Source organism: Hyaena hyaena, unplaced genomic scaffold (genome assembly GCF_003009895.1).
Source record: "Hyaena hyaena isolate Hyena2069 unplaced genomic scaffold, ASM300989v1 scaffold_137, whole genome shotgun sequence".
In the NCBI taxonomy this organism is placed as follows: domain Eukaryota; kingdom Metazoa; phylum Chordata; class Mammalia; order Carnivora; family Hyaenidae; genus Hyaena; species Hyaena hyaena.
In genome coordinates this window covers 2,091,293-2,224,048 of record NW_024080769.1, presented here as the reverse complement: position 1 = coordinate 2,224,048, position 132,756 = coordinate 2,091,293, and the positions used below count along the sequence as shown (strand labels likewise).

Sequence of the window (132,756 nt, the reverse complement as noted above, 5' to 3'; positions counted from 1 at the left end):
AAAGCACAAATCTAGAGTTTAACTTCAGTTCAGATTATCAGCTACAGGGCCCGCTTCAGATTCTGTCTCCCTCTGTCTCTGCCCCTCCCCTGCTCATTCTCTGTCTCTCAAAAATAAACAAATATTAAAAAATAAAAATAAGGGGCGCCTGGGTGGCTTAGTCGGTTAAGCGTCCGACTTTTGCTTAGGTCATGATCTCACGGTTCGTGGGTTCGAGCCCCGTGTCGGGTTCTGTGCTGACTGCCAGCTCAGAGCCTGGAGCCTGTTTCAGTCTGTGATTCCCTCTCTCTCTGACCCTCCCCTGCTCACGCTCTCTCTCTCTCTCCTAAAAATAAATAAAACATTAAAAATAAATAAATAAATAAATAAATATAAAAAAGAATGTACCAAGCCAAGCAAAACCTTCCTGTAAAATAGTTCATTAAAAATTAAATGTCCTAAGTCAACTCCCCAATACAGACTGGACAGCAATGCTACCAAAGTCACATCCACAAAGCTACACTAGTCCTTGACGTCACCCTCTCTGTATAAAACAGGGCAAGAGCACTGTATTTTACAGAATATAAGTAGAAAGTGGTCTAGATGTTCTAACAAGAATTGCACTGAAATCAGAACAGATGTTTCAAGAACACCTATTGTTACCTAAATTGCAACTTATTTCTTTGTGAAATTAAGCTTACAGAGCAGAACCATTCGGTACAATGAAAACATTCAAAAATGCAAGAATCGAAGAAATCAGAGTATTTTATTCAGTCTGAGTTTTTCTTAATCACCATCTTTTATAAACAGATCATTTTAAGCAGTAAAATGTAAATCCAACCCTCCCTTTTCTAAATTTCAGCCTTGTTAAGACTTCTTGTTAACTGAGTTTGAAGTCCTAAGGCACCTACATAGCGACCAAGTCTAACTACCCACCACCCTATTGGCTCAAAGGAAACCCCGCCCCGTACAGCCACAGTAACTCAACATTCAAGGGAACTCCAAGAAAGGTTGTCCCCGGCCACATTTCTAGTCTCTGATGACTCTCCGCCCCTCCCCCCACCATCACCGCCGCGGAAGCATGGTCACAGCATGAGCGGCCACTCCACCGCAGACTCCAACGAAAGGACCTTGAGCACCTCGCCCCAATAATTACAATCTGGGGGGAGTGGCGCTGACCATGCTCCCACTCTTCTAGGCTGCACGATGACATCTAAGCTGCATGGAACTAAGTAGAGACAACAGCTCTGGCACCAGGCCCTCCTGCCCTAGGCAAAAGGCATGGCAGAGCCACAAGAATAAGTCCTGATACCTCCGCAGCTCAGTGTCGGCTGGAGCCCCTCCCACCCCACGGAGACGTAGGGCGGGGCAGATCTGGGCGCCGCGACTCCCAGCCAGACCCGACAGCGGGCTTTCCCGAACCCCGCCTCATTTGCCAAGGAGGCGGAAACCGGGGGGAGGGGGGACACGGCCAGGAGGAGTGGCATCACGGCTCTGTACGGCCCCTCCGGCCAACCGAATCCCGAGAAGGCGGAGGAAAGTAGACTTCACGCCCCCTCCCTGCCGCGCCCCGAAGCCACACGAGGGAGACCCCTTGCTCGTCCCCCAACCCCAGCTTGCCAGTGCGCGGCTGCCCAGCCGAGGCCCCGCCCACCTCGGGAGGGCAGGCGGGGTGGTCGACCGCAAACAGCACTCAGCCAGGGCCGGCCCCGCCCCTTTCTCCACAATCGCACGCGCGCGCCGGCCCCGCCCCTGAGCGGCGGCGCGAGAGCCCGCCCCCTCCGCGCGCACCGGGACTACGCTCTCCTCCCCCTCCCGCACGAAGATCTACCCCGCTCCGCCCCCCACCCCCCTCACACATCCACACACCTCCCGCCCGCCTGCTCTACGGGAAGCCGGGGAGGTCAGGCCCCCCCTAAAAATACACACCCTCGAGTCCGGTGTTAGCCGCCACTAGGCTCCCCGCCCCGACCCCGGCCCGGCGTGCTCTCACCGCAAAGCTGCTTCGGCCGCTCCTCACTGCGTGTCCCTCTCGGCGTGAGCCTTGGGCTCAGCAGGGAGGCCCCGGGAACGGAGCAGGGCACAGGCCCGCCGAAGCGGACTGGCAGCCTCCTCTCCGCTAACGAAACGGTCACAGGCCCCGGTGCCCAGACTGGGAAGGAGGGAGGGAGGGAGGGAGGGAAACTCCGAGGGGGGAAGGGGAGGGGGGGAAAGATGGAGAAACCGTCTCCGCCGCCTCTACCGCCGCGGCCGCTTCTCTGTTACCCGGGAAATCCCGCCCACTCCCCCGGCCCGCCCCGCAGAGGGAAGACTCAACTTCGCTCCCCCACAGGCCGCATTACCCGCCCGTCAAAAATTTAACCAATCCCTGCACCCTGCTTGCCGGCTGCCCGCCCCTTCCCCCTCTGCTGGGAGTGGGGGGAGCCGCTCACCTTCTCCACGCCCCTATTGGCGGGGAGCTTCCCTAACTCAACCCCGCCTATTGGAGACGAATTGCTGAATCCCACCCCCAAGCCTCAACACTATTGGAGGAAGCATGGGAGCTCTTCACGTCTCATTGGAGGACTCCACACATCCCGCCCCGTGCGGTCTCAGCCACAGGCCCAACAAGTCGGCTCCCGCCCCCGCCGGTCATCGCATTGGAAGGCTACCCCTGGCTCTCTCGCTGCCCCAGGAAGGTAAGTAACCGATGTGGGGTAAAATGTCCGTAAGTGAGATAGGCCCCGCCCCAACTAGTCGATTGGATATGTCGGCGCCGGTAGCAGCCTCAATTGGCCAGGACGTCCGTCTAGGAAGGAGCTGACTCCGCCCCGCGCTAGGAGGCTGAACCTTAGCAGTCCTTTTGTGGAATGTTTACACTAGAGACTGAAGTGCAGAGAGTTCCAGGGCCCAAAACAGGAGGGGGGCGCGGAGCTCAGCAGCCGGGATCCGATGCCCTGGGACTTGAAAGGGAGAGGCAGCAGGACTACCACCGTGGAGGACCCACTTACTAAATAAATAAATAAATAAATAAGAGAGAGAGAAAGAACCTCATCCTATCCAGTTCTTTCTTCACAATTTACATTTCCGCACGCTGCCTACTTGTAAACACAAATATCCGGAGCAACCGGCTCCGTGTAGCTTTCAGTACGTACAGCATTAAGGGCTGGAGACCAAAGCCGAAAAAATCGCCCCAGTGGCTGCCAGCCCGCCAGCCAGTTAGGAGTGGCTGCACACTTCTAACACCGACAATCCCTAAACTTGAGTATGCAGTCCTAAGAGGGCGGAGACACCAAAATGAAGGCCGGGCCCTAACAGCCACCGCCCTGGCAAGCCTCCGGAAGGCGGAGCGTGAGGTGTAAGGCATTTGCGATCTGCGGGGTAGATCTGTAGGAACATTCGGACTCGAACTGAAGGAGACCAAACAGGCCACGGCATAAATGAACCTTCACCACACTTCATATAAAGAATAAAAATTCCAGAGTTAGTGACAAAAGATAAGAACGGCTGTTCACCTACTCCTTTGGCCAACAAGGATTAATGGCAGTTCCTAGGCCTTCTCTGTGTAGACTATAATGCTTCAAACACAGAGTGCTTGCAGTGCCTAACTTGCTTTTATTTATTTTACCAAAATCGGGCGGAGAACGATTTTACCAAATCGGGTGGAGAACGGTCGCTGGCCCTGCTTTGGGGGGGGGCTCAAGGAGCGCCAGGAAAGGAGGGGGCGGGACTAGAGTTTTCCCGCTCTCGAGCAAAAAGGCTACTCCCCCAAGAGAGCCGTGTCAGTCCCCAAGTGGCAGGCCCCAGGGAACACATTCCCAGGTCCTATCTTGTCCTCCCTCCACAACCCAGCGGAGACGGCAAAGAAACCAGCTCTGGCAACAGGTGGGCCGGACTCCAAGGATGGATGGCTTCGAGCCCCAAGGACAAGGCAGTAAACTGGGAACTCCATGAGTAGCTAACAGATGAGATCCAAGCCCTGAAGCAGGTCGGAACTCTAAAAACAAGTCACATCAACTAAAGCGACCCTCGGGACAAACCTCTAGGAGGTTAGGAAGAAGCGGCACTTCTACAGAACTTTCGAGGGTTACCTTTCACTCTAGGCCGTCCCCCACTGGAAATGGGTGCCACACGACGCTCCCATCTGCACCTCAAGAACCACTTCGAATCCAAGGAGGATTGGGCCGCCCCCGACTTCTCTGTCAACAGGGGATGAACTGCCCTGGATCTTGCCTAAAGGCACCCAGGCCAATCTTAGGTGGTTCAGTTTTAGGTAAAGCCAACTAAGGACAGGCTGCTAGCGTCCGCGGCGTTCTCAAGCTTAAGCTCAGGGAGATCTCCGGAAAATCAAGAGTCGCGGGAATAGCCAAGCCGCAGGGTCAGAGCCTAATCCTTGGCGGGGAAGGCCAGATCCTACCCGCTCCTTCTAACCTCTGCAGAACCCGTGGAGCCGAGGCCCTCCACATCCACTCATGCTGTCAACCCAACATCGCAAAGCCACCAGATCTCGAGCTTTAGAGAAATCATTGTGTGCCTTCTCCGCCCTTCTCACCCCCCTCACCCCCCCTCCCCTCACCAAGGACTCCAAACCCGGGACTTCCGGGCGGGAGGACAGTTCGAAGGAGCAAGGCGGGACTCACACATGTGCGGAGCGCGCACACAGGATAGGGGAGGGGGCGGAGAACAGAGCGTGGACTCCCCCCCTTCCTAGCTCACCCTGCCGGAGAGGGCGGGACTATCCGCCTGACCAATCAGCGATGGGGGTGGGACCTTGCGCCTCACGTAAGCCGCAGGAATCCTCCCTCCGCCCTTCACGGAAAAAAATCCTAGCAACTTAAACTCCAGCCCGGCCTCCGATAGGCGGAGCTCAAGAGAATGTCATCCAGTCAAGAACCGAGAAGTCAAAAAGGGAGTCTTGCCCAGCCAGTGGAAGACAAGAGAAGGCGGGCCCTCTAGAGGAGCCCGAGGTGGGTGGAAGAGAGAGGGAAAGGCCCCGCCCCTCAGCTCCCCTCCAGGCGGGTTGCACAAGCGGCGGCTGGAGTAGATAGTAAACAGGCTAGGCCAAGGAGCGGAGGCCGGGGTAGCCCAGCGCTCCGTGGGCCCGGGCCCCGGCACCTCCTCTCCCGGCTGCGCCCCGCCCGACCCCGGCGGTTAGCGCCGGCGCCCCGCCTTCCAGCCCGCGGCCGCCATCCCGGCTGACAGACGCGCCCCCCGCGCCCCTCCCCGCCCGCTGATGCATTTCCTTTTCCCGATTCTGAGCGTGGAGACTGTTTTCCCAGTTTCCGACCTTCACTGCCCCTTTCAGGCCACCCCCTCGTGGGCGCGCTCACACGCCCGCGCCCCCGCCCCCGCACCAGCAGCGGGCGAGCGGCGCGGCCGGGGGAGGGGAAGGGAGCCGCCGCCGCCGCCGCCGCCTTGGGGTGGGCGGGGAAGGAGGCAGCTCCATGTTTGCAAGGGGATCAGCTGGGGCCGCGGGTCGAAGCCGCCGCCGAGTTCCTGGAGGTTTTCCACACCCCCGGGCTGAGTTCCGCGCGGGCTCGCGGCCTGGCGGGTTCCGGCGCCGAGTGCTGGCTCCACTGCCACGGCCCGGGAGTTCGGAGAACACAGACTGGCACGCGAGGCTGCTGCCGAGGCGCGAGGGGCTCTTTCCGGTGGCCTCCTCCTCCCCCGGCCGCCCCTCCCGCAGGTCCGGCGTTGCCCCCGCCCCCAGAGTCCATAACAACCGCGGCCCACGGCGCCCGCGCCTCTCCGGATCGCGCCCACCGCCCCCTCCTACAAGTTTGCGGACCGAAACAAAACCCTCCCGGCTGCTGCCGCCCTCGCCCAGCACGATTAGCGGGGAAAGCCGCGGGCTCCGGCTCGCTCGCTAACTCCAGCTCTCGACCAACTCCCGGCGCCGCGGGCTCAGTGGGCCTGGCCTGCCGGGCTCAGGCCGCCGCCCCCTGCCGAGCCCGCGCGCCGCAGCCCGGGCTCAGTTCCAATCGGTGTACGGAATATCTATTTTCTTCTTTACAATATGCATATATATGCATATATATATATATATGTATTTTTTTAAGGCATTCCAGGAGCAAGGTGGGGGAAAATCTCCCCCTGCCCGCCCCTTACCCAGTCCGCCGCCGAAACCTACCGAAACCGACCGCTCGGTGAAATAAACTAGGCAGCACGGCCGGCGCACTGGCGACCCCAGGCCTGGCCGACCCCCTCCCCACGAATCCGGCCGGCTTGGAAACACACACACTGGTAAGCGGGCGGCGCCAAGAGCTCTCTTTCCTGGCCTGCCCCAAGCCTCCCTCGGCCGCCGGACTCCGAGCCTCCTCTAGCTCCGTCCCGGGGCCCGCGGCGCCCGCACCGTGGCGAACCGGCCAGAGCGACTGGCCAACGGGCTAGCCCCCCAAATGCCTGAGATTGGGGAGACCAAATTAAAAGCAGCTGTTTAACATACCTTCCGAGCCAGGCGAGGAGTCCTGAATGGGAGGGAACGCCCCCCAAGGGCCATTGGCTCCTCAGCGCTAGCGTCAGTCCGCCTGGGCACGCCTCCTCCCCCTGCTCCACCTCTTCCCCTTCATTGAACGCTCCCTCCCTCCAAAAACACATAAATAAATAAATTAAACTAGCCGCGAGGGGGAAGCGCATCTGTGGCAGAGGCCCCTATCTCTCCGGCGCCTCCGCTTCGAGTTTGAGACCCTAGGACGGGAAGGGGGACCCGAGACTCAAGAGATCCGCAGAGTGGACGAGGAGGAGGAGCTAGCGGAGCTACCCGGCCGCACTTCCTTCACACTCACACCCATTTGGAGCTGGGTAGGGGGAGGTTGGTAGGGACACCCTAGCGACTGGCTAGAACGTCCCCCGACTCGCCTGGCTGTGCAACCTAATCGCGTCCAGAGCGTTCTGTTAGGCGGCTGCCTAAAAATGAATGGTGTAAGCGGGAAGTCCTGCGTTCAGGCAACAGGCGCTTCTCTGAGCACCTACCGTGGGTGCGGCAGACACATTTCCTACCGCACCTGCTTCTGAGTGCAATTACAGAGGCTGGATGAGATGCTCACTGTAAACCCTTCAAGAGCAGACCTACCCAACTTGATGCTACGGCAAGAGCCAAGTAAGTCAAGGCAAAAATGTATGTATAAATAGAAACTTATAGGAGCTCAGGGCAGGGAGATTCTTTGAGCTGAGGAAAACTGGAAAAGTCTTCATGGAGGAGATGGCACTCACGTAGGGTCTTAGAGTGTTCATCAGGCAGAAATGAAGGGGCAGGTAATTTTCAGCAAAGGGCAAAAAGGGCTAAATGGAAAACGTTATTAAGAACCTTTGAGTGTGGCTGTAGTAATGAAAATCATGGTTGGAAAGATGGAATCAAACAGCAGAAGACTTTAATACCTGGTTAAAATTCTTAGACTTGCACAACACAGTGTACGAGCAGCATGGTCCCAGGACTACACAGAACTATGGTTTAAGATGGTCAACATGTCAGTAGCTAAATGGGTTCTGAGAGTAGTTGAGTGAGAGGTGCCTATAAGCAGCGAAGGCAGGGCACAAAGGTCGTCGTTAATGCTGGGTTTGGAGACGACAGAGGTACATCTTCTGGTGGGAGGGGTAGGTGATGGAGCCAAAGGAAAATTGCTTTTCTCTCTCCCAACCACCCAATGCAGAAAGCCATGCCTACTTTCAGTGGCCCCCAAATCAAAAGCTCTGACTCAGATCCTTCCCTGAATCATTTGCAACGATTGTCCTAAGTTTCAACCAGAAGCTGAAAAAGGCTACCCTACGTGTCTGTGCTCAACAGAGCCGAGCCTGGGCCCAGAGCACACAGAGTGAGCAAGAAAGACCTGTTACTGAGGCATCAAGGAAAGGAAGTTAGTGTGGCCAATGTAGGGTGTGCAGAATGTGAAGGGCCTTAGAGGCCGGTGGGCAGAGTGGGGCGATGCCAGTTAGGCTGCCCAACTACTCAGGTGAGATGTACCGAGGACTTGACCAGAGCAGTGGCAGTAGAAAGCAAATAATTTTTTTAAAAAAGAGAGGTGTTTGAGAGAGACTCAAGGGGCCTGAGTGACGAATTCAATTTGGGTAATGGAGGGAAAGAATCAGTGGCCTGGTTTGTGAAGAGGTAGAAGAGTTTGAGGCTGATAGTTGCGTAATCTGAGTTCTAGACTTCGTCTGGCCAGTGACTGGTGATATATCTTTACGCCAAGTACTTCTTCCCTCTTGGGCTGTTTTCCTCCTGTGAAATGGGGATGGAAATTAGAGTAGAAAGGCCCTAAGGACTCTTCCCCCACTCAGGGTTCATAGGGAAGGGGGTTTTCTGATGGGGAGGAAAGCTTGCCACTAAGGGGAGAGGACAGATGGGAAGAAATACTGATTTGGAAAGGGCAGTGGTCATCCCAGGTGAAGTGGGGACTAGAATCTGGGAGGTAACTTGGTTGATGGAGTCACTGAAGGAAAGGGAGCGGAGGGTAGAAGGCCAGGACATGAGGACTGTGTATTCAGTGGGAGGCCTAGCACCTGGCAGGGCTATGGAGGTCAAGGTTCATTCTCAGACTGGGGGCTCCCTACAGTGAGAACCAAGTTTTTCCAATTCCAGAACAGAGATCCCCTGATGTCTGGAGTCCCATGTCAGATTTCTATTCTATTTCCCAAGAGGTTCTGCCCTAGATGAAGGCATAACAGACACTGTGTGGATGTATCTGTTGACACAGATGAGGCAGAGTGGTAGAACAGAAATAACATTAGTCTGGAAGTTGAATCACATGGTTCTCAGTTAGTCTCTTCTTATTTTCCGTGGATTAGCCTCCTGTCCTGCCCAAGAGTGTTGCAGCAATCCTTGCCCGGTTATGAAGATCAAATGTGATGATACCTAGTAAAGTTTTGAGCTTCTGTAGGGGCCAAAGGCCCAAGCGTTTGACGGTAAGCCAAAACAGCAAGTGGTGTGCTGTGGATGGAGCTACTTATGGAACATTTGACACCAGACTAGTTACTCCCACTCAGAGAAACAGATTTGCTGATACTCCCTGCCCTCCTGAGTATGCCAGCCTGGTGGTGATCCCCTCCGGAACAGAGCTCCCTAGACAGAGGTCTATAAGGGTAGCCACTCTATCCAATTCGCCTCTGAGCCTCCAGAGTCCACAGCAATCAGGCGTAGGAGGCCCCCTTGAAAGGAGTCCAGGGATTATTGTTTCTGGCTCAGTACACTGATGCCTACATAGGAGACCTAATCCCAGACTCTTTAGAAAAGTGAGTGATTTGGTGGCATTCGGCCCACCAACTGTACTGAAGATTACATCCAGCCCCCCTCTCCCGCTCTATCAGGACAAAACCTGTGAATGGATATGGATGAGGGCCTTCCTTGGAGAAATCACATTGGGATGTCAGGTTCTGATTCCCAGGAGGCCTCTTTTGTCTGAGTTAGGGATTACTATCCTAATCATAGTTGAATAAACTGAGGCTCAGAGCAGTAGAATGACTTGTCCAAGTTGAGGGTGTCTGGGCCCAAAGCCTGAGCTTTGACCACTCCCCTGTGTGCTGTCTCTCTACACACTAGGGCCCATGATTCACACTGGAACTTCTGGAGAAAAAAAACAGCCTCCCTCGTGCTGCTCCACCCACCTTACCACCCTAATTCCAAGAGCATTTTGTCCCCAGATAGTTCTAAATGATTTCTGGCCCTTTCCAAAAAAAAAAAAAAAAAAAAAAATCATCCTCAGAGAAGGAAGATATTTCTCCCAGTGACACACATGCGTCCTTAACTCACACCACTGCTTGAAACTGTCACACCCACTGACATCCTGTCTCCCGGGCATCATTTGAGTGCGCGCACGCGCGCGCGCGCGCGCGCACACACACACACACACACACACACACCCTCATTCACAAAAAGGACTCATTTAATTCTCTAGGGTGATAGCTGGGGATTGAGACATTTAGGGCCGTGACTCTGCCAAAAGTAAGTCAGTGCCAGCGCCCTGCTGACCACCCCTGCTAGCTTTGGAAGACCACTACCAGTCTGGGAATATCCAGATGAGGGCCATCGGAGACTTGCTCTCTGCTCCCAAACTGCCATATAGGTTCAACGGGAAAAGCTCAAAGTATAGGTCAGAATCTGTTTAGCCACTTCCTAGCAGGAAGTCTTTTACAAGTTATTTACCCTCTCAATCTCCTTATCTGCAAAGACTAAGAATACCTACCTCAGTGGGCTGGCTGTGAGATTAAAAATAAAGCATGCCCTGGGGTGCCTGGCTGACCCAGTCTGTAGAGCACAGGACGCTTGATCTTGAGGTTGTGAGTTCAAGCCCCGAGTTGTGTACAGAGATTACTTAATAATTAATTAATTGGTAGACTTCACAGACTTTTTTTCTCCTCTATGTCCTCACTCCTCCCTCTTCTCCTGGCCATTAGCATGCGAAGTTCCTGGTACAGCAGTCTGAGAGAAGAGCCCAGGACTGACCTAAAGGACCCCACAATCCCATTGTATGAAGAAACTATTTCCCTGGCAGCCAACTGGCTTAGGTTGAACATATTCCATATCCTGATTTCTGGGTAGTTTGGAGGCTTGGAATTTTTTAGCAGGTTTTAAGATTGCTACTCACTGCCTTGAAATGTCTTCCTTTCACTGAGCATTAATATACCTCTCTGGGTTAGTTCCAGCCCAACTTCAGAAAATAAGTACAATATCTTCCCCAGTTTACCTGATGTTACATTTTCTCTTTCTTGTGTTTTAAGTTTATTTATTTTATTTTGACAGGGGAGGGACAGAGAGAGGGAGAGAGAATCCCAAACACGCTCAGTTCCTTCAGCACAAAGCCCAACGCGGGCCTCGATCTCATGAACGGTGAAATCATGGCCTGAGCTGAAACCAAGTCAGAAGCTTAACTGCCTGAGCCACCCAGGCGCCCCTGGCTTTACATTTTCAAAATGTTTTCTTTTGTATGTCATTTGTTTGGTTATTTTTTTTTGTTTAAGCACCAGTTTTCTCCTTTGTTTGAATACAGTCTTATTCAGAGTCCTAATATGTAAGAGACAAATGGGGCCCTTGCTTTGAATGGAGACAACCCGGGCACCACAGTCTCTACTCTCACCTCCCATTCACACTACCTCTTTGTCAGCACCTGGCCAGAGAACACCACTCGTGCACCTACATTTCCAAATCCTGTTCCTTTATTCTAACCACTCCCTAACTGACCAGGCTGGGCGAATACAGCCTGGCCATGTTCTCTGTTACTTCAGTCTATTAATCAGAATCTTTCACAGGCTTTTCATCCTCTCCTTAATGTTGGGGACTCCAAATATCTCTCCTCTCTTCTTGCTCGCCTCCTTCTCTGTTCTCACCCAACTTCCAGGCCTCTAGCTTTTTAATTTCTTTTTTAATTGGAGAGACAGAGAGCATGCACGAGTAGGGGAGAGGGGGAGAGGGTGGAGGGAGGGGGAGGAGATTGAAAGAGAGATTGAATCTCAAGCAGGCTCCATGGTCAGCACGGAGCCTGACACAGGGCTCAATGCAACGCTTGATCCCATGACTCTGGGATCACGACCTGAGCTGAAATCAAGAGTTGAACACCTGACTGACTGAGCCACCCAGGCGCCCCAAGGCCTCTAGCTTTTATCTAAACTAAGTCCCCAGTTGGCATCTCCAGCCTAAAATCTGTCCTGAATGTTAGTCAGACCCCATATATCCATTGGCAGCTGACCACACAACAGGTATTCGTTCAAGGTCAAGGAAGCAAGAGACCATGCAGGATGAAGTGGCTGAGCACCTGGCCAGTTTTGAGGCTTTAGACAAATACATTCACTTAGAGAAGTAGCCAGGGTTGGAAGTGAGCCTGGAGCTGGGAGGGGCCCTGTGCCTTTTTTGACTACCTTCTATGTACCTCTCGCTGTCTTGCTTTCCTTCTTTCATCTCTCTCTTAGCCCTAACAATGATCAGGAACATATTACCCTGACCTGTTGAAAAGGGATCACTGCCCCCCATCTTCATCCAACACACCCAGCTAGGATTCTGGTGTAGCTAGCTAAGGCCAGAAAAAATATGGATTAAGACTCCAGTATCCCAGCCTAACTTAAGGAGAAGTTGAATTACCATGCTGTACACCTGACATTAGTGTAACATCATGTGTCCACTATACTCAGATTTTAAAAATAAATAAAAAGACTGCAGCATGCCAGATTTAGCTTAAAGCATAGAGATTTTTATGAAAATGATAGTAAAGGTGGAGGGAGATCAAATACTTCAACAGGCTTCTGAGTGCTATCCTTCTGTCTGTGGAGGAGACCCAGTCTTCCCTGTGGTCAGTCAAGGGCAGCGCAATCCACCACACTGGATAGGCACAACCATTGTGATGGTAACCATACGGCAGATACCTCCCAAGAGAAACTCGGGTTCCCTCCCTGGTGGGAGCTTTAGCTCCCGCCCTTGGGAAGAGCAGAGTGGTCTGTGGGGAGTGACTAAGGCCTGAGACAAATCTAAGACCTCGGCTGAGAACTCTGAGACCTTGGTCGGTTCAGTCCTCAACTCTGACTCACCCTGTCAGCTCCATGTGGAGCAGCACAGAAGCCTTAAAGGCCTAGGGGTTGGCCTGGGGACTACAGAGGAAACCTGACCTGCTTTCCAAATTGGGGGCCAAGTGGGGAAGGATGTGAGGGAATATAGAGAAGTGGCAGCAGGTTGAAAGAAGAGACTTGGAAAACAAGCTAAAACTAAGGATTGCAAGTGGGAGCTGACCCAACCGGAGAAGGGCCTCATGGTTTGTCTATAGGAATCCACACTGTCCATCAAAGAACTAGCCCCGTAAGATTTGGAGGGCCTGTGGTAGTATCATCTAATGGGGCTCCTTCTTTCACAAAAAGAAGCTGCGGGCTGGTTGGGGTTGAATAGTGAAGCCTCAAAACTACCATAGAGCTCAGTCACTCTAGGAAGGCTTTCTTCCTGGCCTGCCTCCCCCAGGGTCTCTGATGTGTGTTTCTATATGCATGTCTGCTTGTGCCTAGAGATGAGAAGCTTTAAGAGTGGGAATCTTGGGGCGCCTGGGAGGCTTGGTCAGTTAAGCGGCTGACTCCGGCTCAGGTCATGATCTCACGGTTGATGACTTCAAGCCCTGTGTCAGGCTGTGTGCTGGAGCCTGCTTCAGATTCTGTCTCCCTCTCTCTGCCCCTCCCCCACTCACACTCTGTCTCTTAAAACTGAATAAACATTTTAAAAAAAGGAGAAAAAAGAGTGGGAATCTCCTCTCTCTTGTACGATGCTAAAGAGTCCAGTTGCCCAAGAACTGGTCCCACTCTGTCATTTCCCTGCACGTGATGACAGAGGAGATTGACAGTGGTAGACTTCCTAAACTGAGGAGCCGGGGCACCCTTCAAGTCAGATGTCCCATCCTCGCTGACAGGACAGGAATGAGGGACCAGAGCTAGAGGGAATAGGTGAAAAAAACAGCACTCAGATGGGAAGAAGCCTGAGTTGGCCTGAAATGCTCTCTCTCCCTTGAACACTTTCTCTCATATTCTCAATTGTACAGTCCAGGATTGGACAGCGGGTTGTCTCGCTGGGTTCGCCAACTCTCCTGTGTGAGAGCCTTGACTTCCTGAACAGATCCAGGCTCCTTCTCGGTCATCCCCTTTCTTTCCCTCTCGGAACACCTAGCATGGGTAGGCTCATACTCTTCACTTGTAGTAAAAGCTACAAGTCAACTATGGCAGTAGGGGAAAGCTAGTGATCCCCTGCTTGCAGATTTAGGAAACACCGAGTTGCTAACCTTCCTCAGAGTCAGGAACATGGACTAAGACACTGCTTCTGAAACCTGGCTCATCCTGTCACTCAGTCACCTACCAGGCAGGACCCAGGAGTCTGTGTTTTTATGGAGCCCTTGCACGTCATGACCTCCCCAAATCCTCAGATGTGTGGCTCATGTACAACTACTGGATTTGCAGAGCAGTGTGGGTACAGTCTCTTCATACAAGACAGTTCAAGGCTACCTCTTCCAGGTCTCTCATCATTAATCCTGTTTCCTCCACATTTCCCTAAAGCCCTCTGATTTCCCAGATTTCAAGCATCTCTGTTCACCTCTTATGCTGGCTTACCCCCAACAGAACAAAGGCTCATCCAGGGAAAGGGCTGGCTTAATGTTTTATTCTACACTTGAGCTCTTGATTGAAGTAAGAAAGTCAAGAAAAATGCCAAATCGGGAGATGGGTCCTTAGAGGGACTCTAGTCTGAGCCAACAGCAGGTCCTTTTGAGTCAGATGACCTGGGTTCTTGATTGGCTAATTAAATTTTCCTGTGCCTAGGGTTTTTTTTGTTTGTTTGTTTTTTGGTCAATACCTACCTCAAAAGGTTGTTTTGAGGGTGGTGAATATGATCTAGAAAGCGCTTTGAATAGTTTGTGGAACAGAATTAAGGACCCAGTAAATGTTGGCTGCTATGACTTTTATTAAGAACACCCCAATATTTGCACACTCTCCAGGCCAGAACTGCTCCCACCAGGAAGGCTGGCACTGGTAAACAAGGAGTAGCTACATGGCACAGAAAGTGGCGCTATGTGGACAGAGCTTCTGGTTCCATCCTATGAGAGAGATGCCAGATCTTCCCAGGAAGACCAGAGTACCCCTACACATGGTGTTTACTTGGGAGGATGACCCCTTTGGGACTCTGTAGGCCTCAGGGCCCGATGCCAGGAGGTTCTACCTGGGAGCATCAATTGCCAACTCTGTTATCCAACATGCATCATGGGCCCAGGGATCAACTACCTGGAATTTAAGAATGGTTTATACTCTGAAAGGAAAGCTTAAAGAAAAAAAAAAAAACCAACTTCTGGTTCCCAAGGACAAAACACTATCTTGATCTTTGAAAGGGCACTGCAATGAAGAGGCCAAAGGCTTTGTGAGCAGACCAACCTGAGCTCCAGTTCCAGAGCAAATCGCTATAACCTTCCGGACCTTACCTTCCTCATCTATACACAGAAAGAAGGGAGTGAGAATCATCATCTCACTGGATTATTGTTAGGTTTGAATGAGGTGATGGGGGGAATAGCCCAAGCTAAGAGATTGGCACCCACCTAGCATTCAACTGGTGGTGCCCTTTGCTTGCCCAGGACTAGGGCCATGGCCTGTGGACAAGGCAGACGGCTCTGAGAACTGAGTCTCAGATACCCAGGCCTCGGGTCCCTCCCTGCCTCCCCATCCCTCCCAGACCAGCTCTTGGATCCCCTCTCACCTTCCCGGCCCCAGACTGCTACTAAATTGATGAAGCTAAAAGGATTTGATCATGTCGGTATATTTATATGTAAATACAAAACTGTATCGCTATAAGATATTGAATATGAACATTTACAATTATTTTCTGAATCTGACTCAGTCCATTGACCTTAAATACAAAATGAAAAGATTGTAAAAATAAGAATATATACATTCAAAGAGCTTATTACAGTATAAAATTATTGAGGTCTGATCAGCCGCCAACCTCATCTGTGATGGGGGAAGGTTTAGGGGTTCCTGGCCAGGGACTCCAGATTCCTGGAGGGGTTCCTGGCCTGGTGTGTCAGGCCAGGCAGGCCAGGGGGCACACAGGTACAGGCTGGGTGAACAGGGGGCAAACAGTGATTGCACGCAACTGCCTCATCCAGCCAGGGGTCAAGCTTTTTATTGACACAGAACCCACCCAGCTTGAGCTCCAAGGTGTGGCAGGCTGCTAGGCAGGAAGAGATGGGCATTTGAGTGGACAGGGCCAAGTTGCATAAGGAAAGGAACTTTCTAGAAAAGAAAAAGGGGCCCCAGCTCATTCTCCCAAGGAGGGATTCTCATAGTCGTTTCCTTTCTCCCACACCTGGGTTCCCTCTCTTTCCTTCTACGACTTCGTACCAACTCCCAGACCCCAAGCCCCAAGGGACAGTGAGAGGAAAGGGGTCTGGAATCACAGTGGAGGTCTATTCCTCAAATTGGTAAAGTAAACAAAGTAAAATCATTAGATAAGGGCAATTCATGCTGAGTTAAACCAGTGTCACCACAAACCAGAATCTCAGCTGCAATGGGCAGTCTCGTGGAAGGAGAAGTCATTATGTGAGAATGAAGGCCTGTGGCAGGGGCGTGAAGATGGACGTGTGTGTCCTCTTCCACCACTCTGCGGTCTGACAGCAAGAGGGATGATCCCCAGCCCCAGCTAGTCCAGGATAAGCAGCAGGGTCCAAGGAGCAAGCAGTCCTGAACTGCAACACAGAACCCCAGGAACGTCTACAAAGGAGTATCTCTGTGTATATGTATTTATAGAATACGACCATATTATCACATACAATATATATTATATACACACGTACATATGGACCCATACATGTTAAGTGCACACACATACACACACACACACACAGAATGACAGAAAAGACTGGAATACACGCCATCGGTATAAACGTGCTTGGCACTGGGGACATTCTCTAAAGTATGTAACTTGGTCGAGCTCTCTGGGAAGGAGCGTGGACGCTCACACCAAACCTTCCCAGCAAATCCTAGCAAAGGGAAGGAGTGGGAGAGACACCTCGAGAAGGAGAACGGCATTGGGAAAGGGGGGAGGGACGTTCCTTCCCCACTTACCTCGGGGCCCCTGGCAAAAACTGATAGCCACAATTTGGTTTTCATAAGGCACAGTTCGATAGCAGGTGCTAGGAATTAAGACCACATTGCTGCCGGCCCTTTCTAGCGGCAACCTCCCCACATCTATCTAGCCAAAGGGACAGACTGCCTTGCGTGCACGAGTGCGCCAGAGACACGAGTTAACAGTTTGGTCCATTGCTTCAGCGTAACTGATGGCAACCTATAGGCTCAGCGGTGTCCGGGGTAGCTTAAGGAAGGATGACCAGCAGGCAGGAGGCTCGCGGGACAGTTACTGACCCTCCATGGCCAGGAGGCTGTGACTGGAGGGCACCATGCCCTCTCTCTCTGCGAACTCCAGGATTGCCTTGTAGCAGAAATAGTACTGCTCAGGGGTCTGGATGCTGAAGGCCCTCTGGGTCCTCATGCGGGACACTGTCTGGAACACATTAAGGGTGCCAAGCTCCTCCAGCTGTGCCAGGCAGATGTCCAGTGAACAGAAGGTACCTGAAGGAAGGAAAGAAGTGGTCATACCCGGTCCACCTCTCCTCTGTGCCTCCCTCTACCAAATGACCCAGGCAGGCTGGATGAATGAATTCAAAGGCAGGGTGCCTCCTGGCAGGAGGCCAGCTGGCCTTAGGCCTGAAGGGATTCGAGGAAGAGGTCACTTGGAGGTGTTGGGAGTCCAGAGAAATGAGAAGGCCTCTTGTCTCTCAGGACAGTATACGGGGGGAACAGGAACACTAGGTGGAAAGGTGACAGAGAGGAACCGCCCGCTCCAATCTTGGACAGAATGACAGTACTCCCACACCTGGGCCCTAATTTTCAGAGACTCCACAACTTTTCCACAGAGACCTAACACAAACCTACTCTTCCTGACTTTCTCCCCGAGGGACCTCTTGACTAGAAAGGCCAGCAATCCCTACAACGCACAGCCCCTTAAGGCAAAAGCTGCTAACTAGAGTGCGCAGCACAGGGTGCGGGTCTCCTCAGGGAGGGGGATGGGCAGGAAGCAACAGCCCGGCTGCACTCTCCGGGACACCCACGTGACAGTGATGGGGTCAGAAGATCCTCATGCCAATGGGATGTATAAAGTGTCAAATGCTAGGGACCTGGCCCGGGAAGTGGGTCCTGGCCAGCACGACTGGCATCAGGGATACCAAACGGACATAAGGAGGAATTTTCATGGCGATCCATCCACCCATGGATCAAATTCCCGCAAATGGGCAACTAAGAGCATTGTTATGCCCCCTCCCCCGTCTTTACTGCCTCTGGCGCCACTGCATCAGGTGCATTACCTGTCCTGCCAATGCCTGCGCTGCAGTGGACCACAATGGGCGGCTCGGGGCACTGCCCCTTGGAGCGTGCGCCCATGCTGCTGACAGCCAGCCTCTGCTGGCTCCGGACCACTCTCAGGAAGTCAATGAGAGAAGCTGCCGAGGAAGGGACACCATAATCTGGCCAGCTCAGAAACTGAAAGTGGGTCACCTGGCGTTTCTGCCGCTCCTTGAATGGGAAAAGAAGCGAAAGTTAACGAGGTTATTTCTGCTTGCCCCTGACTACCTTTGGCTTTTCTAGATTCTCAACCCACTAGTGTCCCCAGCACCAAGGTTCCTGCCCATCACCCTTAACTTTCTCCACAGTTGCTCCTCTACATACCCAAAAGAAAGGTTAAATGTCTGGAGAGGACAGAATTCTCTAGAGTGGAGGATCCAGATTACTTGTAAGTTTTATTCCTAAGTAACGCCACTGTTGTGTTGAGACAATATGGCTCTATTGGCTCTGAGCTGAATATCCTGATCCTGTTCCCAGAAAAATGCAAGTAACTTAGAAGCTGCCTGGACTCCTGCCTATTCCCTTTGGAGATTTTCTTTACAGTAAAGGTTCTCCTCCAGCTTAAAAAAAAAAAGTGAGAAAACAGAAACTGGGATTTACCTCTGTGTTGTGAATTTCTAGTGTGGTTTTCTTATAATGGTTCATGTTCTCCACGCCTAGATTGGTCACGGTGAGGAAGCCAAATCGGATCCGAGAGTCTCTTTCTAAAGGCCAGTACTGGCCACACTTTCTCCTGCCGCCCTCCTCAAAGCTGAAGACAACACAGAGCAAGGGTGAGCCCTCGGTCCTTCCTGTCCATGGCAGTAAGCCTGCTGTCCCCGGGACCCGCTGTACCCTGAGCAGCAATGTCCTCTCCCACACCACTTCTAACTGATATCTTTGCTGCTTGGCAGAAAAGGAAGAGCACCTTCATTCTAAACGGATGTAATGACAGCTAATTTTCTGCCTGTGCTCATTTAGCAGACATTTATTGAGAGCCTGCTACACCATTTGGCCCCTTTTCTGGTACTTCTTGGTACTCTTCACATATCTGGGATAAATACGGGTGGACCAAAAAAGCAGAGAAAATGTGGTGGGCCAGACTGAACCTGCCCTGTGTCTCAGCCACCGTTCATTCCCTTCCCCACTGCGGGCGCTGGGCTGAGAGGAGTGGGAAAGGCCTAGTTCCTGGGAGGCCAGCAAGAGGTTTGTGTAAAAGCCTACAATCCATCTCACTGTTCGTTAGTGGCTTCCAAGTGCTCCATGGTGGTACTTCTCCACCACCACCTCTCCAGATCAAAGGCCGTTGTGACAGTGCCACAAGAAAGGGAACCGAGCAAACATTTTCATTACCTTTCTTCTCCTCATCTGAAATAGGTATCATTATTATTGATAATGAGGATACTAATGAATTTGTATCCTAAGGTTTTGGCACATATGCAGACCAAAATTTCAAAAGCATTCCTTTCATCAAGAGCTTTCCTGCCTGACCTGGAATGTTCCATCTCTCTTGTTGCAGCTCTCTCACAGGTAGAAATACAAATGAGCAGAGAAACTATCACAAGGAGCAGGGAAGGGGAGAGCCGAGGGGAACTGGTAATCCAGAGGTCAGGAAGACCGCTGCCCCATGGAAGCGGGTAGCAGATTCAAAGTGAATTACCCCACGTTTCCCAGCACTTCCTTTAGTGGATAAGGTCAGGACCTCAGAATAGCTGTAACTGGCACAGCATCACCAGAGCCATCGATTCAAGTTTTTTCAAGTTAGATCTATCAATCTCTACCGCACCTTGGCTACGTTAATTCTGGGTCCACTAAGAAAAAGATCAAACATCTCCAACCCTTTGCCATGGTTTTTCTAATCCTCATTGTTCTAAGAACTGAGGTCTCCTCTGGAATCCCCCAAGCTTAGGGACAGGGTGGGGGCAGAGTGCGGTGGGAAGAAAGAGGGCTCACCGGGTGGTCATGACAATCACCAGGACTTTTTGCTCCCAAACCATGAGCCAGAAGTCACGATAGGTGTTCTCCAAAGGGCCTGGAACAAAAGAAGATGACAAGGAACATAACTCTGGGAAGCCCTTCTTTCCTCCTCAGGCATGTCTGGGTTTTCTCCCAACTGATAACTCCAAAGTCAAGATGCTGGCTCCCTGCCCTTCTTACTACATCCCTGCTATTCAGAGTGGTCCCTGAACCACTGGCACCACCCTTGGATGTGAGAGGGTTAGAAACGTGCAATCTGGGGCTCCTGGGTAGGTTACACATCCAATTCTTGGTTTCCGCTCAGGTCATGAGCTTGTGGCTTTGTGAGTTCGAACCTCACATTGGGCTCTGCACAGGCAGCATGGAGCCTGCTAGGGATTCTCTCTCTCCTTCTCTCTCTACCCTTTCTTTGCTCACACTATCTCTGTTTCTCTCAAATAAAACTAAAAAAAAAAAAAAAAAAAAAAAAAAGGAATGTGCAATCTGCATTAAAAATTTTTTTTTTTAATTTTTTTTTTTATTTCTGAGAGAGAGCACACAAGCAGGGGAGGGTCAAAGAGAAAGGGAGATACATAATCTGAAGCAGGCTCCAGGCTCTGAGCTAGCTGTCAGCACAGAGCCCAACGCGGGGCTCGAACTCATGAACTGTGAGATCATGACCTGAGCTGGACGATTAACCGACTAAGCCACCCAGGCGCCCCTCAATCTGCATTTTAACAAGATCCCAGTAGGTTATAGTTTGAGAAATAACTGCGATGCACCATCTCAAGAGCCTTACCATCAGGGATTCTGCTGGAACATCCAGACAGACGGTATCTACCGTGTACACACTGCTAGCTGCTTTCATCTCCCCTAAACTTATAATCAGCAGCAGCTTACTGAACCACTCCCCTTCCATGTCTCCTCAGACCCCACATGCCTGCAATCCAATCTCTTCCTTCAAAATTAGCTTTCTCTCTCTACTTTGCCATGTCTGTTACCAGTACTGGCATTTGTAAATCACTTGGTTTAAAAAAGTCAACTCTAGGGGCGCCTGGGTGGCTTAGTCGGTTAAGCGTCTGACTTTCGCTTAGGTCATGATTTCGTGATTCGTGGGTTCGAGCCCCACGTCGGGCTCTGTGCTGACTGCCAGCTCAGAGCCTGGAGCCTATTTCAGAGTCTGTATCTCCCTCTCTCTCTGACCCTCCCCTGCTCATGCTGTCTTTCTCTCTCTCCTAGAAATTAAAAAAAAAAAAAAAAAAGTCATCTCTGAAGTCAACTCTGACTTATCCATGTCCTTTATCTCCCAGAAGCAGCCCCCAAGTCCTAGAGATTTTCTGCCTTTGAATGGATTTGGGTTTTTTGGGGGGCGGGGTTGGGTTTTTATCCTTCTGTCCCCACCCTGCTCTCCCAATTTCACTGCCACACGGACCACATCATGTTTTGCCGGAGTTACTGTAATATCATTCTGGTTAACTTTTCTGAATAGGACTCTTTCTCTTTCAGTCTACTCTGGATTATCCTGCCAGTTGTATCTTTCCAAAAACTTCCTTCATCACCGTATAGACAGCTCTTGATGGCACAGCTGGATCAAAACAGCTTAACCATTTAATTCACATGGTCTTACATCAGTCGTTTTACTTTGTGAGAATTAAACATGTCTCGGCAAACATGGTGCTGAGGGTAAGAGCCACGTTACCAGATTCTCTTTTTATTTTTATTTATTTATTTATTTTTAATTGTTTTTAACATTTATTTATTATTGAGAGACAGAGAGACAGAGCACGAATGGGGTAGGAGCAGAGAGAGGAGGAGACACAGAATCTGAGGCAGGTTCCAGGCTCTGAGCTGTCAGCACAGAGCCGGATGTGGGGCCCGAACCCGCAAACTGCGAGATCATGACCTGAGCCAAAGTTGGTCGCTCAACCGAGCCACCCAGGCATCCCCCAGGTTCTCTTTCTATAGTTAGAACCTTCATAGGGCTGGGCACTCAGGGGAAACTTGGAAGATACTTGTGGGCCACCAGCTGCCTTTTAATCAAGGAGCTGGTCACTCGGGATAATTCAACATGTGAGCCAACATCACCTAACCTCTTTGGGCTTCACTTTCCCAGTGCTTTTTCCCTCCTCTGCTTACAGGGAAGAAGGGCAGTGTGTCAAGGGCTGATTTTGTCCTGGTTTGTACTGGTTTCACTACCATTTTTGCTAGAGCCTTTTAGCAGCATTAATATTTTATGATACTAGAATTCCCTCCTGGCAGAAGTGGACACTGCCAAAAGCCTATCAGGTCTTGGAAACAACCTAAATGTCTACCAAGAGAGGATTAGTTAAATCCTATCCCCGATGTAAGCAGTCCATAAAGGTGATTTTGTAAGATCTGTGACTTTTGCTATGAAAAGGTATTCACAAGATACCATCAGATGAAAAAAAGAGGTAATGTATAGAAAGAGCCCATTTTGTCAGCTATGTCGTACATCTGTATCTATTTGATTTCCAAACACAGAAGATACTTTGGAAGGAGGTGCTGCAAAACGTTAACATTATCTCTGATTGAGATATCATATCTATGATTGAATTTCATCCCGTCTTCCGAATTTTCTACAAAGCACTTCCATTAGCATAGTACGCATGTCAAGGAGACACTAAGAACTCCCTTTCCCCATGTCTGATGCCTGGCCTCGTCCACATCCTACTATCCCACACCACAGCAGCACTCGTAGCCTTTATCTTCCACATTCACATCACTGGCAAAAATGGTGTTGCCAATCAGAGCACCTACAACCCAGATGCCACTCAGACTCGTGCTTGGCAAAGAAGGGTCGGAATTTCCTCCAAGGCATCAGAGAAATTTAGAAGGGAAACCTGCACTTTCCACATCAGACTCTTTTTACCAGTGAACTTTTTTGAAGAACTCAAGTCAGTGCTTTATGCGGACATGGGTGAAACGATCCTCTGACTTGGCTTGCAAGGACTTTTGACTCAAACAGACATATGTTTGAATCCAGGATCTGCCACTTACTATGTGTATGATCCAACTATCACCTAACCTCTTTGGGCTGCAATTTGTTCTTGGGTTAATAAATATTCCTTACAGAGTCTCTGTAATAAATAGATGAAGATTAGATACCTAATATATAATAGATAACTCTCAACAGATGACAGATATTATTTGTAGAAATACTTTAATTAATAAAAATCAGAGGGGCACCTGGGTGGCTCAGCTGATTAAGCGTCTGACTTTGGCTCAGGTCATGATCTCACGGTTCCTGAGTTCAAGCGCCACATCAGGCTCTCTGCTGTCAGCACAGAGCCTGCTTCAGACCCTCTGTTCCCTTCTCTCTCTGCCCCTCCCCAACTTGCATGCATTCCCCCCCTTTCAATAATAAATACATTAAAATAAAATAAATAAAATTTTATAATCAGAATACTGAATATAGCCAAGGAAGTTAGCCAGGCAAATCAAATCAGCCTTCTCCACAACACAAGACCCCATTTTCCAGTCCTAAAAGAGTGCTGATTCTGTCCAAAGGTGATCTGTGCTTGACGCAAAAAATCTCTCATACTCTTGAAGGAGTTTCTTCTGGATGAGTCCTTCAAAGCCACCCTAAAGGATCTGATCCCTGCATCATTTGCAACCCAGTGGCTTTGCCTTATAAACCCAAGAGGGAAGCATTCTGAGGCGCCCTAGAGCCAATCCTCACCCTCCATAAGCTCAACCATGCGAAGGCCAGCCTCCTCAACAAAGCACCCCTGCCGCTGCCTCCTCCTTCTTCGCTGTCTGGCAGAGCACATCATATCCTGTATGCCAAAAATCTTTCCTGACAATTTTCATTTCTTCTTAGGGTCTTAAAAGGACTCCTTTTGGAGGGAGTAGTCCCTCCTAGGGGGAAAATATAAACCTGCGACCATCAGACCAATTAACAATGTACCAAGAATCCATTTTTTTCTCCCTCACTTATTTTGAAAAATTTGAAACCAATGAGAAGTTGGAAGAATACTACAATGTACTCACATATTCTTCAGCTAGAAAGCTATCATTTTTAGCTATCGTTATAAAACGTTTGTTTATATATACATACACAAGAATATTTTTTTATAGAACTATTTAAAAGTTAGTTCTGGACCTTATGACATTTTATTCCTAAATACTTAGGCACATATTTAGAAGAACAAAGACATTCTCTTATAGAAGGACACCGTTATCACACTGAAGCAATTAAACATTGATACAATACTGTTACCAAATACGCACTCTCCAATTGTCCCAAGTTTGTCCTTAAGAGATTTTTCCTCTAAACTGAGGTTCCGATCATGGGAACATGCTTTCGATTATCATAGCTCTTTAGTCCCTTTAACCTAGAGCAGTTTCCTGCCTTTATTTTTCACGGCATTAACTTTGCAGGGTCCGAGCCAGTTTTCTTCTAGTATGTACCACCATCTGGATTTTGTCTTGTTTATTTTTTATGATCAGATTCAGACTTAAAAACTGGCCACAAACAATACAAGTTACATTGTATGGTTCTCACTGTATCACAACAGAGGCGTAATATCTGGTACTGGTGATGTTAAGTATGATCACTTGGTTAAAGGGGTAAGTGCCAGATCTTTTGCTGGCCATGTTCAGCAAAGGTCAAAGGGCCTATAGCCCATAGGGTGGCCTGTTATGTCCTCCTGCGTTCTGATCTCTTCCCACCCTCTTTGAAGGCAACCTGGTATTCTCCTTGAGATGGCAGAGGCCAGGTCAGGTGTAGTACTGGGGCCTAGAGTTTATAGAAACTCTATCTGAAATCTTCCCACCAGAGTCTAGTGCTTCACGATCAGTGGAGTATAGTACAGTCAAACTAGTATAGACTATCCATTCAGAAGACTGCTGGGTGCTTTCTGATGGCACAGGGACCAGCAAACACCCTTTCACAGACTGAACTCAATGTCTAAGAAGTCCCACTGCTGTTTCTGGCCTCCTACTGGACATAAAGAGCATCTCACTGGCCGCTGAGTTCTGGTGTCCCGTTCTCCTCCCATCGTTGGCAATACATAATCCAAAAACTTGTGGTAGTGCTGTGTTCCAACCTCCAGTTTATCTCCACAGCGTGTTTTCAAGCAGATCTGGTACAGAAACTCTATTCCTCTCCTCTGCCTTCCTGAATAATACCCAGTCTTTATGAAAGGCCAGGATCTAGTGGCCACAACATCACCTCAAATTACCATTTCCTTTCAAAACCGTGCAATCAGGGGCGCCTGGGTGGCTCAGTCGGTTAAGCTTCCAACTTTGGCTCAGGTCATGATCTCACAGTTTGTGGGTTCGAGCCCCACATTGGGCTCTGTGCTGATAGCTGGCTCAGAGCCTGGAAACTGCTTTGGATTCTGTGTCTCCCTCTCTCCCTGACCCTCCTCTGCTCACGCTGTCTCTTTTTCTCTCTCTCACAGAAATAAATAAGACATTAAAAAAATTTTTAAAAACAAGAAAAAAACCCCATGCAATCATCTGGTGCAAGAAATCACAGGCAGATGACAAAAGAACAACTTGTGAGGGCAGACTAACTTACCTTGTGTACCAATGTAAGCATTCTTCTGCTTGTAGCCATCCATGAAACTGGCATTGATATAATCTGTCTAATGATAAAAAGGAAATATCATTGCAGCTGAGTGGAATACACCATTTGGCTGGGAAAATTATGTACTAGGTAAATAAATCCCAAGGTATAGATATTCTCTTCTTGTCAGGCAGAAAGTGAGAAGCAAAAGGGTCAGTTCAAAACTTTACTTCTACAGATATTACTGGAACAAATGGATATCCAGGTGAAGGGGGGAAAAAAAATCAAGTTGGCTCATTCCTCACACTCTACACAAAAACTAACTCAAAACAAATCACAGACCTAACGTAAAAGCCAAAATGATAAAACTCTTAGAAGAAAATATAGGGTTAAATCTTTGTGACCTTGGGTTAGGCAAAACCTTCTTAGCTATGACCCCAAAAGTACAAGCAACAAAAGAAAAAACAGATACTTTGAACTGCATTAAAATTCAAAACTTTTGTGCTTCAAGGGACACCATCAAGAAAGTGAAAAAGGGGCAGCTGGTGGCTTAGTTGGTTGAGTGTCTGACTCTCGGTTTCAGCTTGGGTCATGATCTAGCAGCTTAAGGGTTTGAGCCCCTTGTCGGGCTCTGCACTGACAGTGGGGAGCCTGTTTGGGATTCTCTCTCTCTGCCCCTCCCTTGCTGTGCTCACTCCCTCTCTCTCTCTCTCTCTCTCTCAAGATAAATAAATAAACTTAAGAAAAAAAAGAAAGTAAAAAATCCTCACAGAATGCACATATTTGATACGGGATTGTATCTAAAATATATAGAGTTTTCACAACTCAGTATTAAAAAGACAATTCAAATTTATTTCTTTTTAATTTTTAAAAACTGTTTATTTATTTTTGAGAGAGAGAGCAAGAGAGGGAGACACAGAATTCGAAGTAGGCTCCAGACTCTGAGCTGTCAGCACAGAGCACGACACAGGGCTCAAACTCGCAAACTGTGAAATCATGATCTGAGCCAAAGTCGGACACTGAACTGACTGAGCCACTCAGGTACCATGACAACCCAATTTTAAAATGGGCAAAGAGGGGCGCCTGAGTGGCTTAGTCGGTTAAGCGTCTGACTTTCGCTCAGGTCATGATCTCGCGGTTCGTGGGTTCGAGCCCCACGTCGGGCTCTGTGCTGACTGCCAGCTCAGAGCCTGGAGCCTATTTCAGAGTCTGTATCTCCCTCTCTCTCTGACCCTCCCCTGCTCATGCTGTCTCTCTCTCTCTCTCCTAGAAATAAATAAAAATTAAAAAAAATAAAAATAAAAAGAAATAAATAAAATGGGCAAAGGATCAGAATAGCTATTTATTCTCTGAAATTTGCGGAATCAAACACTTAAAAAAAAAAAAAAAAGAATAGCTATTTATTTAAAGAAGATACACAAATGGCAATAAGCACAAGAAAAAATGCTTGACATTATTAGCCATCAGGGAAATGCAAATCAAAACCATAGAAAGTGGGGTGCCTGGGTGGCTCAGTAGTTAAGCATCACTCTTGATCTCAGCTCAGGTCTTGATCTCAGGGTCATGAGTTCAAGCCCCACACTGGGCTCCACACTGGGTGTGGAGCCTACTTAAAAATAAAAACAAAAACAAAACACATGAGATACCACTTCATACCCATTAGAACGGCTACAGGTACAAGTGGATAATAACAAATGTAAGCAAAGATGTGGAAAAACCAGAACCCTCACATACCCCTAGTGCAAATGTAAAAGGGTGCAGTCATGTTGGAAGGAAGACAGTATGGTGGTTCTTCCACAGTTTAAACACAGAGTTACCATATGACCCAGCAATTCCACTCCTGAGGGAGATGAAAACCTGTGTCCACAGAGAAACTTACACAAAAATATTCACAACAGCATTATTGGTAATAGCCAAAAATCGTATTCACTTTGTGAATGGATAAATAAAAGTGGGATATCCATGCAATGGCATATTATTTAGCAGTAAAATGGGGTGAAATACATGCTATGACATGGATGAATCTTGAAAACCTGCTGAGTGAAAGAGGCCAGACACAAAAGGCCACGTATTGTAAGATTCCATTTATATGAAATGTCCAAAATACACAAATCTCTAGGGACAGAAAGTATACGAGTTAGGGGAAAATAGGGTGTGACTGTGAAGGGTATGGGGTTTCTTTTTCAGGTGATAAAAATGTTCTAACGTTGATTGAGGTGGTTGCTCAACTCTGTGAATGTATGAAAAACCACTGAATTACACACTTTAAATGGGTCCACTGTATGGTATGTGAATTACACCTCAGTAAAGCTGTTATTACCGAAAAAGGAATCCGTTAAGATTTGTAGCACTGGTTCAACACCAAAAGGGAGGCAAGCCAAGCCACGTGAGCAGGAGCACCCTGTCTGTGCGGCCACACACGGAAGGCAAAGCGTGACTGGAGAAGGAAGAAAGCTATACCTCATTTCTAGGGCCATCAACAGCATGGGCCAAACACCCAGGCTCCTTTACTACCTGAATTAACACAAAGCAACAGCCAGACAAATTCAGAGGCGTCTCAATGAACAACTCTTGACTCATTCTCTTCTGGGGGCCTTCTCTCCTCTCCCAGTGTGCTCAGTATCTTACTTACTTCAACATCATTAGCTATTAGGGAGATTAAATAGGATTTAGTCTTTATTACTTTTATTATAACTTCTCACAAGATCTCTGCCAACGTCTTTTCATCTAAGCTGATAAAAGAGAAACATAGATGCAGCTACAGTGTCAAGTTTTGGTGTAACTAGTTGAGGGTATCTAGCAGTTACGATGAATAGCAGAGGGTGTGGAGGGGTATAGGAGGACAAGAGAAAAAAAGTTCCAATGTTAAACTAGAAAAAGCTGAGACTCCACTCTGCTCTGGAGAGGTCGGAGTGACTTGCTAATCCATAACTTGTTCTCCACTGGGTTCCACCACTTGGAAGGAAAACAGTCTGAATTGTCAGTATCCACAGACACCCTGAGAAGACATCTCCATCTTATGGTCATTGCTTGGGTACGTGTCAGTTAGGAGGTCAGTCTACCACCTTATCCTGTCATGAATTATTTAGTCAAGAGTTTCCTGCTTTCTCCTTCCAGAGCAGTTGATTTTGACCTCATACTACTAGTGTTCTACTCTGACTGAGACATCTTCACTGAGCTAAGGGACCAGCAGCAGCAGACCAAGCCAGCTAAATGCCTCACTTACTCCCAACCAGACTGCTCAATGCAGGGCCCACCGTAGTTAGTCAAAGCTATCCTCTGCCCAGCCTGGCACATTCGAGTGGTACATCCTGCAGGACCCAGCGAGAAGGCACAGAAAGTACAAAGGATTTACCTGGTACATGCCAATCAACGCTATTATATAAGTAGCATATGACATATAATATTATATATGTATATGTATGTATAAGATATATATATACACACATATGTATACACACACATATATATGGCTATTACTTTTGGAACTACCTTCATGCTTTGAAAAGAAATATCACCTCTTAAAAGGTGATATTCTTTTTTTTAACATTTATTATTATTATTTTTTAATGTTTTATTTATTTCTGAGAGAGAGAGAGAGACAGTGTGAGCAGGGGAGGGTCAGAGAGAGAGGGAGACACAGAATCTAAAGCAGGCTCCAGGCTCTGAGCTAGCTGTCAGCACAGAGCACGACACGGGGCTCGAACCCACGAACCATGAGATCATGATCTGAGCCGAAGTCAGAGGCTTAACCGACCAAGCCACCCAGGTGCCTCACTATTTCTTTATATAACTAAGGATACAGGCTTTCAGTAAGTATTCTTGTCTCTGAGAGCACTAGGAAATAAAATCAGTAATATCAGAAGAATCATCAGACATTAAAACTGATGGGGTGCCTGGGTGGCTCAGTCAGTTAAGCGTCAGGTCAGGTCATGATCTCACACTCGTGAGTTTGAGAGCCCTCTATCGGGCTCTGGGCTGACAGCTCAGAGTCTGGAGCCTGTTTTGGATTCTGTGTCTCCCTCTCTCTCTCTCTCTCTCTGCCCCTCTCCTGCTCATGCTCTGTCTCTCAAAAACAAATTAAGCATTGTAAAAAGAGGACTTAAAAAAGAATAAGTGAATGATTATGCCACAGAGAATGCACAAGATACAGGATAAATGAAAAGAAAAACCTGTGTTAATGTTATGCTAATAGACTTTTCTGGCTTAGGATAAACTTTTCAGTGACAATACCTAAAAATTATGTGCTCTGGAAAACTGGCTCAGGAAGTAGCTCAAATGAGGACAAAGATACTGATGTTAAAGGTCTATGTGAAGAGTTTCACTAAATATTTATATTAGTATATTCTATGTGTGATTTTTAATATGAACAGATATGGTCAAATTAATACATTAGATAATATAATCAATTGACCACTTCAACTCTATCCCTAGATATTTTGTTGTCCAAATAACTAGGGATATTAGTTGTCCAAAATTATTTTCATATCTTCTAGATGGAAAAGTCCCTTACAGTTAGAGTTGCCTTGTATTGATACATATACACTCACTAACATGGCAGGCAATGGGACTATCATTTTACAACAAATGAGTAAAGGAGAAATCACTGAACATTTATCAAGCACCTACAATATACCAGACCTGGTCCATTTAATTTCTGCTTAGTACTGTGAGATGGGCTGATAAGGTAACAGACTAGTATATAGCAAAGTTAAAACCCCGTCTGATCTCTCTGGCTTAGAGTCTATGTTCTTTCTGCTACGGTATTAGTGAGCTTCACTTTGAAAAGTCTCCCTCAGTGCTCCTGAAAGACAGTATTTATGTGACTACCTGAGTGTGGCCACTTCGTTTTGTCAACTTCACTCTCGTTTGGTCCAGACAGGGCACATCCCCATAGCGGTTCTTCTCTAGGTTTCCCGGAGACCTGCAGAAAATGAAACGGACAAACTAAAACAAAGACAGAGAAAAGGTGGAAGCAGTGTGTATGTGTGCATACGAAGTGTGGCAGTGCAAAGGTGAGTATTGGTCACTGCTGGCGGTAGAGACCTGAATCTTTTCATTGCCTTGTCTATCCATAGTCCATATCATTCAACATTTTTTATGATATGTACGTATTCCTGTGGAAATAAAGATATTTCCATTGGAAAGAGAAAAGGAGAGGGAAATAAGGGTACAGTACCAAGAAAAATCCAGCTGCTAATAAACCTAAGTCCAGTTTAATATGGTAGGTTGACAATATATGTTTGACTCCACTTCATCTAGTAGCCTCACTAAAAATGACAATAAAGGCACTAATTGGTACAAATCCCAAAAGTGACGTCAGAGACATCAGCAGACAAAGAGTGAAATCCATTCTGGCAGAGAGAAAATAGATGGTAACATTTTTGCTGACTTTGGCCACATGCAGAAAACTAGGACCCATAGAGGTATCTAGAGAGGCACAACGGCTCACTCTCACACCTCCCACACCTTGGAAGGCAGTGTGAGGCATAGGGCTAAAAATAGAGGAATAAATGAAAATCTGAATGACAGACAGTGAGAATCCCCTGCCCTCTTCTCGCTGTCCTATCCCGTCTTACACTTATATCCGATCTTGGACCCCACCAGGCAAGAGAGTGGAGAATTCCTCTCTGGAGAAAGTGAATACCCGCACATGAAAGAATTTTGTCATTTGGAGTACACCAACAACAAGCTAGCTGATCACTTAAACTTGAAGATCACCCATGCCAATAGCATTTCCAAGCAGCATTTAAGGACTCTACTCGTAAGTAGAGCACTAATAGCCAAAAACTTCCAGGTAATTACAGAAAACCCAACACAAAAAAAGAGACCAATCAAACACATGGCAGGAAAAAAGCACAAAAGAGAGTCAGTAAGAGCAAATAAGTTCTAAAAAGCTATAGTTAACACCCTCAGAGAGAAAAAGGTACTATATATATGAAATAAGATCAGGGTGCTCTGAGAGAAGAACAGAGAAGAAAAGCTCTTGGAGAAAGTTGAAGAGTTTTCCAGAATAAAACAAAAATTCAAAGTGATGAAAAAAATGAGAAAATTTTAAGCAAATAAGACAATCATTCTAGGGCAGGAGTCAGCAAACTCTGGCCTGGCCAACCTGTTTTTGTAAATAGAAGTTTTATTGGAACACGAGGCCTGTCAGTTTATTAATGGCAGAGCTGATTATACTTTCAACAAAGATTATAAAGGCCCACAAGCCTAAAATATTTACTATTTTGCCTTTCCAGAAAAAGTTTGTCAATCTCTGCTCTGGGAGATCTACCCAGGCTGCTAGAAATATTCCAGAAAAAAAGAACTGCTATAATACAAGGAAAGAAAGAATGAAAAAGAGCTAATGTAAAAAAAAAAAGTCCTACAACTAAAGAACACAAACCTTCAGGGGAAAGAACCTATCAAGCACCCAACAAAATGAATGGACAAAAAAAAAAAAAAAAAAAAAAAAGGACCCACATCAAGCAAGGTATATTGGTGTGAAATTTTTAAATGGGAAGATAGAGATGATCTAAAACTGTCCAAAAAGACTTGAGAAGGCTTAAGGATAACATCAGATGATTTAGGAACATGGCTACTAAATACAAAGGGATTGTTTAAAAAATTCTGTGGCATAATTATTTCCAACCTAGAATTCTATGCTCTGACAAAATTTAAGAAAGAAAATGGGGGGACCCATTAACTAAGAAACAATAAAGGAAAATGAGGAGAGAAATCAGGAAAAGGCTGAGGAGCAAGTCCAGACAACAACAACCTCAGTTTAGACTAGAGCAAAAAAACCCCCAAAATTCTGGAAGTGAGGAATCCAGGGGAAGAAAACAAACAATTCATTATGTCATATATTTGACCACTTGGAAAATACTAAGAATAGTATAAAATAAATTTAATTAAGCATGGGAAAAAAATAAGGCTAGGAACATGGAAAACTAAAAACAAATTTAAAGATCAAGTAATTAACTCCAGAAGAAACAAAAAATTGAATTGATAAAATTTAATATATTTGATTTCCTAGAAGCCCATTTAGTTCTGCAGTAGAAAAGATTACATAGTCATAATAATGTGAACAGTAACTACTGACTCAATAAAAAATGTAACATAATTATATTGGAAAAACAGTCAAAAGGGAATTGGAGAAGGAGTATAAGAGCCAAAGCTTACCTACCACAGAAATCAATAAAGAGCATTATAAGGACTTTATTTAGAATCACAGAAGAAATACCAGAAGAAACAACTATAACTGTTGAAAATGGACACCTAAGGGCACCTGTGGGGCTCCATCAGTTAAGCATCCTTCTTCATTTTTGCTCAGGTCATGATCTCAGGGTCCTGGGATCAATCCCCCACTGGGCTCCACGCTTAGCTTAGAGAATATTAGCTTAACATTCTCTCTCTCCCTCTCTCTCTGCCCCTACCCCACTTGTGCTTATTCTAAATAAAATTAAAAAAAAAAAAAAGAAAGAAAGAAAACTAAATAGAAACCTAGTGGAACCAAGGGTAAGGATGGAGATTGCCATTAATTTCGTCATTCCTTTTCTTTGGTACTATCTGGGTTTTTTTTTTTAATGTATGTATGTATGTATGTGGTATATGTATTAAAAACAAAAAATTACTAAAATATAAACATTAATATAAAATAATACTCTATTTTATCCCTAGGCACTAATATATATGTAACAGAATAAGCAAAACAGACTGGAGGAAACATACCATATTCATACTAGTTGAGACTGAGGGTGAAGATTAGAAGGGATTTATAATGAATTCTTTCTTTTATATAACGAAAGATGGAGCAAATATGCCAAAATATTGTAAATTGTCAGTATCAATTCTGGTAATAGGAACATAGTTGTTTATCATGTTATATTCTGTACTTTTCTATATTTAAAAAAATTCTCTCTTCCCACACAAATAAGCCCAGCTGATATTTTACAAAGCTCTAAGGACAATTCAATGGAGGAAGAATTTTTCAGCAAATGTGCTGGAGCAATTGGATATCCAGAGGCTTGTAGGCGCGCGCACACACACACACAAAATCAACATCAACCTAAACCTTACATCTTAGATAATGGATCGCAGAATTAAATAAATGTGGGGGCACCTGGGTGGCTCAGTCGGTTAAGCGTCCAACTTTGGCTCAGGTCATGATCTCACGGTTCGTGGGTTTGAGCCCTGCGTTGGGCTCTGTGCTGACAGCTAGCTCAGAGCCTGGACCCTGCTTCAGATTCTGTGTCTCCCTCTCTCTCTGACCGCCCCCTGCTCATACTGTCTCTCTCTCTCTCAGAAATAAATTTAAAAATTTTTAAATAAATTAAGGGGCGCCTGGGTGGCTTAGTCGGTTAAGCGTCCGACTTTCACTCAGGTCATGATCTCGTGGTTCGTGGGTTCGAGCCCCGTGTCAGGCTCGGTGCTGACTGCCAGCCCAGAGCCTGGAGCCTGTTTCAGTCTGTGACTCCCTCTCTCTCTGACCATCCCCTGCTCACGCTGTCTCTCTCTCTGTCTCCTAGAAATAAATAAAACATTTAAAAAAAATTTTTTTAAATAAATGTGAAACATGATACTATAAAACTTTTAGGTAAAAAAGAGAGAAAATCTTTGGAAGCTAGGGTTAGATGTTCTTGGATTTGACATCAAAAGGAAAAACTGATTAAAGGACTTCATCAAAATAAAACCTTTTGCTTCACAAGGGACCCTTGTTAAGAGGATGAAAAGATCAGCTACAGGCTAGAAGAAAATACTCATAAGCCAGTATCCAACGAAGAACCTATATCTAGAAAATGTTTTTAAAAATTCTCAAATCTCAACACTTTTTTTAAAAATATCCAAACAGAAAGTGGGCAAAGGCATATTTTTACAAAAAGGATATACAGATGGTACATAAGCACATGAAGAGATGTTCAATATCATTAACTATTAGAGAAATGTAAATTATACCCACAATGGGATCTCATTACACACCAATCAGGACAGCTAAAATAAAAAATAGTGGCAACATCAAATCCTGGGGAGGATGCAAAGAAAATGGATCATTAGTTCATTGCTGGGGGGCGGGGGGGGAGGTATGCAGAATGGTACGACCACTCTGGAAAAGAGCTGGGCGGTTTCTCATAAAACTGAACATCCAATTACCATGCGACCTGGCCATCACACTCATGGATATTTATCCCAGAGAAATGCAAGCTTATGTTCACAAAACCTAGGCACAAACATTCATAGTAGCTTTACATGTAATAGCCAGAAACCCTACACAACCTAGTTGTCCTTTTACAGGTGAATGATTAAACAAACGATTCATCCTATGCAACACTACCTAGCAATAATAATAAGAAATTTGTGTGAATCTTTAAGGAATTATACTGAGAGGAAAAAGCCAATCCTAAAAGGTTCCATATAGTATGATTCCATTTATTTTTTTAATATTTACTTATTTTTGAGAAAGAGAGACAAGAGTGTGAATGAGGGATGGGCAGAGAGAGAGGAAGACAAAGAATCTGAAATAGGCTCCAGGCTCTGAGCTGTTGGCACAGACCCTGACACGGGGCTTGAACTCATGAACTGCGAGATCATGACCTGAGCTGAAGCCGATGCCTAACTAACTGAGCCACCCAGGCGTCCTGATATGATTCCATTTATATAATAACATTCTTGAAATGACAAGATTAAAATAATGGAGACCACATGAGTTGTTGCAGGGGTGAGGGATGGGGAAGGGTGGGACCAGGGAATGTGGTGATATAATTCTTCTGTATCTGACTGTAGTGATGGATACACAAAACAACATGTGGATTAAAGACTGCATAGAACTAAATACACACACACACACACAAACATACTCTAAAACTGGAGACATCTGAACAGACTGGTGTATAATATCAATGTCAATATCCTGGTTGTGATATCATATTATACTTTTAGAAGATGTTATCATGGAAAACTGTGGAAAGGGTACATGTAATATCTCTGTTATTTTTACAACTTTATATTAATCTACAATTATAATAAAATGATAAATTTTTAAATTTATTTTTTATTTTTTTGAAAGATGTGGAAGAGTTACAACATTAAAAAATTTTTTTAGTAAAACATAAACATAAAAAACATAAAAACATAAAAAAGTAAGTAAAACACTTACTTTTGAGAAGGAGAGAGACAGCATGAGCAGGGGACAGACAGAGAGAGAAGGAGACACAGAATCTGAAGACAGGCTCCAAGCTCTGAGCTAGCTGTCAGCACAGAACTCGACATGGGGCTTGAACTCACAAACCGTGAGATCATGACCTGAGCCGAAGTTGGATGCTTAACCAACTGAGCCACCCAGGCACCCCAAAAAATGATAAATTTTTTAATGTTTATTTATTTTTGAGAAAGAGAGAGAGAGAGAGAGAATGCAAGCCAGTGGAGGAGGGACAGAAAGGGAGACACAGAATCTGAAGCAGGTTCCAGGCTCTGAGCTGCCAGCACAGAGCCCAATGTGGGGCTCGAACCCATGAACCATGAGATCATGACCTGAGCCAAGACCAGACACTCAACTGACTGAGTCACCCAGGTGCCCCTAAAATTTTTTAAAAACATCCTTTGAAAAAATGGTGTAGGGGAGAAGAAAAAAGAGAAAGAAGGTCTTGGTCCATGGCATTCTGGACCATAAGTACTCTGATATCTACTTCATAATCCAGAATTCCAAGGGAGACACAGCTTGTTCTCTAGAAGTAGTTTTACTGGAACTTGGTATAAGACAGAGACCCGGAGCTGATGAGGATTCTGGGTTCTAGCTCTTGACGTGGGCAGCTCATTCATTCAATGCAGTCAAACCTAGGAAGTCCTTCCACAGGGCTGGGAAGTGTTCTCTGACGATAACATGATAGCTGGTTTGGGTGATGCCAAGAGGACAATCAAACTTGCTTTTTATATTGGGTGGGGGGGGACCACGGTAGAAATGACATTTCAAGGACTTCACGGCAGAAGTACCCAGGACAAGTATGCATGCTCCTGGAGCAGCCCAGTACTTGTCTCTGCTCCATAATACTTCCTTGATTCAAAACTACAGGGGGAGGGGGTGCCTGGGTGGCTTAGTGGGTTAAGCGGTGACTTCAGCTCAGGTCATGATCTCACAGTTCATGGGTTCAAGTCCTGCGTCGGGCTCTGTGCTGACAGCTTAGAGCCTGGAGCCTGCTTCAGATTCTGTGTTTCCCTCTCTCTGCCCCTTCCCCATTCATGCTCTATCTCTCAACAATAAATAAATGTTTAAAAAACCTTTTTTTTTTAAACTACAGGGGAAACACTGGTTGGGAGAAAGACTGGATGCATACAGAGACTGTAAGCTGGTAAGAAAGAAACAGCTGTGTGGGAGAAAATACTCTCTCCTCTTGAAAACTACGCTGCTTTCTTGTTTTTTCTCTTACTTCCTTTTGCATTCTTATTCTGCTTCTTGACTTCTCAGTTGCTTCTTCTTCTTACTTATCTGCTTCCTAACTCATTCTTTTCCCTCTTTCGTTTTGCTTAAAGGCTCTCTCCCTGAATCTTTATAGCACACTGACTAAGCTGGACAGGAATTACAAGGGGGAAGAGGTATTCACAGAATCATCGATTCCAAAATGTAAGCTACACAGGTAGGTAGATATCAGAGACTAACATCACCTATTACACAGAGGGAAACTGGGGTGCAGGGAGGGGAGATAACTTGCATAGATCACAGGGGGGACTTGTGGCTATGCTGGACCTTGAGCCCGGGACAGTTTCCCTAATTTTCAACAGGGCTTGACTTGGAGACACAGAAATTTCTGCTGCAGCCAATGAAAACACGCTAACATGTATGAAGGCAGCGGTAAAGAGACATGATCTATGCCCTATGGCCAACAATACCTACTGAATAATTATGAACCAGTTATAAATTAGCCAGGTAGTTCTGTAGTCGGATTTGAAGAGAAGGAAAATCCCACAGAGTTTAAATGCCTAAGAGTTAATTCTTTTCTGTTGCTGGCTGTGAATTATTTTAAGTGTTCCAGTACCCCTCCTCAGAAAGCAAAGTGGCTGTGTGCGTGTGCGTTTATTTATTTATTTTTTTAGAAAGTAATGTTATAGGGGCGCCTGGGTGGCTTAGTCGGTTAAGCGTCCGACTTTCGCTTAGGTCATGATCTCGCGGTTCGTGGGTTCGAGCCCCGCATCGGGCTCTGTGCTGACTGCCAGCTCAGAGCCTGGAGCCTGTTTCAGTCTGTGACTCCCTCTCTCTGACTCTCCCCTGCTCACGCTGTCTCTCTCTCTCTCTCCCAGAAATAAATAAAAAAATATAAAAAAAAAAAAAAAAAAAGAAAGTAATGTTATATATTATAAATGCTCTAGGGAGAAACTGCCCAAATAGAGAGCCCACATTTTTGAGCCAACATTTTTGTTTCTTCTTAAAAACACTTGCATTTCAGAAAAAGATTTTGAAATGTGTTCATCGTTACTTGGCTCCCCTATCGGTACTAAAGACCCAGAGATTTCAAAGTATAGGATATTGGCAACAAGCACCAAAGCAGGAGATGCCTCTTTCTGGATGAGAAAATCATCATCTATGTGAGAGTCATGCTCCTTAACACAAGGAATAGCCTCCATTACAGAAATGAGATGCTGAAGAGCTGTTGCCAGCACGTGCCAGAGGAACATGGGTAGCCGACTGCCGGCCCAGACCCCTCCTACTTACATCGAGCAGTGGAAAGTGCCAACAGGGTTCTCCCGGCGGATGTCTTCGTACTCCTCGTATATCCCCCGTTTTTGTCGGGTGCTAACATAGTCCATCAACTCTTGGATGGTCATGGCGTGGGGACCCGGAACGTGTACCGAGTCCCAGTCTAAGGCAGGAGGGAGGGAGAACAGGATGATCTCATCGAAGGGATCTGGGTGGCCGTTCATCTGGGGTAGGAACTGGAAATTCCAAGTGGTGAGGTCAATTTTGACGTACCCACCCAGGTTTTCTGGAAGGCACTCCCTGGGCAGGTGCTGGGTGACCTCAGCTGTCTTTAATATCTGAATCTGGAAGGCCAGAAAGAACCATGTGAGTACACAGAGGAAAAAAAGACAGAGAAATTGAAGATAAAGAACAAATATGTTTATATTAGGTTTGAAGAAGGGGATGAGATTTGCTTGAAGTACGTGGTACGCTTGTGTAAGAGGTAGGCTGCAGTTCATCTGCCTGGGATGAAAGTCCTTTTCCCAAGTGTCTGACTTCCCAGAATGTATATCAAGTTCATTCCTGGAATTAGGAGCCCTTTTATATATCTTGAAAGATCGGTACCATGAACAAAGTCTTTTATACAATTAACAAGGCTTCGCAGTGCCGTCTCATGCAGGTATTTGCCTTTTTGAGTACTAAGAATGCACAGGTAGTGATTTTTTTGGTCAACCCCATACTAAAGCAACTCTAAGCCTGGTGCTTTACTCACAGCTCAGTATGGATGTTCTCAAAGATAGCTTTCTAGGAAACTAACATAAGACCAGCCACCCAGAGACAGAGTAGCCCAGGAAAACTGCCAGAACAGTAATCCTAAGGCTTCAATACAGCCTTACTGGACCACATTAGCCTAGATGGTTCTCCATGAAATCTGTGAGGAATGGGAATGCTTGTCTCTCTTACTGTTGCCTCTTCTTGGAATGTCCTCTTTTCCCCCTCAGCCTCTTCAAGGAGCAGCTTATAAAGCTCACCTCTTCTGTGAAGTCCTCCCTGACTGTCAGAGACCATATTCTCCTCTGTGCTCCTGCAGAGCCACAGTTCTCTGCACGTCTGTATCTTCATTATCAGGGCCATGAGCTTCTCAAAGGTAAGGAAAATCTCCCTCAATTTTTAATTCCCAGGGCCCAGAGCCGGGACTGTAAAGGTACTCATGTATTTTGAGTTTATATGCACATTTATACTTATGTACAACAAGTGCAAGAACTTGCCTGAGGGGTCCTCTCAAAGAGTTACCTTGGAGAAGACCTCTCCTATTCTCAGTCACTAGGTCTCCCAGCACTTCCACAGAGCCAAATGTCTTCAGTTTCCTCCTCCAACACAAGTCTCCTCAGCTATAAAGATCTGCATTGTAATCACTGATATAATCTCCTAATTCTATACTACAAACATCTCTAATCATATTTCACAACAATTCTATTATCTTATTATGTCAATGCCCTTTCTTTCAAGGGTGACAAATGAATGAATGAATAAAACCATAATCTTTCAGTCCTGGAACATTCAGGGGATAATAAGAGACTTAAGATAAATTTAGAAAACACTTTTGAAGCTAGGAAGCCACAAGTCATTTTCAGAGAAAATGCCAGAAATGGAAATGGAGAGATAGCGTGAGAGATTCTCCCCTACCACCCAGTGGTCAAAGGGACAGATTAGTATTCCCAGTTGAACAAATTCAAACACCAGTTCAACTAATGCCATTTCATTAGAGATTGTTAAGTTTGCATGCATAGCGCTAGGCTAAATTCTGGAAGGAGGAGCTATCCTGGAGTTATCCATGAGACACACCCCTTCAGTGCTATCATTATGCAAGGCGCTCTGGAGGGAGAGTGCCAAACAAACGTGTAGCTAGCTCCTAACTTCAGGGATCTTGGAAAACAGCGGGAGAGGGAGCCTGTACTGAGCTGAGTAAAGAATAAAGCAGAGAATACAAGTGGATATGCTAACGGAAGCAGAAGTCACTTTAGGAGACAAACCAGGAGAATTTTATTGAAGGTAAAGAATTAATTGGCAGGTTTCAACACTGGAGATGGGAATGTATCTAACCACCTCCAAAGAGAATAAAGCTTGCCTTACCCTCTCCCGGACTTTGTCCTTCAAGAGGAGGCTGATGATGGAATAGGGCACTCGGAACCATATTGGTGCCCCCACAATCAGCACTTTCTTCAAACGAGCAGGAAATGCTCCCTATGGAGAACACATGAAAGTTTAAAGTATCAATTAAGGCACACTGACTCCTGAGACTGTTCAGACCCAAAGTATAGGTTTTCTGCTCTTGTCCCCATCCTTACCCAGCAGGGGGAGTCTACAGCCTAATTTGGGTTTCATTTCAGTAACTTCAGAGATAGTTAAAATTTTTTAAATTATACACCTGAAACTAATATAACACTGTATGTTAACTATATTGAAATTAAAATAAAAATGTAATAAAAAATTAAAAGCTGATTTACTTTTAAAAGTTATGTTCTGGGTGCCTGGGTGCCTCAGTCATTAAGCATCTGACTTTGGTTCAGGTCAGGATCTCAGTTAGTCCCACATCGTGTGAGCTAGAGCCTGCTTCTCTCTCTCTCTCTCTCACCCTCTTCCTCTCTCTCTTCCCTTGTGGGATACTGTCTGTCTCTTCCCCTTGTTCACTTGTGCCCTCTCTCTCTCTCTCAAAAAAAAATTATGTTATGTTCTTATTAACATAAGCTTTATGGATCAAAAACTATACTGCCTTTGTCAGCATATATGTGTGCATCCTTAAGTTCTGTTTACAAAAACTTTAAGAAAAATTAAATCATGAATAAACAGAACATGAAAGAAACATCTCTCTCATAACCTTTAATTCTGACATTTGTGTGTTTATAATCATTTTTTAACCCATCTCTTCATCTATTTTTGTATTCATTTATTCAATCAATAAATACAATCTAGTGGACTCATGGTCAAATGAGACATAAAGGGAAGGAGACACCTGATCTGCACAAAACATAAGAATAAAAGAGTATTCATTCCTAATCCACAGCTCTTGGTTTCCTTTGGTTTAATATGCCAGCCCTTCTCATGGGCAGGGATACCAAGTAATATTGGTATTACTGGAAAGAAATTACTCCTAAGGAATAAAAAAACAAACAAAAAGAAAATTGTAGCTAAATATGTTCTACTACTTTCTCCCTATTCTTTTTCAAAAACCTGATTCTCAATTTGACATGTCACTCTCTGGCTACTCTTCCACTGATCTGCAGGGGTCCATGAACATTCCCAATAGAGAAGATACAGCATCTAGAGCAAAATGTTCCATGGGTATCTTCACTAATGTCTGAGAAACTACCTCTCAATTCTTCCCTCAAAGATAAAATAATTTATTTCAGGGCCCAAAAAGCCAAGGTCAGATCAAAAACCAGTCTGGAGAAATACCTATATTTCCATGAAATTATAAATAAAAAGTGGAAGCCATTATATCTGTTTCTTTAGAGCAAAGAACTACACACACTCAGGCCTGTTCCCATTTTAATGACTGTTTGGCATCCACATATACTGTTGATGGGACGGGAAATAGTTACATCTTCTAGAAGGCATCTGGCATTATACATCCTTAAAAATGTGCATATCCTCTGATCAAGTAACTCTATCCTAAGGAAATAACCAGAAACACAAAGATTTATGAACAAAAATGTTTACTGCAGCTTTATTTTTGATAGTTAAAAATAGCACTTTAAAACTGGAAAGAATATATATGTCTGAAAATGGGTAGAGGTTAATAAAAATGATATTGTAATAAGATTATTATATAACCTTTAAAATGAAGATTTCAGGGGCACCTGGGTGGCTCAGTCAGTTAAGCATCCGACTTTGGCTCAGGTCAGGATCTCACAGTTCATGGGTTCAAGCCCCGCGGCGGGCTCTGTGCTTACAACTAGCTCAGAGCCTAGAGCTTATTTTCAGATTCTGTGTTTCCCCCTCTCTCTGACCCTCCCTTGTTCATGCTGTCTCTCTCTCTCAGAAATAAATAAAAACATTAAAAATAAAATAAAATAAAATAAAAATTTCAAAGATTTTTTTTACAACTTTGGAAAATGCCCACAATATAATCTTTTTTTTTTTTAATGTTTTTTATTTATTTCTAAGAGAGAGAGAGAGAGAGACAGCGTGAGCAGGGGAGGATCAGAGAGAGAGGGAGTCACAGAATGAAACAGGCTCCAGGCTCTGAGCTGGCAGTCAGCACAGAGCCCGACGCGGGGCTCGAACCCACGAACCGCGAGATTATGACCCAAGCGAAAGTCGGACGCTTAACCGACTAAGCCACCCAGGCGCCCCCCACAATATAATCTTAATTAAACTAAACAAGATCAAAACTATAACCTTAATTTTGTTTAAAAAATTATATACATATTTCACAAAGAAAAAAGATTATAAAGAATTATATCAAAAGTTAAACAGAGTTTCTCTCTGATAAGTGACATTATGAGTTGTTATTTTCTATAATAGTATTACTTTTATTTTTTACAACCTTATTTAAAATGTTTACATCCTCTTTTTTAAATGTAATCTCTAGGGGCACCTGACTGGCTCAGCTGGCTAGGTGTCTGACTCTTGATTTCTGCTCAGGTCATGATCTCACAGTCTATGGGTTTGAGCCCTGCATTGTGCTCTGAAGTGACAATTCAGAGCCTCCTTGTGCTCTTTCCTTGCCCACTCCCCACCCCCACTCATGCTCTCTCTCTCCCTCAAAATAAATAAACAAACTTCAAAAAAAAAAGTAATCTCCATGTGCAATGTGGGGCTCGAACTCATGACCCAGGGATCAAGAGTTGCATGCTTTACTGACTGAGTCAACCAGGTGCCCCTAAAATGTTTGTATCCTTGGATCCAGTAAGCCTACTCCTAGGTATCCACAAGCAAACTATTTTATGTGCAAAGATATGAATACAAAAAAGTGTTGAGAAAACTGTTTATTATAACAAATGGGAAGAAACATCCAATGACATAGAAATGGTTAAATAAATTATAGTAAATGCAGGATAGGCAATTATTCAGCAATTACAAGTGTTCATAAAATAAAGTTGTTGGAGCTCATTGTATCTTGAAATTGTATGAACATAATTAAGACCATATTGAAAAACATCTAGAATAAAGTGTCATACCCAAAAATGTCAATACTTTTTATTTTTGCATATTATCAAAGGCAGTATTTCTTTTTTTTTTTTAATTTTTATTTATTTCTAGGAGAGAGAGAGACAGCGTGAGCAGGGGAGGGTCAGAGAGAGAGGGAGTCACAGAATGAAACAGGCTCCAGGCTCTGAGCTGGCAGTCAGCACAGAGCCCGACGCAGGGCTCGAACCCATGAACCGCGAGATCATGACCTAAGCGAAAGTCGAACGCTTAACCGACTAAGCCACCCAGGCGCCCCGAGGCAGTATTTCTTTTTAATGTATACTAGTCTGGGTTGTCCAAAATGTTCTACAATGAAAATTTTTTCTGATTATTACAGAATTTTAAGTATAAAAGATAAATATGAAAAAAATGAGCCACCCTATAAACAATAATCAGCATAAAAATATAATGGTAAAAACATCTGATTTATAGTAACACTTATGCACACACACTATCTCTCTCCATATCTTTTTCTCCCTGAAAGTCATTGGTCTTACAAAAAAGATGATTTATATTTAGTGACTGCTATGTTTTTATATGTATGTATATATATATATTTTTAGCTTAGGAATAAACTACATAAGACACGTGTAAGATAAATAAAATAATTTTAAAATGTTATTGAAAGACATAGCAAAAGACTTTAAAAAAAAGTACAGCATTCTTGAATGGGAGATAATAACATTATAAAGATCAATTCTCCCTAAAGTAATTGTTAATTCATTATAGCCAAATAAAATCTGAGTGTTTCATTTCGCCCAAACATAACTGAATGACTCTAAAATTCATCTAATCAAAAGATGATTTTTTAAAAAAATTTTCTCATCAGATTTAAAATTTGGAAAAAGTGGTTATCCTCTGGAGAATGGCACTGGGTTTCAGAGACTTTTCCTTGAGTTGCTTTTTAACTGCTTTTATAATAAAGAGCTAGGAGTGCCTGGCTGGCTCAGTCAGTAGAGCATGCAACTTTTTTTTTTTTACATTTATTTATTGATGGTGAGAGAGAAAGTACCTGAGCACAAGCAAACGGGGGTTGGGGGGGAGGAGCAGAAAGAGAGGAAGAGAGAATCTTAAACAGGCTCCATGCTGTCAGTAGCATGGAACCCCACGCAGGGCTCGAAGCCAAGAACCAAGAGATCATGACGTGAGCCAAAATCAAGAGTCGGCTGCTTAACCGATTGAGCCATCCAGGCATCCCATTTTTTTTTAAAGATTTTATTTTTGGGGCACCTGGGAGGCTCAGTTGGTTGTGCGTTGGACTGGCTCAGGTCATGATCTCAGGTTCATGAGCTAGAGCTCCTCATGAGGCCCTGGGATGGCAGCACAGAGCCTGCTTGGGATTTTCTCTCTCTCTCTCTCTCTCTTTCTCTGTCCCTTCCCCACTCATGCACATGCTGTCTCTCAAAGATAAACAAACTTAAAAAAAAAAAAAGAAAGGTTTTATTTTTTTTTTAAGTAATCTCTACATCCAGCGTAGGACATGAACTCACAACCCCAAGACCAAGAATCACATACCCCACCAACTAAGCCAGCCATGCGCCCTTGAGTGTGCGACTCTTGATCTCAGGGTTGTAATATGTTCCAGCCCCATGTAGGGTGTAAAGTTTACTTTAAAAAATAAATTAAAAAAATACAAATACGATACTACAAAATACAATAAAATAAAGAAGAACTAGTTATAAAATAAAGTTTGTTTTCAATATGCATGTTACGTATCAATAAAAATTTAAGTTTTTTAAATGTTTTTATTTATTATTGAGACAGAGAGAAACAGAACATGAGTGGGGGAGGGTCAGAGAGAGAGGGAGACACAGAATCCGAAACAGGCTCCAGGCTCCGAGCTAGCTGTCAGCACAGAGCCTGGAGCCTGCTTCGGATTCTGTGTCTCCCTCTCTCTCTGACCCTCCCCTGCTTGTGCACTCTCTCTCTCTCCCTCTCAAAAATAAATTTTAAAAAATTTAATAAAAAAAAAAGTGAAGGAAGGGGCGCCTGGCTGGCTCAGTCAGTAGAGCATGAAACCCTTAATCTCAGGGTTGTGAGTTCAAGCTCCACATTAGGGGTAAAAAAAAAAAAAAAAAAAAAAAAGTGAGGTGGGGGAAAAATGAGGAACTACACTTACTGACACAGAGTAACCCATGACATGGAAAGAGGACAGAGACACAATTAACTGTTAAATAAAAAATGGCAAGTTGTAATCACTGGATATAGAACTCCATATTTGTAAAGAAAAGAAATCATATATCATTCTCATCAATAAAAAGAACTGAATCACAGTTCCCAATCACAATCCTTTTGGCACAACAGGGATCTTAGGAATATGATGCGTGACAAACGCAAAGGGCCAGAAAACACCACGCGGTATAATATTCTCCTATAATACTCTCCCTCTGCGATCTGTTCTAAAGCTGTAAGAGTAAAGCCCTTCTCCAGCTCCAATGACACAGCACGCCTAGACTCTTAGATCAGTGTTTTTCACACTGTAGGTTCTCACTCAGTGGGTCCTTAAATTAATTTGGTGGCTCGTGAACTAATATTTTAAAATATGAAATAGAGGGGCACCTGGGTGGCACAGTCGGTTGAGTGTCTGACTTTGGCTCAAGCCATGATTTCACGGTTTGTGAGTTCGGGCCCCACATCAGGCTCTCTGCTGTCAACACAGAGCAGGCTCTGGATCCTGTCTCCCTCCCTCTTTCTCTCTCTGCCCCTCCCCTGCTGGATGTCTCTTTCTCTCTCTCTCTCAGAATAAACTTTAAAAATAATACATAAATAAAAAAGAAAGAAATAGAATAATCAAAGTGACTGTACATACTAAGGGTAAAGCTTGTTTTGTGAAATGCTTTTGTTTTGTTTTACAAATATATACACACAGATCCACACACCCTTATCCTGGGATTCTGAAATCTTATTTTTAAATTTTTTATAGTTTTTATTTATTTTTGAGATAGAGAGAGACAGAGCATGAGCGGGGAAGGGCAGAGAGAGAGCGAGACACAGAATCTGCAACAGGCTCCAGGCTCTGAGCTGCCAGTACAGAACCCAACGTGGGGCTCAAACCCTTGAACCGCGAGATCATGACTTGAGCCGAAGTTGGACGCTTAACTGACTGAGCCACCCAGGTGCCCTCCTGGGATTCTGAAATCTAAACAGCTCTGAAAACCTTACGTTTCTTTTCTAAGTTTGGTGCAAGAATTCATGGAGCAGTAAAATCTCACTGAAATGCCACAGGCCACTTATAGCCTTTATTCTTCTCCACTCATTGTAAATAATACATTTTGTTACAAATATATTTTTAATTTTTTAAAATGTTTATTTATTTTTCTTAAATAGTTTATTGTCAGGTTGGTTTCCATATAACACCCAGTGCTCATCCCAACAAGTGCCCTCCCCATGCCCATCACCCCCCTTCCCCTCTCCCCCATCCCCATTAGCCCTCAGTTTGTTCTCAGCATTCAAGAGTCTCTCATGGTTTATTTATTTTTGAGAGACAGAGAGAGAGAGAGAGAGAGAGAGAGAGAGAAATGAGTAGGGGAGGGGTAGAGAGAGGAGACACAGAATCCGAAGCAGGCTCCAAGGTCTGAGCTGTCAGCACAGAGCCCGACGTGGGTCTCGAACTCACATGCTGTGAGATCATGATCTGAGCCAAAGTTGGACGCCCAGGCTCCCCTTCATGGCAAATATATTAATGTTTGATTATAAAGTGGCATATATATCATATTATCTTTTAAAGTTCAAAATACTACAAAAATAACACATAAATAAACTTCAAAATATTACAAAATGCTTCTGGACTTAAGAGTTTGGGATAAGAGGGGCACCTGGGTGGCTCAGTCAGTTAAACATCTGACTTCAGCTAGGTCATGATCTCACCACTCATAAGTTTGAGCTCCACATTGGGGTCTGTGCTGACAGCTCAGAGCCTGGAGCCTGCTTCGGATTCTGTGTCTCCCTAGATCTCTGCCCCTCCCCCACTCGTACTCTGTGTGTCTCTCTCTCAAAAATAAACAAACATTAAAAAAATTTGTTTTAAGTTTGGGATAAGTAAGAACTTACCTATATACAGAACTCTACACACATGTGTATAGGTCAGTGAACATGCACTTTTGTATATGAAGTCAACATGTAAAACATAGTTCTGACTACACGGAGACAAAAAAAAGTCAAAGTCACTGGCTAAGTGACATTTGTCAGACACTAAGCGTATCTAGGCCTTCATTAATTCTTATTCTAAACAACTCTAGGAGCGGGACAACCCACCTTCATGACTCAGAAAGTTCCTGTGCGTTTCTTATTTTAATTCCTCCCACTTCACTTTTAAGACCATTTCGTATTCTGAGGAAGCAAATATTAGTCATCATTTACAGGTGACCTTTACACTGAACATAATGTCTGCAGTTTACATCATTCCGAAGTCTCCCTAAGAATGGAAAGAAGTATCCTAACCATTGAAGGAGAGTTGAGGGGGCCCTCTCACATCCTTACCTTCAGCAGGTTTAGGACTTTCTTGCCAAGATCCAGCTCAAAGTTGGTATAATTAGAACCACACATGTCATAGATAAACACCAGTCCATTCCTCTGAGTTTCAAAGCTGTAAACCAACCATTGAACAAAAACATTTGTAAGTAATAAGATGGATGAGGTGGGTTGAAAGCCTAGGGCAAAATCAGAGGTTGGGACAGATGCGGGACTACCTCCCAGAACACTGGTTTTACAAAGAGATGATTTATCTTTGGTTTCTGCTATGCTTGATATGTTGCAATTTATAATAAAAAATACATATTTGGTCTTCAACATGGTTGCTGGCACAGAGCTAAAACTCTGGAATTCCTAAATGAAGAGAGAGTTAAAGGTGTCTCTTGTGATGTTAATAAGAGGACTTCTGGAATGCCCTTAGGCATCACTTAAGGATGGGGGTGGTTGCCAGGGGAACCAACCAGTGATTAGAGGGTTGGTACTTTTCATCCTACACCTCCTCCTACCCCACCTTCCCCCCAGGGAAAGGGACTGGATATTGAGTTCAATCTCAAACAGCCAATGATTTAATCAATCATGCCCACGTGATGAAGCCTCCATAAAACGCCTAAAGGATAGGGTTTGGAGAGCTTCCAAATGGAGGTGCTGAAAGAGTGGCCCTCTCAGAGAGGGGATGGAAGCCCAGCCCCCCTTTCACTAAAGCTTTCCCCATGCATCCCTCCCCTCTAGCTCTTCTGGATTATATCCTTTTATAACAAATCGGTAACCTAGTAAGTAAAATGTTTCTCTGAGCCACTTTAGTAAATTCACTGAACCCAAGAAGGAGATCATTGGAATCTTCAATCTATATAGCTTGTTGATAAGAAGCACAGGTGACAACCTGAACTTGCCACTGGCATCTGTGTATGGGGGTGGGGGGTGAGGGAGATAAGTCTTGCAGGGTTGAAAACCTTTAACCTCTGGGATCTGATCTAACAGGTAGATAGTGTCAGAATTGAGTTGAATTGTAAATTGAAAACCTTTAACCTCTGGGATCTGATCTAACAGGTAGATAGTGTCAGAATTGAGTTGAATTGTAAATTGAAAACCTTTAACCTCTGGGATCTGATCTAACAGGTAGATAGTGTCAGAATTGAGTTGAATTGTAAATTGAAAACCTTTAACCTCTGGGATCTGATCTAACAGGTAGATAGTGTCAGAATTGAGTTGAATTGTAAATTATTGATGCATATTTATCAAGTGCCAAACTCCTAGGCTAGAAATGTTCCAGAGCATCTAGGTTATCAAAATTTGAACTGTTTCCTCCCAGGTTTCTGAATCTGCCTATCCAAATTTTGTAACATTCCATCTTCAACTCAAAAGCTTCCTCTTCCATAAAGACTTCCCTGATAACCATGATCCAAAAGGGGGGTACTGCCATCCTTTGCCCCCTTGTAGCCCCATAAATCTTCCTGTGGGATTATTTTATGGCTCTTAAAGCATTTCAACATTGTCTAGTCATCTGATTCTCTCCTAGGGGGCACAAACATATTTTGTTCATCACTCCCAGTAATCCCTAGCATAGTCCTTGCAAATAGGTACATGATAAATGGTCACTGAATTCTCATTCAGTGGACTGGAAGCCCACTGCTAAGAAAATACTTCAGACCTATTGGAAAATGTAAAACAAAGCTCTAAGCTCATTGACGGTGAATTTCTCTCTTAGGACTTGGAGGAAGAGAACAAACCCACACATGGTGTTGGGAAAGCATCTTGAAAAATAAGAGGTGGTGAGCTTATTACTAAATTGAGGTTAAGAACAGGTGAAGATATGAAAAGTATTCTTCAGTTCAATCTCCTTACTCCCTAAAGACTTCTCAAAGCTGCACTCTTCAACCAAGCCAGATCTTACCGGCTTCTGATCTGTACACCAAAAAGGTCATTAGGAATAAATCATATGTGGGGTGCCTGGGTGGCTTAGTCGGTTAAGCGTCCGACTTTGGCTCAGGTCATGATCTCACGGTTCGTGGGTTCGAAACCTGCGTTGGGCTCTATGCTGACAGCTAGCTCGGAGGCTGGAGGCTGCTTCGGATTCTGTGCCTCCCTCTCTTTCTGACCCTCCCCTGCTCATGCTGTCTCTCTCTTTCTCTCTCTCAAAAAATAAATAAAACATCAAAAAATTTTTATAAGGAATAAATCATATGTTTGGATTACTCACAGATGATAGCAATAGCTTTTTTATCTATTTAAAATTGAGAAGATTTTTTTGGCACAAAACGATCCTGAAATCAGAGGCCCCAATGTTATTTTGTATCCTAATTCTTTGCATGGTGAAAGTACCCACCCATGAAACAGCAAATATCTCTAATTCTAAGGCAGACCCAAGTTTCTCCAGCAGTTTCTGAGTTTCGAATGGTCCTAATGGGTTACAGTTAGCATTGAATCTTGACTTTTTTTTCCCTACTCAAGAGAGACTACAGTTCACCAAGATCAAAGATGCTGTTCCACGATTGACACAATTACTAAGTAGATTATCCAGGTGTGGACACTTCCCATTTCTCCAGTAGCTCATCAATGGCCAGATTCAAAGAACTATAGGTTCTCCCCTTCCAGTGCCAGCCTGCGGCAGAGGACTGGGACAAAGAGAAGTCAGTGCCAGGGGAAACAGAATTTAATGAAAAGAAGGTTCAGTGCAGAATGAAAACTGCCAATCCTATAGAGGCATATGAAATAAATACAAATGTGGCAGGACTTTTGTTTTTCTGGGTACAGAATATGAGGTCTATAATAATAGCTAATTCTGTACTAAGAAGAATAAGAATAATCTTTTTTTTTTTTTTTCCTACTGAATTTGATTCCTGAGCTGGATGCTAACCCAGGAACACCAAGATGTTTAAAACATAGTCCCTGACATTTGTTTCAAAATAACTGAAGGTACAGGGTGGGTAAGAGGCTATCAGTGAAGTAAGATTGGTAATAGATCACTCTGAAGATAGATGATGGGTATCTGGAAGTTCATGATACCATTTCCACTCCACTCATAGAGATGTGAGGATTTTCTATTATGTAATGTGAAAAAGAAGATTCCCTGGCCTCATGGGAACTTACAGTCTAGTGGTAAACATCAAAAACAAAAGTATGAGAGAAGTGACATCATAAGGCTGTGCAAAATGCAATACAAAATAATTGATAGTAATAATAACTGCTGTTAAAGTCAGAGTAAAAAGCATTTTATTTATGACAGGTTGGTGTGGTAAGGGAACCAGTCACAGAGGTTGAGCCTTAAAGAAAGGGCAAGATTTACTGAAGAGGAGGGGTTTCCTCCTCTTGCATCCTGGTGAAAAGTTAACATAGGAAAACAAGAATTTCTACTCACTAGTGAGAATATTTTGCTTGGAGAAAAGGATTCACACTTATTTATCTTATCTGCACCTTCTGAATAATGAAGAGTCACTAAGGGATTTTAAGAAAAGGGTGAACAACATGAAAACAATTTTAAGTATGTTTATACCCGTGTGGTTCTCCTGAGGGATCCAGGCAGTGCTCACATTGGAGAGAGCAAGCTTTGGCCACTGCCATGCCTATAAGCATGCCTATAAGCCTATAAGCACTGCCATGCTCTGACTCTAAGCTGCCCAAGAAAGAAGGCCAGTGAATTTTCTGGTAAAGCACCTTTCATTCATTCTCCTGAGCCAAAGGATTTCAAAGGAACCTATATATTCTGGAAATGATGCCTGAAGACCAATCACGGGAAAGAAGAACTGAGAAATTCTATGCTCCAGGATAGGGGCAGTACAGGGCCCCGAGACCACTGGTCCTCTCTTCTTACCTTAGTACCTTCCCTTTCTCAAAATAATGCTGTGTATGGTTTGGACAGATCTCCCATTGAGCATCAAAAGCAGAAGCTAAATACTATGAAAGTAACATTAGGAAGGCGGCAAGAAGTGAACTAGACAGGGAGCCTCACCTCAGACAGTCACTTGGCTATCTGCACCCTCTCTGAGTCCACCGTATGCCTGATGTTGTACACAGCTATCGTTCACTATCTCAGGTTTCAGCTCTCAATATATCACTTCTAACAGCAGAGAACTAGCCAACAACTTTCAGTGCAATAACAAACTGTGGAAAAGGACAACATAGGAGGGTACAAATAGCTCCAGTCAAGGGCAAAGAAACCAAGATGTTAGGCCCAGCTGGACTGCAATGTGATGACTGTAAAGGAGTCACATAACTTCTTGGGTCTTCGGTTTCACTGTCAGTAAAACAGTCATAATACCATTTACCTTGGAGGAGGATGGAGAAATGACCTGAGCCAATTCTTTTTCCTCATGTCTCTGTTGATAAAGACGATTTTGCTTAACTTTATACTTTTGGACTCTTCTCTCCTGAATGCTGATTCTCAAAATCCTCTGAGCTGATGACATTTTTCCTATTTTACAAAGAAACTGAGACCCCAGAGTGTTTTGAAAATCAATATTGAGGGGCAAATGAGCACAAAGAACCAGCAGCACAAGTCACTTCCCCTTCACTCTCTTTCAATAGGTACTTCTCAACACGCTGAAGGTAACTAGTCAATTGGCTTTCTCGGCTTCTGTTATCCTGAAATAGAGCCAAGCATGTAAAGATACAGAATACCCACCATCTTGCTGGTGCCTGGAAACAAGCCAAGCCCTTAAGGACATGGAACGTTTTCTATTCACAGCACTTCCCAGAACACGTCCTAGGAGCATGGTGAAGGCACTGCTAAGTACATCAAGTTAGTCAAGGACTATCATTTCCCCATGTGGATAAAGACCCAATAAAAGATAATCTTCATGCTCACCTATCTACAGCTCTGTCTAGCAAGTAAAACAGAGCCTGAAGTACCACATGTTGGACTGACTTATGGGGATGATGCAATCTGGCAGTGAAGAGGGCAATGGAAGCTCCTGTTGGGTCCCGAACATTCTAGAGAAAACAAGAACAAAAACAAAAACGAGAAACATTTAGAAACGAAATAGATCACAACAATCACTAAGGCTTTTCCTATCCTAGACAGAAGTTTCATATGGAGAGAACAGATGCTGGCAATACTCCTCTGACTTTCATCAGTTGCTCCAGGAACTGAAGAAAGTTTATTTCCTCCCATGCCTGATGCTCAGCACTCCTTGGATCGTTATTTGTGTGGTAGGAAAAACTACGCTCCCTTAACTCATCAACTGCAGAGAGATTAAAGGGTGGTCTACATTGGCCGCCTAGCTAATTTCCTAGATAGAATGGCAAAAGAAACAGGCAGCAGGGGAAAACCACAGAATGCAACCGTGGTTTCCATGCTCTGCCTTAGAAGTGCCATTGTATACTTATTGGAAAGGCTGTGGTCTCTAGGGGGAGGCAGGTTGATTCCAGGAAGGATGGGCTAGATACCCAACCAAACTCCTTAACTAACCTTAATGGGCCAAAGAAGAAACTTTGCTCCATCTACTGTACAACTGAGTCTCCATCATTTCATTTGTTAGTAGAATACTCTTGTACAAACTGTATAGCTGCTTCACGTTTGCTCCCAAATGTTGAGACTCTCTAGATTCGGGATAAGGTATCCAGGTACAAAAGGAAGTAGCAAGACATTACAAGAGAGGTTCCTAAAGACTCACTAAGATGGTGAATTTTCCACTAAGGATCTCAGAACGGAGAGGTTCCTCATGAGGTTTCAGCTTCACGATGCCCTCCTTCCTTCGTGTTTCCTAAGAATAAAGCACAGCAGGGTCAGTTAGTATGTAAATACTGTATATCCAGGACAGCTTTATGTAACCATCACATCTCAGAGATAAGGGACTTTGGAAGTCCACTAACTGGACCAGGAATTCCTTAGTAACATGCTTCAGGCCAACTGAGTGTTGTCTGAATTCTCAGCCAATGCCACCTTCTCAGCGTCGTAGGTGTGGTATTTTGCTTTAAATCACTGAGAAGCCTAACACTGAAATCCAACTAATATGTATTGTTAGAGTACAGGGTCAAACTTCTTAAACCTATATCAGAAGTGATATTATAGCAGGATATTAAAATATGCACTCAAACACTGGCTGGAAGCAGACACCCTCACATAATCCTCTAGGCTCAGGCCTCTCCCATCTTAAAATGGAGCCATCCCTCCCCACCGATACCTTCTCCAACAAGACCTACCATGACCTCAGTTTTCTTATGTCCACAGCAAGATTCTTTAAACTCATGCTCAGTTCCCCTACACTCAAGTCTATTGCATTCTCATTTTCCCTCAATCTAACTACCCCACAGAGAGGTCCTGGTCCAGTGCTAGGACCTTCCTTCCTGTCGGTGAACCCAGTCAGCATTTTCAGTCCTCCTTTTACATGACAAGGTTGACCACTCACATTCCCTTTTCCCCAAGACATTCTTTTATTTATTTATTATTATTATTTTTTACAAATAGTTTATTGTCAAATTGGTTTCCATATAACACCCAGTGCTCATCCCCACAAGTGCCCTCCTCCATGCCCATCTCCCCCCTCCCCCCCTACACCCGTCAGTCCTCAGTTTGTTCTCAGCATTCAAGAGTCTCTCATGGTTTGCCTCCCTCCCTCTCCTCCACTATTTCCCCCCTTCTCCCCCACGGTCCTCTGTTAAGTTCCTCCTAATCCTCCTATACGTGCAAACATACAGTATTTGTCCTTCTCTACCTGACTTATTTCACTCAGCATAACACCCTAAAGGTCCATCCATGTTGCTACACTTGGCCAGATTTCATTGTTTCTCATTGCCATGTTGTATTCCATTGTATAGATAAACCACATCTTCTTGATCCATTCGTCCGTTGATGGACACTTAGGCTCTTCTCATGTTTTGGCTATTGTTGAGAGTGCTGCTATGAACATTGGGGTACATGTGCTTCTATGCATCAGCATTCCTATATCCTTTGGGTAAATTCCTAGCAGTGCTATTGCTGGGTCCTAGGGGAGTTCTATTGTTAGTTTCCTGAGGAACCTCCACACTGTTTTCCAGAGGGGCTGCACCAGTTTACATTCCCACCACCAACCGTGTAGGAGGGTGCCCGTTTCTCCACATCCTCGCCAGCATCTAGAGTCCTCTGATTTGCTCATTTTAGCCACTCTGACTGGCGTGAGGTGGTATCTCAGTGTGGTTTTGATTTGTATTTCCCTGATGAGGAGGGATGCTGAGCATCGTTTCATGTGTCTGTTGGCCATCTGGATGTCCTCTCTGGAGAAGTGTCTGTTCATATCTTCTGCCCATTTCTACACTAGGTTGTTTGTTTTTTGGGTGTGGAGTTTGGTGAGTTCCTTATAGATTTTGGATATTAACCCTTTATCTGATATGTCATTGGCAACTATCTTTTCCCATTCCGTCAGTTGCCTATTAGTTTTATGGATTGTTTCCTTTGCTGTGCAGAAGCTTTTAAACTTGATGAGGTCCCAATAATTTATTTTTGCTCTTGATTCTTTTGCTTTTGGGGATGTGTCAAGTAAGAAATTGTTGCTGTGTTCAAGGAGGTTGTTTCCTGCTTTCTCCTCTAGGGTTTTGATGGTTCCCCAAGACATTCTCTATCCCAAAGACTACTCTCTCAGTTTTCCTATTTCTTCAACTACTGTGTCAGAGTCTCTTTTGTGGGTTTTTTTTTTCATTTGCTCACTCAATTCACTCACTGACTCATTCATTTATTCTGCAAATATTTGAAGAGCAATTATTATGTACCAGGCACTGAGCTAAGTGCTAGGAACACATTGGTGAATGAAACAAACTAGGTCTTTGTTTATATTCTTGCCCAATTCATTCCTCAAATCAAATTCAGAGGCAGGGCAGCACTGAGATTACAGGCAAGTGCATGCCTAAAGCACTCACATTCAACTTTTAAGACAATACTGGACCAAATAAAGCAAAAAATCTGAAGTGAAGTTCTGCCCTACACATCTTCCTATTCCTCATACTCTCCTGGGATTACCTCACCCTTTCTCATGGCTCCCGATACTCAGCTCTACTTTGGTCCCTCCAAAATCACTACTTCTGGTCCAGATTTCTTCTTTATTTAAAATTTCTTTGATGTTTTTTATTTATTTATTTTTGAGAGAGAGAGAGACCGCGTGAGCAGGGGAGGGTCAGAGAGAGAGGTAGACACAGAATCCAAAACAGGCTCCAGGCTCTGAACTGTCAGCACAGAGCCCGACATGGGGCTCAAACCCACAAACCATGAGATCACGACCTGAGCCGAAGACAGACACTCAACTGACTAAGCCACCCAGGCGCCCCCCCAGATTTCTTATCTGAACCCTAGATTCACATTCCAACTTCTTAGAGAACATGTCTATTTGGATATCCCAATGGCACTTCAAACTTAACATGGCCAAACTGAACTCATTACCTTGTCTTTCTACACACCTGCTCTACCTCAGTGTCTCCTAAAATTAGTGAATGCCACCACCATTTACCCTGCCACCCTAATCAAAGACCAGGAACCCTGGACTCCTTTTTCTTTACACACCAGTTTAAGCAACCCTGTCCTACCAATTTTTATAGAATCTGCCCATTTTTCCTCTTTCTCCCCTGACACTACACTTAATGACACCACAATCATCTCTCTCCTAGTAAGTACAATGATCTTCTAATGGGTCTATCTCCAGTATAGCCCTTCTTTTTTTTTTTTTTTAATATTTTTTATTTCTAGGAGAGAGAGAGAGACAGCGTGAGCAGGGGAGGGTCAGAGAGAGAGGGAGATACAGACTCTGAAATTGGCTCCAGGCTCTGAGCTGGCAGTCAGCACAGAGCCTGACGCGGGGCTCGAACCCACGAACCGCGAGATCATGACCTAAGCGAAAGTCGGACGCTTAACCGACTAAGCCACCCAGGCGCCCCTCCAGTATAGCCCTTCTGATCCATTCTATAAAGCACAGTGAGAAAATCTTTCCAGGATGTAGATCTGATCAAGTTATTCTGTTTTTTCCTTCAGTCAATTTCTCTGCCCTTAAGAAAAAACAGATACTCTATGATCTGGCCCTGTTTACTTCTTTTTTTTAAAGTTTATTTATTTTTGAGACAGAGAGAGAGAGAGAGCGAGCAGGGGAGAGGCAGAGAGAGAGGAAGGCAGAGAACCCGAAGCAGGCTCCAGGCTTTGAGCAGTCAGTATAGAGCCTGATGCGGGGCTTGAACACACAAACCAAGAGGCCATGACCTGAGCCTAAGTTGGATGCTTAACCGACTGAGCCACCCAGGCGCCCATGGCCTTGTTTCCTTCTACTGCTCAATCTCTTGCCATGTCCCCACTCCCACTGAGCACTTCTGCTCAGCTCAATATCTCTTTTGTCACTAGGAATCTGAACTTGCTATTCTCTCTGCCATACTCCCCTACCTGTCAGATTCCTACTCATTCTTCAGATTTTAATTTATAAGTCATTTCCTTTAAGAAGGCTTACCTGCCTCTTTTAATGAAATGTGCTTCCATAGAAGCAAGCTGTATCCTATCATAACTTTCTGTAATTGTGTGTTTACTCTCTCTTTCTAAGTACTAATCTCTGCACCTGGAACACAGTATGTATACAATAAATATGTGTTGAATAAATGAGTGAATATTGTATGAGAAGGACCCACAAGATAGGTCTAAGTGAGTTTTTAGTCTTAAACTAGTCCTAGCATGCCTTATCTTCCTATTTTCTTTAACAATGTTTTGTTTTATTTTATATTTTCAGAGAGAGGGAGAGCACACAGGGGAAGAGCGGCGGGAGAGAGAGAGAATCCCAAGCAGGCTCCATGCCTAGTGTGGAGTCCAAGGCAACCCTGGGATTATGGCCTGAGCCGAAATCAGGAGTTGAATACTCAACTGACTGAGACATCCAGGAGCCCTCCTCCTTTTTTAATTTAGAGAGATTCTGCATCTCTTCAGAAGAGTTTTCTGACTCCAAAGTAGGGCTCTTGGATATTGACCACAGCTTTTTTTTAATGGGAATGGGGTGAACACTCAAAGAAGCAGTGTGTGTAGTGCGCACAGCAGCACAGAGAGCCCATGCCACAGGTCCGGCCCGCGTCCAGCTACATACCCGGTAGGAGTGGAACAACTCTATGGCGCGGAGCACATCAAACTTCCGGGCCATGAGGAACTTGACAGCCACATTCCAAGAGAGAGGGGAAACATTGTACTGAACTGTCCATTTGTTGATCTCTTCAAGAAACTGCTTGGTGGCCTGTTTGACAAAGAAAGGAAAGAAAATACTAGTTAGTAGAGAACATATTTATAGACACAACAAAGAAGCAAGAAAAAACATCATCCTTTCCTCAAGCAAATCTGAACCCAAAATTTCCTATAAGGAGCAGGGAAAGACAAAAGAGGGAAAACAGGTCTGAAAGTAGAAATGGTTAAAATTCATACTACTCAATGAGGCCAGAAGCCAGAGTCAGGTTCAGAGAGCAGGGCTTAGCAAAGGGATGCGTGAAGAAAAAGTGAGAGGGAGAGGGGAGACCGAGGCACCCAAGCAGGATGCAAATTGCTGACCCCAAAGCAAAAAACCCTGCAGTTTGTTTTTGTTGTTGTTGTTTCAAGATTAAAAAAAAAAAAAAAGGTGGGTGGGCCCCTTGAAGGGCTATTGCATAAGTGCATCTTGGTGCCACAGCTGCTGTTTTGGCCCTACAAGCCAACTGGATACGCAAGACCATCAGAGAATGGTTTTGGCTTTGGAATCAGTAATACTATTTGAGAGCAGCAAAACTATTAAAAAAGAATTTAACATATCAAAAGGCCAGCTGTTTTTTGCCGCTGACTGACCCCACAGGACCTCTGCATGCTTCCCAGCACAGCCCCCACATCAGACAGTGGTGCCCAAAGGCACTGACAGCCCTTCTGGATAGTGGTGGTCAGGGAGGGCCTCATATTGGGAAATTTTCACCTTCACTCTCTGATCCCAAGCTGGCAAGATGCCTATCTGTAGAATTCTTCCTGTCTCTTGATAAACCCATGTCCTTCTGTCCTTTCTCCACCCTATTTATTTTTTTTAAAAAATATTTTATTTATTTCTGAGAGAGAGAGAGACAGCAAGAGCAGGGGAGGGACAGAGAGAGAGGGAGACACAGAATCTGAAACAGGCTCCAGGCTCTGAGCTGGCAGTCAGCACAGAGCCCGATGTGGGGCTCAAACCCACGAACTGCGAGATCATGACCTGGGCCGAAGTCGGACGCCCAACCGACTGAGCCTCCCAGGCGCCCCTCCACCCTATTTCTCCTTACATTTATAACCAATTTCTGCTTTAGCCAAACTACTCTTTTGTTTCTTCAGTTTTGAACAGGATTTGTAACAGAATTTTTTTTTTTTTTTAAGATTTTTTATTTTTAAAAGCAGCCTTGCGGTGCTTGAGTGGATAAGTAGATTAAGCGTCAGACTTTGGCTCAGGTCATGGTCTCATGGTTCATGGCTTCGAGCCCCGCACAGGGCTCTGTGCTGACAGCTCAGAGCCTGGAGCCTGCTTCCTCTCTTTCTGACCCTCCCCTGTGTGTGCACATTCTCTCTCTCTCTCAAATAAATAAATAAATATTAAAAAAAAAAAAAAAAGGAATCTTCACCCATACTGGGGCTTTAACTCACAATCCCAAGATCAAGAGTCTCCAGTGACTGGGCCAGCCAGGCGCCTCTACATCAGGATGTTTTGCATGCATATTCTCAATTGCTAAACACTTTCTGCAAGGCTCTCTGGTCCCTTCCACCCAAACACTTTTCTCACCTCTTGGTCCAAAATGTGACCAACTTGATAAGAATTCTGAAACTTAATTGATCAACCAATCAACCCACAGTTAAGACTTATTTATTAAAATATTATGGATTTATTAACTATTTGTTAACATCCGTGCTAAGAAATATAAGGAATGCGAAAACAAGGTTTGCTTTAAAGGGTGTAAGAACAGTCTACTATGTAGCCATGGACGAGGTAATTGTCTCTACACCTCTAATTTTTCAATTGAAAAACAAGGGGGAAAAGGGTAACAAGCAATTGACCTACTTCAGACTCCTGGCAACAAAGTTCTACTTATGCAAATAGAATTCAAGTTGCTACATACGTGTTCAAACAACTAGCAAACTAGAGTCCTAGGAAAGTTGGCAATACCTCACAAAAGAGCACCGGATTCAACTTAGGAAAGGTAAAGGGCACTTTACAACCCAGGATAAAATATAAGAAGCTGCGGGCTGCACCAGAGCTTTAGAACCTTCCAATCAAAGCAATATGACTTACACCACTGGAAAAGGAGAGAAGCAGCTAAACTAATCAGGCAAAGTGCATAAAAAGAGCCAAGAAATAAAGGCCGTGGAGAAAAGCTTTCAGATGATCACTTTGGCACAAAACCAGTTTAAGTCGGACCAGAGCAATGAGCCCCAGAGAAGATAGCAGGACAAACAGAATGCTCCAGCAGCTAACAGGCTGAGCCGCCTCTGTAGGGTGAGTGGCCAGCATCAGAATGAGGAAAGACGGAAGGGACAAGAAGAGAAGTGGGCACAGAAAGATCCCAGAAACAAAATTTCAGCCAGCCTGGAAGGTCCCCCAGGAGATTTTGTAAAGGGTGTTTGTTTTTTGATTAACACATCATCTTTAAATCCAGCCTTGACTGAAGCTGCCTGCAGAATAAAACACAGTCACAGTAGAACGTACTTTCCCTCTTTGTCTAATAAAGACAATAAGTAGACAAATCAATATGCAGGTAGGATGGGGAAATATAAATAGGTAGGGGGTGAACTCATAACACATCCCGTTAAGATGATTTTTCATTTTTCACAAATAAGCCATGTCTTAATAAGGGACACACAGGTTTCACACACTTCTTTCAAAGTACGGACGCACTGGCTTCCTTCTTACTAAACTCCGTTCCTTCAAAGTTCTTAATGTCCTGTATCTTCCTAGAGCCGTTGCCTTGAGCTGACCTCTGTCCCCTGCTGGTCAGGATGTTATTCTTGGCTTTAAGCACGGGAACAATTCCTCCCGATTTGGCCTGACTAGGCCTTGCATGAAGAGAGTCCAGTGTACTGTAAACATTGATGTGATATTTACAGATACAAATACACACACACACACACACACACACCATCTGTTACGTTCAGCCTCGGATTCACCATCCTGCATCCCTGTCTCTTTTGTGGAAGAAACGAACCTCTTAAGGAAGTCAGAAAGGATGGCCTCATTTTCAACAGGCTTTCTCTACACAGTGAATCAGGTATCTTCCCCTGTTTACACATGAATTCAGTGCAACCACTAAGTATAGACCAATTTGTGGTCCTGTGGGTGCCAGAAAAACAAGTCCCAGCAATTTTAATGAACACCACACTCTTCATAAGAAATCACTGAAATTCCTGCAATTAATATTCAGTGTTATTTCCTGGTGAACAAAAGAATGAACCAAAAGATGAGTCACAGCTTATAAAAGACTTCAACTCAAGGTCAATGGTTTGAATCTATCTAGGCTTATGAGTTAACTGTAAGTTGTTAACACCTGGCACATAAGGCACAGTCACAGTTCAAACAGCTTTGGCCTTCCTCTGGGAAAAAAAAGGCTGAACTGGTGTATGGGAAAAATTAACATAACCACTTGCAACCCTCCTTGACCCACTTTTCACGTACCGGTAAGATTTGTCTCAGCATAGTCCAAAGCTTACTATAATTACATAATTTTTCCACAATCACGTTTAAGCGGATAAAAACAAGTTTCTTGAGTATGGCCATGAAGATAAAGAAACTGGGGAACCTGCTAGAATAGGGCTGAGAAATCTGTCAATTAAGTGGATTGACCCTGGGTACTATCCACTGGTGTTAAATAGGTTATTGGAGAGAACAAAACCAACATTCTTCGGGTTACATCAAACTCCCCAGGAGCAGCTACAATGTTCAGGTGAGCTCTATGCAAAGGGCTAGCCACCCGAAAAGTCAAGGAAAACATGCTGGCCTGCTCAGTGCCACAGTGTCTTAAATCCTGTGCTCCAACACAGTGTAGGAGAGAGTGAAAAAGAGCCAGACCTATAAGAAACCTGCTTTTGAAAGAAACCGAAAACTTCTGCCTCTTGGGATGTCAGTCACCTAACCACCAAAGGACATGTCAAGTGGGTGTGCAAATCAGAAAGAACCCATCTTCTCACCACTGCTGTGCAATATTTGGGCATCATTTAACCTCTCTGAGCCTCAATGTCCTCATCTGTATAGATAAGGCGTGAATAAGACAACAGATAGAAAAGCACCAAGGCATCTGGGGCGCAGTAGGCAGTATCGGAATGTATATTCATTCTTTCTCTTTACTCCAGTCATTCTACACTAAAACTTATTTCAACAGAGGTACGGTTCCTCAGAATCCAGTGACTGGGTCTCTTCAGCCTGGAGCAATTCACTCTCTCTAATCCATTTTATCCAAAAGCATAAATTTAAATTAGAAACCTCCAGTATGTGTTCAACTGCATGACAAAAGTCTCTAAAAGAGCAACCATTCAGGGCTCTTGCACAATACAGGAGCTGGGTCAGGAAGTATTTACACCCCTACTTCCATCTCTAAATCCTTTTGTCCCTACTTTCAGTCTACACTGCCATCCCGAGCATTAAGCTGAGTAGGGATTATTTCTCATTATAATGCACTGAATATCTAAATAAGGAAAATGATCAATATAAGCCTCTGTGTCTGTCCATTACCTCTGTAACAGGTTTTTGAGGTTACTAACTCTGTATTTCATCTAATTCACTCTTTCTTCATTAGTTTCAGGGCATTAGTAAACTATCTTAGTAAACTTTCTCTTATGCACGTTTTCCTGTCTTTTCTTCCTTGTGAATCATTTTGTTATGTCTATTAAACCCTTCAATTCATACCAATCTGCTAGGAAACAGAATCTGAGCTAAGACACACTAGCTTGCTACAATGCAGCAAGGTGGTATTTGTTCCATTTCTAAACTGTAAACTATAATCTTTCCGTTAGCCCTTTGTTATTGTGCCAAATATGGAAATAAGCCTTATTCCTTTGAATTAATGTTTACTTGTTTATCTCAAATATCTTCACTTTCTTAGGAAATTTTGCCTTTCCCTAAAATGTATTTTTAAAAGAGCCATTTTTAAAAAAATCTTAACTCCAGTACAGTTACCATACAGTGCTATGTTAGTTTCAGGTATACAATATAGTGATTCAACAATTCTACATATTTCTCAGTGCTCATCAAGGTAAGAGTATTCTGAGCAATGCTTTTTTTTTAAACGTTTATTTATTTTGAGAGAGAGCGAGCGAGCATGAGCAGCAAAGAGAGGAGAGAGAATCCTAAGTAGACTCCACACTGCCAGCGCAGAACCCGACATGGGGCTCTATTCCAGAAACTGTGAGATCATGATCTGAGCCGAAATCAAGGGTGAGATGTTTAACCAACTGAGCCCAGGCGCTCCACAGGCCAATGCTTTCCTAAATAGGACTTTATAGCGTCTGGGAAGGAAAAAGTCTTAAGAAAAATTTCTGAGTGTATCATGTTTTGAAACAAATAAAGGAAAATGCAAAAAAGAAAACGTTACCTATGATCCCATCACCCTAAACAGTTGTTTTTATTTTTTTAATTTTAAAATTAAAGTCACAGAAAAATACCAATAAATATACAATTTTCTACATATATGTCCCACAACCTCTCCTGCTCACACACACACAATTCTTAGGGGGCAGCAAGAAGAAAGAGGGACTATTCAAGTGTGTATTGTTGTAGTTCAGAGAAGCCTGGCCTCTCGGGCAACCTGCCATAACTAACAGCAGTAGTATTCCCTTCAAGGCAACCAAACACTAGAGCTCTTTCAGCCAGCCAGTCATGTAGTCAGGCAAACATTCCCAAGTATTTGCAGAGGGCCCACTCTGTGCTAAGCAGTATAGTAGCTGTTCAGGAGATACAATGTAGAGAGATAAAGACCCTACTCTGAGCAGTTTACAGGCATTTAAATATGGAGACAGATGTATAAGTAAAGAGTCATTGTCATATAATTTTCTAAGTTGTAGGGCATTTTTATGAACAGAATGCTATGGAATTCACATTATCTCTAGGAGAATTTTTTAAATTTATTATTATTTTTAATGTTTATTTATTATCGAGAGACAGAGACAGATCATGAATATGGGAGGGGCAGAGAGAGGGGGAAACAGAATCTGAAGCAGGCTCCAGGCTCTGAGCTGTCAGCACAGAGCTTGACCTCACAAACCGCGAGATCATGACCTGAGCCTAAGTTGGACGCTTAACCGAATGAGCGACCCAGGTGCCCCTAGGATTTTTTTTAAAGTCTTTTTACAGGAGTGCCTGGAAGGATGAGTAGGAATCTGCCAGGCAAACAGAAGGATTCTAGTTTGGAGCAAACAAAATGTGTGGAGGCAGAGTCAGGAAAGAACAGGAATTATTGGGGACACAGTGTCACCGGTGTGTCCAGTTTGTACTGACAGAGAATGCTGGGAATGAGCTGACTTGGAGACTAAGCCACATGGGAAGGCCCTTTTCTTCTGTGCTCCAGATTCCAGACCAGATCCTACATACATGAAGGAGTCAACAGAGATCTTTAAGGGATGAGAGGATAACTTTGGTCCTCCTGTGGCCCCAAAAGTGATGGTTAGCCGTAGGGAAGCCACCAGACTGGAAAAGGAAGGGAAGTTCTGTGAAGGCAGGGATGATGGCTATTTTATTCACTAATTCCTAGAACTACCCCTGGCACAAATCAGTATCTCTAATAACATCTCCTAATAAGTCATCATGACAAGTGAATGAACAACAGAACTGTGAAGAACATTATTAACATTTAGGGAGGAGGAAGAGGAGGAAGAACCAAGGAACTTTTAGGATTTATTTTAAAACATACTAGTGACTACTGAACATCAAAGAAATGTAAATTAAAAAACAATAGTTGTCAAATATCCCCTATTTAAAAATAAATACCAACAGACTCAGATAATTTTTACATAATGTTCTATTAAACCCTCATGGTACAAATGGCTCTCATGTTATATAAATTGCAGTATAATAGGGGCACCTGGGTGGCTCAGTGGGTTAAGTGTCCAACTTTGGCTCAGGTCACAATCTCGTCGTCTGTGAGGTCAAGCCCCATGTTGGACTCTGTGCTGACAGCTCAGAGCCTGGGACCTGCTTCGGATTCTATGTCTCTCTCTCTCTCTCTCTGACCCTCCCCTGCTCATGCTCTGTCTCTCTCTCGCTCTCTCTAAAAAATAAACAAACATTAAAAAAAAAAAAAAGACTTTAAAGTGCAGCATAACAGAGGAAGTATACATCATAACTAAAGACGGCTTATCCCAGGAATGTAAAGACAGTTTTTCTATTCAAAGCAATTTTTCTATTAACACATACTAAAGTAGCAAAAGTATATAATCTTCTCAACAGATGTCCAAAATGCATGGGATAAAATTCAACACCCATTATGATTCTCTTTTCTAATTTTAGCAAACTAGGAATAGAGGGAATTATATTAATTTGGTAAGGGTCATCTAATCTAACAGAAACTTCAGCAATCATCACATTAAATAATGAAACATTAGAATTGAATCAGTAATGAGAGGCCAGGAGGCCTTTTATTACTACTACTATACAACATTCTACTAAAGGTCATATAATGTAACTAAGACAAAAAGCAACATGGTGCATAAAGATAGGAATTTTAAAGAACAGAATAAAATCCAGAAATACACTTATGTATATACAGGATTTTTGTATCCACTCTGTTGTATATGTATGATAAAGTGATATGCCAATTAATAAAATAAAAGCAAATTATATGAATTTGTTCACATAGATGCATAAAAACACTTATAGAAAGATACACAAAACACTGATAATATTGATCACCCCTGGAAAGGAACTGAATTGGGGCTGGGAAACAGGTTAGGAAACTATAAACTTTCATGCCTTTTAAATTTCAAATCATGTCCATGCATAACCAAGTCAAAAGCTAAATAAAATGTATAGATTTAAAAAGATAAATTTTGGGGGGCGCCTGGGTGGCTCAGTTGGTTGGGCGTTGGACCTTGGCTCAGGTCATGATCTCACGACTCGTGGGTTCGGGCCCCACATTGGGCTTGTGCTGACAGCTCAGAGCCTGCTTCAGATCCTCTGTCTTCCTCTCTCTCTGTCCCTCCCCCACTTGCAAAAATAAACAAACATTAAAAAGATTTAAAAAAAAAAAAAAAGATAAATTTTGGGGCGCCTGGGTGGCTCAGTCAGTTAAGCGTCTGGCTTTGGCTCAGGTCACGATTTCATGGTTCATGGGTTCAAGCCCCACATCGGGCTCTGTGCTGACAGCTCAGGGCCTGGAGCCTGCTTCAGATTCTGTGTCTCCTTTTCTCTCTGACCCTCCCCTGCTTATGCTGTCTCTCTCTCTCTCTCTCCAAAATAAATAAAACATTAAAAATAATTTAAAAGATAAATTTTAGGGGTGCCTGGGTGCCACAATCGTTAAACATCAGACTTCAGCTCAGGTTATGATCTCACAGTTTGTGGTTTGAGCCCCACATCAGGCTCTGCATGTGGATTCTCTCCCTCTTTGCCCTTCCCCTGTGCTCACTCAGCACTCTCTCTAAATAAACTTTAAAAAATATATATTTAAAAAAATTTTTAGGGGTGCTTGGGTGGCTCAGTCGGTTAAGCGTCCAATTTTGGCTCAGGTCATGATCTCACGGTTCATGGGTTCGAGCCCCACGTCGGGCTCTGTGCTGACAGCTAGCTCAGAGCCTAGAGGCTGTTTCAGATTCTGTATCTCCCTCTCTCTCTGACCCTCCCCTGCTCACACTGTCTCTCTCTGTCTCAGGGAAAAAAAAAAAATCAAAAAAATTTTTAAAGATGCCATTTCTGTGTACTAATTAACAAAATTAAAAAGACTGAAAACATACAGTATTGGTAATAATATGGGTAATGGGTGCCTTCATACAATGTGGCAACTATATATAATCCATGCCACTTCTTTGTACCAATTTGGCACTAACCAAGCACAGTTTTAAAAATGCAAACCCTATGACCCACACCACCAGTTCTAAGAATGGAGTGTACAGAAACAAGCATGAAGGTACAAAGCAGACAAACATATATAAACATTCATACTGTTTCAAATATTTTGCCATTAGAAACCATGTTGCAATGAATACTGGCTATTTGGAGATTGGCTACTGCTTTGTTTCTAATGACAAACTGTTAGAAATAACCTAAATGACCAAAAATTAATAAGAAATGAATAAATTATGGAATGTCAATATAATGTACCACCATACAGCCAAAACACATCACTTTTTGTTGAAGACACTAAGACACTCCAAATACGGCATTAATCTGTAAGACACTGAATCAAAACCTTTTACCCATTTTGTTTCCATTTTTTGTTTTTCAGGAAAAAAAGGAAAAATATACATGAATTTCAAATTAAATCCAAATTAGTTCTCTGCTTAAATTACTATCAGTATACTTAAATTATAACTATTATTACCACTAGAAATTTTCTAAAAATAAAATAATAATTCTAAAACTCCATTGGCAGCCCTCCAAATTTCTAACCAAAAAAAAAGTTGGAAATAAAAACCAAATCTGTTAAAACCAAATCTGTGGAGCCATTTCTAACTGTAAATGGATCTCATCTTAAAGGCAGTATTTCATTTATTTTTTTCCATTTAAAAAATGTTTAATTCCAGTGTAGTTAACAATGTTATATTCATTTCAGGTGTATGATATAATGACTCAACAATTCCATAATATAACTTAGTGTTCATCAGGTGTACTTTTCTTTTTTTTATTTATTTTTGAGACACAAACCAAGTATGAGTGGAGGAGGGGCAGAGAGAGAGGGAGACAGAGAATTCCAAGCACAACAGCACAGAGCCTAATCCCTAAGTTGTGAGATCATGACCTGAGCTGAAACCAAAAGTTGGATGCTTAACTGAGCCCCCCAGGTACCCCATCATCAAGGATACTCTTAATCGCCTTCACCTATTTCATCCATTCCCCCAGCTCCTCTCTGAGAACCATCTGTTTGTTCCCTCTAGCTCAGAATGTTTTGGGTTTGTCTTTTTCCCCCTTTGTTCGTTTGTTTTGTTTCTTAAATTCCAAATATGAATGAAATCATATGGTATTTGTCTTTCTGACTTATCTCACTTAGCATTATAAATTCAAATGCATCTCTTGCAAATGCAAGATTTCATTCTTTTTTATGACTGAATAATATTCCATTGTATGTAGATACGTATGGATACATACATACACATTTATATATTTATACACATATATATATATCAATCGATGGACACTTGGGTTGCTTCCATAATTTGCTATAGTCAATAATGCTGCAGTAAACATAGGGTTTCACGTATCCCTTGGAATTAGTGTTTTCGTATTCTCTGGGTAAATACCCAGTAGTGTGATTACTAGATCACAGAATATTTCTATTTTTAATTTTTTGAGGACCCTCCATGCTGTTTTCCACAGTGGCTGCACCGTCTGCATTCCCCCCAACAGTGCACAAGGGCTGCTATTTCTCCACATCCTTGCCAAGACGTGTTGTTTCGTGTGTGTGTGTGTATGTGTGTGTGTATTTGAGAGAAAGAGAGAGAGGGAGAGAGGGAGTGAGAACCTTAAGCAGGCTCCATGCCTAGTGTGGAACCAGAAGCAGGGCTCAATCCTACTACCATGGGATCAGGACCTGAGCCCAAATCAAGAGTCAGATGCTCAACCAACTGAGCCACCCAGGAACCCCATCATGTGTTTTTTATTTTAGCCACTCTGACAGGTGTGTTTCTATTTAAAAAAAAAAGAAAAAAACAAAAAAACTTTTCATAAAAAAATGAATATACATAGGTTGATTAAACAAGTAAAAAACTTAACATTTCAGTGGTTTATCATGTGCATTTCTAGTCTACCTCCAGCTGGGTCAGTTCCTGGATTATTCTTAGAGCTGCCAAAAAATACACAAAGGGGTGGAGGCAGTGCCTGCGATCATACCTGCTTCACATTATTTTTAAGTATAGTGTGCTCAAGTCTAATCGTTTCTACTCATGTGGGGACAGGGGAGGGGCAGGGACGCAATAGCACCCGGCTCTGGGGGTTCAACAGACCAGGTTCGGCCACTGGCCGCTGACAAAATCCAGAGGCAGGGAGACGAGTGGTGGTGGAACAAGAAAGGAGTTTATTTCCGTGAGGCCAGCCCCGGGGAGCTGGCAGACCAGCGGCTCACACGGTCTCCAAAATGCCGAAACACTTCCCGGCTTCTATAAGGAAAACATGGGACAGTGGTGGGTAGGTTCGTGGGTGGGTACGTGCAGGCGGGCAGAGAAGGTTCACTGGATCCTTGTCTTGGAGTCAATCACATGGGGTCTTGCAAGCTTAGGGCAGCTCTTGTTGCTGAAGGGGGTAGTTTCAGTTCCGGCACCGGCACCGGATGCTATGCCCGCAGGGTCTCTTGCCTGAGTTAAGAGATAAGCTGGAAAGAACTTAATCAATTAGAAAGTTTGAGGTCATAATGGAGGTAGCTGAAGTCCTCTGTAACTCCCTTTTCCTTCACTGTTCCTATTTAATTGCTTTATTTCCATGGATCAAACTTTAAAGTCTTATTTTCTTTTTAGTGTTTTCCTTCAAAAAGTCAGAGAAACTATGGGGTGTTTTAATGTCTCCATTTTCCCCCTGCTGTTTGTGCAGGCCTTAGCTATAAGAGATTCTGTTTCATAATAAATAAAACATGGCACGCAATTCCTAAGTCCACACATATTCAAATGGGCAAACATTTCTACCTTCCAGTGGTTCCCCAATTAAGTTTCCTCTACCAATATATTAAATACCAAGTCCCTTCAGAGGATGCAGTAAATGTATTTGTTTATGAAAGATAAATCATTGATAGGACTACTCTCAGCAATCTGGATAACGGTAGTTTGGGAATTCACAAGGAGCTGCTTAAAACAACATCCAGCACAGAACACTGCACAATGGGTATTCAAAAGTGGTCTTACTTTAGAAAATATCCCCACATTACCAGAATATCTCTTTATTCTGGTAGTCATGTATTGCAAGATATAAAATGTCTTTCTTTATCCCATTAAGAGACCAAGTGAACTTCAAACTAAACTAAAAGCCCTACAAATCCCAGGGACCCCTGGCTGGCTCAGTAGTTAGAGCATGTGACTCTTGATCTTGAGGTTGAGCTGGAGCTGCATGATGGGCATGAGATTTAAAAATAAACAAGTAAACTATAATTATAGTTTACCTTTAAAAAATGCTAAGGCCAGATAACCATCCTTCAGATGAAATAAAATAGGAATGGTACTAAAACTCCAGACTCTTTCATCTATTATATCAAGCGCTGTATAAGAACCAAGAGGGAAAAAAAGCTAACTGCTATTAAAGGATTAACATCACACAGGGAACTGAACAGCAGGAAACTCAAAGTAGGGCTGACCAAGCTTTAAGCTTTCCAGAAGAGTCCAAAGCTTCAGGCAATACAGAAAGGTGAGAGTTAATTGAGTTATTAAATGAGAAAAGCTCTTCAGTGTTAAAAACTTCCTAACCAGCGGAAGTGAAGGGCTGGAGTTTATCAGCACTTCAGCCAAGTGTGAAGGTCCCAGATCAGGAACAGCCAGGCTCCAAAACCTGAGGAGCAAAAGATGTTCTCTTCCTTTTAGAAAATGCAATTTCTGTCTCCCCTGGCTCCAATTCCCTTCTGAAAAATTTTTTTAAATATTTATGAGAGTGAGAGAGAAGGGGACACAGAATCTGAAGCAGGCTCCAGCCTCTACGCTGTCAGCACAGAGCCTAACGTGGGGCTTGAACCTAAGAACCATGAGATCATGACTTGAGCTAAAGTCAGACACTTAAGTGACTGAGCCACCCAGGCGCCCATCAGATTCCCTTCTATATGGAAGAGAGCATTTATCACATATTACAGTAAAGAATGCAATTCATGTATATATATACACGTCTTGCTCCTCCCAGTTCACACAGGCCAAAGAATATGGTCTGGCAACAAGTAACAAAGGTAGCAACCAGGTGTGAAGCTTTTAACTTGCACCAAAGAAGGAAATACACAAATACTGAGTACAAGCTAAGCATTATTAACAACATAAAGAAATCAAAGCACAAAGAGCTTAAGCAAGCTGTGCAAGGTTACTTAACTAATAAATGACAGGGCTGAAGTTCAGTCTTTCCACTTCACTAAGTGGCTTTGAGAAATACAAGACATGTTATCATTCATCTTGTCAGATGATATATATGTCATGTGCTTGCCTAGGCACAAAATTACTCTGGAAAGATATACAAGAAGCTGGTAACACTGGTTGTCTGTGTCGGGGAGTGGGGGGAGACTTTCCTCTCCCCTTCAAGGTCCTTCTAGTTGGACTTAGAATCAAATTGACATGAGACAGCGTAACAGGAGAAAATAAAATTTAATAGTGCACATATGGGGAATCCACACAGACAAGAAATTCCAAAGACAATGAGGCAACATGAAGTTTAGGTGAGCTAAAGAGAGGGGTAGGTCGGAGCACGTCAAGGGGAGGAAAGCCATTACAGGAAGGTGAAAGGAGAGATTTCAAAAAAAAAGGTGGCCTTATTATGCAGGTTAAGTTTCTTAGGTAAAGCGAAGCCAGGTTTAATGGCTTTCTCCAAGATACAGGCTCTCCTTTCCGATGTCAGTTTGAGGACCAGAAAGAGAGCTTTTCCAGGATCTCCTCAGTTTTGATTATTTTTAACCCAAAATAATGTTCCTGCCAAAGTGGCTCACCTTGGGGCAGCCTGCCATAGGCCCCTACGTCTCAGAGGAGAACTAGGTGGCTGAGAGACATGGCAAGAGAAGAACATATTTGTTCTCTTCTGTACCTTAAGGTTAAATCATGTGGCTATACTATCTACTCAAAAAAATAAAATGTGTTAATTTTATATAGTTTTCAACTAAAATATATAATAGGAATATCTGAACATACCGCTTTAAAAAGTATTTTAAACTATACCACCAAATGATAAGGCTGTTAATAGTCTTCATATCAGGGCAAAAGGGAATGAGGGAGCTCTACAAAGAGATAAGGGATTACAGCTGCTTTCAGAACGCCTTGCTCCAGGCCCTAAAAAGGGCCGCTCTAAGGTCCTGCAGGAATGGTGCCACACTCACTTTCTTCCCGGAGGCATCAGTCCCTAGCATGTTTAGTCAACGCAAGCTGGCATCTCTCCTCCAGGCCTAAAAACCTACCTCTCTATGTAACAGTTATCAGAGGATAAAGAGCTCCCAGAGACAATGGAGGAAATGATTCAACCAGAAAATAAGGAAGTAAATATTGCTAAGTTGTCAGAAGAGAAAATTCATGTCAAGGGGCTGAGGAACAGAAGATGGTAACACAGAAGAGAAAAAGAAAACAGGAACCTGGGGAATAAACAGAAAGGCCCTCACCATCAGCAAGAACAAAATCCCACATGGAGTCCCGAGGGAAGAGGGGGAAGAGCTGGTCACTCTCTATTAAAGAAAAACCTGAGGCAGCTTGCCAACTGCTATCCTTTCCAGTTGGTTAATGAAGTGGCAAACCAACCAGAAGAAACCTGAAGTGTCCTTGCAGGGAAAAAATAAACATCTAAAGGACTTGGAGGACATAGCAGGTGAGAGGGGCCTTTGGTAACAATCAATGTTTATCTTTTTCCAATTGATAGATGAGATCTTAGGGGGGAAAAGGAGGAATGTGAATGTCTGTCAACAAATAGGAGTTGACTTTCCAGAACATACTGGAATATTGGAACATCTTCCCCTACACCCAAACTTGGACTACTACCTATCACTCCTGAGATGTCAGTTCTAAATCCTACTTCTTCAAATCATGAGAGACTCTTAAATACAGAGAACAAACTGAGGGTTGCTGGAGGGGTGTTGGGTGGGGACATGGGCTAAATGGGCAATGGGCATTAAGGACGACACTTGCTGGGATGAGCACTGGATGGTATATGTAAATGATAAATCACTAAATTCTATTCCTGAAATCATTATTACACTATATGTTAACTAACTCGGATTTAAATAGAAACAAAAATTTTAAAAAGAAAAAGAAACAATATCCATTAAAATACATAAATAAATAAGCACACAGTATTAATAAAAGCTTATGTTATTATCTGTCTGCTCCCATTAGACTATATGCTTGGGGAGACACAGGGACAAATCTTCCAAGCTTACAACTCCACACTCCACACCAAGCACAGTGCTTGGCCCCATCTTAATGAGTAAATGTATAAAAAAGATTATGGGCTCTTGGCCTGCTAAGAGAGAGGGCTGTTCACAGGGAGTAGAAAGAACATGTTTGCCAATCTGATTATGAGAACTCAAAGCTGAAAATAGAGGAGAAGAGAAAAATCTCAGGATAAAACTAGACAAAAACCCAGGAATGATATGAGAAGAAAAACAATGGAAGAGAGGACTATTAACTCACAAAGGAAAATAACCGAGAATTAGGTTGCCAATATCTTAAGATATCTATAATGGAGATATCCAAAATAAATTAAAGTTTATGAATTTTATAAAATGAATAAGACACAGTCACTACCAGGGAAAATCTGAGTTAATGGGTTTGTGAATGCAGTATGTCAATGAATGGGCAAACCTCATTCAAACCTTAAAAAGGGAAGATGGGGGGCGCCTGGGTGGCTTAGTCAGTTGAGCGTCCGACTTTCGCTTAGGTCATGATCTCGCGGTTCGTGGGTTCGAGCCCCGCGTCGGGCTCTGTGCTGACTGCCAGCTCAGAACCTGGAGACTGTTTCAGTCTATGTCTCCCTCTCTCTCTGAACCTCCCCTGCTCACGCTGTCTCTCTCTCTCTCTCCTAGAAATAAATAAAAATATTAAAAAAAAAAAAAAAGGGAAGATGGATAGCAGTGTGTCTCAAAATGACATTCTCTAGTAGAAGTCCACAAACCACACTGGAGAATTTCTGAATGAGGACACAAGAGTAAAGGACACGATACAGCTGTCGGAGTACCATTCATCCATTCAATGATGAATATGGCTTGTTTTCTTGACTCAGATTCCGAAGTTGGCATGGTAACAAGAATGTTAGAGGTAGGGGACGTCAAGCACCTGGTCATTTGCTGAAGAGCATGTTTATTTTAAAGGGGGAGAAGGGGTAGAAAATTCTTGCTGACAGTTTCATCCTAAAAGGATGAGGAGCTACTATACTGGACTTCATTCAAACCAAGCAGACAGACTCATTGAAAAAGAGACAGTAACCATGTAATCTTTGAAAGTGTGGTAGCCAGCAACCGAGTCAGAAGGAGGCAGTTAACAGAGCAAGTCCTAGATGTGGCACGAGTAACCCTGGAGTGAAGACCCAGTTCTGCCACAGCATGTGTACCTGACACCAGTCAACACTCTTCGGACCACAGCTTCCTCATCCAGAAAGGGAGAATACCTGCCCACCTCACATAATCAAATAACTGGCTGTGAAGTCATTATGTAAACCTTACCACAGTGATTTAAATAACATTAGACCTTTATCAAAATGAGCTGTTACCAACTAATATTTATTGGTATTGAATTCTAACTTCCAGACACTGAGTTTTCCAAGAACTCACAAGTCCCCTCAATGGCCCTAGGAGGTTGAGGCTCTTATCCTTGCAGCAGAATGAGAAAACTCAGATTTCCAACTGTTAACTTGCCCAAGGTCCCCAAATGAGGAAAGCGGTGGAAACTGCATCAGAACCCAGCTTTTCTGACTCTGGAGAGCCCACATTTTTTCCCCTAAAATTTTAAAGGTTTATTTTTTAGTATTTATTTTAAGAGAGAAGGAGGCAGGGAGGGGGAGAGAGAGAATCCCAAGCAGGCTCCGTGCTGTCAGTGCAGATGGAGAGCCCACACTTTTATCCATTTGTGATATGCCTTTAAAAATGTAGGTTTCACAAAATTAAAATCTCGAAACCTAAAATTCTAAAGAGAATACTCTGGTTTCTCTTCAGATTGTATATATCTTTCGCCTTTTACTAAAATTCTAAAGAGAATACAGATGCTACTATTTTTTACAGAAGCCCTCAAAAGTGAGACTCTGACAATTATTCAATTAATTATAAATTATGCCAATATGAATTTTAAAAGAGAACTATCTGGAGAGACTAGTATGGTTGCACAGCATTCTCCATTGAGTATAGATGTTAAAAGGACTCCCACTCACATATATATGTATAAAGAACGAACACGAGGGCACAGTCAAAAAGATATTAGAATGGTGGTTCTGACCTAAAGGAAAAATGCCAGGAAAGGTCACTGCCCAAAAGGCCTGTTAATAAAGCTAAGGCTAACAAGAACGGCTCTGTAAGAACTGTCTAGACCAACTCCTCTTCTTCCATTTCTGTCCCCCACCCCCAAAGTGAGGCATTTTATTTGTACAAACGTACTATATCCCTAGAAAAGAATCCCAGGATTTTCCCTCCTGAGTGTTTTCGTCTTGCTTCTTCATGGTCCATGATGCCAGCTGAGGCTGTCAGCACGATGAAACTGAACTGGCGGGATGGGAGCAGATTATTCTCCCATTTTTCTAGATTTTTCAGTTGTACATCTGGGGCTGACCATTTCACATTTGTTTAGCCTGCCTGTGAGGTTCACAACAATGTTCCCAGCTCTGTGATCAACGATGATTCAAATTCACCAATGTAACCATGCTTCGTCATCACAGTCAGAAATTGGACCATGACGCTGGAGCGCGGTCTGATATGAATCTGGCATTTTGCCTTGCTTTTCAGTACCGCTGATGCTCTTGAGAGCATCTGCTGGGACATCCTGCGCACCGTTAGGGCGGCACGGAATGATGGTGGAAAGAGAGCTCTTCCTCTGTTGCTCTATCAACATGTGCAACCTTCAACTTGAAGAGGGAAGAACAAGCCTCGTGGAAAGCAAGAGCTGAAGCTCAAAATAGCAAAGCCCATAATCCAAGTCAGCTCAAGTCTCCAGACCTGCAAAACCTAACAATCCTGAGAATACCAGGGGAGCCTGATAAGCGTCTTCTGCAGGACTTTAAGAATGAGCAAGGCATCAAAACCTGAGAATGAGCAAACCTGGTCTTAATTCCAAAGAGGGGATGTCCACTGAGGGTTACAAAAGTCCCCAGTCTCTGACATCAATCCCTGGTAGATGCACAACCCATCTTTCTTTCCCATGCATACACACCTAGCCTGGCCAATGGTTTTTGTGTTTTTGTTTTTGTTTTAAAGGTGGGCTTTGAGCTTTTAGAAAGGAGAGTAGTGATTACTAGAAATGGTTTACTAAAAACAAGTCTTTCAAGAAAGAATGGAACTAGACTGATAAAGAAAGGAAGGAACTAGTATAGTGCTACTTAAAGTGAAGTCTGCAGCACTGGCCTCGCCTAGGAGCTTGTCAGAAACGCACTCAGGCCCCACCACAAACCTACTGAATCATAATCCGTTTAAACAAGATCCCCAGGTGATTCCTTTCTTTAATGTTTATTTGTTGACTGATGGGGGGGGAGCCGTGAGAGGGGAAGTGGCAGAGAGAGAGAGACCGAGGATCCCAAGCAGGCTCTACGCTGACAGAGAACTCACAAACCATGACATCGTGACCTCAGCCAAAGTCAGACACTCAACTGACTGAGCCACTCAGGTGCCGCCCCCCACCTTCGTGACTCTTATATATGATAAATTTTGAAAATCACCAATACATGGAAGAGATCTACATTTCAGCGAGGCATTTGACGAGCGTTTCATGATATCATTGTTCACGGTAAGATTTCCTTCTATTAATCTGTTATAGTTATTTGCTTGGCAAAATACTAAGCAGTTGACATACTGATTTTTCTTTTTAATGTTTATTTATTTTTGAGAGAGACAGAGGGTACAAGCAGGGAAGGGGCAGAGAGAGAGGGAGACAGAGGATCTGAAGCAGGCTCTGTACTGACAGCAGAGAGCCCAACATAGGACTCAAACCCATGAACCATGAGATGATAACCTGAGCCAAAGTCGGATGCTCAACCGACTGGGCCACCCAGGTACCTGACACACTTATTTCTCATAATAACCCTACAAGGCAGGTATTATTATCTGTAACTTACAGATATTAATACTAGCAAAAATTAAACAACACTATCTGCCAAGCACTGTTCCAAAGACTTCATATATATGAACTTATTTAATCCTCCTAACAACTCTTTGTTAGGTACTATTTTCACCCAAATTTTACACGTGACAGAACTGATGCAGAGTGAGTTTTAAGCAACTTGCTCATAATCACACAGAAATTTATGGTGTAGCTCTTAACCACTACTTTCTATAGCCAAGTGTGCTGCCACAGTGGGGCATATGATAGCCCTGCGGGAAACTAAACCACCATAGCCAAAGAGAGTCCGTTAAAAAAAAGAAAAAAAAAATCAATAGGACCCGGGTGGGGGGATGAATTTTAAAGGACACAAAAAATAAAAAGATATTAAAGAATTCCCTAGTAGGAGGGAGACAAGTAGGCTAATGTTTATGGAGCGCATACAGTATGCTGGGATGGGCCATAACCTAGAGCAGTTTGCATCCATTTTTTATTCAGCCATTCCAACAGGCCCATTTGTAGGTATTAAGGTATTTTATATATAAGGAAATAGAGGCCCAGACAAGTTAAGGACCTTGCATGTCACACCCCTTGTGACCAAGATTCCAAAACCAAATCCGACTCGAAAGGCCATGGTCTTCCCCTTGATTTGCTCTGCACCCACACCTGGCCCGTTCCACTGTTATAAATGACTCAGATAAGATCACCGGGTCATGCTCACAAAGTAAGAGGGCCTTTAGCTAAGAGAACAAATATATTTAAAACAGAACACAGATCTAAAAGATCAAAACAGGATGGAACAATGGGCAAGAATGGTATTCAAAAGCAAGAGGCTTTGGAGTCCGACCAGTTTGAAAGCCAGATTCTATTATTTCACTGTTTAGAATGCAAGCAAATTACTTAGCTTCTTTGAGCCTTAATTTCTATAAAATACGAATTACACTTCACAGAATTGTTGTGAGAGGAGAGAAAAGGTAATATTTGTAAAGTTCTCGGCACATAAGGCTTAACAAAAATGCTCACAAAATGTTCAGTGAACATTAAATCTAACGAAATGAAATGTATATAGGCTAAGTGCAAGAAAATCAATTTTAGAAGCACCAGAAGAAATTTAACAGCAACACATAAGACTTGGGATCTTAGCTAATTTGAACCTATGAGTCAACAGTTTGCTAACACTGCCAAAAATTATTGTAATTTTGGAACACATTACAGAAGCACAGTGTCCAAAACAAGTAAGCCCCAAACAAGGAGGCCATCAGACTTTATTTCTAAGACTGTCTTCAGTCCTGAGTGCTAAATTTTAAGAAGGTCACTGGCAAATGAGAATCAGTTCAGGAAAAGATGAGAATAGTGAGAAGCTCTGAAACCACAGTAACTAGTTCCTTCCTTCCTGGTTCTGTAGTTCCTCCACTTCACGCAACCGCAGTTGCCTGTCAACTGCTTCTGTTCCTCAACAACTAACACATTCCTCCCTTCATCTTTACCTCCCTCTCCCCATCTGTCTCTCCTCCTCCTCCTCCCCCCTCCACACATACACCTCAAATTCAATTTTGCCCATGTCAAATGGATCTGACAGGAGTGACTTGATGATTTCTAGCTCATAACTCTAGGACCTGGCCGGTCAGACCTGCTGCTAACCTGGCTCTGGGCAGCAGCTCAGACCTGCTGCTGCTAATCTACACCCAATTTAAGTAGCCCCTTGCTCTCTTCCTGAGATAAACCCCACAGCTTGTACCCTTGGTAACTGAGTCCTGAGTGTTTATCACATACTCAAGACACTGGAGCTCTTCCTAAATGTCTCTATAACCTGCAAGTCCATTACTCCCTACAAGGGATACAGCTGGCCAGAACACTTCATTAGGCAATGTCACACCTCAGCGATTTCAAACTCACTGGATCAACACCTCAGAGCCTAAGGAGGCTCGCAGATAACCTCAAGGGCAAACCTATTCATGCTCATAAAATAGTACAAGTAGTACGGCTTACTGTACCTAGGAGGCCATTTGCAAACCTACAAAGAACGAAGCCTGAAAAAGCTGGCTGCAATCCGGCTGTCCTCACTGCAGCGCCCCATTTTCCGTTCCAATTAGAACTGGGCTGAGCTCCCTGGCAGGATCCAGACAGTAAAAGCTGGTAACTCCTAGGTCCAGATTATCAGAGCAACTGACATTGCAGTAACACGAGCTTCCCTATGGAAGAGCCCTGTCAAAGTTGGCAGGTTTTCCTGGCCGAATCAGAACAGCCTGTGTCTCCTTTCATTCAGTGCTCCCTTGGAAGCCAAGCATCTCTCTAGGGAATGCCATCTGCGGGGGACATCAGGTGTCTCAATGCTCTGTTGTTTTCAACCATGTAGACATTGTGGTTCAATTTCCATTTCTCAAGTAGATAGACGCTCTGCTCTTTCTTTGGATGAGAGAAACCATGGTAAATGCTAGTCTTTTGAGAACTCTGCCTTACTGTTCCTTTACCAGGGAACAGTGGAGTTCTAGTCTAGAATCAAACAATTCCTGGAGCTTTCATCCAGTTCGAACTAGTTCTATGCTTAGAGTTCTAGAGTCAGTTTGTAAATCCAGGCCTTCTCTTCCTGAAGTGAGCCTGAGTATTTAAACCCACTTTTAGGTGGTTCTCCTACCAATGCAACACCCTATTCTCTAGATCACGGGTTCTCAAATTTGAGTGTGTGTTTGGAAGCTTATTAAAATACAGATTGTTGGACCTTAAGCCTAGAGTTTCTGATTCAGTAGGTCTGGGGTGGGAGTTGAACATGTGCATTTTTAATAAGCTACCAGGGGATGCTCACGTTGCTGGTCTGGAGACCTCTCTTTGAGAACCACTGCTCCGGATCAATAATATTTCAAGTCATTCCCAGGACTATATTGGGAGTGAGGGTGGGGGAAGAGGAAGATGCTCTACAAATTGGGTCTGTTTGCATCATAACATTCGGTGCTTTGTCCCACACAGAAAACTCCTCATTCTCCTATAGAGTAGACCTCAACTGGATCTCACATTTGAAATATTCAAGAGTTTAAAAACAGATGAAAATTTACATCCTAACAAATTATTAACAGAGCTACATTCTGTAACTGAGAAATGGCACTTACATACGTGATTCTAGGCTCAAGATCAGCAGCCAAACCAGAAGTGGAATTAACACCTATTCTCTTTCCTATGCCTCACCAGCCACATTATTCACTAAACAAATACATTAAAACCTGTAAAGCACTTAGGATAGTGCTTAGCCATTATTTTATTGTGGTAAAATAAACACACAGTATTTATTTTTTCCTCATTTTTTAATGTTTATTTATTTTTAAGAGAGAGAGAGCACAAGTGGGCAAGGGGCAGAGAGAGGAGGAGACAGAGAATCCCTGACTCAGGGCTCGATCCTGAAAGCATCTTAACCATGTGAGCCACCCAGATGCCCTTACATATAATAGTTATTATTTTTACCCATTCACAAGTATACAAATCAGTGGCATTAAATACATTCACAATGTTGGGTGACTATCATATCTATAACTATCTATAGTTTGGGTAACTATCTATACCCAAACTTTTTCATCACCACCAACAAAACTCTCTACCCATTAAATAATCCTCTTTCTCATCTTCCCTAACCCTACTGCTCTACTTTCTCTTTGTAAATATGCCTATTCTAGTTACCTCATGTAAACAGAATCGTACATTTGTCTTTGTGTCTGGCTTACTTCAGTAAGCATAGTGGGTTGTTTGTTTTTAAGATTTCATTCTTAAGTAATCTCTACACCCAACATGGGGCTTGAACTCACAACCCTGAGATTAAGAGTCACCCGTTCCACTAAGCCAGCCAGGTGCCCCAATAAGCATAGTGTTTTTGAGGTTCATCCACATGGTAACATATATCAAAATTTCATTCCTTTAAAAAGGCTGAGTAACATTCCATTGTATGTATATAACACATTTGTTTATCCATCTGTCAATGGACACTCTAGTTACTTCTACCTTTGGGTTATTGTGACTAATTTGCTATGACATGGGCATACACCTAGAAGTAAAATTGCCGGGTTACATGTAGTTCTACTTTTAATCTTTTGAGAAACTGCCAAACTGTTTTCCACAGTGGCTGCACCATTTTACATTCCCACCAAACAGTACCAATACCTGTTATTTTCTTTCTTATTTAATTTTATTCATTTTTTGAGAGAGAGAGAGACAGAGCACAAGTCGGGGGAGGGGCAGAGAGAGGGGGAGACACAGAATCCAAAGCGGGCTCTGTGCTGACAGGCTGACAGCAGCGAACTCAGGAACTTGGGAACTGCTGAGCTGTCAGCACAGAGCCCAGCACAGGGCTCTAACTCGAGAACCTCAAGACCATGACCTGAGCCGAAGTTGGACGCCTAACCAACTGAGCCACCCAGGTGCCCCCATTTTCTTTCTTTAAAAAAAACAATTATAGCCAGGGGCACCTGGGGGGCTCAGTCGGGTAAGTGTCAGACTTCGGCTCAGGTCATGATCTAGACTCAGGTGATGATCTTGCAGTTCCTGAGTTCACTGGTGTCAGCCAGTCAGCACAAAGCCCACTTCAGATCCTCTGTCTCCCGCTCTCTGCCCCTCCCCCACTTGCACTCTCCCCAAAATAAATATTAAAAAACATATATATAGAGAGAGAGCTATCCTAATAGATAATGCTTAGTCACTATTGTTATTACAAGTTCTGATGTGGGCTTTTACCAATATTTGCAGCACTATAAGGACAGCACGACAATAATCAGAGGTCCTGACTAGAGTTTCCAAGCATTATCACTCAAAACAAATTTCCAGTTGCTTCTTATTTTCTCACAAAATCACCTCCAAAGCTGGCATTTCCTTAGTTTCATATTCGCTAAGAAGGAAAATGATATTTTGGATGGCTGAAGGGGAAAAAAAGTGTACAGCTATTTTTTTTTTAATGTTTTATTTATTTCTAGGAGAGAGAGAGAGAGACAGTGTGAGCAGGGGAGGGTCAGAGAGAGAGGGAGTCACAGACTGAAAGAGGCTCCAGGCTCTGAGCTGGCAGTCAGCACAGAGCCCGATGCGGGGCTCGAACCCACGAACCGCGAGATCATGACCTAAGCGAAAGTCAGACGCTTAACCGACTAAGCCACCCAGGTGCCCCTGTACAGCTATGTTTTTGAAAACAAAAGTATACTGGAAATCCTGAATATTTTAATCTTGCTAGCTGTATCACTGTTAAGTCCCTGACCTCACTAGAAATATTTTCTCTTCACTTTCGGGGTTTTTCTGGGATGGAAGAGCTACACTCTCCGTGAAACAAACGGCTTCTCCCAAATAAAGCTTTGGTACTTGTGTATTATGTTCGAGGCTTCTGGACTTCCTTTCAGTAACACTTTTTTCTTCCTTAATGAATCTAAGAAAGAAAAAATCTGTGAGTATAGAAAGTGAAACAAGGGGAAAAAAATCTTTTTTTTTTTTTTTAAGAATTGAGAAACAAACTCTAGTAGTAGCTCAAGTGCACCCAAAACATGGGCAAAGTGCAGGTATCATGGAAAAAAACCAATTTCTTTCTTTTTTTTTAAAGTTTATTTATTTTGGGAGAGAAAAGCATTTGAGGGGCAGAGAGAAGGGGAACGAGGATCCTAAACAGGCTGCACGCTCAGCACGGAACCCAACGTGGGCCCCAATCCCACAACCTTGAGATCATCACCTGAGCCAAAATCAAGACTCAGCCACTTAACTGAATGAGCTACCCAGGCGCCAGAGAAAAAATCATTTAAAAAGCTATAGTTTCATCCTAGTTATTAGTAGGCACGTATACTACATATGCTTCCCTATTATGCTGATTATAATATATAAAAGTTTAAACTTTATATATGAAAGACTAAAGACTGGCTTTATAAAGGCAAAGAGGAAACCTATTAATATTCTGGGAGGTACCCCCAGAGACCTCTATGAACCCCCAAGTTCATTACCCCCCATTAAAGCATATCATTTCTTTCATAAATAAATGTACAATAAGCAGCTGGTAACAATGTAGCCACTTCTCTGCAGGAAAACTTGGGAACAGCAGAAACTAGCCATGTGAAACCCAAGTGTCAAGAGAGAGCTATTTCCTGTGTATATGTATATAGGCGTGTCATACATAGAAACATACTGGTAAAACAGACAAAGTTTGCTAGAAAGAGCACAGATTTAATAATTCGTTACTGTCCCAGTGCTGCCTGCCTCCTTGGTAAATCACTGAAAGCCTCTGAACATCATCCCAATTATCACAAAGACAAGCAAAAGAATACTAGTTTCATGGGTTGTGTGAGGACTAAATAATTTCAACATGCTTTCACTCATTCTTCAGCAAATGTACTTTGAGCTCTCACAACGTGCACTAAGGATACAGAAATGGAGATCTGCCCTTACTGTGTATAAGAGGTCCTCTTCCTTGGTGGGTACCCCACAATTCAAGTGCTGCTTAGAGAGAACTAGAGGGCAATTCCTCAACAACAGAGAGCCCCTCATGCACGCTGATCAAGAACTTGGTACACAGTAGACAGTAAGGATTGCTGAATGAATGAACAGATTTTATTTCTGTTTATAATCTGTAAAACCTTCCTCTTGGTGGACATTAACATGAAACAGAAGATACATAATAATCACCTCACTCACTGGAGGAAGAGAAACTCAGAACCATTCAGAAGGGAAAGCAAAAATGACTTCCCATTATTATCATTACATAGCAGGGCTCAGTAGTGTTCTCCTTGTCACATAAAATCCCCTCATCTCTGAAAACCCCTGCAAATGGCTCATTTTGTCCTCTGTGATGGTTATGCTATAAAATAAAACACCAGAGTTTTTCATTTTTCAGTACATAAAGCTAATCCCGGAAATCAGTATCTGGGGACACATAGTTGAATAAATGATAAATGTGTTAACTAACCAAAAACCTATCTTCAACTAAAAAGTAGGAATTTGTATCTCTGTTCCTAAGAACTACAAAATCTTTCAGATATAAACTAGGGCTCCTCAGGGAGCCTGGGTGGCTTAGTAGGTTGAGCCTCTCTCTGATTGTTGATTTTGGCTCAGGTCATGACCCCAGGGTCGTGGGATGGAGCCCTGCATCAGGCTAGGTGCTGAGTGCAGAGCTTGCTTAATATTCTCCCTCCTTCCCGCCCTCCCTCCCCCCCCCACCCCCACCTCAGCCCCTCTCCCCTGCTGGCTTTCTCTAAAAACAAAACAAAACTAAACTGAAAAATAGAATTTCTCAACCTTGGGACTATTGCCAGTCTAGGTCTGATGATTCTTGGTTGTGGTGGGCTGTCCTATACATTACAGATGTTTCACAGCAGTCCCACCAGAGGCCAATAGCACCCTCTAATTGTGACAATCAAATGTATCTCTAGACATAGACATTTGTTTGGGGGGTGTGGTGGCGAGAGGAGTGTTTTGAAATCATCTTGGTTGAGAACCACTGAGACAAACAATGGAAATAGAATGTTTTCACAAATGCTGTTTAAGAAAGATAAGGAAGATGGGGCACCTGGGTGGCTCAGTCAGTTGGGCATTCAACTTTGGCTCAGGTCACGATCTCACAGTTTGTGAGTTCGAGCCCCACGTCAGGCTCGCTGCTGTCATCCCATCAGCAGAGCCCACTTCAGATCCTCTGTTCCCTTCTCCCTTTGCCCCTCCCTTGCTTATGTTCTCTCTCAGAAAATAAATAAAATATTAAGAAAGAAAGATATAGAAGATAATATAAACTGTTACTCTTTGCACTCCACAAATGAGTCATTTTTACATCAGATGACCTTTAAACTTTTATCTGAGGGCGGGGGTAGACAATGCTGACCAATGCACCTAAAGGTAATCTATAACCTAGAAAGATGAAATAAATCAGTGAACCACTGGATGGTGCAGAAAGTGATAAGAGCATAAAATGAGCGACAGATATCCCCACTATCATCTGCTAGATACATTACTCATGCATGGTAACTGTCAGAAGTCTTAGACAATCTTGAAATCCTTATCTCATTGCTACAAAGTCAGTTTCTTAATTTTTCTTCCTATTCTTATCTAGGAAAAAAAATTGTTTCCTATAGCAGAAAGAATAAGAATACCAATAGCACAACTATATATAGAGTATTTTGTAACTGTAAGGGACTTTACTTATTTAAATTAAGTAATGTTTTCTAAAAGTTCCTTAAAGGAAGAAAACAAAACAGACTCAAAAATATAAAACAAAACTGGAGCCACAAAGGAAGCTGGGGGTTCCTGAAGTTTACCTAAGACTTATTGCCATCGTCTCCCAGAAGGCCCAGGTTTTACTTGCAGATAGTTGTTTAGAAAAAGGCCAGATTTGCATTAAGTTTAAATACTGGGATCTCAGCACTTAATGACATAATCCCAGACCTGTATAGTGCATGCAGCACTTTTTACAAAATGTTATTGATTTTATTTTAATTAAAAAAAAATTTTATAGTTTTTATTTATTTTTGAGACTGAGAAAGACACAGTATGAGTGGTGGAGGGGCAGAGAGAGAGGGAGACACAGAATCTGAGCTGCCAGCACAGAACCCAACGCGCGGCTCAAACCCACGAACCACGAGATCATGACCTGAGCCAAAGTTGGACACTTAACCGACTGAGCCACCCAGGCACCCCACAAGATGTTATTGATTTTAATGATAAAAGAAATATATGATCATTGTAGAAAATCTACGAAGACTGTTTTTTAAAATATTATTTTACTAATGATGTAGGTCATTTAATAATGACATATATAAAAGCAAATACAAACATAAAGCTTAGCCAGTTCAAGGAATGAACAAGTAATTCATGGATTTGTGTCCCTAGAAGCTTCAGTACTCAAGTCATAAACAGCTCTCTTTAGAATCTGCCCGTCAATTCTGAGAATTCTGGTTTCATAATAATTCCATAAACCTCATCAGATCCGTGCCACCTGTGCTGGGTGAAAGATAAGAACTCTGCATGTGTGTTTTGGGTGGGTTTGGTTTTTCAGAGGAAACCGATACATAAAACAGACACTCTTTCCTAGAGAAAAATGGAATGCTTCTCTTAGAAGCAGAAACTAAAGAAAAAGTCACCTCTCGTCTACTGTTTTGGTCTCAGTGTTTTATAATCTAGATCTAAGAGATAACCAACCCTTAATAAACAAACCACTCTTCCCATGGGCTCTACAGCATCTCAGTCTCCCACCCCTCTGCCATGCCATTTCAGCTAGGTACTTTTCAAAGTCAGACATGAAAGTGCTCCCTTCAGCGCCGACGTACCCCCAGGCTAGAGTACCTGTTCCAGCAACATCTGCCCCAACTCTGGAGGAGGAGGAAGAGGAACCAAAAACCGGGACTATTCCAGTGGCAAGAAAGAGCAACCAAGGAGCTCTGATACAGAGGTGTGTATAGGTGGTAAATATGATAATGACTGATTTGGAAAAAAAAAATATCCCCAGTTGTGTGAGGCACCAGGGCAGGTGGTAGAGCAAGTGTGAAATGGCTGTAACTGGCACTGTAGGTTTTAGTTAGATGAACAGTTAGGGCAATGGCATCTAATTTTTTTCTGTGTATTTTGAAAGAAAGAATATTTAGCTGCTACCTCTGTGAAACAGTTCAGCTCCTTTCCAAAGGAGGTGTCTTACTTTTCAATTCATGAATAAGTACTAAAACTCAGGTTCCTAGAGAAAACCTCCATGTTCCTTAACATTCACAACAGTGAAGTCCGAGGTCGTTGATATGCTCAGAAATTTTAACAGAGTAAAATTCTCACATCCAGCTGAGATTTCACCTGATTGTTAATTACAACATCATTGGCAATAATGACAATAGTGAAAAATTTTCATCTTTACCTCATCTTCTTTTCCCTCTCTAGAAGACCTCTACTTAATGTTATGAATCATCTGGTCCTTGACGTATGGACACTTCTGGGGGGACAGATGACATTTAGCACAGGACATGTGAGGCTGTGGGAAAAGAGAAGTTCTTGGCCACAAGAACCAGGACAAAAACCCTTGCCCTTGGGAAAAATGCCAAAAATTTGTGAAGTCTGCTGCGAGGCAGTTAAATTTTTAGCTTCAGAAGATCCCTGTTATAACAATACAAACCACAGCATGGAATTAGACTAGGTTTCTGAAAACTACGTTATACAGTTGTAAGATAACTATTTTCTGGCAGTCACATGAATCCATGCTAAGTGATAATCCCCGGGGTAAATATAAATATTTTTTTCTCTTGGGATTAGTTTAAGCTAACTTGGCTCTAAATCTTTCACTATCCAAAAACAGAGAATATTATGATAATGGCTAACTTTACTGAGTGCTTACAATATAAGCACTAGCTTATTAACTTCACAATAATGCTCTAAACATTAACTCTAAAATAGATATTTTTCTTTAGAGGATTTGAAAATAAATATTAGATTACTTCTTACAGCAACTTTAAAGAAATTCATGAATTTTTTTCAATGTGAAAAAGCACTATACAAGTTATTAAAACCAACTTTGGTCTAAGATGAAAATACGCATGGTGCCTGGCTGGCTCAGTCAGTGGAGCACATTACTCACAACCTTGGGGCTGTGAGTTTGAGCCCTATGTTGGGGGGTAGAGATTACTTAAAAATCAAACCTTAAAAAAAATAGGAATTTAAGATACAAAACAGATAAACATAAGGAAAGGGAAGCAAAAACATAAAATATATATACATTTATATATATAAAATATAAAATAATATAAAACCAGAGAGGGAGCGGCACCTGAGTGGCTCGGTCAGATAAGCATCTGACTTTGGCTCAGGTCATCGCTTCATAGTTCATGGGTTTGAACCCCCACGTCAGGCTCTGTGCTGAGAGCTCAGAGCCTGGAGCCTGCTTTGGATTCTGTGTCTCCCTCTCTCTCTGCGCCTCCTTCACTCGCACTCTGCCTCTGTCTCTCAGTAAATAGACAAACATTTAAAAATTTTAAAAACAAACAGGGGCACCTGGGTGGCTCAGTCGGTTAAGCGTCCGACTTCAGCTCAGGCCATGATCTTACGGTTCGTGGGTTCGAGCCCCATGTTGGGCTCAGTGCCGACAGCTAGCTCAAAGCCTGGAGCCTGCTTCAGATTTTGTGTCTCCCTCTCTCTCTGACCCTCCCCTGCTCATGCTGTCTCTCTCTCAGAAATAAATAAAACATTAAAAATTTTTAAAAAAAATAAAAAAAAAGACTCTCTCAAAAACAGAGAACAAACTGAGGGTTGCTGGAGAGGTGCTAGGTGGGGGGGATGGGCTAATTGAGCAAGGAGTATTAAGGAGGACACCCGCTGGGATGAGCACTGGGTGTTATGTATAAGTGATGAATCACTAAATTCTATTCCTGAAATCATTATTACAAAAATAAATAAGTAAATAAAATAACATAAAATAAAAATATGCATAAATACTTTAGAAAACTACTCTGTTCTTTTTTTTTAATGTGTATTTATTTTTGAGAGAGGGAGAGAAAGAGAGTACACAAGGGAAAGGGGCAGAGAGAGAGGGAGACAGAGGATCTAAAGCAGACTCCATGCTGACAGAGAGCCCAATATGAGGCTCAATGCGAGTCTCAAGAACTGTGAGATCATGACCTTAGCAGAATTCCGAAGCTGCCGCTTAACTGACTGAGCCATCCAGGAGCTCTGAAAACTACTCTATTCTTCTATCCTGTTAATCACTACTGGGAAATCCACGCAAAATCAAGACCCTTAAAAGCTATAATTTCTGAATTTGAATAGCCTTAGAATCCTAGTTGAGGGGCGCCTGGATGGCTTAGTCGGTTAAGCGTCCGACTTTTGCTTAGGTCATGATCTCGCGGTTCGTGGGTTCGAGCCCCGCGTCGGTCTCTGTGCGGACTGCCAGCTCAGAGCCTGGAGCTTGTTTCAGAGTCTGTGACTCCCTCTCTCTCTGACCCTCCCCTGCTCACGCTGTCTCTCTCTCTCTCTCTCCCTCCTAGAAATAAATTAAAAAAAAAAAAAAAAAGAATCCTAGTTGAGTCTTTATTTTACGGTTTATTACAAAGTGAGAGTTCTCCTTACAACTTAATGCCCAAACAGATGTAACTCAGGGAGCCCCACTTAACGTTCTATAGGTTTTAGACGTAGAACAGATGAGTAAGAGACCCCCCCCCCTTTTTTTTAACCATCCCCTCTTCAAGAAAACCTTAATTATCCTTGATGGTCAAGTTAACTATAATTATATAGCAAATTCAAAAAATTATCAACTTCAGGTCAAGTTACAAATGTTAGCATATATTCTGGGAAAGTGAAATTCAGACAATAACATAAGAATGAAGACTAGTACTGATGTTTAGAAATTACCCTTCACACTGCCAAACTTTTAACTTTGCCAGCCCATTAAGAAAGGCTATTATATTTACACATTAATATATAAAACACCAGGCTTTTTAAAGCTTGGAGAGATAATATTCTTCATATTTGGCTCCATGAATAGTTATTTCTCCTGTACAAAAGATAAAGAAGATATCAAAAAATTAAATTTTTACTGTGACCACACCTCAGAGGAACACATTTCTTCCCCGAGTACTTTCCACAGTTTCTTGCATAGACTGTATAGGTCTCTGTTGGCAACAGGTCTGAGTAAAGGTCTTCTAACATTTTTCTTCCGTGCAATTTTTAAGCCAAATTTTAAGACACATCATCAAAACCAAACACACATATGTCAATACCCAAACCAACAAATTAGCTATTATACATACATGTAGACATCTTAGTAAGTTGACTAGTCTTCAGGAGAAAGTTATGTAGTATAATACAGGGAACATTTGCAGTGGAGGCAGAAGAACCCATCACTTGCAAGCTATGCGACCTTGGGCAATTTCCTTCTCTCAGTCTGTGTTTTCTTGTTTGCAAAATGAGGTAATAATTCCAATCATATAAGGATTAACTGTATGTGAAATGCCCAGCACAGAGCCTGACTAAAAGCAGAAACTCAGGAAACAGTTACTGTTACTACCCTGTTGCTATTCATGTAAATTCCTTAAAGGCAAAGCACCCTTTTACTTGTAACTCAATTGTAAACTCTGTTAATTACTGAGTAGTGAAAAAATAAAGACAAGAAACATCAGTTGGTGTTATCATTTCAGCACATGCCTACATAGGAAATCAGACTACAAAGCAATGATGACCTTCAGAAGTATATATCAAAATGAACAGAGTCCTTATTTTTATAAGCCCTTCAGAAAGGAGATGATGCTGTCTGCGTTCCGATTCGTGTACAGAACTACTCTTCGTTCCACATGTATTTCCAGAGCGTCCACACACTAAGTGGCAGTCATCATGCTAGGCGGTGTGCATTTGGCGGTGAGCAAAAGCAGACCCGTTCCAACCCTCGTGGGGCTTCCAGTCATGCAATCCCACAAATAGTGTAAACTTGTGAAAAGTGATATAAAGGACAGTGCATGGTGCTCTAAGAGCTAGTAACACAGATCTGACCTCATTGGGGAGATCAAGGAAGGCCATCCTGGGGAAGCGAATGCTGAGGATGAAGCGGGAGCTAACAGTGGAGGGCGTTCCCAGACAGGGGAAAGCAGTTTGTGCAAAGACCCTGCACCAGGAGAAAACAGCAGGTGTGCCAGACCAGAAGGCCAGTGTCTGGAAGAAAGATGAGGTGTGAGAATTAGCCAGGGCTCTAGACCACATGGGGGCCCATGCACTGTAGATCGTATGCAGGAGCTGCTATCTCCCAAGAGTAATGAAAAGCCCCTGAGGGTTTTCATAAATGCTTCTTTTTAGGGGCAGGGAGGCAGATGGGAGACACAATGAGATTTTCCATTTGCCTTTGCCTTCTGGAATAAGAGTAAGGAACACAGAGAGAGATCAGTTAGGAAACAAAAGTTCTGTAAGGATAGAAGAGCTTGGGGACTAGGGTGACGATGACAGTGGAAGAGGTTGATGAATTCAAAAGATATTCAGGAAAATCTGATGATGTGTAGTGTACGGGGCCTGAGGGAAAACAAAATGTTCAAGAAACTTCTGGGTTTCTGATTCACGTGACTATACAGAATACCATTCAGGAGACAGCTGTTCCAGAAACATCTTTAAGGCAGTTAGTTACCTAGCCTCAAAAGGACCTAAATGGGGGCAGCGCCTAGGTGGCTCAGTCAGTTAAGCATCCGACTTCAGCTCAGATAGTGATCTCACAGTTTGTGGGTTCAAGCCCCACATCGGGCTCTGTGTTGACAGCTCAGAGCCTGGAGCCTACTTCGGATTTTGTGTCTCCCTCTCACTCTGCCCCTCCCCCAGTCATGCTCTGTCTCTCAAAAATAAATAAATGTTAAAAAAAATTTTTTTTAAAAAGGACCTAAGTGCTTACATGCATTTCATTTTTGCCTGAACCTGGGTTAACCCACTGTGATCCTTTACTTATGATACAGGATTCCAAAAGATTGTTCAGTGTTCCCCAAAAGCAAATTGACCCTCAAAAGGACAAGATGTTTCCAACACCAAAGATATTTGAAAGATTCTGCCACATGCTTTAAAGTCAACTCCAAATGAGTTCTAAAATTGGTTTGAGGGGCACCTGGGTGGCTCAGTCGGTTAAGCGTCCAACTTCGGCTCAGGTCATGATCTCACAGGGGGGTTGTGACTTCCAGCCCCAGGTGCTGACAGCTCAGAGGCTGGAGCCTGCTTTGGATGATTCTGTGTCTCCCTCTCTCTCCCCCTCCCCTGGCTCATGCTGTCTGTCTCTCTCAAAAATTAATTGAAAATTTTTTGATAAAAAGAATAAAATTGGTTTCAGTAATGGGGCAGCATTATGAAATGAATGTGTCATTTCCCATGACTACTCAGATAAGACTAATACGAATTTGCTGCTGCTTAACATAATCATTTTAAATAAATTTTAACAGTGAAGAGTGCTCTCATGTGATATTAAACTAAAATATGAAATTTTACCAAGTATTACAATAATTGGAACTATGCTACTGTTATGTCTGTTTCAACATTTTGAAATGCCTGTAGAAAACTTGACATTTTGTAGGAAAAGGTATAATTTTAAAAACCCCACATACCTTCTTGATCTTAATAGATAAATATTTTACTGTTACCATCCAGTCCTTGTTAATGCCCATCACACTTACTTACCGTAAAAGATTTTCACTAAATACAAAAGATTTTATTAAACACTCTAAAAGTATACACATATCCTCTACACAGAGTAAAGCACTGACTTTATCGATACTTGTTTTCTTGGTTTAAATTTTTTAATTTGCAACCTAATCCCATTTTCACAGGGGAATACTAATGCTGTTAAGTCTTAGAAACATAGAAACTCTAAATCTGACTAATCCAAGGAAAAGAAGTGAATGGGTTTTGCCTCTTAAAAACCAACTCAGCATACCTTAGTACTGAAGTATTTCCCTCATTCTGGAAGGACAGGCTCCTTGGCCACCTGCTTGCACTAGGCCTTGACTAGCATTTTATTAACACTCAACTGCAGATACCAGGATGTTACCACTGTTCCTACAGAGCAGAATTTTTTTTTTCCTCCAATGCTGATTTTATCTCAAGGTGTGAAAAGGCAAGATAGTGGTTTGAGGCCAAATGTGAAAAATGTCATCTCTACAAACGAGGAGAAAAGTCAAGAGCTTTTTAAAAATCAGGTCTTACACCCATTAACTAATACGAGTTTGTAGAATCAGGCTGTCTCCACCCTAGAGACTGTGCTACCAAATGTGATCCTTGGGAATAAGGGCTGGTGGGCTTGAAACGGGTTACCAGAATGGTTCATCATCTTCTTATTTCAGGTTTTTGTTTTTTTTAACATGAAATCAGACTGTGGCTATATTTGAGCATAGCTAAGGCTGGGAATGGGCAGTGCCAAGGAAGAGACTGCTAAAAGCCTTTAGGGTTCCCAATCTCAGCTAGCAGATTTTCCGATTTTCCTCTGAAGGAGTGGTCCGTGTCTCCCCAGAAGGAATGTGGGGTAGGGAAAGTTCCAAGGGTGCTGGGCTTTTCCCTTACCCAAACCCCCAGAATGACACCGCAAACCACTTCCTTCTGGGAACTGAAGGTCATAAGCTTTAAGGGACAATGGAGCTCAACATAGGCTCCAGAAAGATGGAGACAGCGAGATGAGATGGGGGGCGGGGGGAGGGGAGGGAAGTGGCAGTGAGGGGATGCGCCCAGTCTCAGCTGAATAGGGCGGCCCAGGCCAGGGACTTCGGGAGCATGAGGCCTGGATCTTCCAGAATCTGCCCTAGTAGGCCTGCCACAGCCCTGTGAGAATCTAGAGCATCTGCGTACCCACTGCCTATCACCACTCCGCTCGGGTGCGGAAGATGTTCCCCGCAGGAATCCTCCCCACAAACGGGACTTTGCCTGTCCTTAAAAAAACACAAAACCTCAAGAAAAGAAGCTGAACATTTATAGGGGTGGAGGAACCGAAGGCAAGGAGGTGTTCAGCAAACGACGGGGGTTGGGGGTGGTGGGAGGGAACGGCCCCCCCCCCGCCCCCGTCCGAGGAACTTGAATTACCACCAGAATGGGGGGAGGGGGCGATCTGAGGCCCGCAAGCCTCCGGCACCGAAGAGGCCGGCAGCCGCGTCCAGCGGCGTCCCCGGGGTCTGGGGCTGACGGCCTGGGGCGCGGTCGCCGGGGGGAAGGGGCGCCCGCCGGCCCGGGCTGTGGAGCGCGCGGCCTCCGCGGGCAGAGGCCGGCCTAGGCCTCGGGGGTCCGGACACACCCACCGCCGAGGCCGCGGCCCCGCTTACCTGCTCCTCCTCTGGGGTCAGCTCCGGCGCCATGTCGGGCTGGGGCGCGGTCGCGGGCTCCATCCCGCCGCCGCCGCAGCCGCTGCCCGGCCGACCGAACGCTCCCAGGAGCGCGGGAGCCGGGTGCTGCCGGCCGCCGCTTCCGCGTCTCCGAGCCTCAACAGCCGGAGGCCGGCTCGCGCATGGTGGGGCCGGCGGGGCCGGGCGCCCGCTGCGGCCGCGAACGCCGCTACCGTCTCCTGCAGGAAAAGCTCTCACAACTGTCGCTCTCTTCGGGGCGGAAATCCTTTTTTATTTTCTTCTCTCCTTTCCCCGCACTCCCCCTCCTCTCCCGGAAAAAAAAAAAAAAAAAAAAAGGTGCCGGCGAAGAGCTAAATAGCCAACCGGGATTTAAAAAGGAAATAGGAACTCAAGAACTTTCTAAGCCCAGAGCGGAGGGTCTCGGTGGAAATTTCCCGAAGGCCGCCGGCCTCCTCGGCGTCCGGCTGCCCCGGCCGCGCTCCGGCTCGTCCGGAGCGTGAGGCGGAGTCCTCGGGGATGCGGGCCCCGGCGACCTGCGCGGCGGCCTCTCAGCCCCGTTCCTCAAAAGCCGCGGCGGCGGCGGGAGGGAGGGAAGAGGGGAGGGAGCGAGGAAGAGGCGCCCCCCTCCGGGCTCAGGGCCAGCGCTGCGGTCGCGCCGCGTCCGCCCGAGCCCCCCGCGGCTCCATTGAGAAACTGAGCGTCTCATTCACAAACAGGCGGCTGGAGGGCCGGCCGAGCGCGGACGCTGTCCGGGAGGGGGAGCCAGAGAGGAGCCCGGGCGGGGGAAGTAGGGGGCGGGGGGGGGGGGGCGGCGGGACCGGCGCTGGGAGGGGCTTCGGGCGACTCCCAGCTGCGGGGATGGGGTACAAGGAAGAAAATGGGCGTGCGTTTTACGGTTCAGCTCCGTGGAGGAGGAGATTACGTTCGTTTGAAAACGACCTGCCAGGGTTACTTGCCGCTGCCCCGACGTGTGAGGGACCCACAATCCTCATCTCTCTCCATGTCACTTGGTGACTGGAAGACCCTATAAAGGTTGCCTGCGAGGTCCAGGAGGTCTGCCTGGTGAAGGAACAGACAGACCCTGCTCTCACTTTCTCTCTGCTGCCTGTTTCCCTGTAATCCATAACCAGGATAGCTAAGTTTAGTACCTCACAAAAGCAGCATCCGATTTCAAACCTCATTCAGGAATCACGCAGCCTCTGCAAACCTTGGGCTTTCACTCGGGCAATCACAGCAAAGAGCATGGAGGCTACAGGATACAGTCTGGAGTCCGTTTGAGAGGCATAGGGAAGGCAGGGCTGGTCTACCATGTTATTGCATCATTTCAGACCTAAAAGAATTATTTCAAAAGGGGTCCAGTTAACAACCTACAGCTAGTCCTCATGGCCGGAGCCCTGGAGAGCTAGGAGAGAGACCAAGGGAGAGGTCTTCAGACAACTCAGGAAGGTGCCCTGCCTTCTGAGGCTCGTTCTGGGATTTGAGAAGCAGCCTCTGACTTCATCTCGTTTCTGCATCATTAAAATAGGAACTTCAGGTTGCCCTTGATTAGAAAAATATTGTGCCCTGACTTGTCACGATTTCAGATCCATGTTTTGAAACAAAGTTATTTGTGGTTTTATTTTATTTATTTATTTTTGTAAATGTTTTTTTTTTATTTATTTCTAGGAGAGAGAGAGACAGCATGAGCAGGGGAGGGTCAGAGAGAGAGGGAGTCACAGACTGAAACAGGCTCCAGGCTCTGAGCTGGCAGTCAGCACAGAGCCCGACGCGGGGCTCGAACCCACGAACCGCGAGATCATGACCCAAGCGAAAGTCGGACGCTTAACCGACTAAGCCACCCAGGCGCCCCTATTTGTGGTTTTAATTTGTTTTGATGAAATTGTTTTGAAGTTTGGTATTAGGACGTTCTTATCGAACTCTTGCACGGGAGTCAAGAGGACCATTACGTCACTGACACCATAGTAACAGCGGTGGTGTCCATCATGTGATGGACTTTTAAACTTTAAAACCCAGGAGGTTTGAACAGTAACTCTAGAGTGTTCAGTTTGGACAAGGCTACTCTTTGCTGATCTAAATAGCTCTCCAAAGATCTTGAGACATTTGCTCCCACTCTTAGGAAGAGTAGTGACCTACTTTTAGCCCTGGTGGTAAGCTGTGCAGCAGTCTGAAGAAGGGAAGGGACATCACTCCCTGCCTTCGACAGGCTACTCCTCGTAGGCAGTGGCACAAGATATGTAAATGTTCCGAATACCTAACCTTCAGAGCAGCCCACTTTGCTGCCAACCATAGCCTGATAGCCACATGCAGCTGATACCTCGCTTTTAGTTGGACTCTACCAAGAACCAACTGGTAGAAATGTACGTACACATCATCTAAATTTGGACTTTCATTCATCTCTTTCATCGTCCCTTTGTCTGCAACAATAGTGTAATTAATCTATCATTGGTTTAGAATATCCTATTTCTTTTTTGACTTATTAAGAGACATTATCCTGTGTGCTACTGGCTTGTGAAATATTATTATAAATTATAATTCCTGCAGTGAACCTGAGTTAAGTTACTGGCAAAGGTAATGTCAGTTTCTGAGCATAATTTTCCATGAGTAAAACAAGAAACCCCTGGAACTTGGATCCGTGGCTCTCTCAGGTAACTTATTTGCACCAATAAGTCTGACTCTTATTGAGTCAGTTGAGTTCATCACCCCATACAAGAGTTACAGTTTCAGTATTGCAAACAGATACTTCTCTGGGAGGCAGTCTATTTATTAAACAAGTATATTTTTATGCCAAGCACCAGACTTGGGGTATGTACTGGGCTTACAACAATGAACAACACAATGGTCTCTCCCACATATAAGGATATGGAATGATCCCTGAGTTTCCTGTGAAGCAGAAACAGCAAGACTCAAATAGTGTATATGATGTCCTTTGTATGAAGAAAAAGAATAAGAACATATAAACTTATTTATACATAGAAAGGATTTGGGAGGATACATAAGATCACTGGTTGGGGTGCCCGGGTGGCTCAGTTGCTTGAGTGTCCAACTTCAGTCATGATCTTGCGGTCTGTGAGTTCGAGCCCCATGTCAGGCTCTGTGCTGACAGCTCAGAGCCTGGAGCCTGCTTCAGATTCTATGTTTCCCTCTCTCTCTGCCTTTGCCCCCGCCTTGGCTTGCACTTTGTGTGTGAGTGTATGTCTGTGTGTGTCTCAAAATAAATAAATGTTTAAAAAAAGAAACATCACTGGTTGTCTTTCAAGAGGGGAAGTCAGAGTCGGGAGAACAGAAGGGAAAGAGGGACTTTTCCCTATATGGTCTTTTGCACATTTTAAGTTTTTGGTTTTCTTTTTTTTTTTTTTTTCTAACTTTTTATTGAAGTAAAACATACATGCAGACAGGTCAAAATATAAGTATACAGCATGATGAATTTTCATAAACTGAGCACACCCATGTAACGAGCACACAGATCAAGAAATAGAACATTCCTGGGGCGCCTGGGTGGCTTAGTCGGTTAAGCGTCCGACTTCCGCTTAGGTCATGATCTCGCGGTTCGTGGGTTCGAGCCCTGCGTCGGGCTCTGTGCTGACTGCCGGCTCAGAGCCTGGAGTCTATTTCGGAGTCTGTGACTCCCTCTCTCTCTGACCCTCCCCTGTTCACGCTGTCTCTCTCTCTCTCCTAGAAATAAATTAAAAAAAAAAAATTAAAAAAAAAAAAGAACATTCCTAACTTGCCAAAATCCCCCTTATGTCCCCTCCCAGTCACTACTCAAGAGTAACCACTATTTTGGCTTCCAACAGCATAGTGTGTTTAAATCTTGCATGTGGATATATAATCTTCCCTCCCCCCAAATTTAAATAGTAATTTAAATATAGTTTTTCTCCTAGAGCAGGCAAATGGCTCTAGGACTAAGCTGGAGTAGGAAATATCAGGACCTGAGCAACCACACACCACTAAGTGCACTCAGGAGAAGTTTTGCCTAGTGATCCTCAGGATACCAGGGGTCAGCGATTTATTCAAAGTCACACAGCTAATTAATTAGTATTGGGCTAGAACTTAGATCCAGGCGTTTAAAAGCCTAGTACAGAGATCAGGTGAAGAGAATTAATAAAGGGAGTGGTTTGGGGTAACTGGGTAACTCAGTGGGTTAAGTCTCTGACTTTAGCTCAGGTCATGATCTTGCGGTTCATGGCTTTGAGCCCGGTTCATGAATTCAAGCCCCACATCAGGCTGTCTGCTCTCAACACAGGGCCTGCTCTGGATCCTCCATACTCTTCTCATTCTGCCTCTTGCCCACTCTCACTCTATGAAAAATAAATAAAAATTTTTTAAGATGCCAAACACTTTAGAGGCACCTGGATGGCTTTGTTGGTTGAGTGTCCGACTTCGGCTCAGGGCATGATCTCACAGTTCATGAGTTCCAGCCCTGCCTTGGGCTCTGTGCTGACAGCACTGAGCCTGGAGCCTATTTGGGATTCTGTGTCTCCTTCTCTTTCTGTCCCTGCTCTGTTCATGCTCTGCCTCTCTCTCTCTTTCTCAAAAAAAATGAACATTAAAAAAAAAAAAAGCCAAACACTTATAAATAAATAAAGGGAGCAGTTTAGCAGAGTGAGCTAGGAGAGAGAACTCAGCAGTGTTTTCAGAGGCACAGCTGTGTGTGTGGGCGTGTGGGTGTGTAAGGGAACAGCTCTCCAGAACTGCTGTCTACCGCGGTCCTCACAGGACAATGTTCGGAAGCTTCTGGGCAGACACATGGGTAACAAAACTAAGAACAAGGGGGTTGGCTGGATTTGCTCTGATCAGTAATCTTAGGAGAATCAGAATACAGAGGCTTGCCTTTAACTGCACACTTGAACCAACAGGATCAAGAATGGTACTCTCTGTCATCATATTCAATCAAATCTCAGGGATGCCAAATGGTTTCTCATAGCAAATGACTGGAAACACCATAATGGTCCGTCAATAGAAAACTCAGTAATGAAATTACAGTACACACATACACTGAAATCACACATACGCTGAAATATGAAGTTCACATTTATTGTGTCCCTACCATGTGCCAAGCACTGTTCTAAATGACTTCATCTAATCTCACCATCACAGTATGAGATAGCTGAAATTATCATCATTTTGTAAAAAATATGAAGGTAGAGCCACATGTATTGACACAGCTTCCTCAGATTGTTTAATGCTTGGCTGAAGGGCCTTGGGAGGAAGGTGAGGGTAGGTTGGGCAAGTATAGGTGACAGACAAAAATCACATTTTTATTAAATTAACATGCACTGAAATCTGAAAGTAAAAAATAAATTACAAAGAGGACCTTGGCAGGAGAGGTGTTATGAACTGTACTTTTGTTTTTTGCTTTTATTATTTTTTTTATTAATTTTTTTGAGAGAGAGAGAGATCACACATGTGTGGCAGAAGGGGAGAGACTTTTAAGCAGGCTCTATGCCCAGGCCCAGAGCAGAGCCCAATCTCTGCTCAGTCTCATGGACCTCAATGGGGCTCAATCTCAGGACCGTGTGAGATCATGACCAAAAGATCATGACCTGCCGAAGTCAAGAGTTGGATGCTTTAAAAAAAAAAAAAAAAAGGGTGTGTGTGTGTGTGCCTGGTTGGCTCAGTCCATTGAGCATCTGACTTTGGCTCAGGTCATGATGTCACAGTTTGTGGATTCAAGCCCCAGGTTAGGCTCTGTGCTGACAGCTCAGAGCCTGGAGCCTGCTTCGGATTCTGTTTCCTTCTTTCTTTGCCCCTCCCCTGCTCACATTCTGTCTCTCTCTGTCTCTCAAAACTAAATAAATGTTAAAAAGAAAAAAAAAAGTTGGATGCTTAAGTGAGCCACCCAGGCGCCCCTGTTTTTTGTTGTTTTTTTGTTTTGTTTTGTTTTGTTTTCTTTTCTTTTGCTTTAAAGCAAAGGGTTCAGGTCTCTGTCTAGAAACTTTATCCTCCCCTTCCTCCCACCTTCTTCACCAGACAAATCTGACTCATCCTTAAGGTCTCAACTCAAAAGTCACTTCCTCAGCAAGATCTTCCTGGCTACTTCCTACACTAAATGAGACTCCCTGTTGCTCTCTCTCAGTGCCCTCTTATTTTTTTTTTATCCGAGAGCTGATCACTGTTTCTAATTGTGCCCTTGTTTCTATGTCCATCAGCCTCGTCTCTGCCTGCTCTACAGGACTGTAAGCTCCAGGAAGTCAGGAACTACTTCTATCTTGTGGGCCCCTGGCCCCTCAGTATCTAGAGCCTAGAGCCACTCCTTTTTTAATAAGATTTTATTTTATTTTAAAGTTTATTTATTGAGAGAGCACTCACAAGCGGGGGTGGGGGTGGGGAAGGGAGGGACAGAGAGAGAGACAATCTCCAGCAAGCTCTGGGCCCCATGCTGGGTCTGAGGTGAGGCTCATCTCCTGCTCAGTGAGATTCTTGCTTGGCAAGATCATGACCCAAGCCAAAATCAAGAGTCCAGATGCTTAACTGACTGAGCCATCTAGGAGCTCTGCCTGAGGCCATGCTTCTTCCTTTCTTTCATTTATTTATTTATTTTGAAACAGACAGAGCCAGCAGGGGAGAAGCAGAGAAATGGAGAGAAGGAGAATCCCAAGCAGGCTCCACACTATCAGTGCAGTGAGATGATGACCTGAGACGAAATCAAGAGTTGGATGTTTAACCAACTGAGCCCCCCAGGAGCCGGAGATGAGGACACTCTTAATTCCTCTGCACTACTGACAACCTCTCAGCTCTTCCAGGCCCCTCCTCTTGCTTCTGCCTTGCCTTGCCGTGTACCCACTGGGGAGGGGGGCCCAGGGGTGAGTCACAATCAAATCAAGACCCAAGACCAAACTTCTTAAGACTTGGTGGGAAACAACATTTTAAAATGAATTTGGCTCATTTGTTTTATTAAAAAAATTTTAATGTTTGTTTTTGAGAGAGAGACAAAGTGTGAGCAGGGGAGGGGCAAAGAGGGAGATACAGAATTCGAGGCATCTCCTGGCTCCAAAGTGTCAGCACAGAACCTTATGTGGGACTCGAACTCATGAACTGTGAGATCATGACCTGAGCTGAAGTCAGTTGTTTAACCGACTGGGCCACGCAAGCACCCCTTAAATTTGGTTCTTTTCTGATGTAAAGACTGGGTAAGATCACAGAATTCTAAGACAAAGTGGAGCTCAGAAATCAGAGTCTCTTACCAAAGCAAGCAGTCCTACTGTTGCCAAAATCTCAAGGCTTTCCTCTACTTTTCCTGCTCTACATATCAGAAGGCATAACACAGATGACCACATCTGTTTAAAAATATGTATTGTGAGGTTTTTACTCATTTCCTTACTAGAAAAGAAATCCATAGCTTCACTCCTGGGAAGTTTTCAGGTTGTCTTTTTAAGCACATTCATAGAGCCATAGTTCATATTCTTAGAACTCTACAGCGTATTGAACCACCCATTAGCAGCCCACCACACCCCTCTACTCAGCCTCCTCTCCAGGGTCATGACTCTATGCAGTAGAGAAGAGAGGGGCTGTCCCTCAGACTGCCTTCTCATTCCAGCTCATCATTTCATTCGCCCAACCAATACTAATTAATACAAGTGCCAGGCACAATGCCAGGCACTGGGAAGCTAAAGATGAATAAGACCAGGTCTCTGACCTCAAAGGGCATGCAATCTAATACAGGGAGTTCACAGTAAGGAATTTAGCCTTCCTCAAAGAGAGGGTAGTCTTTGCCCTGGGCTCCTAAGAATAAGCTCTAAAGCCTTTGGAATATCCTAAAAAACGTGTTTACCTGGGGGTCTTTGGCCACACCAGACAGTCTAGCGATGTGATTAGGGGAATTGAAGACTTTGGATCATGTGTTATCAGCTAGACTTCTGGAGAGGCTAGAGACTGGGGTCAGCCCATCAGGTCTATATGACCAAGTCCCAGTAAAAAATTTGGACATCAAGCCTCAGGCGAGATTCTCTGGTTGGCCATACTCCATGACTACAGTCATGCACAGTACCCAGGAAAGTTAATGCTGTCTCTGATTCCACTGGGAGAGGACAACTGGAAGACTCCTACTAGGAATTTTTGGGACTCTGCCCCATGCGTTTCTCCCCTTGGCTAACTAATCTGTTTCCTTTCACTGTGACAAACTCTATCTGTGAGTATAACATCTTTCAGTGAGTTCTGTGAATTCTTCTGTTGAATTATCAAACCTAAGGGGGGTCTTGAGGACTCTCCTTATATGTGGGAGAGACAGAGGACTATCCCTAAATATGTAGTGGGATGGGGAGGGCACAAAGATGAGAATGGCTAATTCCACCTGCAGAGGAGATATCTGTTGATTGGAGTTTTCCAAAGATATATTTACCAGATGAATGGAATCAGAGTGAGAAGGGACATGGTGATGGAGGTGGAAGTATGTGGTATGAAACACGTTTGTACAAGGAACTGTAAAGCAGCACCGCTGGGGAGGAGGCAGCAAAGGAAGGAAGGTAATTTATGAAGCTGGACAGATATGCTTAGGCCAGGTCATGAAGAAACTTGCATGGCAAGTTGAAGAGCTTATAGGCAACAGGAAATTCTTGAAGTAATGCATTTTTAGAAAGGATCACCCTGCCAGTTGCAGCAGGGATGGGTTAGAGTGGGGGAAAGACTGGTGGCAGGAAAACTAGGTAAGGGACTCTGGCAGTACTCCAGGATGATGAAGACTTGAATTAAGGCCTTAGGTCATACAGGAAATGGAGAAGAGAGAAGTAGAATTTACAAGACCTGGTGACTCACTAGCTGTGAAAGGTAAGAAATGGACAGGAATATAATATACCTAGGTTCCTAGCGTGGGTGACTAAATGCTATTAACACAGACAAGGATCGCAGAAGAGATCATGACTGAGATGGACTACAGGGGAAAGATAATAAGTTCGGTTTGGGCTATGCCAAGTTTGAGGTGACTGGGAGGTTGATGGGTAAGGAGTTAGATATACATGGACAGGGCTGGAGCTCAGAGAGGGCATCAGCACACATCCGGCAGCTGAAGTCAGGAAAGAGAAAGGCTGGGATATGTCCTTTGCATGTGGAAAACGAGACCACCAGTCCCTTGATGAGAGCACTCAGAAGTGGTAGGAACAGAAGTCAGGTTTCGAACATGAGTGCGAAGTAAACTACTGAAGAAACAGTGTTTGTAGACAAATTATTATCAAACAAAAGTGAGTTACGATGACATCAACTCTTTGACGCAGGCACGAAGCATGGCTTTCTAAGTTAACATTAAAACAACCAAGACTATTTATTTTGCATCAACTGGCTGAACAGCCTACTGTTTTCTAGGTGCATGGGTTCAAGTGGCTTTTGGGATGAAACAGGTGATCTCAACAAGGTCCTTTCTTAACTCGTGACACATTGGCCCTCCAGCCAAGGCAAGCAGGGTAGTCCATACTGGCCAATGGTATCAGAGAGGATTCTTTGGTTGTAAGCCCAGAAATCAGCTCTGGCTTGTTTAAGCAAGATGGAATTTACAGGATGCTCATAGGTTTCATAGCAAGAACAAGGAATACCCGCTGCCTTTCTGAGGACAAAATAAATGAATTCCAATGGGTTCACTCTCTTTGGTCCTCTGCTTAAGATACAGATTCTTGGTGAGGAGTATGTGATTGGCCCATCTTGAGTCATGAGCGTGACGTTTGGCTAAAGGAGGGCAGTTCCCAGAGAATACAGTCCTACCAGACCACACTGCTTGGGGGAGAGATAATTCCACAAAAAGGAAACTGGTTGGTGTTTGGAAGGGTGGCCAGAAAACTCATATCCAGTCATGACAACTTATTCAACAACCATCTTTGAAACAGGTAACAGGGGGTGGTTTTATAACTCATATGACCAGAAAACACATTGTATTCAGTGATTAATAATATTGGCTCTTGGTTAAAAATAGAAGGGACACTCCTCTAAGATAAAGCCTTCGATCTGTCATTCAACAATACCAAGTTGTGCACGGTGATACATTTGGTTGGTGTGTTCTGTCTCCCAGAGTGTCCTCTGAGGAAGCAGTCCCTCCAGACTGCTTATTTCTGAGCAGAGCCCGGCCAAGTGTCTCTGACGCTCACTAGTATGCACAGTTCCTGAAATGACATAGTTGGCCTGCTGAGAGCACAAACGAAGAGACTTCCTTTGGAAGATCACGTAGCATCTAGGCAGCCGACAACATGCTTCTTGGCAAGAGGAACACAGTGTTCCTATTGCAGAATTGACCCAAATTCAGAAAAGAGCTTACTGATGTGGGCACGCTTCAATCCGCGGCCAGCAGGATCATTATGGGGGGCAGGGGGGAAGTGTTGTCTTCCTTCTCCGATTTTACAGAGTCAGCTTGAGCAGCTCTGTAAGAGCCCAGCACTGGGGCTAGTTCTACTGGTGTGATGAATGTGTGTAATCGGGCTCTACTGAACCACAGCCTCTGCCCAGATGGGTTCCCAGAATTAGTCAACACAAAGGAACAACCGCTAGTCAGACAAGATCTAACCTGCATCCCTCCAAAATTTTGTCCACAGGATGCTAGTGCTGCTGGACTAGCATAGTGAAGTCTTTTTGTCCAATAAAAGAAGTCCTAAAAAGGATGGAGAGCAGTGTGAGGAGCAGATCGAGGCCACAGGAAATGGGACATGTTTCCTGAACACAGAGCAGAAATGAACTGGTTAGTTTTAGATACTATCTTCCACTGCCACCACTGCCAAAGAGCCGACTTCACAAATCTGAATGGATCTAGCCTGCTCAGAGCCCTTCCATGACATAAAATCTAAAACCTCTGCAGAAGGGGCATCTGGGTGGCTCAGTCGGTTAGGTGCCCAACTTCGGCTCAGGTCATGATCTCACAGTTCATGGGTTCGAGGCCCGCATCGGGCTCTGTGCTAAACGCTTGCTCAGAGGCTGGAGCCTGTTTCAGATTCTGTATCTCTCTCTCTCTCTCTCTCTCTCTCTCTCTCTCTCTCTCTCTGCCCCTCCCCCGCTCACGCTGTCTCACTCTGTCTCTCAAAAATAAATAAATAATTTAAAAAAATGTTTTAAATAAAAATAAAAAAATAAAACCTCTGCAGAATACACAGGCCCATCTCTCTCTCCGGCCTCCTCCTGGGCAGCTCCCAACCCTCCTTTAAACTTGAGCCATGCTGAGCCTGCCTCAGGTCCCAGAAGGAGTCCTGCCCTCCTCTGGAGGGTGCTACAGCATACCCTGCTGCCTGTGTGAGAAACATCCACTGTCCTGGCTGCAGAGCCCCTTCTGTCCTGCTCAGAGCCTCAGTTCCGCCCCAACCTCCCCTAAGGAACTTCCTCTGCCTTCCTGTCCCAAGCTTTCTGCATCTTTCAGACCTAAAGCAACCGTCTCAGCATCCTGCTGGTGGGTGTCTTTCTTCACTGGACTGTGAACTCCTCAAGGGCAGGGACCGAGTCCTGTCTACATGACCTCTCTACATCAAGGGGGCCTAGCACAAGACTTATCTTCTGGAAGACACGACTGTTTGTTGAAGTTGTGAATGAACTCTATTTGCATTTTATCTCGGGCAGTGTCTAAACCAAAGAAACTCACACTTCTCAGAAGAGGGAACATATTCAAATACCAAGAACTGCAGTTCCTGGTAAGACCTTTTAGAAAATGACGTTACTAACAGCAGCAACTGGAAAGTCAGCAGAATGCTTAAGTGCTAAAAACAGTGCAATGGGCCAAGACTTGAGCAGTCATGGTTTAGGTGGCCTGGGGTACGGGGGTGGGGGTGGATCATGACCACCTAAAGTTTTTAAGAATCACAAACAACTTCTTTCTTAAAGAATTACATGTATTTACATTGTAGATATCTGGGACACACTTTTCATGGGAGTGACTTCTCAAATCCCCAAACCCAAACCCATCCAATCTGGAAACCTCCCTCAACTGCCTGAGCCAGCATTTCAGATAGGAGATAAGCTGTTTCCAGCTGGAGTCGCTTTGGAAAGTCCACTCTAAAATGAAGTCACCTGTTGTTGCCGCTGTCCTCCTCCCCAGCAAGCAAAGTCCTGTGACTGACTCCCCAAGGAGCCACTTTGTTTAGTTCTCCATGAGGCTCCCAGGGGGGTCCAGGCGGTCAGGAGGGCTCTTCGGCTTGGGGGTAGACAGGTGTTCCAGCTCATAGCGCCCATTCTCAGAGGCCTTGTGTGTGACTTTCTCTGTGCCTTCCTGGCCCCTCCTCTTGTGCTCGATAATCTGCTGGAGCTGCTGCCCAGCATATTCCGGCTTGGTGGTCAGAGGGCCAGCTGGCACAGCCACCCCGAGAACATCTGACACCATGTAGGGGCGCAGCCAGCCCACAAGAGGAGTGCTTCCAGGGCTATAGTGGGTCTGCTTGTGGTAGAAGAGAAGTCCGTCTACCTACAAAAGGGGAAACCAAAGTGACTCCTGGGGCCATGTGTTTCCAGGAGAGCCTGTGCACATGGGGGCCGCTCCAGCGGGCCAACTCCCTTTCCTGGATCGCTGCCAGTAGAAAAAGAATCCTCGTTTCTCACACTCACAAATCCTCTAAGTGAAGAAATGGCCTAGAAATCTAAATTTTTGAAAATAAAAATATAAATGGCACTTTCCTGTTTACCGGGTGCTTGCCTACCCACTACTTCACCCTTTTACCCACCATTGAGGGTGTTTGAGAAAAGGGGCTAGGGCTAGCTCTGGGGGCCTCCCCCCAAAACCCAGGCAGTATAAAGCAGAAACTCAATGCGAACCCGGGTCTTCTGTCCCCGGGTCCCATGAGCTTTTCAGCACTCGGACGTCTCTGTAATGGGAAATGTGCGCCACAAAGGGCACAGGCAGGGGAATGGGACAGGCCCCTCCGAGATGCTGGACTGCTGAACGCAGGGAACACAGGATGTTGAGTAGTCCTGTTCCCCACGCCACCGTTGGCTGCCTGACCTCCCCTAAATTATCTGCAAGCTATGTTCTGGGAAACTCAAGTTTTTCTCAACGGGAAGACCTCCTACAGTCCCACATTTTCTTTTCGTGATTCAGTGACTCATCTCTAAAAAGCATTTATTGTCACTGGGGCATAGGGTTATAAATAAAGATGGTGTTCTTACCACCTTCTTAATTGACTCTCAGAATTGAAGGCAACCCAGCCTTTGCCATTTCCTCATTTGGGAAGCTGTGATCCTTTTAACAAAATTATATCAAGTTCAAGCAAATACTTGTGCGTGACTAGGCAGAATTTTAAAAGGTACAATGGGCAGGGGAAAGTCCATGTGTTGAGCCTAGAGAGGATAACGGTAGGTTCTGAGGATGACAGAAGGCCACTGGGAACTGAGGAGCTTCTAGGGATATGAGACTTTCGGTGCTAAATCAGGAAAGTTCTGGACAAACCAGGACAAGTCAGTCACCCTGCCTCCATGCCACTGCTCAGCAAGCACAGCCCTCCCCAGGCATCATTTGCTCTTGGAAGGAAGGAAGGACAAGGAGTCTGAACCTCTGTGGTCTGTTAGTCACAGGAGTCCCCAACTTTACAGTCAGCCATGGCAGGCAGGCTTGTAACAGAAAACAGGCACCCCAGAAGGACCTAAGAATGGAAGCCTTATCCTTCCCTGGGCCCCCGCCTCTCCGCCAGTAAAATGAGGGACATATATGAGTGGGGCCCCTCCAGCTTTGGCATTCTGACTTTTCTAATGGAGTGGAGCTGAGGCTCTGAAGGGCAGCAGCACCTCCTTTTCCGGGAATCAGCTTTCGGCCCTTTTCTGATGCTCTGGCCCAGCAAAGTTGGAGGATATCCTAACGACTCTGGGTAACTGAGCTTCCCTGTGTCCTGCAATCACATCAGAGCAACAAAGACAATGGTTGTGTTACCTCAAAAGGGAAATCCATTGACAGCACCTGACACAAGCTCTCAGGGGTACAAGGGAAATTCTTTAGTCCTACAAATTTAAACTAAAATATAAATTAGAACAAAGAATTAGTACATGTTACAAATCATATTGGTTCTAGCAACTGTATCAAAAAAAAGTTCAGTCTCATCCTTCCCTCCCTCCCCCATCCTTCACCCCCTCTGAATTACTGGGTTGGTGGTTCTCAACCTTACTTTATCCACAAGAATCGTCAGGGGAGCTCTTAAAAAATTGCTGAGGCCCGGGCCTCACACAGAGATTTTGGCTGAATTGGCCTGCGATGGGTCCCAGGCACTTTTTTTTTTTTTTTTTTAAAGCTGTCCAGTTGATTTTCACACACACCCAGGACTGGACTGAGAACCAGTGTCCTGGGCTAGGTTCAGGGACTGTATGTTATTCTTGCAGCCATATGACAGTCCTACAGAAGGGCTAGTGAACCCCCTTTTACATCAGCAGGGGTTTTTAGACTGAGCAGTATAATAAAGTGATTAGGACTAAAACTCTAATATGTCAGATTGCTTGGGTTTGACCCCCCACTCTGCCAATCATTTCATCTCTATATGCCTCTGCTTTCCCCTCTATAAAATAGGATAATGAAAGTATCTACCTCATGGGGTTGTTGCACAGGTTCAATGAGATAATACACGGAGAGTGCTTAGAACATTCAGGGAGAGCAGCTCCCATGGTCCCCTTCCTCAATGAGTGTTTTTCCAGAACCTTCCTGATAACATCACTAGATATTGACCCCATTTATTGTCCTGTAACTGGTTATCCGATTGCTTTTAAGAGTGTTGCACGCAATACAATCAAATGCCAATCTACAGGTGTTTGCTCATAAAATGCCCTGAAAATAGCTGTCGTCTATTTAATCAGAGTGGATAGCAAAGGCACTTGGCCTTTCCTGGACTGTGGGTTGCTGGGGAAGGTAGTCCCACTCTGAGCCTATATTCTCATCTATAAAAGGAGTCAGCTGACTAGGTGAGGTCAGTCTCCACTCACATACACGAGCAGAGGTTCTCAAAGTGTGGTCCATGGACCAGGAGTGCCAGCATCACTTGCTGGAAATACAGGCTTCACCCTAGCCCTACTGAATCACAAACACGGGTGAGGAGGGTCCAGGTATCTTCGTTTCACCAGGCCTTCAGACACTGCTGATGCACTTACAGTTTGAGAACTGGAATTCTAGATAGCATTATTAAGAATTATAAAATACTTAGCACTTTATACAATCACTATCTATTAAGCGCATACTATTAAGTATCATGTTAGGAGAACTTGCACATTTGTATCACTTGGTTCTTGGAAGAACCCTGTAAAGTAGGTGTTATTAACCCTATTACACAGATGAAGAAACTAAGGCCAAATGAGGTTATTAACTTTAGTTAATTGCTAGTTAACTTTAGTAATCGTGAAACCAAATCCAGATCTGGTTCAGATCTGGAGGGCTGTTAAGCCCACACCCTTCCCATTATGCCATGCTGCCTCAAAATTAAAAAGATAAGTTTGTGCATAATGATTATGTTTAGATAACAGACCAATCCAAAGCAGTCCACATAGAGAATCCTCCCATTCTAACATCAGGCCTTACGGGATTGAGCTTGGTTTTCTCTCCCAGTCCTTCTTCTGGTAACTTCGAATGCATCCAGTAGAATCGGAAATCGGTCTGCCACAGAGAAGGGACGCAGAAAGATGAAATGCTGCTCATTTTGAATGATGATATGAACAAAAATTCTCTGTCCTAAAGAGCCATGTAATTTATGAAGATCTAAGTTCTTCCAGCATCGCTCTCATGTCTCTTCAAACAGTGCCGTAAGGTCAGAAAGATATTTATATATAATCTCTGGGGATTTTTTTTCTTAAAATCCAACAGGATTTTTTAATGAATCTTTTTTAATTATTTGTTTTTGAGAGACAGAGAGAGAGAGCAGAGGAGGGGCAGAGAGAGAGAGGGAGACACAGAATCCGAAGCAGGCTCCAGGCTCTGAGCTGTCAGCACAAAGCCTAACACGGGGCTCGAACTCACAAGCCATGAGATCATGACTTGAGCGGAAGTCAGATGCTTAACTGACTGAGCCACCCAGATGCCCCATAATAGTAGTAGAGCCAACACTGATCACTGAAGGCCTATTATGTTGGAGGCCCCATACTAAGGACTTCATACACCCTGATTAGTCCTCAACTGCCCTCTGAGAGCTGGATTACCATCATCTCCATTTTATAGGCGAGCACTCTGAGGCTCAGAGGGATTTTATCATTTGCCCACAGAAAATACCATGGGACCCAGGACTCAAACTCCAAAACATATTATGTTAGCCTTTGTTTTACTTTAATTCTGAGGGTTAGAAACTGCTATATAGTTGTAACTTCTCATAAAAAACTTTATTCTCTGCACTACTGATATGTACCCTTCTGTAGCTATTGAGTATCTTTTGTTTCTTGTCCATCATTTTGCTTTTATTTTTTATTTATTTTTTTAATATTTTTTAATTTATTTCTAGGAGAGAGAGAGAGAGAGAGAGAGAGACAGCGTGCGCAGGGGAGGGTCAGAGAGAGAGGGAGACACAGACTCTGAAATAGGCTCCAGGCTCCGAGCTGGCAGTCCGCACAGAGACCGACGCGGGGCTCGAACCCACGAACCGTGAGATCATGACCTAAGCAAAAGTCGGACGCTTAACCGACTAAGCCACCCAGGCGCCCCTCATTTTGCTTTTAAAAATTAAAATAAAACAACAGTCTTTGCTATATATTATAGAAACATAGGTAGTTTCAGTTACCAGATTTTTAAGTTGTGAATACATGTGAGGAAACATCCTTCAACAGAATTAAAGGAAAACATGCTCTAGGTTGAATTTATGAGATCTGAGTTTCAGGTGTGGCTCTGCACTTGAACAAGGCACCTACCGTCTCTGGCTCTCAGCTCCCATCCATTCCTGGACGATGAGGAATGACAACGGTACTCATCTTACAGAGTTCTTGTAAGGGCTTCAGTGAGATAATGCTCACAAAGTGCTCAGCAGTGTAAGCCTTGGCTGTTATTACGATTTCAGCAGCATGCTCTGGGAAATCATGCTTTGGCTAATGGCTATGGAAAGAGGTAGCCTACGGTGACCACCCATGATTGAGCCTTGGGCCTGCCTAGGACCGCCTGGAGGCTTGTGAAAGCACCAGTTGACCCGAGGGCTCCTGATTCAGTAGGTCTGGGAGCTTGCATTTCTAACCACACTGAGAACTACTACGATACACTAATTGGCAGGGAGCACAACAAAACCTCGCTTTAAAATTGGGACGATGACGAGGCAGTGTTGGGAGCAGAGACAGAGTCCAAGAGGCCGACCTTGCCTTACTCCAGTAACTGCTACTGTCCCTCCTAGGAATCGCCAATCTAGAAAAACACTGGGGGAAGGTGACCCTTGAGGGGAGAATACCGGAGCTCCTCCTCACTTGGAAAGTCTCCTTCCAGAGCTAGCCCCTCAGAGATTCGGGGCTTTGGGTTGAACCAGGGAGGTGTTGCTGTTTTCAGGGACAGGATGTGGCTGTGAAGCAGGAGAGGTGGCCAGAGACTATTGGATGGTGACTTCATCCCACCTTCTCTTCCTTGTGCCGCCTGCACGGGCGCCGTCCCCGCTGCCCCCGGCTCCCCCCACCCCCAGCAGTCCTCCCACACTCCGGAGAGAGGGAGGGGGTGGCTGCAGCTCCTAGGGTCCTGGCCTGCCCCTCCACCCCGTTTCTCTCTTTCTTCCCCTCAAGATTTGCTGTACTTCCCTTAGTTCCTCCTCCTTCTTTTTTTAAAACAAAGCTAATTTAAACACCCTCAGAGAGGCAAGGAACATTAGATAATGTTCTTGATATACCACATCCTGTGCATACCAAGAAGCTGGTCACGTACCAAACCCACATGCTGGGCCACTTTCCCAGGAGGAGAGGAGAAAATAGGAGAAGACATGAGGAGACTACCGATCCTTACCTGGCAGTCATAAAAAGGGTGTCCCCGCCAGCACATCACATCCAGAACATAGTAGGTCTGGTTCACCTCACTGTAAATGCAGTCCAGAATGGTGTAGTCTGGGGACACAGAGCAGAAAGTCAGGATGGGGTTCCCCCTTCTAAGCAGAGTTCCTTAGGGAGAAAGTTCTTCATGGCCCTTCCTTTTTTTTTTTTTTTTTTAATTTTATTTTATTTTGAGGGAGGTGGGGAATGCATTTGGGGGAGGGGCAGAGAGCAAGGGAGAAAGAGAGATTCCCAAACAGGCTCTGTACCGTCAGTGCTTGAACTCACAAACCACAAGATCACAAACTGAGCTGAAGTCTGATGCTTCACCAACTGAGCCACACAGGTGCCCCCTCATGGCCCTTTGTTGCTCCCTGTGCAGCTTAAGGGCAACTCAAGGTAGGACAGCATGAGCGGGATCAAGGCAACCCTTAAGCCAGGTGGAAATTCTGAACTTTTATTTCATTTGTCTATTTACTTTAATGTTTATTTATTTTGAGAGGGTGGGGGAGGGGCAGAGAGAGGGAGACACAGAATCTGAAGCAGGCTCCAGGCTCTGAGCTGTCAGCACAGAGCCTGATGCAGGGCTTGAACTCACGAACTGCGAGATCATGATCTGAGATTGGACACTTAACTGACTGAACCACGCAGGCACCCCTATTCTGAACTTTTAGATAAACTGGAACATTTACTCACCTTAGAAAAGCGCCAGTCCAAAAGGTAAGTAATCTTCCATCTGAATTTACATGCCCTTTTGAGTTCCTATCATAGGTACTATGTTCTGTGGGGAATATTACCTATAAGTAACTCTTGCCTTTAAGGACCTTACAGTCCAGTGCTTGCTTCGGCAGCACGTATACTAAGGACCTCACAATCCAGTAAAGGATAAGATAAGATGATCATAGAGAGAACCAAGAGCTGAACTGTATAACACAACCTAGGAGCAACAGGAAGTCCAGAAGAGCAAGACTGGAGCAGCAGGAGATGCTGCATGGAAGAGATGGTACACGAACACAGTCTTCTGGGATCAGAGGATTAAAACAATAGGGCAGAGGGGAGGTGGGAGGGCATTTCAGACCGGAATACTGATGCGGCATGAGCAAAGGTGTATAGGTGAAATGAACTGGTCACATGTGGGGAGCAGGGAGGCAAGTAGCTGAACAAGGCTAGGAGTGAGTATAGTGAGTAGGGGAAAGACACGAGGTTGGGTGAGCCGAAGCTCATATGTGAAGGGCTCTGACAGCCTATAGAAAAGTCTAGGCTCAGTGCCGAGCACACAAGGAACCACCAAGGGAGCCTGAGCAGGCAGAGAAGAGACCAGCGTTCAGGCCCAGCTCTGCCAACTTCTCCATGAATGACAATGAGCAACTTATTTAACCTCCATGATCTCAGTCTCCTTGACTGAGCCCAGGTTAGAGGGACAGGCTAAGGTTTGGACAATGATACATGAGAAAATACAAGAGAAAAGGGAATTTGGCAGGAAGCCCCAGCAACAGCTTATGATACTTTATTTATACTCAGCATTGTGAGGAAACTTTTCCCCCCAAACTGCACAGGTCACCTTGTAATGGAGGCCTGTGGGAAAGATGTGTTGACTTCAGTTCAGGGATTTGTTGCCCAGTAGGCCTCAATCCAGTGGACAGAACTTGTTTGACCCTGAAGAAGATAGTCTGAATCCAGATGTACAGTTTCAAAGGCATGCTTTCAAAGTGAGTCTTTAGGGGGTGCCTGGGTGGCTCAGTGGGTTGAGTGCCTGACATTGGCTCAGGTCATGATCTCACAGTTTGTGAGTTCAAGCCCCACATCAGGCTTGCTGCTCTCAGTGTAGAGAGCCCGCTTTAGATCTTCTGTTCCACCCCCCTCCCTTCCTTACTCCTGCTCACACTCTCACTCTCAAAAATAAATAAAATATAAAAAAATTTTTTTTAAAAAAGAGTGAGTCTTTAAAATACATAACCAGGGTGTCTGGATGGCTCAGTCGGTTGAGCATCCGACTTCGGCTCAGGTCATGATCTCACAGTCTGTGGGTGTGAGACCCGCACTGGGTTCTGTGCTGACAGCTCAGAGCTTGGAGCCTGCTTCAGATTCTGTGTCTCTCTGCCCCTCCCCTCCTCGCTCTCTTTCTCTCTCAAAATAAAGACATAAAAAAAATTAAAAAGAAATAAAGTAAAATACCTAATCCAAGAACTTCTACTGTCTTTTACGAATTATAAAACTTAATAAACAGGGGCACCTGACTGGCTCAGTTGGTAGAGCATGCGACTTTTGATCTTGGGGTCATGAGTTGAACCCCTGTTGGACGTAGAGATTACTTTAAAAAGTCTATATTTCTAAAAAAAATTTTTTTTTAACTTAATAAATAGACAATTTTATGTAGGTACCTTTTGCTGTCACTGAGTTTCGCCTGTTGCCTCCGGGCAGAAGGGAAGAAAACCTGTTGACGCAGTAGCCACTCTTGGTGTAGGCACTGGTAGAGCCCTGTGTGGAGAGTTACCACTCCCATTAGGCATCAAGGTCTCCTCACCCTCTTGCCACACAATCCACGGGGGTCTCATCAGCGCAAAGATGGCTCTCAACAAACCCCTCCTGCAGGAAAGCATTTCAATCCCCAGGCCAGGCGCAGATGAGGAACATGAAGCGCAGAGAATTCCACCCCCCGCCCGGCCCCCCCGCTACAGCCTAGGCACGCTGGCATAGGGAGGAGGCAGCTACTCACCCTGGAGGCCACGATCAGGGCTCTTTTCCCAACAGGGCACACGACCACGATCCACTCCTGGCCCAGATCTGAAGGGACGTCAATCAACCACTCAGACAGCATCAACTGGGAACACCAAAAAATGGCATTAAAAATCAACAGGGGTGGGGTGCGTGGCTGCCTCAGTTGGTGGAATATGCGACTCTTGATCTCAGAGTTGGGAGTTTGAGTCCCACGGCAGGTGGAGATTATTTAAAATTTTTTTTAATGTTTATTCAGTTTTTTGAGAGAGAGACACACACACACACAGAGTGTGAGTGGGGGAGGGCCAGAGAGAGAGGGAGACACAGAATCCGAAGGAGGCTCCAGGCTCTGAGCTAGGGGTCAATACAGAGCCTGACGTGGGGCTTGAACCTACGAACTGTGAGATCATGACTTGAGCCGAAGTCGGCCGCTTAACCGACTGAGCCACCCAGGTGTCCCGGGTGGAGATTATTTAAAAAATAAAATATTGAAAAGAAAAATCAGCATCGGTGTGCTGATGCAATATTTGCACCAACAAAAATTCACATGCTATATATATAAGATGAAAATACACGTAAGGCTGACAGTGGACCTGTACCCAATTGCTCTTAGTCGACTGTCTCAACTGACACTGACTCGATGGAGGCTGCGTGAACTTCACTGTGAACTTCAACTTCTCTCTTCATCCTCGTTTCCTGCATCCATAATTCTTACTACCTCGCCTCCTGTGTCTGGGTGATGGGACCCTCTTCCTCATCTTACTCTGTCCATCTACCTGCCATCCTCATAACTATTAAGTTCCAGGGACTATAACCTCAGAGATGAATAAGGTCCCTGACCTTGAGATGATCTTAATCTAGACCATTTCCTGAACTTGTGACCCCAAATACTGTACAAAAAAATCTGCCTCAAAAAAGGGAGGAGTGGCAAAATGAATCTGCAAAGATTAAGCCTTCTACTCATGGCTCACGATCCCTCCCATCTACACAGACTGGCCTATCAACCAATCCCTTCCACGGACTCTCTCATCTCTCCTTCCCCTTGGCCCACAAAATGCTCAAGCCCTAATCATAAAAAACAAAACAATAATGAAAACCTTTTATCACTCTGCATTTCTGTTAAACGATTTCACTTTCTCCTTTTTAAAACAACTTCATATTTCTTTTCTTTTATAATGGTTCATTTATTTATTTTGGGAGAGAGAAAGGGTGAATGGGGAAGGGGTGGAGGGAGAGAGAACCCTAAGCAGGCTCTGCACTGTCATTGCAGAGCCCGAGTCAGAGGTCAAACTCATGAACCACAAGATCATGACCTGAGCTGAAATCAAGGGTCAGACGCTTGCTTAACTGACTGAGCCACCCAGGCGCCCCGACAACTTCATATTTCTTGATGCTGCCCTCCTGCCCACTCTAACACCCTCAGTCCAGATTTGCTACCCCCGCAGCCCTGCCAACAGCCATCAGTGACCTCCTCTCTCTCTTCCCTCCCCTCCCCTTATCCTCCTGGCTCTAGGCTCCACTCCCCTAGGCTGCTTGTCACCACCTCCTCGTCCTCCTTGACATGTGTTCCCTTAGCCCTGTGACACAGTGCTATTCTCTTTTTTTCCCTCCAAACATCCCTCCAAACACTCTGCCAAAACAATGTACAGAGTCTTCAGGAGGCTGTTTTAGGTTCCCCTTCTTTTCTCTTAGATGCTCCCCTTGGGGCTGGACCGCATTATATTTGCAGCCTTACCTGCCACTTCTGAAAGGACACCTTCTAATTCTCCTTCCTTTCCTTTTTTCTTATGTAAGCTCTACACCCAAAGAGGGGCTCTAACTCATGACTGTCAGATCGAGAGTCGCATATTCCACCAACTGAGCCAGCCGGGCACCCTAATTCCCCTTCTTTCTCATTTCCAGACTGCCTTCCTTTCCTCCAGACCTGTATTTGCAGCTGTCCACGTGGTATTTGTTTCTTTGCTTGCTCTCTCTGTACCTTAAACTCAATGTACCCAACACAGGATTCACTGCCTTTGGTCGCCTAAGTACCTTCCATCCCTGAAACTCCCCTTTCCCTTTCTGCATCCTGTATCCCTGTTAATAGCAACACCACTTGTTACCAAATCTTAAGCCAAGGCGTAATCAACACTTCCTTCAAGAATGGTACTGCTACGACACCAAAAGCACAAGTGATGAAACACAGGAGACGTAAGTAAGACTACACCAAAATTTAAAAGTTTAGTGCCACCATTGATACCAAAAACAAAGGAAAAAGATAACCCACAGAATGGGAGAAAATATTGGAAATGATGTACCTGATAAGAGACTTGTATCTAGAATGCATAAAGAACTCTTACAACTTAATGATAAAAGACAGCCCAATTGAAAAGGGGCATAGATATTTCTCCAAAGATATACAAATTGTTACTAAGCATGTGAAAAAGATGGTTGATACCGTTAGTTATCAGGGAAATGCAAATCAAAACCATGAGACACAACTTCACACCCACTAGGATGGCCATCCTCACATGGATGGACAAAGACAAGCACTGGCAAAGGTGTGGAGACCCTGGAGCCGTCACACACCGCTGGTGGGGATGTAAAGTGCTGTAGTCACTTTGGAAAACAGCCTGACAGTTCTTCAAAATGTAAAACACGGAGTTACCACGTGACCTAGTAATTTCATTTCCAGGTATATACCCAAGAGAAATGCAAACACGTCCACACAGAAACGTGTTTGCGAAAGGTCACAGAAGCATTATTCACAATAGCCAAAAAGGGAAAAAACTTAAGCAGTCACCAACTGATAAACGGATAAACAAAATGTAGCATATATCTATACAAGAGGATAGACTTTTTAATGTTTATTATTTTTGAAGGAGGGAGGCAGGGAGGGAGGGAGAGAGAGAGAGCACAAGTGGGAGAGGAGCACAGAGAGAGGGAGACACAGAATCTGAAGCAGACTCCAGGCTCTGAGCTGTCAGCACAGAGCCCGACATGGGGCTTGAACTCATGAACCGCAAAATCAGACTTGAGCCAAAGTTGGCTTAACTGACTGAGCCATCCAGGTGCCCCAATAGAACATTATTTGGCAATAAAAAGAAATGAAGTTCCAACACATGCTCTAACACAGATGAACCTTGAAAACCTTATGCTAAGTGAAGAAAACCAGACACAAAGGTACATCTTGTATGATTGTAAGAAAGGTCTAGAAGAGGCAAACCCATAGAGAAAATAGATTACTGATTGCTAAGGGCTGGGGGAAAGGAAGGATGGGAACTGACTGCTGATGGGTATTAGGGTCCTTTTTGGGGTGATGAAATGTTCTGGAATTAGTGGTAACAGTTGCACAGTCTGTGAATATACTAAAAACCACTGAATGTGTAAAAACCTTGTAAATGTGTGAATTGTATGGTGTGTGAATTTATCTCAACATGCCTGTTTAAAAAAATCGTACCTTGGGGCACCTGGATGGCTTAGTTTGTTAAGCGTCCGACTTTCACTTAGGTCATGATCTCACGGTTCGTGGGTTCGAGCCCCGCGTCGGGCTCTGTGCTGACTGCCAGCTCAGAGCCTGGAGCCTGCTTCAGATTCTGTGTCTCCCTCTCTCTCTGACCCTCCCCTGCTCACGCTGTCTCTCTCTCTCCTAGAAATGAATAAAAAAATATTAAAAAAAAAAAAATCGTACCTAATACTTGTGGGGCTCCTGGCTAAGTATTTAGGGTATACTCTCTCATTTAATCCTTCTAAAAATCCCGTCAGATAGTACCGTAACTGTCCCCATCTACAGATAAGAAACCAGAGATTTAGAGAGGGTAAGTAACTTGCTTAAAGTTAACAAAGGGCCTGGCTTTGAGGTCAGGTCAATGTGACTTCAGAGCTTAAACCTTTAACCACTTCTCATACTGCCTATTTTATCCAACCCATTGTTAAATTCCATCCGTTCAACCTGACAACATTTTTCATACTCATGACCTCTTTTCTTTACACCTTCGCTGCCCTCAGCACCCATCATCAGATTGTTTTGGCAAAGCTAAGCTCCCTAATACAGTCTCTCTCTTCCAGGTCCTTTTATATACACTGACAGGCATGTCATATACAAAGTCTCAACTCTGTCAGTGGTTCCCCAAAATCTAAACCACAGTCTAGGGGTACCTGGCTCAGTCAGTTAAGCACCCAACTCCCAATTTTGGCTCAGGTCATGATCTCATGGGTCATGAGTCTGAACCCCAAGCAGGGCTCTGTGCTAACAGTGTAGAGCTTGCTTGAGATCCGCTCTCTTCCAGGCTCTCTCTGCCCCTCCCCTGCTCGTGCTCTCTCTCTCAAAACAAAACAAACAAAAACCTTAAAATAAGTAAGTAAATAAAAAACAGTCTAAATTCTTGCACATATTTCTTAGTTTTTAAATGTTTATTTATTTTGCGAGAGAGAGAAAGAATCCCAAGCAGGCTCCTTGCTGTCAGCACAGAGCTGGACATGGGGCTTGAACTCATAAAATGTGAGATCATGACTTGGGCCGAAATCAAGAGTCCAAAGCTCAATAGACTGAGCCACCTAGGTGCCCCCCCAGGTCAGGGCTTTTGCACTTTTCAGAATGAGTCATTTTTTAAAGGATATAACCTTTTCTGAAGGTGTAATCTCTATACCTAATGTGGAGCTCAAACCCATAATCCTGAGATCAAGAGTTGTGTGCGCTCTCTCCACAATAGCTAAAACATGGAAAGAGCCTAAGTGTCCATCAACAGATGAATGGATCAAGAAGATGTGGTTTATCTATACCATGGAATACTACATGGCAATGAGAAACAATGAAATCTGGCCATGTGTAGCAACATGGATGGACCTTGAGGGTGTTATGCTGAGCGAAATAAGTCAGGCAGAGAAGGACAAATATCATATGTGTGCACGTATAGGAGGACTAGGAGGAACTTAACAGAGGACCAACCGGGAGAAGAAGGGGGGAAATGGTGGGGGAAAGGGAGAGAGGCAAACCATGAGAGACTCTTGAATGCTGACAAAAACTGAGGACTGATGGATGTGGGGGGGAGGAGGGATGGGCATGGAGGAGGGCACTTGTGGGGATGAGCACTGGGTGTTATGTGGAAACTAATTTGACAATAAACTATTTGAAAAAAAAAAAAAAAAAAAAAAGAGTTGTGTGCTCTACTGACTGAGCCAGCCAGGTGCCCTGAGAGGTGGGGGTGCTGCACCTATTTCTACTGTATTCCTTCCCTTCCCTCACTGGCCTGCAGGCTGCTTACAACACACCGCCTCAGGGCTCTTGCTCAGGCAGTTCCTACTGCCAGGAATGCCCCTCTGCCTATCAATGTCCCACTCAAGCTTCAAAGCTGCCTCCTCACTCATTAACCTTTTCCTAATTTCACAACCCTACTTCCATCCCTGTTGGAAGCCAATCTCACTTTCTTACAGCAAAAACCATAATCTCCACTTATTCCAGGAGTATAGGGGCCATTTCTGGCCCTTGTCTATCTTCCCGCACAGAGCAGGGACTTCAACAGTGCTTGCTGAGCAGAACTGAACTGTACTCTGTCACAGGAGATGCTATCTATGCTGTAGTTGGGGCACAGAAAGAAGATGGGAGTGTGTGTGCCCAGGAACCATATTCTAAAGGTGAGAAAGGATTCTGAGGGGACAAGACACTTGGGTTCTGGAGAGAAGAATATAGACCCCGGTCCCACTTGGACCAATACCCTGCCTTGTGGAACACCCGGACTGCCGGAAGCACTGAACAGTTTCCATGCCTGCTTCTCCTATGGCTCCACAAACCACACTGCTTTCTTTCTGCAACCTACAGACCATGCCATCACGTTTGTTATCGTCAGCCATTGTTTTATGGAGGCCACCTGGCTGGCCAGGGGGGCAGCCATGCGGGCTCCCCATATTCAAGAGCAGCTGTACCTCCCACCTTGCACCATCTGAATGTGAAGATCCAAGCCTGGCATGATAGTGCCCTCCTTGGGAAAGATACCAACCTCGGAGGTAGGGTGAGGGCAGGGCTGGGCTGGGAGGGCCCGATCCGGAACCACTCTATGGCGACCACTGAGAAATGACAAGTGTGTGCAATCTGGTAGTATATCAATAGCTCAGTGGTTTTCTGCAGCAGGCCAGTGACCTTTGGTTATAGTATGGCGTAAATGTTCTCAAACCCACCAGCCACAGCCTCCCTCAGTGACCCCCAGGCAGCACACGGCACTGGAAGCCATCTCTCTTCTCAGTCCACACGCTTCACGCACAGCGGCAGCTTCTTTGCTGTCCCCATTCCTGTCTCCTCCTCCTCTCTCTTTTTTTAATGTTTATTTTATTTTTGAGAGAGAAAGAAAGAGAGAGAGAGAACCAGTGGGGGAGGTGCAGAGAGAGGGAAACCGAGGATCTGAAGCAGACTCCGTGCTGACAGCAGAGAGCCCGATGTAGGGCTTGAACTCACAACCTCAAGATCATGACCTGAGCTGAAGTCAGATGCTCAGCCCACTGAGCCACCCAGGTGCCCCCTCTTCCTTCTCTCTTTATGGCAGCATCTCCTTCAGTGGGATTTGACCTGGCCTCCCCTTCTCTGGACTACTCACTTGATTAGCATAGCGTTTTGGTAACTTCTTGCCAGTGTCAATGTCCATCTCTTCATCATCTTTCTTATCTTCTTCTTCCTCACTCTCCATCCCTGTCCAGTCATCTTCAGCCAGTCGTCTGGCATGATTCACATAATCCAGCCGCTTACTGGAGAAAAGAAGGTGCAAGGACAGTCCTTTATATCTTATAGGAAGACCCCCTACAATGTGACAAGTGTAGCTTAATTCAAAGGCTCCAAGTTCAGGAGCACCCTGGGGGTTCTGGTGGAAGGGATGGTAGATTTTCCTTCCTAAAGCTAAACTAGTGATGGCTCCCTCACTGGTCCTAGATAGGAAACCCCCTCTGAAAACACTCAGCCTTCCTCCGAGTTTCTTAAAAATGGGCAAAGTAAAATGCTGAAAGGAATTTTCAAGGTTCGCTATCTGGAAAGGCTGACCCACTCCCACCCACCCCATTTCAGATTCCCACATCTCTACCCAGGTGACAGCAGATACTCTCCTGCCTGGCAGGCATCTAGTCCAAAGGCCTCAGGTGATTGAAGAGAAGAATCACTGGGACGCGGGTGAGGAGTTTAAAACAAGGACCACTTTTGGGCCTTTCCAACTTACATAGCTTTCTGAGGGGCAGCCAGGCCTTCTAGTTCTTATCTAACTTTCAAAACAGGCCTCTCAGTTTACGATTTAATCTATTTCTTGTTTTTGCTTTATTGTTAACCTTCTCTTTAAAAAAAAAAAACAAACTATATATTCTAGAAAGCTTGGGCAATTGGTTAAGCAAGAATAAGAACTGTTACGGGACTCCTGGATGGCTCAGTCAGTTGAGCATCTGGCTTCGGCTCAGGTCATGATCTCACAGTTGATGCCCGCGTCGGGCTTTGTGCTGACAGCTCAGAGCCTAGAACCTGCTTTGGATTCTGTGTCTCCCTCTCTCTCTGCCCCTCCCCCGCTCATGCTCTGTCTGTCTCTGTCTCTCAAAAATAAATAAAAATGTTAAAAAAGAATAAGAACTGTTTGGAACCTGATTGTTCCAAAGTGATCTGTAGATACCCCATAACCCCCTGCAGTTGGTTTCCTCAATGCTGAGGCCAGAGATCCAGGAGAGTGTGAGACCCGCTCAGCTGGTTACTTCTCAGATACTCTCAGACACACAAGTTCATGCACATTCAAGCGAGGGCACACACCAGAGAGGGCACATGCAATCAAAATGGGATTTTAATTCAGGAAGAAGGAAGGGGGCACCCCGATGGCTCAGTTGGTTAAGCATTCAACTCCGGCTCAGGTCATGATCTCGTGGTTCATGGGTTTGAGCCCCGCACTGAGCTCTGCACTGACAGTGCAGAGCCTGCTTGAGATTCTCTCTGTCCCCCTCCCGTACTTGTGCTCTCTTTCTCTCTCTCAAATAAATAAATAAATAAGCTTTATAGAAAAATAAAAATAAAAGAACAAATGTGCAGAACAGTGCTCTGTATACTACTCCTGTTAAAAACATGGTATGTCCACATACAACCACACACTTGCTCATATGTGCACAGAGTATCTTTGGAAAGATACACAGGAAACTATAATATGGGAGAGGAACTGAATGGCTAGAGGATGGAATTGGGAGGGAAACTTTTTTTTTAAATTTTTTTTAAAGTATCATGTTACATTAGTTTCAGGTGTACAATACAGTGATTCAATTCTCTCTACATTACTCTATGGTAGCTACCACAAATGTAGCTACCATTTGTTACCGTATGATACTGTAATAATATTGAGTGTATTCCCTATGCTATACCTTTTATTCCCATGACTTATTCATTCCATAACTGGAAGCCTATATCTCCTACTCCCCTTGGCCCATTTTGCCTATCTCCCACACCCTACCCCTCTGGCAACCACCAATTTGTTCTCTGTATTCACAGGTCCGGTTCTGCTTTTTTTTTTTTTTATTTCTAGGAGAGAGAGAGAGAGACAGCATGAGCAGGGGAGGGTCAGAGAGAGAGGGAGTCACAGACTGAAACAGGCTCCAGGCTCCGAGCCGGCAGTCAGCACAGAGCCTGACGCGGGGCTCGAACCCACGAACCACGAGATCATGACCTAAGCGAAAGTCAGACGCTTAACCGACTAAGCCACCCAGGTGCCCCTCTGCTTTTTGTTTGTTTGTTTATTCATTTGCTTTGGTTTTCAGATTCCATATAGGAGTGAAATCATATGGTATTTCTTTCTCAGTCTGACTTCTTTCACTTAGCAGAATACCAGGATGGAGACTTTTTACCATATACTCTTACATATTTTGAATTTTGAATAGGAACACATACTATTAATACGTTACCTATTCCAAAATAATGAATTCTACTTTTTGAAAAACAGAGATGTGGGTGCGGAGGAGGGAGATGATCTGAAAATGTAATCTGTAAGCAACCCAGAGGCCACAGGGAACCATTTCTGCTAAATACATCCAATGATGCAGTACTGGGCAAAATGAAGACTGCAGAGAACTCTGCAGTGGTTATAGCTCTTTCTAGGGGCACCTGGGAGGCTCAGTCAGTCAAATGTCCGCTTCAGTTCGGGTCATGATCTAGAGGTTCGTGAGTTTGGGCCCTGCGTTGGGCTCTCTCTGCTGTCAGTGCAGAGCCCACTTTGGATCCTCTGTCCTCCTCTTTCTGACCCTCTCAAATCCCCCTCCAAAAAAAAAATAAATAAACATTAAAAACAATTAGTTCTTCTAATCCTCAATTCCTTATCACCCAGAAGAGGCCCGTGTTGTACTCAGAATACAAGGATAGGCCCCAACTTCAGAGCAGCCCAGCCTCAGACACTCCTATCCTGCTCTCTTCCCCTGCTTGCTCATCTTGGCATTGAGAATTAAGTGTATGGAAGACATTTCCTCAGATCCCCTGTGGAATTATTTGTATTGAATTCTCAAGGGCTCCACGGAAACATTTGGGCTGAAGGCAGACAGGAAGACCACACCAATGCCAGGATTCAGAGTGCAGAAGCCACACAGGGAATGTGGGGAGTGGAAGTCTGGGCGTGGCCTTCACAAGTCCCTAAATCGCAAAGTTCAGTGCTGCTGCCAGGAAAAAAAGGAAAATTTAACCAATTAAGTGGGCTTTTGCTTTCAAACTTCAGTCTTTTCCTACATCTCCATCTTTTCCTAAGCTCTGGGTGTAAAGGAAGTCTACCTCTGCCAGGATTTACCCTGCCCAACCTACTAAGGGTAGAAGTACTTACTAAGGGTCTACTTTGAAAAGACAAGCCTAGAGCCTCCTGATTGGAGTCTCCCAGCCTGGAGAAATAATGCAAAGAGTTAAAGCATCCCTTACGATTTCTGCAGTTCCAATAATCGGCGGCGCCGCTCACTCTGCTCCAGGGAACTGTACTTGGACTTGTACTGGGACAGGCGGGGGTGTGGGGCAGCTGTGCTGTTCAGATCTTGAGACACAGAAAAGCTACTAGCCAGGGCTTGACTCAGCTCTTCCATCTTCCCTACAAAGGAAAACATAAGAAAATGGTTCATTCATTTCATATCACCTCCTGTGTACAGGCAGTTATGATGTAACATTCCTAAAAAAATAAAAAAAAAAAACTCACTTGATCCAAAATCATAACTGTTTCCATGGGGAAAAAGGAAGTTAAAGGGTAAATGAGTTATATATGAGCAATCACATTATTTCCCACAGATATTTCAATAATGATCATATTGAGAGCTCCCAGTGTATAGATATAAACATATATCAAGACAAAGCAAGTTCGCTCTGCTAACTTTTGCTTTGTCATTCATTACTAGCAGCCCTGTCACTAATTTCTTTTTACCATCACTGACGTCCAGTGATGTGATCAAGTATCTTATTTTTTCCTGAATAGTTCTAAATAGCCATTACTCAACAACTTTTACTATTAACATAACTTTTTTTAAATGTACACATTTTGTTTCATTTGAGAAAGAGAGAGAGAGAGAAGAGAGCAGCGTAAGCAGGGGAGAGGGCAGTGGTAGAGAGAGAGAGAATATCATGCAGACTCCACACTCAGTTCAAAGCCTGACATGGGGCTCGATCCCACAGCCCTGAGATCATGACCTGAGCCGAAATCAAGAGTTGAACACTTAACTGACTGAGCCACCCTCCAATAAATAAATAAATAAATAAATAAATAAATAAATAAATAAGTGCCCCTATTTTATTTTTTAAAGAAGCTCCACACCCAATGTGGGGCTCAAACTCACCACCCAAGAGCAAAAATGGTGTGCTCCACCAACTGAGGCAGCCAGGCACCCCTCTAATATAACTTTCTTTCTTAATTTTTTAAATGTTTATTTACTCTTAGAGAGAGAGTGGAAAAGGAGCAGAGAGAGGGAGACATAGAATCTGGGGCAGGCTCCAGGCTCTGAGCTATCAGCACAGAGCCCAATGCGGGGCTTGAACCCATGAGCAATGAGATCATGACCTGAGCCAAAGTCGGACACTTAATTGACTGAGTCACCCAGGCGTCCCTCTAATATAATTTTCTGATGCAAATTTTACCCAATCGTTGTTTAACTCTCTAATAAATGCCAACTTACATTAAGAAAATTTAGCTCCAGGAGAAACACTGTTCCCGGGGCCTTTAGAGCATGACAAGAGGTGCCCCAGTCCCAAACCTGGCCGCTGCTTTCTCAGTTTATAGTTTGTTTGGTTTGTTTGTTTGGAGTGGACAAAAGGAAGGTTTCAGGGCTACCCATGCAGGACCCACTTGTAAAAGAGCTAGATGTAGAAGGCTGCTTACCAGTGAACAGCAAGGAGTGTGAAAGACTGACATGTGGTACATCTGGGAGACGGAGTAGACTCGAGACAGAGAACCAAGTGTGCCCTAAAGAATGGGAGTAGAGAGGGGTGCCTGGGTGGCTCAGTCGGTTGAGTGTCCGACTTTGGCTCAGGTCATGATCTCATGGTTCATGGGTTCAAGTCCCACATTGGGCTCTGTGCTGACAGTTAGCTCAGAACCTGGAGCCTGTTTCAGATTCTGTGTCTCCCTCTCTCTCTGGCCCTCCCCTGCTCATGCTGTCTCTCTCACTCAGAAATAAATTAAAAACATTAAAAATTTAAAAAAAAAGAATGGGAGTAGAAAGAGGTGAATTCACACTTCACTCACCCTTCAGTGAACCAAGGTATGAAGTAGCATAGGAGTTTAGCTCAGGGTTAAAGGTGTGCCTCAGATTATAAATAAAAAGAACATTTAGGAGAGATCAGGCTCACAAAGCTGAGCTGGCCTAATGCTTCAGGTGTTGTATCAACCAGAAGGCATCCCCAGTACTTAAACTTCACCCCAGGTCAGGTACCCCTGCTTTGAGCACCAAAACCAACAGGTTCATTCCAGAGCCTCCATGGTTAAAAACAACTCTATGGGCCTCTTCTTGGCAATGAGTTACTTTCCACTGCACATTTGAAGTCAGATTTTTCCCCCCTAATTCGCAGCATTTTATTTTTAATTTGAGAGGAACTTAAAAAAAATTGTGGTTAAAAACCCATGACATAAAATTCACCATCTTAACCATTTTAAGTTACAGTTCAGTAGTGTTAAGTCATTCACACTGTTGTGCAACCAATTTCCAGAACTCTTCTCATCTTGCAAAACTGAACCTCTATACCCATTAAATATGAAAGGAACTTTTTTTAAATTTAAGATTGACATATTACGGGTATGATTTTGAGTGAATCTTTTTTTTTTAATTATTAAAAAAATTAAAGTTTATTTCTTTTTTCAAATTTGATTTAATGTTTTATTTATTTTTGAGACAGAGACAGAGCATGAGCGGGGGAGGGGCAGAGAGAGAGACACAGAATCTGAAGCAGGCTCCAGGCTCTGAGCTGTCAGCATAGAGCCTGCCACCGGGCTCGAACCCACAAATCGTGAGATCATGACCTGGGTCAGAGTTGAACACTCAACAAACTGAGCCACCCAGGTGCCCCATGTTTGTTTATTTTTGAGAGCGAGAGAGAGCAAGCTGGGGAGGGGCAGAGAGAGGAAGACAGGATCCAAGGCAGGCTGCACACTATCAGCGCAGAGCCCAATTGTGGGGCTCCAACTCACAAACCAGGAGATCATGACCTGAGCTGAAGTTGGAGGCTTAACCGACTGAGCCACCCAGGTGCCCTGATGTGTTTCTTAACATATTTGTAATGCAACCGGGGTGGCCATTTGTGGCTGAGCTGGGTGATGATTACATGGGGTCCATAATGGTATGCTATTTTCCGTGTTTTACTATACTTTTGCACACGTCTAACCACTTCTATATCACCTTTTACAAAAAAATTCATTATGTCTTCGGCTTACCAAAGTAATGACCAAATCTGAAATACACTCATTAGGCCTTGCCATGCTTTTATCTTGGTGTGGCCTCCCGTTCTGCCCCAAATCACAAAATCATTACACACGCCTTGGCTACTGGGGCGGCTCTCTGCCTTTATGGCCGCTCTCGGCCGGCTCTTGCTCTTTCAACCCATTCCTTGGATGGTGCTGCCTCCAGGGGTTCTGACCTGAGCCCGGGCGGTCTCAGCCAGACTCACGCGCGTCCCCTACCGCCTCTGCCGTCCCTTGCCTCCCCCCTTCCCCCCCCAACCCCCAACGACACCCCGGCGGGGATCTAGGCCTCCACTGTTGTTTCCACTCGGCTTTAGCCCCGGAGACACTACCGGCTCCACTCTGTCGTCCTCCCCGCCACAGCCCGCCATTGCCTTTCTCTAGGAACGCGGCCCTGTAGGCCTTGCACGATTCGCCCCTCCCCCACAAAAAGTCCCTGAGGGGTCCTGGCCCGACAGCCTGTAACAGAAGAGGGACAGCGCGCCCAAGAGGAGCCTGGGCCTGGCTCTACCTCTCCAGGGGACGCTTCGGGAATCCAGGAGTGCCAGCCGGCCAGAGGGGGAACAGCCGGGCACCAAAGGGCAATTCGGGAGCCCGCGGGGCCCAGGCTCGAACTCAGGACTCACCAGGCGGAGGTGACAGTTCCAGGAGCCGCGACCGCCGCTTTAGGGGGCCGACCAATCAGCTGCTCAGGGAAGGCCGGGCCTACCCCCTTGGCCGCCGCCGCGCAGCTGGGCCCACCAGCCGCGCGCCCGGAGTTTCCGGCTCCGCCCACCATCGTGAATTCCGGGAGTGCTGCCGCGGTCGGGTCGCTCGCTGGCCGTTATTTCCGCCTTCAGTGTCTGGCGCTTTTTCCGTTGGCCCGGGCAGGGGTCCTTTTGTGTAGCACTGATCCGGACCATTTCTGCCTGGTGACTTGGCCGGGCCGAGGCCTCAGCACAAGCTCCTCCGTCCGGGCTCCTTTCGCCAATGGGAAGAACCCGGATCTCGAGGCCGGGCATTCAAAGCCCCCCAGGCCCTGGGTCCTGAAGCTTCCCCCGGATCTGCCCCCTCTTTAAGGGTACCGGCAGTCCGCTCTCTCTCCAATGCTTGTGCTTTGGACGGGCAGTGCCGGTTGCCTGAATGACACCCTCGGCCCCCAAATCCTCACACACGCAAGTCTCAATTAGATATTACCGCCCCGTTCGCTCTTACTGCACCGGCGACATACCTCGATTGCAGCCCTTTTGTTCAGTTGGGGAATCTCTTTGCTACTTGGCTGTGGGTTTGGCAATGGCAGGGATCTGGCTTGATTGCTGCTTAAGAAGGCAGTGTCCGTCACAAAATATAGCATTCAGTAGACCTTGGCGAATTCCTTGCTGGGAGAGGGAAACAGCAGAGATTTAGGAGATAATCAAATTAGAGTGCAGCCTCTTGGAGAGAGGTCTGATGGGATGCAAATTAAAAATGTGATAGCCATTTACGGAATGTTTACATTGAGCCAGGCACAGCTTCACAAGCATCATCTCCTTTAATCTCTAAGTAACACAAGGAAGTAGACTGAAGCTCTGAGAGGTTAAGTACTTGACTAAAATCACACAGCTTTCAAGCCAGACATTTGAATTTGCTGAATGTTTGCTGTAGACTTACAGAGAAGGTGGATATTACTACACTACAGAAAATACACATTTTGAGTCCAAGGAATGCCAAGATGTGTATGTGCTACATATTTCAAGTACATGACACCATCCATTTGGACCAAAAAGAACAGAGCAGACTGATACAGAGGGTAATGGGTGCTTGGGGCTCTGGAAAACCCAATTTGGGGGACCTCAGAATTTATGTAGGTGAGTTATGTTTTTTTTTTTAAAGAGAGAGAGAGAGCACAGTGGAAGGTGGGGGGGTCGGCAGAAAGAGAGAGGGAGACAGAAAATCTGAGGCAGGCTCCGGACTCTGAGTTGTCAGCACAGAGCCCGATGTGGGGCTAGGACCCATGAACCTGAAGATCTTGACCTGAGCCAAAGTCTGGCGCTTAACCAACTGAGCCAGCCAGGCGCTGCAGTGAATTCTGTCTTTCGGTAATCCAACTGAGCAAAGCTGTACACTAGGTTATTTATTTGGTGTATCTTCAAATAATAGCTCATGTTTGCCTGATTTATGAGACAAAGAAAAGCCCGAAAAGCCCAGGGTCTGACTTCACTAGGGAACTTTGACATCAGTCAGGATTTTGTGTCCCAGAACCACCATTCTCTACCCATGACTATGGAGGTCACATTAAGTGGTCAGAACTGTACAGAACAAAGGTGCTACACATTAAAGCAAAATGAGCTGAGGTCCAGGGGAAAAAATGGCTCCAGTCTCTCATTCATACTCAGCTGAATAACTTGTCGTATCACTGAAAAGAACAAACTAAATGGTACTTGGCCCAGGGGTTCGTTTGGAGCCAGCCTGTGTTCCATAAGGGCCTGCTCTGCCTAGAACAGTGAGTAGTTCCCCAGCTATAGCCCTTAGCACCTCACCTTCACAACACTGGCCACATAACACATACACTTGTGCTTAATGTCTTTAAATCAGTTTACTATCTAAAAATGGGTAAACGGGCGCCTGGGTGGCTCAATTGGATGAGTGTCCGACTGTTGATGTCAGCTCAGGTTCCTAAGTTCAGGCCTTGCCTTGGGCTCTGCTCTGGCAGTGTGGAGCCTGCTTGGGATTCTTGCTCCCTCTCTCTATCTTTTCCCTGTGCGTGCATGTACACACACACAAACTCTTTTTTTAAAATTTTTGAATACTTCTTAATTTTTGAGAGACAGTGTGAGCGGAGAGGGAGAGAGAGAGAGAGAGAGAGCATCTGAAGCAGGCTCCAGGCCCTGAGCTGTCAGCACAGAGCCTGACGTGGGGCTCAAACCCACAAACCGCGAGATCTTGACCTGAGCTGAAGTCAGATGTTCAACCAACTGCGCCACCCAGGTGGCCCATCTCTCTCTTTCAAAATAAATAAACTTAAAAGAGGAACATCATAGCATTACCTTAAATCACTTCCCACTTTAACAAAGTATAAAATACATACACCGTGAAAACAGTATAATGTTATAATCTCACTGAGTACTAGTATGTGCAGAAAACTGAGACTGAGGACTTTGTAAGAATCTGATTAGCAAGTGTTAGAGAAATGATACAGAGTAACACTAACAGCATTTTTCTTTTATACAATCAGCAAAGTCCAAAAAAGAACAGAAGAGGGAAGATCCACTTTCTCTCTCCATAATTCTATGTTATTTAAGGTAGAATCTATGTACCCTCTAAAATCATCCAGTAAGTGCCCACAGTAAAATCATCCAGTAAGTCCCTACCTAATACAGAGAAGCTCGGGAGCAGGAAGGTGTCCAGCAATTTCCAAAAGAGGAGGCTCTCATTAGGAACCCTGAGTGTCACTCTGTCATCGATCAATTAACAGATGTGTGTTTAATGCCTACTGCTGGTTAGGTCCTGTGCCAGGCACAGGAGATACCAAAGTGATCCAGACTGACCAAGCCCTGCCTTCCAGAAGCTTACAGCCCAGTAGTGTGGTAGCGAAAGTCAAAAGCGAGGTGCTATAGCTGAGGCAGACGGGTGTTAAGCAGCTCGGTGACTGGGTAGAGAGCAAGTAGGGCAGGGCTGCTGGGGCCAGCGTTCAGGGAACTCTTCTCAGAAGGTGACATTTGAGTCAAGACCTGAATGATGAAAAGGGGCCAGCCATGAGGACAGGGAGACTGATCCCATTTCCAGAGAGGCTTTGGGTGAGGGGTAGACAGAAGGCAGGGAGGAGGGAGAAGTGGTGGGGAGATGAAGTCACAGAGGCAGGTGGGACTCCGAAGCCTGTTGGCCATAGCGGGGAGTTTCGACTTGACCCCGCACTGCAGATGGAGGTTTTCAAAGTTATAAGCTAACCAAATTTGAGCTTGAAAGAGCTCACACTGGCCATTCAGTGGGGAACTGAAGCAGACAGTGATGGGTTAGGAGGTCAGGGAGCAGGGCTTACTGTTCTCCAAAGGGGGAGGAGGTAACAAGAATTATACATGTGGTCAAGGGGCACCTGAGTGGCTTGGTCGGTTAAGGGTCTGACTTTCGCTTAGGTCATGGTCTAGCGGTTCGTGGGTTTGAGCCCCGCGTCGGGCTCTGTGCTGACTGCCAGCTCAGAGCCTGGAGCCTGTTTCAGTTTTTGTTTCTCTCTCTCTCTGACCCTTCCCTGCTCACGCTGTCTCTCTCTCTCTCTCTCTCTCTCTCTCCTAGAAATAAATAAAAATATATATATATAAAAAAGAATTATACACGTGGTCAATCTAGTGCCCTAGCAAAGACATTCCCCTTGAGGTTGGGGGAACTGAAAGAAAAGGGAACAGCCTGCTCCCCATGTAATTTGATAGGATGGAAGGCAGAGGCCCTGCACCATTGAAGCCATCATGAGGACCAGAGCGCCTCACTGCCCACTCAGATTCACCCTTTAGGAGAGGAATGCTTCAGCCAGTTGTGGTAGGAGGCAGACTCTGACTTGAGAGGGTGACAAAGTCATGTATTAATGGGTGTCACCTGAGCCAGGATGCAGAAACTGCAGTCACAGAAGACCCTACAGCTCAGAGGAGCCAGACCTCTTCTCCACTCCCACAAGGTCGCTAGCACCCAGCTCTGGGTGAGAGGAAGCATGTCAGAGAGGTTAAGGTCGTGTTTTCTGGAGCTGGATGGCTTGGGTCCATATCCATACTCAGCTACCCGCTGGCTCTGTGGCTTATGTGAGTTATGTCACCTCCAGATGGTTCAGTTTCCCCCTCTATAAAATGTGGCTAATAATAGTACCTACTACCTCCCAAGGTGGTTATAGTTAAGTGAGATAATCCACGTAAGGTAAATCCTCAAAAGTCTTGTTTTATTAGTGCTTAACTTCTTGTTGGAAGATCACCTTTCCCTTAACTGACCTACTTATATCATAAATAAGTGGGCTTTGGGGCACTTGGGTGTTGCTTTCTCTAAGCCTGTTGCTTTCTTTAACCCTCGGACCAAGGAATGATAAGCAAGAAAGACACAGACAGACACAGAGTTTGGTGCAGAATTCTCTGCCCAGTCTCACTGGGCTCTTTATTTATTGTCTCAAATTGTCTTTCCTCCCGTCCTCCCGTTTTCTGTTCCCAGGGGCCTGTTGCCAAGTTTGCGCCGCATTCGCAAGTGACCTTCTGTTTGGAAACAGTCTTGTGTGTGCACGTAGTCTGTCTTGACCTTGTGTTTGCTACTTGGTCAGCACCCTGGCTAGTTTGCAAGCTTAGGATGTTCGGCTCAGAATGTATCTTGCGATTAGGGATGGTCAGCCTGGGACAGGCTCTTCATTGTCAGCCTGGGACAGGCCCTTCATTTCCCCCTTTTTATTTCTTTAAGATGAAAGAGTGCATAAACACTTTGTTGCTTTTTCATTGCTTGGAGTTTCTGTCTCCAGCAGCAGAAGACTGCATAAACCAAAAACAAACAGAACATTAGTCCTACAAGGTTAATAATTGATGCAGTTAAAGCTCCATGGAGGGTACCAATGGGGTTAAAATTTTGTATATTTTCTGCTATTTCTCTAAAGAAAGATTCACCTGATAATAAGGGTAAATTCTTTGAGAATGTTTCAGTGATTTGAGCACTTAAGTGCTGTATATCGACTGATGTATTTTTGTGATTCCAAAGGTTACGCTTAATTTGATCCCAGGTAACTGCTGTTTCATTGTACTCTATTGATGTCACACACATCTGAGTAGAATTCCAATCACAGCGAAGGATGGCCTTGGTAGAGAGAATTTTAATTTGATCTCCCAGCCATGATACTGTTTGTCTTAGATCTAAGATCTCACCTTCTAATCTAGAATCTATTTCATGTTGTTGTTGCCACAGAAGGTGGGAACTAGTATGTCGTTCATGAACGAAGGCAGCAGTTTGAGCTCCTTGTAGTGCCAGCCTGGCTACAGCCGCAGTGGTGGCAG

At 44.4% G+C, this 132,756-nt stretch overlaps 3 protein-coding genes and 1 long non-coding RNA gene across 9 annotated transcripts in view; all 4 read right to left on the bottom strand.

Annotated features, from left to right (window-relative positions):
- SIN3A (SIN3 transcription regulator family member A) overlaps positions 1-6,421 on the bottom strand; it is a 71,479-nt gene extending 65,058 nt beyond the window's left edge. For 2 of the 4 annotated variants that reach the window (XM_039238203.1, XM_039238206.1), the window contains exon 1: positions 1,973-2,227. The gene's annotated coding sequence lies outside the window, so the exon portion shown is untranslated. The other 2 variants (XM_039238205.1, XM_039238204.1) reach the window with 2 other exon arrangements.
- Positions 6,422-14,364: 7,943 nt separating this feature from the next.
- PTPN9 (protein tyrosine phosphatase non-receptor type 9) lies at positions 14,365-93,606 on the bottom strand. Its single transcript, XM_039238217.1, has 13 exons — positions 93,330-93,606; positions 57,644-57,787; positions 53,240-53,329; positions 52,432-52,556; positions 47,640-47,745; positions 40,101-40,211; positions 38,001-38,329; positions 30,149-30,242; positions 25,331-25,397; positions 19,783-19,861; positions 18,451-18,601; positions 17,814-18,021; positions 14,365-17,022 (listed from the first exon to the last, which is right to left on the bottom strand). The coding sequence occupies exons 1-13, from the start codon at positions 93,390-93,392 to the stop codon at positions 16,808-16,810; spliced, it is 1,782 nt and encodes a 593-aa protein (XP_039094148.1). The 5' UTR covers positions 93,393-93,606; the 3' UTR covers positions 14,365-16,807.
- Positions 93,607-105,118: 11,512 nt separating this feature from the next.
- Positions 105,119-127,551, bottom strand: SNUPN (snurportin 1). Of its 3 annotated transcripts, none has more exons than XM_039238254.1 (9): positions 127,417-127,550; positions 123,778-123,940; positions 120,470-120,617; positions 113,902-114,006; positions 113,567-113,663; positions 111,163-111,260; positions 108,787-108,861; positions 107,161-107,241; positions 105,119-105,705 (listed from the first exon to the last, which is right to left on the bottom strand). In XM_039238254.1, exons 2-9 carry the CDS (start codon positions 123,933-123,935, stop codon positions 105,385-105,387), a joined length of 1,083 nt encoding a protein of 360 aa, XP_039094185.1. In that variant the 5' UTR covers positions 123,936-123,940; positions 127,417-127,550; the 3' UTR covers positions 105,119-105,384. The 3 variants fall into 3 exon arrangements, with proteins under 3 accessions (XP_039094185.1, XP_039094186.1, XP_039094187.1); XM_039238255.1 differs by lacking the exon at positions 127,417-127,550 and adding an exon at positions 127,302-127,410; XM_039238256.1 differs by lacking the exon at positions 107,161-107,241 and having other exon boundaries at positions 127,417-127,551.
- A 4,301-nt stretch (positions 127,552-131,852) lies between these two features.
- LOC120235778 overlaps positions 131,853-132,756 on the bottom strand; it is a 7,437-nt gene continuing 6,533 nt past the window's right edge. The window contains exon 3 of the long non-coding RNA XR_005529497.1: positions 131,853-132,240. This is a non-coding gene — a long non-coding RNA (uncharacterized LOC120235778). The remainder of the gene's footprint in view (positions 132,241-132,756) is intronic.

What these genes read in the sequence shown, in the direction of transcription:
- PTPN9 (XM_039238217.1), bottom strand. Translation starts at nt 93,392, where the DNA reads ATGGAGCCCGCGACCGCGCCCCAGCCCGACATGGCGCCGGAGCTGACC. An exon ending in AACGAAGTGGCCACACTCAG is followed by an intron (nt 25,398 to 30,148) that starts GTAGTCACATAA and finishes TTTTATCATTAG; the next exon opens with ACAGATTATATCAATGCCAG. An exon ending in CGCAGGCATTGGCAGGACAG is followed by an intron (nt 17,023 to 17,813) that starts GTAATGCACCTG and finishes TCCTTCCTTCAG; the next exon opens with GTACCTTCTGTTCACTGGAC.
- SNUPN (XM_039238254.1), bottom strand. Translation starts at nt 123,935, where the DNA reads ATGGAAGAGCTGAGTCAAGCCCTGGCTAGTAGCTTTTCTGTGTCTCAA. An exon ending in TTATTGGAACTGCAGAAATC is followed by an intron (nt 120,618 to 123,777) that starts GTAAGGGATGCT and finishes TCTTTTCTCCAG; the next exon opens with TAAGCGGCTGGATTATGTGA. An exon ending in ACCCTTTTTATGACTGCCAG is followed by an intron (nt 108,862 to 111,162) that starts GTAAGGATCGGT and finishes TCTCTGTGGCAG; the next exon opens with ACCGATTTCCGATTCTACTG.